The 130,428-nt window shown below is 46.3% G+C and overlaps 4 protein-coding genes across 15 annotated transcripts in view; 2 read left to right on the plus strand and 2 right to left on the minus strand.

Annotated features, from left to right (window-relative positions):
- The window catches only part of MAT1A (methionine adenosyltransferase 1A), a 16,947-nt gene extending 9,684 nt beyond the window's left edge, over positions 1–7,263 (minus strand). Inside the window, exons 1-4 of one of the 2 annotated variants that reach the window (XM_019444742.2) lie at positions 6,934–7,263; positions 6,470–6,839; positions 2,644–2,721; positions 1,724–1,846 (exon numbers count right to left, since the gene is read on the minus strand). In XM_019444742.2, coding sequence (XP_019300287.1) covers positions 1,724–1,846; positions 2,644–2,721; positions 6,470–6,563 — 295 coding nt within the window. In that variant the 5' untranslated portion in view covers positions 6,564–6,839; positions 6,934–7,263. Of the gene's footprint in view, positions 1–1,723; positions 1,847–2,643; positions 2,722–4,635; positions 6,388–6,469; positions 6,840–6,933 lie in introns of those variants that run through there. The other variant, XM_053909636.1, reaches the window with a different exon arrangement.
- Positions 7,264–24,191: 16,928 nt separating this feature from the next.
- DYDC1 (DPY30 domain containing 1) lies at positions 24,192–48,141 on the minus strand. Of its 7 annotated transcripts, XM_019444746.2 has the most exons (9): positions 48,008–48,141; positions 47,783–47,856; positions 45,639–45,733; positions 44,894–45,056; positions 44,121–44,222; positions 37,589–37,681; positions 35,629–35,685; positions 34,870–34,974; positions 24,215–25,129 (listed from the first exon to the last, which is right to left on the minus strand). In XM_019444746.2, exons 4-9 carry the CDS (start codon positions 45,038–45,040, stop codon positions 25,067–25,069), a joined length of 567 nt encoding a protein of 188 aa, XP_019300291.1. In that variant the 5' UTR covers positions 45,041–45,056; positions 45,639–45,733; positions 47,783–47,856; positions 48,008–48,141; the 3' UTR covers positions 24,215–25,066. The 7 variants fall into 7 exon arrangements, with proteins under 7 accessions (XP_053765612.1, XP_019300291.1, XP_019300294.1 ...); XM_019444749.2 differs by lacking the exon at positions 47,783–47,856; XM_019444747.2 differs by lacking the exon at positions 48,008–48,141 and having other exon boundaries at positions 47,783–48,001.
- Positions 48,142–48,315: 174 nt separating this feature from the next.
- On the plus strand, positions 48,316–56,987 carry DYDC2 (DPY30 domain containing 2). Its single transcript, XM_053909638.1, is given in 4 exon segments — positions 48,316–49,132; positions 51,713–52,661; positions 53,017–53,136; positions 56,472–56,987. Coding segments are annotated over 3 exon segments (546 nt in total). The 5' UTR covers positions 48,316–49,132; positions 51,713–52,493; the 3' UTR covers positions 56,730–56,987.
- A 945-nt stretch (positions 56,988–57,932) lies between these two features.
- On the plus strand, positions 57,933–105,149 carry PRXL2A (peroxiredoxin like 2A). Of its 5 annotated transcripts, none has more exons than XM_053909640.1 (7): positions 57,933–58,034; positions 87,059–87,164; positions 94,528–94,707; positions 96,471–96,562; positions 99,634–99,774; positions 100,422–100,586; positions 104,391–105,149. In XM_053909640.1, exons 3-7 carry the CDS (start codon positions 94,530–94,532, stop codon positions 104,502–104,504), a joined length of 690 nt encoding a protein of 229 aa, XP_053765615.1. In that variant the 5' UTR covers positions 57,933–58,034; positions 87,059–87,164; positions 94,528–94,529; the 3' UTR covers positions 104,505–105,149. The 5 variants fall into 5 exon arrangements, with proteins under 5 accessions (XP_053765615.1, XP_019300304.1, XP_053765617.1 ...); XM_019444759.2 differs by lacking the exon at positions 57,933–58,034 and adding an exon at positions 84,353–84,499; XM_053909642.1 differs by lacking the exon at positions 57,933–58,034 and adding an exon at positions 84,353–84,499 and having other exon boundaries at positions 94,545–94,707.
- The last annotated feature ends 25,279 nt before the right edge of the window (positions 105,150–130,428 follow it).

The raw sequence follows: 130,428 nt of genomic DNA on the forward strand, positions 1-130,428 counted from the left end.
CATCCCCACACGCCCAAATCTGATCAGCTCTCAATAAACGTCCCTGGACCTTCCCCCCTCCCTCCCTCCCACCGACTCGCCGCTGGGCACCCCATACTGCGCCATTTAATGCCAGGCAGTGCCCCCACTCCAGAAGCACCAGGATGCCTTTGTCCTCTGCAGGTTCCTGTTCCCAGCGAATGTTTTTGAACACACAAACCAATGAGCCATCTTTAGAGGCCTGCCAAGGACTCACCGATTGTGCATTAAATATTTTGCATTTTCCCTAATCGCTCTCTGGACAGTGAAGCTTCTCAGCCCTGAGAATCCATCAAGGGCTCCAAGTGATTTGGAAAAACAGAATTCAGGGGACCAAGGGGAGAGGAGCAGCGACTGTACAGCCAAGAGCAGTGCGGGGCGGTTAGCCCGGGGCCCTCTTAGTGCAGCCACCGCACTGTGTCGCTGTGTGGGGTCCTCTGGGTGCAGGCACAGCAACAAGCTGGGCGTGCCGAGATGCAGTCAGCAGCAGAGCTGGGCTCTCTCTCGCTCTCTCCTGCCAGCACACATTGCCTCCTGGGATGTTTCCCTTCTACCTAGTGCAGAACAAGGCTTGTTCTTGAATAAGGTCTACACGTCTTAAATAACCGCCTTTTCCTGGTAGAACAGGTGTAGCTGTGCATGGTGACATGTTGGGAAGCTCCTGGTCTGGGACAATGTGCTTCCTCCAGAACACTGTGCTGACTGGCAGAATGAGCCTGTGCTCATTGGTTCTGTGTCCACTTCCGTGTGCTGAGTGAGTACTCTAGGCGGGTCAGAAGGTGGCTGCACGGAGCTTGTGTGTCTGCACCCTCAGCGGCGAGGGACTCTCACTCACACACATGCAGCACATCGTTCCAGCCTGCCCCGACCCACAGAGGTGGCACACGTCACCCTCAAGAACCCATAAGTGGCAAGCCCGTGTGCACAGGCCCTCAGCATCTGACTCTCACACCCTGTCCTCTGGTGTCTCTCCAAACCGGACCCTTTCCCACCCTACCTTGTCTTAGATGTTGGACTCTGCTGTGAGTCCCCCCCATCCCCCATTCTTTCCAGCTGTCACCCCGGCCTGATCACGGCGCTCCTCCTCGATTCCTGCCAGGGCCTGGGTCCCTTCCCTGGGATACAAGCTCCCACACTGCCTGTCACTGGGGCCAACCTCGGCCAGCCTGTCTCCTTCCACCTGCCACGAGTACCAGTTCTGGACTGAGTCACTTTGTTTTTCCTGGTCTAGAAGAGAAGCGGCATCTTGAAGCAGAAAGTGCAGGAGTCTCCAAAGGGCCGCCTACTACTGGCTGTCACCTCGTGCAAATTATTTACGACTCCAAGCCTCAGTTGCCTCGTCTGCAGGAGTACGGCAGAGGGCCTCAAACGATGAAGAGGACAAATACAAAGACCAGCGCCCACGCCCAGCAGAGAACATCTCCCCAGCGGAGGGCGGCTCCCTTCACTCGGTGCTTCTCTCTTCCAAAGCCTTTGCCAGCACCAAGACCAGAGTCGACAACAGATGCACACGGGCTAGTTCAACCGGGCGCCATCCCGTGGGCCGCCATGCTATTGCCAGAGACCGTGACTCCTGACCTGCCAGGCAGGCCAAGGAATGTTCTTTTCTCCCAGTTGGTATCTGCACTGGCAGAGGACAGAGAGCCTCGGATCTGACACGGCGGCGGGGGCACCCACACATTTCAGACCCGGGGGCCCGCCTCACCCTTGGCGGAGTCGTCATAGCCGATGTGCCTGATGGTGCTTCTCACCACCCGCTGGTAGTCCACTGTGGCCGTGGAGGTGATCTCTCCGCAGAGTAGCACCATGCCCGTCTTACACACCGTCTCTGCGAGAGAGGGGGCAAGGTCAGCAGCCACGGGCCAGCCGAGGGGAGCGCCACTCCTGGACCCCCGCACAGCACTGATAAAGGGACTCACGAAGAGTCTTACGAGGCATGGGTGCCGGAAATGAGGGAACAATGCTGACAAGCAGAGTAAATCCCGGCAGAAGTGCTGACCGTGTGTGAATGCTGCCCGGAGAACTACGCTTTGGACAGACCCGGTCACACCTCGCTTTCACAGTGACCCCGTCCTTCTCACGTGGTGTTGGACCACTTATTTAGCCTAATTCGGCTTCCCCAACTGTACATGAAGACGTTACGACTGCCGCGTGGCTCAAAGTGAGACAACGGTGGCAGGTGGTTGTCATAAAGAATGCTGTCAACATGCCTCCGGGAGGCCTCTCCCGCCCCTTGTTGCTAATATTCCACCGCAGGCTGAGGTCCTGAGATCAGGGCGGGCCAACCTCCTCACTGGCCATTCACAAAGATATATCTCAGGGTGAAGTGTACCCTCAGAAGGCACAGGTCCCAGTGGTGCTCAACGCAGGGGCTAGGGAGGCACTGGAGAGGGAAGGAGCCGTCTGTGCAGCACACAGTGAGGACAGAGGGGCTCTGGTCTCCCTTCTGGGCACCCCTGCCCCATGACCTTGGCCAAGGCCCTGATTCGGCTGCAACCGTGATCACCTCGGGGGTCCTCCAGGCACTGGAGCCCCTGGCTCTCTGTTGTTCCGAGGGCCTCAGCACAGGCAAAGACCTCGAGCCCAGCCCACTGAGGTCTTTAGCAGGGAGTAGACATCTCTTACCACAGGCCACCTTGGCATTGGGGTCCTGCCTCAGATGGGCATCCAGCACGGCATCACTGATCTGGTCGCAGATCTTGTCTGGAGGAGAAGGAACATGTATAAGAATCACAGAGATAGTGGGTCTAACAGACTGAAGTATCAAAATAATCAGGTATTTGGTAAGCTTACATATGAAATCTATCTACCAAAGAGGACACTTCTTTAAATATACATAATTAGGAAATTTTGAAATTTTTATTTCATCCCATTTCTGCCTAATTTTGGATGATGTATATTACATGAAGTCGTAGCATTCCCCCAAAAAAGACATACGTTCCAAAATCAGTTCTAAAAGACTATAGCAATTTACACAGACACACACAGATACACACACACACACACACACACACACACACACACACACACACATTCTCCTACTAAAAAGTCTCTCATTCTTTAAGATATTCCCTTTAAGTCTAAAATCTAGAAAGCTCCTAGAAATAGAAGTTAAAATAGCTGCGGGGACTGGGTGGCTCAGTGGTTGAGTGTCTGACTTCAGCTCAGGTCATGATCCCGTGGTTCCTGAGTTCTAGCCCCACATCGGGCTGTCTGCTGTCAGTGAGGAGCCTGCTTCAGATCCTCTGTCTCCCTCTCTCTCTGCTCCACCCCTGACTCGCACACTCTCTCTCTCTCTCAAAAATAAATAAACATTAATATGTACATATATACATAGATAGATAGATAGATATAGATATAAAAATATTTAACAAGTGGATATGATCATTAAAATGTATAATTATAAAAAAAAAGAAGTTAAAATAGCTAATGATGTCAGTAAGATTAGGTGCCAACACGTAAAATCAGATGGGACAAACAGATACATTTCTCTGCAGATTCCATGAGCTAAAATATACTGTGTACACAACACCAAGCCCGAATCCACCACCCCAGCTGTAGAAATTCCATAAGAGAACCTCTACACATCATTGCTGTTCTACTGAACATTTCCACAGGCAGCTCTCAGATCATCCCCACTGCCACTCAGCCCCCTGAAGGCTAGATGTTCTAGCTGGGTTTGACCTCAGTCAAGGTGGGGGCTGACCACAGCTCAACAGAAGCAGGGATTTGACCTTATTTTTCCACTACTTGCCTTAAGAATTCCACATGGCTGAGCATGCAGACCCCTCAGTGGCACTCTGGAAAAGTCCGCTCTTGCTTTGGGGTTGTGCAAACAGTCAATGTTTACAGATTCAGAAATAAAAGCGACACCTATTTATACATATTACATCTCATTTAATGTTCAAAATACCCGCAGAGTTGACTTTTTTAAATGTTTATTTACTTATTTTTGAGAGAGAGAGCAAGGTAGGGGCTGAGAGAGAGAGGGAGAGAGAGAATCCCAAGCAGGCTCTGCACTGACAGAGTGCACGGGGCTCGAACCCACAAACCATGAGATCATGACCTGAGCCAAAGTTAGGCACTCAACCAACTGAGCCACCCAGGCGTCTCCAGAGTTGGCTCTTAATAAATTAATACAGTTTTTCCCAGTTTTATTGAGGTATAATTGGTGTACAAAACTTATCTGCATAAAATTAAAGTATATAATTTGAGGAGTTTGGACATGTGAGTACTCTCACGTTATCATCACCATAAACAAGGTAAGAAACATATCTGTCACCTCCAAAAGTTTCCTTGTGTCCTCCTATTTTGTTTTTGTGTTTTGGTTTTTATATGAAGAATCTAGATCCAGAATCAAGCGCTCTGCTGTCCTAAGCGCATCATTTAAAACATTCACGTCAATGTAACTTAAAATGTTAATCTGCCATTAAAGGTGAATTCTCTAACCTTTCCTTGAGAAACTGCCACTAAACTTTCGGGCTTTCTAGGCACCCCACTCCAGTGGCAGATCCCTGCTGTAAATCCAGGTTTGTCTGATGCCACGGCCTCTGCACACCCCTACTAATGAAAGCCTGCTACTAAAATATCTCCATCAGGACTCCTAGGGTTACTCACATGCTGACCACGGATGACTCTGCTTGTTTCAAGGACGCAGGTCACATGTCCCCAGTCCACACGGGGGACTGGGATAAGGGGTATTAGGGATAAAGCCGAGATGAGCAAGGGTGTTGAGACAGCTCCGCAGACTGAAATAACGTGTAAGGAGGCTCTTTCTGAACTGTTTCTTTAGGCTTTCAGAATTTCTATAAGTATCACTCAGTGGCTGTAAGATAGCTCATAGGTGGTTTTCTTGGAAGTTGAAAAAGCATTCATTTTATCTTGCTGGTGAAAGAATTCAGCACTGGAATGACAAGCAACAAGTCCTCAAGCTTAGAGGAAGCTGACTTATGTGGACAGTTAATTGATTGTGGCAACTGAAAGGAGAGTCAGACAGACTGAAAGGCTATCATTAAATAGACAACACGGCCATTTGATTGGCTAGAATTTTTCTTCTGTCCACTGAGCACACCGCGGTGTGTACTATGGGACCTCTGGCCACCGCGTGCCCAAGCACCCGGAGACTTTATAAAGTTACACACAATGAAAGGGGCTATTTGTTTCGAACTGAGCTAAGTCACATACAAAACTGAGTTTAAACCAAGGTTTCTTAACAGCGGTAAGAAACTGTTACTGACATTGGGGGCCAGAAAATTCTTTGCTGCAGGGGAGATGGTCTTGTGCATTCAGGATGTTTAGAAGCACACGTGGCTTCTATCCACTAAATGCCAGTGGCACCCCCAACCTCTCACAGCAGAGTTATGACAGACAACCAAAAATGTTTGCAGACATTACAAAATGTTCTTGGGAGAAAGGGGGCAAAACCGCCCCCAGTTGAGAACCACCAGCTAAAGCATATGGAAGGAAATGTCTACAGCTGAGTTACAAGCTCTGAAATAACATGGATGAGGCAGATGAAAAGAAGGTAGCCTTGGTGATAAGTTACCAAAACTTTAATTTCTCAGATGAATTTTGAAAAAGTGCATAAAGAATAAGTCAGTGTGCCCAGCCCCCAAGATTCTTCTTGAGCAGTGGTTCACAAAGTGTGGTTCCCACAGCAGCAGCAGCAAAAGCATCTCCTGAGAACTTAGTAAAAATGCAAACCTTGAGCCTCACCCAAGATCTACGAAATCAGAAAAGTCTGGAGGTAGGGTCCGACACTCTGCCTCAACAAGCCTACTGGGTGATGCTGATGCTCCCTGATGTCTGAGAACCACTGACCTGCGGCCTGAGGCTGATCATGGTCCTCACATTCGCACACGAGACTCTCCCATTTCCCCACAGCACCAGAAAATACTCAAATGTTCTTCCTCTTCAGGAGGTCATCTGTACTGCTCATAGATAATATACCTGAGGCTTTCAGGACCTGGAGATCTGTCTCAGCGACTACTGGAATGTGCTGTTCGTTCCTAGACTATACACGCTTTATGTGCAACACTTAGTGACCACAGTCTTGTTGGAGGGAACACTGGAACATTCTCTGTTGATTTAAGTCGCTCAATGATAAAGCTTTGTCTTGCCCCCCAATATATAAAGCTGATATCCGATACATGTTAGACGTGTAATATGTTCAGTCAACCCAACGTGTGTTCCCTGTAGCGGCCTCATCGTGCAGAGATGCTGGCTGTGGGTGGCAGCATGAACGCTTGGCTTCATTAACTGACAACTTCTCATTTCCTAATCAGTGACTGTTTTCCAAAACTAGTAAATTAGTAAATTAATAGAATTAAAAGACGCCTCCTATGGTGCCTCCAGAGACCCCTCACGGTAACGAACACGGATTGGTTTTAAGGCCCCGGGGAAAATGGCTCCCCCGGCACAGGCTGTCCTCGGTCCACAGCCACCTACTTACCCGGGTGTCCCTCTCCTACAGACTCCGAGGTGAACATGAAGGCTCCTTCTTCACTTAGAGAGTGGTCACACAAGCCGTCCACCGGGCCATTCATCTTTGCACGCTTCTCCACTGGGTTTCTTCAAGGTAACGATTTCAACGCTGTTGACTTTGCCTGAAGTGGTTTTGTGTGGTTGCCTTTTTTTTTTTTTTTTTTCTCCCCCGGGAACCCAACAGGCTTGTCTTTGGCAGAGCTACAGGGCTCGCTTCTGGGGAACTGCCTGTGCGCACGTGAGGGGAAGGTGGGGAAGGTGAGGATGGTGAGGAGGGCGGGCCTGAGTACCGACGTGTCACTCTCTCCAGCTGGTCACGGCTCGCTCCTGAGTGACTCCTATATATGGAAAAGTGAAAGGGCCTGAATAATCATGTGAGAAAATTGGAGGAGTCCATTTCCTGGGGGGGGGGGGGGAGGGGTGTCTTCTTACCTTGAGGAATTCCGGTCCTCAGCTCGGATTTCCCGAGCCCCAACGTCTGGTCAGTGCACGGTGAAGAAGGCTGTACAGATTCTGCAGAACCGAAGCTCCTTTGGGACTCTGCTTCGGCTCTGCAGCTAATCTCCATATTGGGCCGAGGTTAACATCCCACGTTGGAGGGTGGGGGTCTGTGGTGACTCAGGGATACAAACAGGCAGCAAGGAGCCCTTTCCCAGAGATGCGGTTTCGGCTAAGGCTGCGGCACAGGGTGGCCTTTGCTACTGGGTGCTGCCTTTCCTCCCCCACACCTTGTCTGGGCTGGGCTCTCCCCCTTCTTCTACCTTCTCAGAGCTAGAGCACGCACCTGTATTCTGAGTCAGCGTGGACGTTACACAACATGTTCGTTTAGGGGAAAAGCTTTCGAGCCCACATTTCTCTGCTGATAGAAAGCACCTAAGCTGTCGGCTTCTCTAAGACACCAGCGGTCACATTAAAAAGTATCTGGACAGGTTACAGAAGACAATGCTTTTTTACTTTTTGTTTTTTGTTTTTGGAAAAAGACTCTTCAGAGATGGATTCATTACAGGGAAATTATCCGAGTCCAGCTTCCATAAGATACATTAAACTTCGACCTATTCAGTCCTATACACTTGATCAACATTCTGATCACATGATTCCCGCACTTTTTTTTTTTTTTTTTTTTTTGCTTTGACCAAGAAAAGAAGTGAACTGGGTTACATCTGTAGCCAAATTCATGCTCTACATGACAGTGCCTCTCTCTTCCTTCCCTCCCACTCTCAGACCTCAGGCTGCAGGAAGAGTGAGGAACTGAGATCACAGACAGTGAGAATGGGTGGAGAAACCAGTTCCCACTAGAAAGCAATAAAATGTAAGCAGCCAAAAGCTCATGCATCAAAAATATTGGACCGTGGGAAGCAAAAGGTAGGATGCGGTGGCCCCAAATCCCCTCTCTACTTAGAATGTGAGCATTACAGTTCTCTTCCTGGTGCTCTAAACTTTGAGTTTTGCCACCTGGTCAGTAGCAGCAGCACCAACTATCCAGGGAATTCAAACTATATTAAAGTGACCTCCTCACGGGATAAAGTAAGAGGTTTTACATACACATATTTCACCATTTAACAAACAGCGAGCTGGACTGCTCAGGCACAAGACTGCTGAAGGTTCGAAGAGAAAAAGCCACTGGGAAGGGATGGAAAAATGAGGATCAAACAAGGACTTTAGACAACATAGCCTTGTCCTTGTCAGCACACAGGCGTCCTCCTGTTTGCACTTAAAATATTTCAACATCGCTGTCCCTTTGTAAATTTCTTCTGGGTACACTGGTTTCAAACCTGGAGGCAATATGAGCTAATGTTTAATGTGAACTGTAGACCTAGGTTAGCCTAGCAGCTAGAACTATAGCCATTACGTTCTAACTCTGCTTTAAGAGCAAGATGGGGTTTAAGTAGCAAGTACTCAACAGGGTCCTAGAGCTGGCAGTAAGTCAGAGAGCAAAGCCCAACTGCCCTCTGAATTCCAGAATGACTAAAAGCATGGAGTGGAGGGGCATGTCCTACACAGAGAAGTGGTGTTTCCAGAAACATATGCAGGAGGCTTCTGTAGCCTGGACACAAATTCAGAGTGAGGGAAGGATCTGGAAGCACGGAGTTCAGTCCCCATCTTATGTGTGAGTCTCGTATGACATCCCCACGAAATCTAGGCCACCTTACATTCTTTCAGCAGACAGAGGTTAGTTAACAAGCAGCACACAGAACACCGTGGATGAGAGTGTGGGCTTCAGGGCTGGAGTCCTGTGTGACCTCTAACCCACTGTCCACCGTGGGGCAGGCTTCTTAACCTCCCTCATCTGTAAAGCAGGTTAAGTAGGCATCATTGTGAGAAACAGATGTGGCCATTGCAGTAGGATGAGTATTGAGCACAGAGCTGGTGCACGATAAGACTTCAATAAAATATTCCTTAAGCACCTTCCATGTATGTAATACGTGCTCTTCTTTTTTTTTTAATTTTAATGTTTATTTATTATTTTGAGAGAGACAGAGACAGAGGGTGAATGGGGGAGGGGCAGAGAGAGAGAGACGGAGACACAGAATCCGAAGCAGGCTTTAGGCTCTGAATCGTCAGCACACAGCCCAACGTGGGGCTCAAACCCACAAACCGTGAGATCATGACCTGAGCCAAAGTCGGACGCTTAACTGACTGAGCCACCCAGGCGACCCAATGTATGATCTTCTTATGTAAAAAGATAAAATGCAAGGCCCTAATAGTGCTGAATCAGTCGAAAGATATCCCTTTTGTACTAAATGTTACCTGATTTTGTACTAAATGTACTAAAAGAAATAGCACTTGAACCCAGAGTTAAAATAGTGGTTTCAATCTGCTCCCTTTAGAGAGAACTGGCAGACCTTGGCCAAGATCTAATTACTTAGAAAACTGAATCTATGGGGACTTTGTATCCCTAATTTGCCGTCATAAACTCAAATTAAAACCTCCCTGACGCACAGGCTGTCCCGCTCTCCCTTACGCATGAGTTGTCCTAATGTCCCCCCACCCCCACTGATTACCTAAGTCCAATTCAAGGTGTCAAAGGCCCACAGTTGATTTCACCTCTATGCAGCAACCTTCAACTCTGAAGCTTTGCTGACAAGCCTATGAAGAAACTTGGCTTTGAAAACAAATAACATTTTGGTCAGATTTACCCCTGATACTAAAATATAAAATACCAAATGAATATAAAATACTAAGCAAACGGCTGTGTTTCCAATGAGCAGTCTGTGTAAGCCACACTGACCAGTTTCATGAAGGGGCTTGGAGGGCACCCGACCCCCAGGTAACTAGTGGAGAGCACCTGGTCTGATAGTGCCTTTGGCCAGCTCCTACACTGTCATGCCTGATGGCTATGCCACAGTGCGGAGCCTGATGCAGGGCTCGATTCCACGAACTGTGCGATCATGACCTGAGCCAAAATCAAGACTCGGACATTTAACCGACTGAACCACCCAAGTGCAAACATTTCTGACCTTTGGTGAGAAACTCCCTTAAACATCAATGACATAATAACCACATGGGATATTTTCAAAGGATTTACTACTTTTGCCCTCATTAATTTAAACACAAAGTCTTCCCACATACATCATCCGGAACGTGAATAACTTATTTACGAAAGAGAGATAAATAGATTCAGACTGTATATATATTTTTTAATTTTAGGTAATTTCAACACTATACGACTTTGGTTCAGTAAAAAATCCACATATGCACTCCGTATACAACAGCTCTTCTGAAAAGGAAGAAAGAAATGTAGAAAGGTTTCATGGAAAAAGCAGAACTTGAGCTGGACCCCAAGGCAGCAGGGAGGCAGTAAGGACCTGGGGGCTTTACCAGCCAAGAAGCCACAGTGTGGGTTAGAGCTGGTGCAGCGGGGCATTGCCCCAACTTTACCTGGGGGGTGTGGGGTAACTGGGCAGGGAAGGGGAGGGCCGGAAAAGGCAGGAGCTGGGGTTCAGGGCAGGAAGTAGCCATGCAGAGAGGCAAGAGAACGGGAGTTTCTATCTGACAGGAATGAAAGCTAGATTATAGAGGAAAAGGATTCCAAGATCAGATAGAAGAGGTAAAACTCCTGCCTGGATCCAGGAGTAAACTAAAGAGGAACAAATGCTCAGATATTCATATAATGTGAATCTTGCTATGCATTGTCATTGTTCAAAACCCTGTTGCTTTTCTAACTGGAATCATCCCTTCCCCCAAACACATACACCCCAGCTTCTGAGACTTGTGATCCTGACAGCTTATTTCAATTTCCGATCGTTTATCATCTGTATCCAATTTCCCACAAAGCTTGCCAACGATTCTTTCTCAGTCGTGTTTTTGGAATTCTCCCCTTCCATTTTCATGTCCACAAACAGTCACCTCTACGCCCATTGTTGACATCTCACATTTGAGTTAGGCACCAGCTGGGCCCACCCTCCCGTACCAACATACCCTTCAGTGGTGGTACCATGCTACACATAGTAGGTGCCTTAAAGCAGCCTGCCAATTGGTACCTAGAAAAAATGAGCAGTCTCGTACACTACCTCACCTCAGTTAAGCTGTGCAAACAAAATATTTACACAAGAAGAGCTAGACAATCTCCCAGAAATACTCCTATGCTAGGATACCACTCAGCTGTCAAAACATTAACCACGATGTCACCTGCAAAAATATGGATGAATTGAAATAATATTCAGTGAAGCAGGGGCCAAAAGAGAATATACAATATCCCTTTTAATAAAAATAAAACAAGGTTTGTAACATTTACTTTTTAGGAATAGGTAAAGGTTCAATAAAGGATTCAAAAAGGAAAAGCAGGAAGTGATATCACTGAAAATGGTGGAGAAGAGAACCCAAAGCTTCCATCCTGCCACAAAGATCAACTAATAATGTGGGGGAAAAAAACTGTTTGAATCAACTTTTGCAAAACTCTGGAATCCAGTCAAGAATTTATAGGAAGCTTACTAAAGAAAGAGGCTGTCACACTTACTGTGATACTTTGTATTGTCACACTGTAGTTAAGAGAATGCTGTTATATTTTAAATTTCCCACCTTGTCCCTCACTCCCCAGATTGATGGTATCCATGAAGATGGTAACCCATACCTCCAATGCAGGTTGCTAGTACAAAGGGAGCAAAACAAACCTTATTCTCAAATAACTGAGGTTGTGTTTTCTGTTTGTTTGCCTTTTTACTTGTCTAGCAGCTCCCTAAAGGACTGGTATAAGGGCTGGCTTATGTTTTGTTCCAACCCAGAACATTTCCAAGCGAGGGGCAGCTTCCCAGCTGTCATCTGCAGAAAGCATTTCAAGGCAAAAGTGTTGGTCACAAGCGACTGAGGCAACGGATAATACATGGACAAGTAATAAAAAGACCAAAAAGCCTGGAAAGAAAGAGGTTGGAAAAGAGATACATGGGGAAAGTACAGGATTTTCTTTTAAGCTACCATGGATACCAGGGAATTAAGAAAGAAGATTAAATTATTAAAACCAGAAATAGAGGTGATGGCATTACTACAGACCTTACAGAAATAAAAAGGATTATACTATGAACAGCTGCATGCCAATATTCATCTAGATAACCTAGATGGAATGAATTTCTAGAAGAACACAAACTACAACTGACTCAAGTGGCAATAGAAAATCTAAATGTAACTATAACAGGTCAAGAGATTGAATCAGCAATTAAAATACATTCTAACAAAAAGCTCAGGACCAGATGGCTTCACCAATTCATTCTCCCAAACACTTAATTAAAGAAGAATTAACACCAGTCTTATCAAACTCTTCCAAAAAATAAGAGGAGGCAACATTTCCTAATTCATTCTACTTGGCCAACATTATAATGATACCAAAGTCAGACAAAGATATCAGAAGAAAACTATAGACCCATATCCCTTATGAATATAGATGAAATAATCCTCCATGAAATGCTGGCAAACAAATTTCAGGAATATATTAAAAGGATTATGCATCATGACCAAAGAGGATTTATCCCAAGAATGCAAGGCTGGTTAAAAATAAGAAAATCAATGTAATATGCCATAGTGATAAAATGAAGGGGGAAAAACACACCTCTCATTTGAGGCTGAAAAAGCATTTGAAAAATCTGATTCTCTTATATGGTAAAAATATTCAACAAACTTGGGCTAGAAGGAAACTTGCTCAACATGATAAAGGACATTTATGAAAAATGTACAGTTAACATCATACTCGATGGTAAATAATGGAAAGCTTTCCCTCTAAGATCAGGAACAAAACAAGTATGCCTACTTTCATGACTTTTATTCAATACTGTACTGGAAATTCTAGCCAGAGCAAATCAGCAAGAAAAGAAAAAAAAAAAGCACTGAAATTCGAAAGGAAGAAGTAAAACTATTTATTTGCAGATAACATAATCTTGTATAAAGAAAATCCTAAGGAATCCACACAAAATAAACTATTAGAGCTTATAAACTAATCCAGCAAAGTTTCAGGGTACATAATTAACACACAAAAAAATAAGTTGATGTCCATACACTATCAATGAACAATTCGAGAAGGAAATTAGGAAAATTCCATTTATAATAGTATCAGAAAGAGTAAAATACTTAAGAAAAAATTAACTAAGGAGGTTCAAGACTTGTACACTGGACCCCACAAAACACTGCTGAAATGAATAAAACCAAAGTAAATGAAAAGACATTCCATATTCATGGATTAGAAGACAATATTGCTAAAATTACATATTACTGAAAGTGATCCACAGATTCAGTGCAATCTCTATGAAGATCTCAGTGGCCTCTTTTCCAAATATGTAGAAGTTTATCCTAAAATTAATATGGAATTATAAAGGATCTCAAATAGCCAGAACAATCTTGAAAAGGAAAAATAAAGTTGGAGGACTCACATTTTCCAACTTCAAAACTTACTACAAACCTCTGTAGGATACTGGCATAAGCAAAATGTTATCCAAATGGGAAAGCAATTAAACATCCCGAAACCTCTGGGCTTCCTGAGGCTGGTTTCTAAAATAAATATGAAAGTAAAATGTTTTGTGTTAACTGGTGCTGAGAGATTCTAACTACAACATTCAATTGTATTGGGCTTCTTTTAAAAAACAACATTTATTGGGTCTAATGCTGGTGTAATCTATGGTAACTGTGGAAAAATTTGGAAAATGGAAGAAAAAAAATACTATGGTCCTTCCATTCATAGATTGGTAAGCATAATTAACATGGTGTATTTTTCTCTTGAAGGAAACGGATTCATATGTTTATATAGGGATAGGCCCTGTGTGTATTATTTAGATAAAAATTTTAAAGTTAATTGAACATTTAGAGTTCCAGTTCCAGGTGGGATAGAATGAGCACAACATATTCCACCTCGACTCTGCCACTGAATACAGCCATAAAACCTGGATGGAATGCATGGAGTAACTCTTTGCAGACTCTGAAAAGTAAGCAGTCGTAAGCAAATGGGGGGGGGGGGGGTGACCAAAAATGCAAAGGGACACTGAAAAGGCAGTGAGGGTCCCACTGTTTTCCTCCCATATCCTGGATCCAAGGGCATGCCACCCCAGAAGTGGGCATCTGACCACACAAAGAAAGTTGCAGGAGAGGCTCCCTTTCTCTGACCGCAGGGAGTGGAGGGAAATCCTCTGTATTTCTTTTTCTTTCTTCTATTCTCTTGAGCCCCAGCTCCCAGACAATTCCTTGGTGACAAAATTGGCAGTGGGGGTCTGCAAGCAACTAAAATTCTGAGGGAAGGGGAATTCTCTCATCAGAGGAGCTGTGATTCTCAAGAAAGTGGTGACAATCCCTACCGCTCTTCTCCATGCGTCTCCTGCCACTTGGCCACGGATGCAGGCATGGTCGTGGAAGGTGCGCAGCAGAGGAGAGTAACTGAAACCCAGCCTCTGGACAAAGGACCAAAAAGGGGAGGCCCAGAGTGGGAAAAAGGTGGGAAGCCCACAGAGAGATAGAGCTCAGGAAAAGGATCCCATGACTATAGTTATACCATACTAACGTAAGATGTTAATAATAAGGGAAACTGGGTCCAGGGTATACAGAAACTCTGTGCTATCATTGTAATAATTCTGCAAATTTAAAACTGTTCTAAATTTTTTCTTTTACTTGAAAAAAAATTTTTTACTGTTTATTTTGAGAGAGAGAGAGTGAGCAGGGGAGGGGCAGAGAGAGAGGGAGACACAGAATCAGAAGCAGGCTCCAGGCTCTGAGCTGTCAACACAGATCCCAACTGGAGGCTCGAACCCACGACCCTTGAGATCATGACCTTAGTTGAAGTCGGACACTCAACCGGCTGAGCCACCCAGGCACCCCTAAATTTTTTCTTTTAAAAAACGAAATATTTGCCTTGGCTCATTCATTCCTGTATTCATTCATGTAACTCACTGAACTGTGGACTGAGCACCTACCGTGTCCCAGGCACTGCTCTAGTCTCTGGAAATACAAACAGCAAACAAAACCCACCAGGCTCCTTGCCATCAAGGAGCTTACAGTGCAGTGGAAAATGAAACAAACAACATTAAGGGGTTGAAGGAAGAAGTCTCTACTTTCAAAGTTAAAAATTATCTTCTCGAATCATTATAGAAGAACAATCTTTGAGAAGTTAAAAACCTGAGCTGAAGACTATACAGTCTGGCAATTCGACAACCAGGGAGCAGGGTATCCAAGGAGGGGCAAAAGGCTTGGCTCTGGAGCCAAATGAGGCCCATCCCTAGCAGGAGACCCGGCTTCCTGGCGGGAGCAAGAATATCTACCCTGAGTCTAGGCTTATGCCACAGAGCCAGGTTACCTGTCGGCTCCCCGGAAGGCAGAGCAGTGCCGGGAGAGAGATGTGACTGGAAAGCACTGTGCCCTGCTGGGTGCTATCTCAGCGGTAGCTGCACAGGTAGGACAGGCCGTGCCCCACTCACACAGGGCTCCACACATCCACCCACCCTCCCATCCTCACATTCCACTCATTCATTCTCTGGACACGAATTAAACACCTACTGTAGGCCGAGAACAGGGAAGGCCCTCTGCAGTGTTGACAAAAACAAATATGCCAGGCGATACGGGGAGAAAATGTTCCAGGCAACTGGAAGAACATTTACCGAGGCCCACGAGCTAGCAAGGGCATGAAGCCTTCATGACACTTTAATTTTTTATTATGTTTATGTATTTTTGAAAGAGAGACAGAGCGCAAGCAGGGGAAGGGTAGAGAGAGAAGGAGACACAGAATCTGAAGCAGGCTCTGGGCTCTGAGCGGATAGCACAGAGCCCGACGCAGGGCTTGAACCCACGAACAGTGAGATCGTGACCTGAGCTGAAGTCAGACACTTAATCGACTGAGCCACCCAGGGGCCCGCTTCATGACACTTTAAGTTGTTAGTGAGGCTGGGGCACGGAGCCTGGGTGGAAGGACGGCAAGAGGGAAGACTGGAGGTGGTGGCCGAGGCCAGATCATGAAGGGCTCGGAGGGTCCTGCAAGGAGTTTAGACTTTTTGCTAATGGCAAAGGGAAGCCAAGGAAGAGTTTCAAAAGCAAATGATGTGCACAGATGGGACATGTGATCAGATGTAGACTTTTACCGAAACCATTTTGCAAGGTACTGCTGTCGTGTGGAGACCGGACTAGATAGATCCACCCTGGAGTCCCAGAGTACATGACACAGTCAGAAGGTGGAGGCGGGACCTGAGACCTCACTGGATGTAGGAAGAGAGCAGTGGGAGGACTCCCAGGTGACGTCTATGTTTCTGGCCCCAGGTGAATACTCGAGATGCCAGGGTAGAGTAATGATGACAAGGAACACAAACACTGTGTGTTCCCAGGGTGTGTTAGACGCTGAGTCTAACTGAGTGGGTGCCGGCGCCCTCGGGAGAACTCTGGTCCCCCACCCAGCAAATACTAGTGCTGCCTTTTACGTGCACCCCCAGGCCTTCTTCCAAGTAAACGTCTTGCTCAACAGGTCAGGATAGATTCAATGAGCATCCAAGAAGTTTAAAGTAAACATTCCTATAGATATAGAAACATGAAAAGGATCCCATACCCTGATAAATACGGCGATTTCTGTAAGGGTTTCTATACATACGGGATTCTCTGTTATATATGCAATACTCTGACGGTTGTCGTCACTAAGTAAACAGGACTTATTTTACATAAGCAAACACACTCACCAAGGTAAATATCCAACTGAAGTAAAAATGGAGCCAACACGGGTGTGTTTCAAATTAGCCAGTAATCTCAGAGGACAAAGCAGGAAGTTGGGTGGGATGGGAGGGCAGCGTGTGATTGGCCAGTTGGTCTCCCAACGCAGGATAACCCCGGTGGCAGGGAAGGCAGGGGTGGATTACACAAACCCAGTTGTCCTTAGGTGGGAAATCACCACCTGTGAGTACTACAGAATCCTCTACTTGGCTGGTAAGAGCTTTGCTGTACAATGACTTTTAGTATTTTTAAAGTAGAAAGATCCTGAATCAAATATATGAGGCAACTCGTAGCCAACAACACGAATGTCAAATATAGCGTATAGGGCTTCAAGGAATCCATCACCCCTCAACTCTAAACTTAGACCATGGTTAGGATGCACTTTGACATTTGTCAGCCCCCCTAAAGACTACATGTATGCACACACTTTCCACTGTGAAATGAAATCATAATGGCCTTAGCCAGTCCGTGTGAATCCGTTTTATTTTAAAAACTGAAGGTAGTCTCAATCGACTTTGTTAAATTCACATCAATTCAACATCGTCATCAATTCAACAGCACAGGCAGGAAATCTGGGATTTGGGATTGACAGAGAGCCATGTGACGTCAGTCCACACTTTACTTAGTGGGGTTAAATCACGGACCTGAGGTTTCACAATACAGACAAAGGCTATGGTAGAGACAGAAGTCAGGTTGTCTTTTCCCCAGAATACAATTTCTTCACTAAACAAATCTCTGTCCCAAACAAGTAAACTGGAGGCAGAACATTTTAGAGGCAAAAATCGTAGAGAAAGAAAACTAGAGTCATAAAATAAGCTGGTTTTAGTTTTCTCTTGATATTTTGCCTTCCCTTATTGGCCCTAGAAAAATATTTTCACACGAATGATGTTAGTGGGGTCTAAATATTTTAAGTGAAATAAGAAACTAAAATAATTATTTAGGTCATTTGGGCCAAACAGACCCTCCCATTCAAAAATAAAATTTAACCAGAAGTGTTTCACGTTTGGAAGTGTCTATAACATTGTCTCATTTGAGGGTTGGAGCCTACATGGAGGCACCTGGGTGGCTCTGTCAGGTGAACGTCTGACTTTGGTTGAGGTCATGATCTCCTGATTCGTTAGTTTGAGACCCGCATCAGGCTCACTGCTGTCAGTCAGCACAGAGCCCACGTTGGATCCTCTGTCTTCCTCTCTCTGCCTCTCCCCTGCTTGTACTCTCTATTAAAAAATAAAAAAAGATTTTTAAACATTAAATAAAAACCTATGTAGGGGCTGCCTTCCATCCCTACTCTGTCTCCGATACCAATTTTCCATGTTGATAAACACGTATAGACAATGTCGCCGTTTACAAAGCACTCCTCTACAAATGTCATTCAGCTCTCACGATGACTCAGGCAGGGTACTGTCCCCATTTAACAGAGGAGGAAGCTGAGGCCCAGAGAGATTCAATGATTTATTTTGGGTCATAAGTGCTAAGTGACACCACACTCAAACTTGGCTCTTCCAAGGATCCTCTCCTTTTCCCACACTAAGATGCCTATTAAATCTGCTTCAATGTTTTCCTAATTCAAAATAACAAAAATTACCAACAATTGTGGTTACTTATTTATCTGCTGCCAGCCGCTCTAATGCTTCCTGCTACCAGAGCTTAGAAGAAGTTTTTCCTAGCTTCATTTGCAGAAAGCTTGCTATTGAGTGCTCCAGAACTATACCCAAAGGGTCCTTAGAGGGTGAGGCAAACACATCCCTAATTCCACTGTTCGGTGCGATCTGCTTCCGCTGGCTCTGGAGCCATGAGGGATTGTCTCCTGCAGCTCTGCGCCCAGTGAATCATCAGATGCCATAAAGGAGAAAGTGACGCTGCTCGCTTTTTGCCTGTGCTCGGAATCTACAGCGTGAGCCAAAGGCACTGCCAGCACTGTGCCCACCACCCACCCAACCCCACCACCCAGGGGCCAAACAGACCCTCCCATCCTTAGATGGGAGCCACCTTCCTTAGAACTGCTGCACAGCTGCTCTGTCCTCAAACTCCTCCAGCCACCCAAGGGTCTAAACAGTTTTCCTTTCCCCCCCCCCCCCCTTCCCCTGTCCAGCACATTCTCCACCATACATGGCCAAGTACGACCCGGACCCTTGATATTCAGTGTGGTCCCCTAACTAGCAGCCTCAGCCTCACCTGCTTGCTTGTTAGAAATGCAGAATCTGGGGGGCGCCTGGGTGGCTCAGTCGGTTAAGCAGCTGACTTCGGCTCAGGTCATGATCTCGCGGTCCGTGAGCTCGAGCCCCGCGTCAGGCTCTGTGCTGACCGCTCAGAGCCTGGACCCTGTTTCAGATTCTGTGTCTCCCTCTCTCTCTGACCCTCCCCGTTCATGCTCTGTCTCTCTCTATCTCAAAAATAAATAAACGTTAAAAAAATTAAAAAAAAAAAAGAAATGCAGAATCTGGGGGTCCACCCTAGACCCGGGAATTGGGGGTCCACCCTAGACCTGAGAATTAGAATCTATACTTTAACAAAAGTCCCCAGTAACTTGTGGGAAACTAAAATTTGGAAGCACCACCCTAGGAAAAAGGGCAAAGCAGGTGAACTTCCTCTTGTCTGGTTGCCCACCCCCTCCCCCCGTGCCGTCTGCAGGTACCAGTTCTTTAGGCTCTCAGCAGGTGTTAAGGCCAAGTTCAAACCCTCCAGCACCAGCCCACCTGCTCAGCTATTCCCCTCATGCATCCAATTCAACTAGTTTTATGGTTTATCAAAACAGCTTAGGCTATACTTTACACTAAAATATGAGTAACTAATAATACCTACAAAGAGTAGGCTCTGGAGAAATGATCCTGAGAGAACACAGAGGTAACAAGACAATTTTAAAGCCAGAAAAATCTGTGTTTGCGTATCAGCTCTCTCAATGATCAGCTTGGAGAATCTCAGAAGCTTAAATAGCTCTCTGAACTTCCATTTCTGCTTCTGTAAAATGGGGATAATATCTACCTTACAAAGGGATTAGAGGTAATGCAAAGCATTTTTTGCATACCACGCAGGGCACATGGTAAGTGCTGTCTCTTCCTTTTGAACAAATAAACCATAACGTCACAGTTAACTGAATTCCAAAATAGTGTTGATGCAAATAAATGTCTAGCTGGTGTTGCCCCAGCCGGGGTGAGCACAGGGAGATAACCTGAAACGGGTCAGCATTTCTCGTGACTCATAAAATCGCATCTGCGGACCACCATCAGCCTAGCTATGCTGGAAGTCACTCCCTGTGTACCCTTCCCCCTTTAACTTCTCCTGCACTAACTTAGACTTTGGAGACTTCTGACCAAAAGCTCTTCTTCCTGTGTCCTTGAAGAAAGTGTTAATCATTCAATTAAAAGGCCAAAAATATTAACTGGGGGGAAAAATAGGTTGTGATGTTTAGACTGCAATAGATTCATTTTTAGCACTTAAAAAATCATTCCAGCATTATCGCTGATGTGCAAGCAATGAACTAGAATTGTTTTTATTATTCTAACTGATTAATTATGCTTTACCTGATTTTTTAAATGTTTGTTTTTTTTAAATTTTTTAGAACATTTTTATTTATTTTTGAGAGACAGAGAGAGACAGAGCGTGAGCAGGGGAGGGGCAGAGAGAGGGAGACACAGAATCCGAAGCAGGCTCCAGGCTCTAAACTGTCAGCACAGAGCCCGACCCAGGGCTCGAACCCACAAACCGTGAGATCATAACCGGGCGCTTAACTGACTGAGCCACCCAGGCACCCCAAATGTTGGTTTACTTTTGAGAGAGAGAGACAGACAGAGACAGAGACAGAGACAGAGACAGAGGCATGAGTTGGGGAGGGGCAGAGAGAGGGAGACAGAAACCAAAGCAGGCTCCAGGCTCTGAGCTGTCAGCACAGCAGGGCTCAAACCCACAAACCCCGAGATCATAACCTGGAGCCAAAGTTGGGCTTTTAACCGACTAAGCCACCCAGGCGCCCCCTGGGTTTTTTTTTAAGATTTTATTTTTAGCTAATCTCTACACACCTGAGGTGGGGCTCCAACACACAATCCTGAGACTGAGTCACACACTCCACTGACTGGACCAGCCAGGGACCCCATGCTTTACCTGATGTTTAAATTGTCAGTTTGATTATTGACTATACTTGAAAGCAATTAATTTGAGAACTCTAAAATACGTGAAATCATTGTTATAAAGATAATCTTTAAATCAGACTGACAACTAATAACGTTTCATGAATTTGTTAAGATAGTTTTAAAAAGCACAAGGCGTAAATGGGGGAAAAAAGGTACATTTAACTGAAACAAAACTTAACATTTTTGCCCAACAATAAACACCATAAACCAAGTTAAAAGACAACCCACCACCTGGGAGATTTCCCAACACATATAATGGACAAAGAAAGTCAATAAGAAAGGAGACAAGCAAATCGATAGCAAATGTAAGCAAATAATACAAACACACAATTCCCAGAAGAGCAAACCCATTGTCCAAGGCACACAAAAAGATTTGTAACTTCGCTACTAATCAGGGGAAATGCAAATTAACCCTAAAGAAGCCACCGCATTAGACATCTGTGATGGGCAATATCCAGTGCCCATCAAATATCCAGTGCGACATTACCCACTACTGGAAAGGAAATGGCACACTAGGAACGCCCGTGCCCTGCCAATAGGAGGACCTAGGAAACCCACGTGACCCCTTTGGAAAGCAATCTAGCTTTGTCTAGTGGCTGGAAAGTGGGCGCCGGGCAGAGCACAGGCTGGCCATGGCTACGTCAGCGCGTGTTTTCCAATGTATGATTGCTGGCAGCAGCACTGCTGGGGAGCTGGTTAGAAATGGAATTCTCGGGGCGCCTGGGTGGCTCAGTCGGTTGAGCGTCTGACTTCGGCTCAGGTCACGATCTCGCGATCCATGAGTTCGAGCCCCGCGTCAGGCTCTGGGCTGATGGCTCAGAGCCTGGAGCCTGCTTCCGATTCTGTGTCTCCCTCTCTCTCTGCCCCTCCCCCGTTCATGCTCTGTCTCTCTCTGTCTCAAAAATAAATAAATGTTAAAAAATAAATAAATACATAAATACATAAAAAAAAGAAATGGAATTCTCTATGGGAACGCAAGCTGGTGCAGCCACTCTGGACAACAGTATGGAGGTTCCTCAAAAAACTAGAAATAGAACTAGCCTATGACCCAGCAATTGCACTACTAAGCATTTATCCAAGGGATACAGGTGTGCTGTTTTGAAGGGACACATGCACCCCCGTGTTTATAGCAGCACTATCAACAATAGCCAAAGTATGGAAAGAGCCCAAATGTCCACCGATGGATGAATGGATAAAGAAGATGTGGCATATATCTACAATGGAGTATTACTCGGCAATCAAAAAGAATGAAATCTTGCCATTTACAACTACGTGGATGGAACTGGAGGGTATTATGCTAAGTGAAATTAGTCAGAGAAAGACAAAAATCATATGACTTCGCTCATATGAGGACTTTAAGAGAAAAAAAACAGATGAACATAAGGGAAGGGAAAAAAATAATATAAAAATAGGGAGGGGGACAAAACAGAAGAGACGCATAAATATGGAGAACAAACTGAGGGTTACTGGAGGGGTTGTGGGAGGAGGGATGGGCTAAATGGGTAAGGGCCACTAAGGAATCTACTCCTGAAATCAGTGTTGCATTATATGCTAACTAATTTGGATGTAAATTTAAAAAATAAAATTAAAATTAAAAAAATAAAATAATAAAAAACAAAACAGGAAGAAAGAAAGAAAGAAAGAAAGAAAGAAAGAAAGAAAGAAAGAAAGAAAGAAAGAAAGAAATGGAATTCTCTAGTCCCAGCCCAAGACTGCCTTCCTTCCTGGGGGTGCATTTTAAGAAGCAAGCCCTCCAGCACATTGCGGCCCATGCCCAAGTTCAGAACCGCTGCCCCAGAGAAACTCACACCTCAGCTCCCACCTGTTTCAACAGGACATTGCTAGAATACTGGGGTCATGGTTCTGGATACATTGTCTACAAAGGTGGTCTGACAGATCTTGGCTTTACTGGGACAGAGTAAAGGGACACTGTGAAAGCAATCCAGGTTTCCTCAAATGTACACATTTGCACAAAGAGATGTGTACAAGGATGAACATATAAAAAATGAAGCATTTAAAACAGTGTAAACAGTGGCCAATAGAAGAGTAGGTACTATGGGACATTATAGAGCAGTTAAAATTAATGAGATCTACATGAATCAGCAGGGATAAATCTTGAAAATATAATGCTGAGGGGCACCTGGGTGGTGCAGTCGGTTAAGCGTCCGACTTCAGCTCAGGTCACGATCTTGTGGTCTGTGAGTTCGAGCCCCGCGTCAGGCTCTGGGCTGATGGCTTGGAGCCTGGAGCCTGCTTCCGATTCTGTGTCTCCTTCTCTCTCTGCCCCTCCCCCCTTCATGCTCTGTCTCTCTCTGTCTCAAAAATAAATAAACGTTAAAAAAAAATTAAAAAAAAAAAGAAAATATAATGCTGAACGAGAAAAAACAAGTTGCAGAATGGCACCTACAGCAGGACACCACATAACATTAAGTTGAAATCTCACCCAAAAATCTACATTGTCTTTTGAGAAACACACAAACCCTTGTATGAAGACATCAGGGATGTATGTCTGGAAAGTACGCCTGCTGATCTTATTACGATAGTGGTTATCTGCGGGCAAGATACGAGAGGGATGGGATACAGGAGTACAAACAGAACATCAACTGTAAGATTTTTTTTTAAGCTGTCAAATAGGGTAAAGGGTTAATATTTGTTAAACCTGAGTTGGGGTAAAACATATGGCTTATATTAATGTGTGTGCTCTTGTGCATATTCTAAGTATTTCATCATACTGATTTTAAGATTTGAAGTTCGTTATATTTGTGAATACTGGAAAACCTTATCTGTACAAAAAGAAATCTTGTAAAGCCTCAGCCTCAAGAGGTAGAGCTTTTAAAAACTGAATCTTTGTGACACCTAGTGGCAGCAGAAGGTTACAATCTAATACACGTTTAGAAACAAACTGGATTCAACATACCACAGATACCTGAATTCTTGGTTTAATTAACCTTTCACAAAATTTTTAAAGCTTGTGCTGTTTGTTTTGATTTGTGTTCTTAGTGGACCACATTTGAATATTAAAAAAAAAAATTTGTAATCTTTATTTTTGAGAGAGAGCGAGCGAGCGAGCAACAGAGAGAAAGGGAGACACAGAATCCGAAGCAGGCTCCAGACTCTTGAGCTGTCAGCACAGAGCCCAACACGGGGCTCAAACTCACCAACCGCGAGATCACGACCTGAGCCAAAGTCAGACGCTTAACCGACTGAGCCACCCAGGCGCCCCTGAGTATCTTTAATGACACTTTGGAATATGGTATTGTCTTGTATACATCAGTCATGGGGCTCAGACTCTGGTCTCCTAAAAAAACATCAATTATGTCACTTCCACTGTCTCCCACACAAGCCCCGTCCCCGCCCCTACCCGGCCCTGCCACCCCACTCCCTGGGTCAGTGAGAGTAGCAGAGAGGAGCTCCGAGCTACACACCCAGCTGGCCAGGTGTCCATCCCTACCTCACACCAGTGCCCCCGCCTCATCTCCCCGAGCCCTCAATGGCCCTGTCAAGGTTCCAGGTCCAGGTTTTTCCTGTGCCCTCCACGTCCATTCAATCAGCTTCCAAGTCCACCTCTGGAATGTGTCAGACCCATCACTCACTTTCTCCCTGTGAGGGACGGGAGGCAGGACCATCAATCGCTCACATTCATGTTCCCCATAAGAACCTAGTTCAGTTCTTGGCGCGTGCGTGGTCAACCCAAGACAAATGTTCATGGAGTACATTTCCACTGCCACGACCCAGGCTCAGACCCTCATTACCTCAGGCCTAGACTAGGACAACAGCAGCCTAAATACCATCCTTTAAAACCTCTTAAAACTTCTCCCTGTGACAGAGGGCCACATCCTCATCCCTCATTCCCAGTGAAGTTTGTCCACATGCAGATCTCATTTCCACTCCCGTTGTCAGCAGACACGGTTTAAACTTCTTAGCTTGGGATGTAATGTGCTTCACAACCTGGTCCAGACCTGACGTTGCTCAACCTCCCTCCCCCAGATCCCTGCCCAGACCTACTATTCTTCAAGCTTCCTGAGGGCATTCCCATCTTCACTGCTCTGCTCACATGTTCCTCCTGCCCACCCACCATCAATTCTGCACCTTTGTTCTTGTGTGGGTGTCGTTTGCTCTGAGTCTTTCACTTCCATGCAGCTCTAGGTGGCGTCTCTCCATGTAAAAAGTTAATGGCACTACCTACCAAACTGGCCCTTTGGAGCTTGTGTCCTGATTTATCTGCTTGCTTGTGCCTTTGCCCGCCATCTGGAAGAGTGCGTTTCAATGGCACTGACCGCCTCTCACACTGGTTTGTGTTCTCGGAAACTAGCATAGTCCTCAGAAGGAAGCCAGCTCAGAGGGATCTGTGGAAATGAGAAGAATTAGATAAAGGGTGAATGGCCATTGATTGCAATTGGGATAAGCCCTTTACAATCTTTAATCTGGAGGTAGCTGGCACAGGACTCTGAACAATGTGTTATACAAGCTGATCTCTTATATTTTGGCTAAGAAACCGATCACCTGTGGCTCTGGAACATGAGAGAAAAAGGAGCCGGTATCAGGCTCCCTGTATTGGGCTCGAAGTATAAGCAGCACGGAGGGTCAAGGATGACTCCCACCTTCTAGATTGGGCACTTGGTTAGTAACAAAGCTACCTATCGTGCTGAAGAAATGAGGAAGGGAAAAAGCTACTAAGAAACTAGAGTCAACTCTATTTTAGACAAAGCTATTTTCTAACGCTCTTAGTATCCCACACACATTCAGTAGTTCTGTCAAATCGCATGGGGCAGCAAGGCCAGCTCCAAGGCTCATTAGTGAACAACTCTCCGTAGTTACTTTCTGAAATTTCATTCCTCCAGACATTCAAACGCAAGCTCATACCCACAGTCCCACGAACTCTTGATAGAGCCTCCGGCATTAAAAAGCGCTCCCTGTTAGTCCTCTCCCCTCTCCACCATTTTCAAGCCTTTTCACCCAGTCATAAGCCCCCTTCTGTCTTGCCCCAGCCCCTCCAGTTGGGATCAAAGCTGGACAATGGGCATTGATGCTGTTCCTAATTTATGGTCAAGTTCTTTGTAAGGGCCACAGCCCTCCTAAACACTGACTGCTTGGCTGGGCCAAACTCTTGCAGACGCCTCCCGTGAGTTATGCCCCTTCTTGTCTCCTCGCCTACCTTGAGCACCGCCCTCCCCCCCCCCCCCATCACCACCATTCCCTGGCTGGGAATCTGCTTTGAACAATGCCACTTACCTCCTGGCCTAGAGCCAAGTGCCGACACCCAGCTAATGGTGAACATGGTAGCCACACACTCCACTGCTGCTCGCACTTGACTTCAGATCCCGCCGGTCTTGTGACAGTCTGCCAATCCTCAATTCTAGCGTGCCTCCATTACCCATGGATGCTGTTCTACCGTTGAGTTTGTTATGGGCACTGGGGATAGGACTGAAGAGCTCTAATGCAGACTCCACTTACCTAGCACAGTACCTGGCAGGTAAGATAACTTCACTACCTGTTGAGTGCTTACTAAGGGCTAGGCACCCCTATGAAAACTTCACATGAATTGAGTCACTTCATCTTCAGAGCAATAAATACTAAGAGGCAGGCACTATTACTTATTATCCAGATGAGGAAACTGAGGCAGAGAGTAAGCATCTATTAAGTGCTTTTTAATTTATTTTTTTAATGTTTATTTATTTTTGAGAGGGGCGGAGGGGCAGAGAGAGATTGGGAGACACAGAATCCAAAGCAGGCTCCAGGCTCTGAGCTCTCGGCACAGAGTCCGACACGGGGCTCGAACACATGGACCGCGAGATCATGAGTTGAGCCAAAGTCAGACGTTTAGCTGACTGAGCCACCCAGGCGCCCCTATCAAGTGTTTTGTGACTGTATGAACTTCCGTTGGGCCCAAAGAGTTGTCCAACAATCATTCTGTGGTCCATTCCCCCGGCAGATGTTTTATTTATTTATTTTTAATTTATTTTTTTTTAAGCATTAAACAATAGATATTCATTAAAGGCTAAAATATCAAAGTTGAGTTTATCCAAGGGTCATCAGGCCCTAGGATATATTAGGTCAAGATGCCCAAAAGGCAATGATACCAAAAGGCAATTATACAATTTACAATGAAAAGAACAACTATTAAGCAGGCTGGTCTTCGTATTGGCTGGGTGACACGTTATTGCCACAGGGAAGAAGCTTTCTAGGGGAAGCAAGTTTAAAATTACAAGGTGTTTGCCCCCCACCCCCCAGCCGAAAGGCTTCTCCCCCATTACCTTTCCTCTTTTTCATTGCCAATTTTTTAAATATAGTCCAGCCTTTATTAAAACTGGGATGCTCTTTAAAATGCACATTTCTGGTTTTTGCTAAAACTAAGTTAGAACTTCTAAGACTGAGACCCAGAAATGTTTATATTTTAATAGCTTCACCTCTCCATCCAAATGATTTTAACGCGCATTAGAGCATCTTTTTCATAAATCTGTACCCACTTCCTCACTTCATGCTGTTTATTCATTTCTTTTTCTTCCTTTTTACTTAAATTGAAATCCAAGTTAGTTAACATACAGGGTTATAATGATTTCAGGAATACAATGTAGTGATTCATCACTTACATATAACATCCAGTGCTCATCCCCCAAGTGCCCTCCTCAATGCCCATCATCCATTTAGCCCATCTCTCCATCCAACACCCCACCAGCAACCCTCAGTTCGTTCTCTGTATTTAAGTCTCTTATGGTTTGTCTCCCTCTCTGTTTTTATCTTATTTTTGCTTCCCTTCCCCTATGTTCATCTGCTTGGTTTCTTAATTCCCCATATGAATGAAATCATACGATATTTATATTTCTCTGACTTATTTTGCTTAGCATTAAATACACTCTAGTTCCATCCATGTTGTTGCAAATGGCAAGATGTCACTCTTTTTGATAGCTGAGTAATATTCCTTTATATATATACACACATACCACATCTTTATCCATTCATCAGTTGATGGACATTTGGGCTCTTTCCACAATTTGGCTATTGTCAGTAGTCCCCAGCACATGTCTTTTGTTTTTTTATTTTTTTTAACATTTATTTTTGAGACAGAGAGAGAGCATGAACAGGGAAGGGTCAGTGAAAGAGGGAGACACAGAATCTGAAACAGGCTCCAGGCTCTGAGCTGTCAGCACAGAGCCCGACGCAGGGCTCGAACCCACGGACCGCGAGATCATGACCTGAGCCGAAGTCGGACGCTTAACCGACTGAGCCACCCAGGCGCCGCCCCCCAGCACATGTTTTAAATGCATCCTCACTCATGTACCTGACCAGCCTCTGCCCTTCTCTCCTTCTTTACCAAAAGGATCAGAAGTAGAGAATCCTAGACTGTGTGTGCTGCTCCACTACCCTCAAATATTCATCCCCTTCATTTAAAATGTCTCTCTCTCTACATTTTCCCCCTCCTGGGGGGAAAACATAATTTCAGAAGTGCTCTCCTCCCTCTTGTCAGTTTTGACCCACATTTAGTACTCCTGGATCCCTGCTTGAACCCTCCTGAGCCACACCTTCAGTCTCTACTTCTGGGCTCACCAACTTTCCTATTTCCTATTGCCAGAGTACAAGCAAAGCCTCATTTCCAAGGAGGGCATCCCTGCTCAATCCTGCTACATTCTCCAGTCGCTCTCTCTTCATCACCAAACTTCTCCAAAAGATCACCTCAGTCTTTTCCTTTCCTTACCAAAATCCGTGCCCTTAGCCACATGATCTGAATTTCACTTGCACATCCTGAAAGGAAACTGTGAAAAGTCCTCAAAGGCCATCCTGGGTCTTCCCACACATCCCTCCCTGGGGTCAAGTGTAGACTTTGGAGGCTGGTGTTCAGACCCTCCCCAGTCAGGTTCCTACCTGTCTGTCTTTGGCCCAGTTTCCTTCGCATTTCCATGAATTTCACCCACTGAAAACTTACCTCTCCTTTAAGGTTCCTTTCGAAATGTCCTCGCTTTCATGAAGCTGGCTCCAATCTTATACCCCTAAATTCTTAGCTTCTATTTGCACCAGGTACTTAGTTCCTATTATATGTGCACACAAGCTGTACTTGACCCAAAAGTGCTGTAGGGCAAAGGTCATGCCCTACTCTTATTCCCCATAGTAAATGGCAGGGCCAGGAGGAGGGCAGGGCAATCAGAGTTCCCCCATAGCAAAATTTTAGAGGCGCTCATTCTCAGGTTCATGTTAACTGCAGAGATGGCACTTAGATTTGGTTCTCTAGGGGCCACACTTATGCCACCCTGGTGACTACTTATGACCCTTTGACATAGATTGAAAATAAATGAATCTATAAACCAATGAATCAGTAAGACGACAGTGTAATGATTCCTTATCTTCCTTGTGAATGAAATTGGAGAGAGTAAATGTAGAATGCACTCATAATCAGTGAGACAGAAAGGCAAGTCTGCCGGGGAGTTTCTAGGAATATAAATAAAAACACCAGGAGGACTCTCCCCTCTTCTTCCATGAGATGCTGTCATGGCTGAATATAGCACCTGGAATTGACGGCAGCCACACTGGGAAGAGCCCAAGGATGAGACCAGTGGAGACCAGAAAGGCAGAGCCAAGAGAGAGGGTGCCGGAGCCCTGACCCATCGCGTCTGCGGCCTGCCCATTCTCTGGACTTCTCGTGGGAGACAAGAGATCATTTGATCCATTAAGCCACTTGCATCAAGGGTGTCAGCCTGTTTCCAAGTCAGGGTTTTTGGTCACTTACTTCAGGCAAAATAATACTGAGAAGTGTCATTTCCCAGGAGAGAAGCGTGTGGCAGAACAGGGAGCCAGGCAATTTCTGCACCCTCTTCTCTTCCTTCTTTCAGGAGATGGGTGAATGGGTCTGGGGTAAAGGCCCCACGCTCAACCTGGCCTCTCGAGCTCTCGCTCCTGAAAGCCTCGGGGATCAGGACTGGCCACAGCCCCGCCGTGCTTCGGTCCTCCACGTGAGAAGCAGATCAGGCGGGCTCTTCAGCTGACACAGAGAGAACTATCATTCTCCAGCGGCTTCTCTTCAAACTAGCCAAGAGGAACAGGATACTCAGCTTTGGCCTGGTGTCCTGCACTCTCTGGTGGCCTTTTAGCATCTGTAAAGTTGATTCCTTGATTCCCGCTTGGCCCTTTCGGCCTGGTTCCAAGCAGGTTAAGAGACACAAGTCATTCGATACTTCCCAAACCCCCTAAATTCTTCTCAGAAAGTAACCACATTAAATTTCGCCAAATTAGGCAAGTTGAAGAAGCGAAGGAACAGGGATTTTCATGAGAAAAAGTCTGTGGCATCTGAACTCTGGTTTCAGGCGAAGGTGGACCGACAGAGACAGGCCTTGCCCTCACCTGTGAAACGACGAAAAACCAGCACCGTTTGGTGCGAAACCAACAGCTGTTGGGACAGTGAACCTGAGGCAACAGAGGACAAAGACCTCTGAGGAACGGGAAACAGTGTTCCCTGCAAACGCATCAGCGCTCTGCCTTGTGGGTGAAGCCCAGTGGTCTCAGAGCCCGGAGTCCAGGGGTACCTCCAGAGGGTCCCCCTGAGTCCTCAGCTGAGTAATAAATGCATGGGGAGGAAGAAGTGATAAGAAGCCAAGGAAAGAAACTCTCAGATGACTGGAGGGCACACGAGCTCTCTCAAAGAGAGGTGGGAATAAGTTACCTTTCTGTCAACCATACCTCAGTAAAGTGGTCTAAAAATACAATGAAGATAGTGTCTCTTTCCACGGCCAAAGTGACAGTTCTCATAATTCACTCAACATGGGACAGCGTCCCTAGAGTGTGTGGCCTTAATGGTGGGACAAAACTTGCCCTAGACTCAATTCTTCTCTGGTCCCACCTAACAAAGCTTCTTGAAAGCAAGACCAGAAAGGATCAAATTATTCCCGAGTACCTTAACGGCATCCAGAAACAAAGCTCACAAATATTTACAGGGATAAAAATATCCAACACCCAAGAAGATAGAATTCACATCTCATCCAAAATTACTCGGCATAGAAGAAGGTTGAGAGAAAAAGCTTCATCTCCTTTTTCACCCCGTTCTACCTCCTCCCTCTTATGCTCAGATCTGGCTGGGGATGCTTCCAAGAGGGCTACCCTGTGTCCCAGAGCCACAGTGATTCACCCCGCGACTAACCGGCACTCACAGACTCTTGCTGTCAAGCCCCAGCACCAGACTGCCTGGGCTGCGCTGAGCCCAAGGGCCCCCTGAGCCCACCCTTCCACCCCCAGCTCTCCACAAGGGTGCCCTCACAGGCCCAGGCTGGGGGGCGGGGGGACACGTGCTCTCTCGCTGACTTAGACACCTGCCTGGCAGACTGAGACAGGTCATCCATGCTGGGGACACAGTGCCTGGTGGCCCAACTGACCCGGAAACCATCTCTCCAGGGCACCTGGGACTTCTTTCTAAAGAATATACAGAACTGATACGACGAGATAACATTTCTTTTTAATGAAACCAGTGCTTTCCCCATTATTTTTCCCCCTTTCTCTCTTCCCATTTAAGCAACTAGGCTGTTCTGTTCTCATTGCCTCAGGAAAGATATATGATGACCAGAAGCAGATCTTTTAAATTTTTAATTAATTTATTTTTTATATAATTGTTTTAATGTTTATTTACATTTGAGAGAGAGAGACAGAGTGCAAGGGGGGGCGGGCAGAGAGAGGCTGAAGCAGGCTCCAGGCTCTGAGCTGTCTGCACAGAGTCCGACACTGGGGCTTGAACTCACAAACCATGAGATCATGACCTGAGCCGAAGTCGGATGCTTAACTTACTGAGCCACCAGGGAGCCCCTAAAATTTTATTTAAGAATCCTCTTCCTGGCATTTATGTTTCCATGCCTATACCCTTCCTTAAATAACAAAGGATTCAGAATAAAGACTTAGATTTGGAAGAATTTTAAAAAGGAAGCAAAGTTCTCCCTAAAGTTCAAGGTTGGGTGTGAAACTTCCAAGGGGCCAGGAGAGCAGTCAGGGCCCGTGGACCACCCAGCGCCCACCCGAGGAAGCTCCCTGCATGGCCTGTGTCCAGCGAGAGCGTCTCTCCAACAGTATCACCAGGACGTCTGCTCACACTGGTTGACCCAGAAGAAATGCTGGGTCTTGGTACCCCAGAACTTGGCATCCTTCCCCATCCAGCCCTATCAGTAAGCGTGAATTAATGGTCCTACAAAGTATCACTGCCGAGCAAACTGGAGAAATCCTCACAGTCCACTTCCAGGGGGGAGCTCAGATCTAAGGCATGTCGAACACTCCCAAGTCCTGCACAGTGGCAGCCCCTTTCACTCTTCACAGACCGTAACCTTCACCTCGGGCAATCTTGTTCTCACGCGCGCGCACACACACACACACACGCACACAGTCTTTTCAGCTCATCTCCCATTTGCGCCTTCCGGTTGCTTGGGCAAACTCTCGCTCTTGCTCTCTGAGGAATCCTACAAACAACCAGTTGCATCGGAGAATCCAAAACAACCTGTTAAGGCTACCCTTGAAAGCCCATTTATAAAGCTGTCTTTAGAAAAAAAAAAAAAAAAAAAAAGCAGAGTTCAGGTTTGGAGGAAAAAAATACAGTCGGGAACCTCATGTTTTGAAACTTGAAACAAGCAGAAAAATGTATTGCTCTTGGGTGGTTGATTTTACAAATCTTGATCAATGTTTAATGCAACCTAAAAGCAGAATAAAAAGTAAATATACTTTAATACAATCAGAACTGTGAAAAGGTACAAGCCAAAGAAATCAGAGTTGGGGTCAATTCTATGTGACTATGTAAATGAAGCTTTTCGATAGTTTTCGAATTAGTTCAAGTAAGATCCAAACTCAGCATGATAACAACGGTGTTCTCAAGCACAGTGTTTATCAACCCATCCTTTCTTCTCCTTCTCTTGCTCCCCTCCCCCCTTTCTTACTGTTATCCCTATCATTCTTGTAGGGGTCCTCCTCCTGTGTCCACGCCTTAAATGATGGAATGTGTAATGGATGTGCCTGAGCCCCGTCCTGAACATTCTGCACATTCTCCTAGGTACCCGACTCCCTCTCCTAGCTTCACCTAGCTCATATGCCGACGACTGCTACGTTCCTATCTCCTGCCTGGACAGCTCTCTTGTCCTCTGAACCTGTGCCGCACATCAACTGGTCTTTGGCCACTTACATCTGTGTATCTCAGGGTCACCTGAGACTCAGCATGTCCACAACGGAAGCCATCATTTTCACAAAACCTACTTCCTCTTCTTACGTTCCTCACCTCAACAAATGGCTAAGCTCTGAGTCCGGTTGGTTGCCCATGGCAGAAACCTGGGCATCACCTTGACTTTCTTCTGTCCCTTATCCTCCCAGCCAATATCAAATCCACTGGGTTCTCCCCATCTCTGCTGTCTACACCCTGATCCTAGCCCTCGTCATCCTGCATCTGGACAATTATAAAACCTCCTAAGTGGTCCCTCTTTTCCACGCGTGCCCACTCAAATCCTCTCTCTCCCCTCTAAAGCCACATGTCCAGTCCTCACATAAACCCTTTCAGTGAATCCCACTGCACTTGCCATACAGAGCACAGTGTGATGTGGCCATTAGCCACTTCTCCGGCTTGGAGTTGCACCATCTCCAAGCTCTGCACAACCCAGCCAGCGTCAGAGCTGGGCCATTCCGTTCTGTGGGAGTGTCTTGCTCTCCCTGTCTGCTGGGCTGAGCTCAGACTAACCCCTTAAGTTTCATTTCCTCAGGAAGACTCATTCAGGCTAGGTCTGTCCTCTTAGAGCACCTGCCCTTGGCCCACGCCGCCCCCCCCCCACCCGCCCCGAGGGCAGGAGCCACATCTGTTCTGTGCATTTGTCTTCGCTACCTCCCTGTGTGGTCCCAAAACACAGCAGACATTTAATGGAACATCTCTACTAACTGATTAGCACCAAGCCCTTCCAGTTCCCCCTTGTGAATAGGCCACCAATGCCATCTCTCTCTCGATTACTGCATTAGCCTCCTAATGGGTGTCCTCACCTCTCTCTCTCCATCCTCCCCTCCGTGCTGCTGCCAGAGAGCTTTTCTAAAATGCAGTGCTGATAGCATCAGCCTCCATTGCCTTTAGGATAAAATCTACGGCATCTGGGCACAAATTACCAGGCCTTTCACAGCCTGGTTCCTGTTCCCTCCCCTGCGTGGTCTCTCCTCCTCCCTGCCTCACACCCCCAACTCTCCCCTGTCAGGTCTCTAGCTGACTTGTACTCTCACATCCTCCCCCTCGCACCCCCAGCAATCAGTCACCAACTTCCTTCAGGAAGCCTTCCCTGACAGGGCTCCTCCGCTGGGCTGGCTGTCCCATTTTGTCAGTGCGCATGGTTAGGTCACTAAATACATCCTCTGCCAGGACAGTCCTGGTCTATACCCGCAGGTCCGGCTTAGATTAATAGCTCCCTTGTTCATTCTCAAAGCCTACTGCTCTGGGCAATAAACCACTTGTTCCCTCTAACAATGACTATTAATTGCTTGTCCAATCGCCTGTTTCCCCCCTAGACAAGGTAAAAAAAAAGAAAAAAAAAACTGTTTTATTCACAACAACATCAGGCACAATGCCTGGTACCTAGAAAACACCATGTGTTTATTAAACAAGCATGTGTACTTATATACTGTAAAAGCATGCACTTTCATTAGGATATTTATTTCATTCTAGTGTTTGCTCCTGAGAAACAATAAGCTGGCCCCCAACATTTAACTTAAAGATTATGTATTTCACCAAGTGATTTTAAATATATATCTTGAAGAGATTTTGAGATTTTCAAAGCCTAACTCCAAAATATATATACATCACCCTCTGCATATGGCACACCATGACCTCAGCTCCAGCTTCCAGCTACTTTCCCATCAGTGCTGACACATTTGCAAGGAGCCAGACCTGCGCCCAGCCTGCCCCTGGTGGCCAGCAGCACAGGTCCACAAAAGGGCAGAAGGCCGATTGGGAATATGGTCAGCACTCGGGGAACTGGTTTCTTTCTATATGACAGTAAGGGCCCATTTGCCATCCAACCCAGGCCTCATAGGCACTAGGCTTTCCCAGAGTAAAACAAAACAAACAAACAAATCTGTTTTTCACAAAACACTTCTTAAGGATACTTACATCAGACAGCATTGGCTCATCAAGTTCTTCCACTCTGCTCAGGTTAGGTGCCCCGTACCGATCGCTAATTTCAGCTAGCGTTTTGCCTGAGTCTGGTGTTATATCCTACAATCATTAAAATTCATTTCTAATATTAGATGAGTTCAAAATGAATACGTTAATTTTCTCTGATTTTGGTAGGAGATTTCTGAATTACAACATCAAAATTCAGCGTCATTAATTAATGGAATGAACCAACACCTGTTAACGGAGAGAGAATTCTAGAGATAAATGCTAAAACTTACTTAAATTTAAGAAATTTAATTTAATACAGAAAATTAACATGTATCATTGGAAGTAAACATATGGTCAATAAATATCTCACGACATTCTGGTTTTTAAAAATGGGTGATGGCCATTGAGGAGGGCACTTGTTGGGATGAGCACTGGGTGTTGTACGTAAGACATAAATCATGGGAATCTACCCCCAAAACCAAGAGCACACTGCACACACTGTATGTTAGCCAATTTGACAATGAATTAGATTTAAAAAAAATAAAAAATACAAACGCAAACCAAAAGTCCAATTTTTATCCATTTTGAGATTTTGCTCTAAAGAACACTGTACTTGTGAACTGTTGTTACTAGAACACATACTTGGACTATCAAGTTTGATAATTTCCTTATTAAAAAGTTTAGCTCCTAATGCATCAAAGTTAAGCTTTGCCCCCCAGGACACTCATTCATTTCACGTGACACAGAATAATGTTTCCTTCTCACCTCTGAATGTGAACTATCTTCACTCGTAGGTATGTTTTCTATATTCATTCCCATCTCCTACAATATATAAAAATGAAGAAAAATATTTGAATATACTTTCCATTTTGATTCCATGTTTAATGTTCAAGACGGTTTATTTTTACATAGTGCTATGATCAGTTTAACAGCAAACATGTCATCACTTTTAAAAGGGTGACCTGAATACATTTAGTACAAAACTGCAGCTCACAGTCTCATTTAACACTTGACACTAATAGAAAACCATGTTTTATTTATAATTGAACACGACTCTTTAAAAAATGAAAGGATCTGAGACATTAAACCGAAAGCCAACTTATTAGTCAGGGTGACAAGTGACAAAACAAAAACTTTCCTTCCATTTGACATCACTGAATCCTCACCAGAGAGGAAGGGGATATACATTCCCAAGTATTTAAAAAAAATTTTTTTAACGTTTATTTATTTTTGAGACAGAGAGAGACAGAGCATGAACGGGGGGGGGGGGGGGGTGTTGGGGAACAGGTTCCAGGCTCTGAGCTGTCAGCACAGAGCCCGATGCAGGGCTTGAACTCACGGACTGTGAGATCATGACCTGAGCCAAAGTCGGCCGCTCAACCGACTGAGCCACCCAGGCGCCCCAACGTCCCCATGTATTTATGTGTGTGTGTGCACATGCATGTATATCCACGTGCCCTCCAACATTCAGACTGAGATAACATCAGCATCTGTGTTTTTGTTAACTACGTGTGTTTTCAGACTATGTATAGGGTTTTGAATTTATCTTTTTTGTTTGTGTTTTATCTTAGTATTTTATTTTTTTAAGTAGGCTCCATGCCCAACACGTAGCCCAATGAGGAGCTTGAACTCACAGCCCTGAGAACTGAGATCAAGTGCCTGACACTTAACTAAGCCACCAGGTCCCCTTAATTTATCTTTTTAAGAATCTCATTTTTTATTTCAATCCATTCTTCCACCTTTCAAAAAAGTGCTCTAAATAATGATGCTCTATTCTAAGCCATGAATAGACATATTCAATGAAACCTACTTCTATTTTTAATTTTAATTGTGGAATAAATCGAGGCTGGTTATAAACATAGAATATAAAATATCCAGTTGAAAGGTATAACTCAGTCCTTCAGAAGTTTGGTCTATGTGACACATACATTTTGGATCCCAGGGAACATTGGCCAAACTAGAGGTCTGACGTTATACAGACAGTCAATGGAAACAGACTTTTTTTTTAAATTATTTTTTTAATGTTTTTTATTTATTTTTGAGACAGAGACAGAGCATGAGCAGGGGAGGGGCAGAGAGAGAGGGAGACACAGAATCTCAAGCAGGCTCCAGGCTCCGAGCTGTAAGCACAGAGCCCGACGCGGGGCTGGAACTCACGAACTGTGAGATCATGACCTGAGCTGAAGTCAGACGCCCAACCAACTGAGTCACCCAGGCGCCCCGAAACAGACTTTTTAACATAAGTCCCTGCGTAATTGAATGAAAGACATGAAACAGCCATATAAAAATACTTTGAAACGTAAAAATATTGTTGATAACACATCTAACATGAGGAAGAAATATGCGACTGTCTCAGAGATCAGAACGCCCTCAACGTTACAAAGAACTTAACCTTCAACATCAGCTACCATAGTCAAGGACAACTGTGCCTTGACTAAAATGTTGCTAACATCCCCAAGAGAGAACTCTACTGCTCACAAAGCAGTTTCACATATACGGTCTTGACTGATCCTCGTGAAAAACCAGTAAGACAGTGCTAGTGATATCTTGTTATTCTTATTTTTCAAAAAGGCAAAAGGAGACTAACAAGGTTATAAGACTTGTGTCAGTCACACAGCTAATGTGTAGCACGTCTATGAATCCCACGTTATAACAGCTGGAAGAAACAGTTTGAGGGTTCTAAGAGGTTTTAAATAAAGCGGGCAGGTATAAAACTTCAAATTACCTTCTCTAATTGTTCTTGAGCTCTGTGTAGTTCTTCTACTCTTTGTCTCTCTTTTTCTTGCATTTCCAACTCCAGCTGGAATGCCAGCTGTTGCTGAATATTCAGAAATAAATAAGTCATGTTAAAGTCAGATCAATTGCCAGGAATTAACTCTAATCACTCTGAAATGTCCCAGGATAATTAAGTTTATACCTACGTAAATTTCAGACGCTTACGAGAATAAATGATCACAGCCGCCTAATACTTTAGCTTTTACAAATATTTCCTGAAGTCTAACATAAAAAAGGAAGCTTCCTTAATTGCTAATTTGCAGAAAAGAACAATTTGCGCAAAATCATGTTATTTTCTCTGTTCTTCTTAGAGCAACAAATGAGATTGTCGTACTTTTTTTCAGATAAAATCTCTTCATCCATAGATAGGTCTTCAAATAGCCAAACCTTGGTTACAGAAGAGTGGATGAGAAAACCTTAAGTATATTATCTGAAACCACAGATAATCAACAGCATATTTGGTTCCAAGTCAACAGACATGCCACACTAGAATAGGGGTCAGCAAACTAAATTCTGTGGGCCACATCTGAACCCAGTCCTGTATTGTACAGTCCATGAGCTAAGAAAGGTTTTACAGTTTTAAATGAAAATACTGAAAAATACTGAAAGAATAATATTTCGCAACACATGGAAATTACAGAAAATTCAAATTTCGGTGCCTATAAATAAAAGTTTTGTTGCAACACTGCCAGGTTCATTTGCTTACTTATTGTCTGTGACTGGTTTTGCAGAACGGCGGTTGGGTAGTTGCAACAGGGACCATAGGTGGTACTCTCATCATTTTGAGCTCTGCTCAGCACACTACAAATCACAGTCATGCCATTTTATCTCAACAGTTCTTGGAGTGGCATGGTATCACCACACCATGACATTTTTTATAAGAGTGCACACCCATCATGTCAAAACAAGAAAAGATGTGGATTTGGAATGTTCCTCTTTGAAGATACAGTGGAGAGTGGATTATTTTATTATCAAATTAAATGGCAAAGTATGGTGCTTACGAAGCAATGATACTTTATTAAAAGAATGCAATACTGGGAATGCAAGCTGGTGCAGCCACTCTGGAAAACAGTATGGCGGTTCCTCAAAAAACTAAAAATAGAACTACCCTACGACCCAGCAATTACACTACTAGGCATTTATCCAAGGAATACAGGTGTGCTGTTTCGAAGGGACACATGCACCCCCATGTTTATAGCAGCACTATCAACAACAGCCAAAGTATGGAAAGAGCCCAAATGTCCATCGATGGATAAATGGATAAAGAAGATGTGGTATATCTATAGAATGGAATATTACTCGGCAATCAAAAAGAATGAAAGCTTGCCATTTGCGACTACATGGATGGAACTGGAGGGTATCATGCTAAGTGAAATTAGTCAGTCAGAGAAAGACAAATATCATGTGACTTCACTCATGTGAGGACTTTAAGAGACAGAACAGATGAACATAAGGGAAGGGAAGCAAAAATAATATAAAAGCAGGGAGGGGACAAAGCATAAGAGACTCATAAATATGGAGAACAAACAGAGGGTTACTGGAAGGTGTGTGGGAGGGGGGATGGGCTAAATGGGTAAGGGGCACTAAGGAATCTACTCCTGAAGTCATCGTTGCACTATATGCTAACTAATTTGGATGTAAATTTTTAAAAGTAAAATAAAAGGGCACATTTTGTAAAAAAAAAAAAAAAAAAAAAAAAGAACGCAATACTACCAGACTAAGCACGTGTCATCACAATATTCTCAGCCCACATGAAAACAAAGGTCAGAAGTATTAGAAAATTTAAGCAGAATTACTTCATCACAGGATTTCTTCACAAAAATTAAAAATAGAAATGAGACTGCAATGGAAGCAAGTTCCCAAGTGGTTCCTTTGTTAGCGAAGCAAAGACGCTCACTTACCAATGATGATTTAATGACGTGTTTTGATTTCAGTGTCCTGGGGACAGAGGGTGGCGTGGGGGGGGGGGGCGGGGACTTACATTAAGATTTTGGTGAAACAGTTGCTCAAAGAGTTGATGGCTTTGGGAGCAACATCAACAGGCAATTAAAAACAAGGTGAATTAGGGGTGCCTGGGTGGCTCAGTTGGTTGAGCATCTGACTTCGGCTCAGGTCATGATCTCACAGTTCGTGAGTTCGAGCCCCGCGTTGGGCTCTGTGCTGACAGCTCAGAGCCTGGAGCCTGCTTCTGATTCTGTGCCTCCCTCTCTCTCTGCCCCTCCCCTGCTCATGCTCTGTCTCTCTCTCTGTCTCAAAAATAAATAAAACATTAAAAAAATTTAAAAAAAAAAAAAAAACAAGGCGAATTATTTTGAGCGATTTTCCTTGGCTCCTGATGGGTAGACTAATGTTCCCAACACTGCTCAGGGGTTACTGTTTACTGGAATCAAGGCTGAGGGTTTTTGTTTTGTTTTGTTTTTTGGAGAGAGAGACAGGAGAGAGGGAGAGAGAGAGAATCTTCAGCAGGCTCCATGCTCAGCGCAGAGCCTGACTCGGGCTTGATCCCACGACCCTGGGTCACGACCCGAGCTAAAACCAAGAGTAAGACGTTCAACCGACTGAGCCACCCAGGCGCCCCAGGGCTGAGTCTGAAGTGACTGAAAGGTCAGCCTCTATGAACAGTCTTCATGGGACAACTACAGGCAAGAATATTTTCAAAGAAGTCGAGAAACACTAATTCAGTACAACCAGCAGCGAAACCTGCTAAGATGTGTTACAACCAATGGTGAACGGAAAGAGGCTTAGTTGGACACGTTTACCAAGCTTGTGAAAACACAGCGTGGAGAGCCTATGAGTCGTGGCCGTATTGCCCACCAACAGGTCCTCTGCAGGAAGCGTCACGTGCTCTTGAGCCAGCGGGACCAGCAGCACCTTTCCTTCACCCTTACGAGCGTGCCCATCACCAGTTCTGTGAATTTCGGTCAGGAACAGAAACCGAATAAATCTAGGCTTGCCCTACCACACAGCAGTTCCACGGCTTCACCGTGAAGCCGAAATTTGAATTTTCTATACTGGCCATGTATCATGAAATGAAAACACGGTAACAGTTTAGTGTGAATTTTGGGGCTCAGGACCAAGATTGAAATTTTTCTGAATGAGAAGAATCATGTTCAGTCACTATTATCAAACCGTAAATGGCTTTGCAAATAAGCTTTTGCCACAGACCTAATAATGTTTTAAAATCGATTCAAACTAAACATACAAGGTGAAACAGCACTAACATGTAAAAATTTAGCCCTGCAGGACAGACATTTCAACAACACCTAATGCTTGAATCACCATGTCAAGCTGCCTCATTCACTTCCCATGCAGGCAAAATCTAAAACAAGAAACTAGACCCCCATTCCCACACAAATCTGCAGCAGGTATATTTCCCAATCTCAAACTATAGATCCAGAGTTTTGTGGTTGGTTGTTTTTTTTTTTTGGCCTTGATTTAAGTGCAAATTAAATTTCCATATCCCCAAATCCATTTAACTGTGTGATTGAGAAGCTTTTACCAACCTTCAATTGGAAGTGATTAATCTACAAGGTAATGACATGCCAAAAGGCAAAACAAGATAAAAATCTAACAGAATTCTACAAATGCATTCCAGGAGATAAATATGGTCAAAATTATATGCACATGGACTGATAATCAGTATTTGGCAGGAAGCATCTCTAAGCTATTTTCAAAGATGGAATACTAAAATCTCATTACAGATCAGCATTAACAGATAAATATTTTCAATCAATTTTGATGATAAGGAACATTAACTCTGAACTCCAACTAAGTGAAATATTATCTTTAAAAAAAAATTTAAGTCTTCCAAGCAGTAAGCCGGATTCCAAAAAGAAAGTTATATTTTGCATTCAATTTTATTTTTTTTTTATTTTATTTCATTGACACAACATTTGTGGAAATTTGTTCTCTCTTGCTATGTCTACATAATACTCCATGATACATACATATCCCATTAAGAGCACTTTAAAATTTTTTTTAACATTTACTTATTTTTGAGACAGAGACAGAGCATGAACGGGAGAGGGTCAGAGAGACAGGGAGACACAGAATCTGAAACAGGCTCCAGGCCCTGAGCTGTCAGCACAGAGCCCGACACGGGGCTCGAACTCACGGACCGCGAGATCATGACTTGAGCCGAAGTCGGACGCCTAACCGACTGAGCCACCCAGGCGCCCCAAGAGCACTTTAAAGCTATGCTTTTAAAACACATCTTTTAAAAATAATACATTTTGACAAATAAAGAGATAATAAACAGGAGTTAATATTTATTTACGAAAGGTCGTTGAAGGGAATTTCTTGGTAATTTGTATCATGCACACTAGGATAAAAGTGATGGGGTAGGTAGCCGAAGTGCAAGAACACATCACTCAATCCACTTGCAGATATTCGCAGAGGAAGTGAGATAACTAATCTCTCAACAACAATGCAAAATGTACTTGGTAAATACCAACCACATTGGTCATCAGAACCAGTGTAACATTTTCGGGAAAATTTCAAAACCTAATTCCCTTCTTCACACATGAGTAAAACCATTAGAAAAGGTATTCGAAAAACAAAACAAACAAACAGACAGACCAGCTTTTATACCTCCTCAGTAAGCTCTTAAGTAGAAAATGGCAGTAAAAATACTTCCCAGTTCACAAGGGCCCAGGGTTTACTGGAGAGTGCTTAAAAATCAGTAGCACTAATTGTGAGAGCAGGGAAGTGACCAGAGTCCTGAAGCCCAAGCTCACCTTGATCCAATGGACTCCGAGCGCCTCTATGTTTCTTTGCATCTTGGTCTCACTCTCTCCCAAGCTCTTCTCTGGTGCTCCCTCCTCCTGACCCATGTGCCCCTTTTCCTCGTCTCATCTAGTTCTGCCCACCAAGCTATTTCTTTAACTGGTCATAAAATCTTCTGGAGACTATTACTGTTATCTTCCATTCCCCATACAATGCTCAGGGTTCAATGCACAGCAGATCACTTCACGCTGGTCAACAGGATACCGCGAGAGGAGTGCTTGATTTCTAGTATGGCCAACTTGGATCTAAGTAAGACAAAGTGGATGAGTCAAAGAACGTTAAGTGCCTCTACATTTGTGACGTAACTGCCTTGGGGAAGGAGAACTGCTGAGAGGTTCTCCTTATTCTGATAGAAGGGGGCAGACACTGGCTGTAGAAGCTGAAGAACAAGGGCAGCATCTCAAAAGTTGGGGCAACTACAGCAGACACTCACCCATTTGGATGATCGTTTGACATCCAACTCAATGCTTTGCCACCTCCTGATAGGAATTAGCCAAATGATTAGATAAAAAGAAGATTCGGAAGCAGTAAAGTTTTCAGTAGCCATATCTAAGGTGCCTAGAATGTTCTACCCAAGTATCAGGTATGAGAGTTTAGGCAGAGAAACTATTTGCCATGTCTATACTCTCCTTCTTATCCACACACCCAAATCACGGGCTTCTTTCCCTTTCACATATGTGTAGCTGTGACTCGAGACTCTAGAGTTAAGTACTACGTGGTAGAATGGTAAGGATAACCTAAATTTAGTTCAGAGGCTCTTCATAAATTAAATCGGTCCAGAAGCCACTCTGGAACTTTCCCTATCTTGTTTACACTCCAGGACTCATCCCTTAAACCGTTCTCTTACCAACATCTTCAGCTCTCTAATCCTGTTACCCCAAACCTACTTCAGTCAAGGGGTCTGCCCCTTCCACATCTTCACTCAAATATCTGGCCTAAGTGGAGAAAACCCATAATCATAAAACCAAACCAACTGGCAACATTATAAACGCCTGGTCTCTAACTCTAACAGGGTACTCCATGCCACCAAGCAATGCTAAGTTTCCTGGTCAACTCTAACATCCTCCAAAGCCACCATTTCAAACCCTCACCGCTCTTCCCATACCTCCCACTTCATCGCCCCATTCTTGGAAGATGGTCATGGTCTCTACTTCATAAAGAAGAAAGAGTCATTCAGAAACTGCTTTCAACTTTGTGCCACAAAACCTATACACCCACATGTACCCAGACTATCCTCTCCCCATTTCTTAACATCAACCACTCCCTTCCCCTCTGCTCCTAAAAAAACCCCAACCTCCCTCCTTGAAAATCCCCTTGAAAGCATTACCTCCGCTCACTGTCTCCCCCATTATCCTCCCCCCTCCCCAACACACTGCTCCTATCAAGGTCACCAGTGGCCTTGAATGAGCACTTCACAGTCTTGCTCTCACTCAACCAGCAACTGACTCCTCGGGTCTCACTGAGACGCTCTCTCCCCTTGGCTTCCATGAGAACACACTTCCTGGGTTTCCTCCTACCCCAGCTGCTGCTGCTTCTCTAGCAAAGAAGGCGTAGATACAGAAACACAGAAACATGAAGATAGAAGAAAGCCATTCGTAACTGACTAGCGATGGGGAGTTTTTCACCATTTGGGTCGCACCACACTGAGGCTGACCCCACTAATTCCAGTCACCCCTGAACCCCCACGCTTGTCTCACCTGCTGAATCAGGAGCTCCTCTGCTTTGAGCCTCTCCATCATTTCCTGCTCTATCAAAGCCAGTTCTCTCTCACGCTCCAGGTTGGCCATTTCCTTCTGTCTCTAGCAGTGTTCAAAAATAATATCAAGTGACTAAGTGGAGATAAAACAATTTGTGAAAACAATCTTGAAAGCATGTTAATCACCAACAATGGGGAAAGGGTAAGCAAATTTTACTTCACCCGTGTGGAAAATGTGTAACAATTTGGGGAAATGTGTGTTTTATTTGAACAAAGAGCATAAAATTAAAATCATACAGTGGGTATGTTCACGATTATGTAAAAAGAAAAACTACAAATGTATAGAAAATGTATAGAAAATATATAGAAAAAAGACTAGAAGAAAGAGGTCTTCTCTGGGTATTTTTTTATGTTTTTGATATTGTCCAAGTTTTTCTATAATAAACATGCTATTTTTATAAACAGAAAGAAATAACACTTGAACTTTTTAAAAAAGCAAATCGGACCAATTATTTGACTCTTCTACTTTTTTTTAATGCTTATTTATTTATTTGGAGAGACAGCACATGCAAGTGTGCATGTGAGCAGGAGCAGGAGAGGGGCAGAGAGAGAGAGGGAGAGAGAGAATCCCAAGCAGGCTCCACGCTGTCAGCTCAGAGCCCGCCGGACGCAGGGCTAGGTCTCAGGAATCATGAGATCGTGACCTAGTCGGACGCTCAACCAACTGGGGCCTCCCTCACTCTTCTAATTTTCTACAAGAAGGTCCCCACTTACCAGCTGCTCCATGGTCACATTTTCCTTATATTTGTAAATCCACAATGCTAAATATTCTACTGGATCCACTGGGCGAATTCTCGCCACTTCTGCAAGACCTTGAGTTAGACACGTCCCAAGGCACTTTTGAAGATATGTCGACTCCATTTCTCACCCCTAACCTCTAAAAGGTAAATGTTTGTGCATCAATGCAGGAAATGTTCAGTAAGGCACAATAAAAGTAGAGTCCGGCGAGGCCAACAAAGCGTTACATCCTGTCACCAGTCGTGGGCGCCCCTCCCCCCCCCCCCCCCCCCCCCCGCCCCGTCAGGGATGACACAAAAAAGCTGGCTCTGGGAAACTTCTCACAGTTTCCAAAAGGCCTCCACAGATGTCACTACAACTAACACTAAGATACGCTTTCAAAATCCTGGAGGGCTTTCGAGTCCAGGAGTCAGAGAAGAGTAGCAAACAAAACCCCCAACCAGCAAAAGGAAGGAAACAATAAAGATTAAAGCAGAAATAAATGATACAGAAACTAAACAACAACAACAACAAAACAACGACAAAAAAAGAAAAAGGGATACTGTCGTTGGGAGCTGACTATATGCCAAGCAATGCATGTGTCACTTAATCCTCACAACATGGGTAAAAAATCGGTATTATTTATCCCCACTGTGTGGATGAGGAAGCCCAGACACAAGGAGTGTAAGTCCATATGGTGGAGATGGGATTCATACCCAAATCTTGATTCCAGAGCCATTACCTTCATGACTAGGATGTTCCCCCCAAGCCATGGGGGTCCGTTTTAGAAAACATCACAATACTCCACCTCAAGAGACCACAGAAGTCCATGAATCTCTAAGGACAAAGAATAAAAAGAATTCAACCTTCAAAGGATAGCATAAGAGGCTCCTCATGCTTTGGCCCCAATTTCTTCGCCCGCTCACCTCCAGACATCTCCTCTGCCACCAGCACATCCTGGGCTCTAACTATACTGAACATTCTGCCATGCTGCCAGTCACCCCTTGCACACTTCAGTCTCCAAGACTGTTGTGCATAATGATTCCTCACCATCTCCCAGCCTGGGAAATGTCTCTCCTCACCCGCAAGATGTAGGTCATCTCTCATTCCCTGAGCCTTCCCAAGCACCATAAAGAAATTCTTCCTTCTCCAAGCAACTCACACAGCACCTGTCATACAACCTGAGAATCATCTGTGTACGCGCATGTCCGTCCTCCCTCTAGAAGACAAACTCCTCCAGCTCCTCAAGGAGTGTGTTTTAACCACAGGGCAGACATGCTGGTTCCCCATGGAGCAAGTGAACGAGTTTCTCCATTCTCCCAATAATGTCCCAGTCTATTCAGTTATGAAGATGGGACAGGAATAATCTTAGACCAGATTTAATTTTTTTTGAGAGAGAGACAGAGCATAAGCAGGGGAGGGAGAGAGGGAGACACCGAATTGGAAGCAGGCTCCAGGCTCTGAGCTATAAGTACAGAGCCCGACGCGGGGCTTGAACCCACAAACCGTGAGATCATGACCTGAGCCGAAGTCAGATGCATAACCGACTGAGCCACCCAGGTGCCCCAATCTTAGACCAGATTTAAAAGAGAGAAGAGAGAGAGAGAAAGAGAGAGAAGGAACGAAGGAGGAAGGAAGGAAGGAAGGAAGGAAGGAAGGAAGGAAGGAAGGAAGGAACAAGGGAAGGAAAGAAATGTAGCAACAACTGCATCTCAGGTGCTTTGAAAAAACTAATCACCCTCAAATTACCCTCACAGCGTCCAGTCTCTTCTGAGAATCTAATGAGATATAATCGTTGTTCAACAAATATATACTGTGTGCCTATATGTCAGACATGAGCAATTATAGAGCAGAGAATGCCAGCATGTCTGGTCCTGTCCCTGGACAGATGCACCTAATATTCCGCATAAAATTTCAGAAACAACAACCTCCTGAGGTTCATCCATAAGCCCCACCTCTTCTCTCTCATTTGATGGTGATGAGGGTACAAAATGGTATAGTTCCCATGGAGAGGAATTTAGCAATATCTAGAGAATTAAACAGATATTTATCCTTTGAACTATCAGTCTCACTTCTGGGGATCCTATCTTGCAAAAATATGGAGTGATGATACATACACATAGTTATTTTGCACCGTTATTTAGAATAGTCAAACTGGGACTGCATCCAAAACTTCTTCATTAAGGGACTGACGAAATACAACAACACAATGAATTACTGTGCATATAAAAGACAGGAGGAAGGTCTCCCTATTTTAGAGACCTGGAGTGACCTCCAGGACACTGGGAGAAAAAAAAAAAAAAGCAAGGTGCAAAAATTGTATATAGTATGTTTTGTATTAACAACAGCAGTGGAGAAAGGAATGTGTAATATGCGTACATAAGTGCAGCCATAAAAACTTAAACTCTAAAAACTGGCACAAATGAGCCTAATTCCCTATCGAGCTGGTATGGGTGTCTTAACCATACAGAGAGAATGACAGTATTACAGATAGTTTGAGACGCGGTATCTTCACTGTGCTTCTTCCGTGGGATATACTCTAAGGACAAAAATAACTACATTGACAGGTCAATGTCATCTGAAGTGGAGTAACACAAAACAGGCAACAGATTCCTGAAAATAAATGGGAAAGGGACCATGTCCCCAAAGAAGAAACCTCTGGCCTAAGAGCGGCTCCCAATGGAGGGTCAGTCTCGGATCTATGGGCATGGCTTAGCAGAACCCAGGTAACATCTGCTACCTCGCTTGGCATGTTTCCTGTCCATGAAATGACAATATCCATACACAAAGGATATTTGTGTTCTTGCAAGGAATGTTACTTATCATATACACCAACGGGCGCATCGGCGCAAATAGAAGAAAGCTCTTTCCCACAGAAACAGCTACCTCAAGCCCGTAGAAGTTGTCACAAGAAGTACAAAGAAGTCCTTTTGCCCATGCTTAGGAGAAAGCCGGCCGGCCTAGTGAGAAAGGAGGGGCCGGGGTAGAGTTTCCAGTCCTCTCCACCCGGCGGCGCAGTGCCGCCAGCGGGGTTGAGGGGGAGGGGAGGGAAAGTAAGAGGAGGAGGAGGAGGCGGTAGCAACGGCGGCCGCCCCCAGGCGCTGCACTAACCTCGCTCTGCTCGGGGAGCCCAGGCGTCGCCTGAGCCCCACACCACTCACAAGGTCCAACGGCCCGAACCACCGCGCGCGCGGGACCCCAGCCAAGCGCCAGCAACAGGTCTGGGCGGCGCCCGCGCGCTCAAAGTCGCTAGGCATCTCCCGTCGCTAGGCAACGAGCGCGCGCCTCGGGACGCGAGAAGGCGCGCTGCGGCGGGGAAGGGACACCGGCGCGCGGGGCGCGGGGGCGCGGGGGCGCGGGGGCGCGGGGGCGCGGGGGCGCGGGGGCGCGGGGGGCGCGGGGGCGCGGGGGCGCGGGGCGCGGCAGTGAGCGGGCGCTCCCAGGTTGGGTGAGTCCGGGCGCCAGCGGGCTGGTGGGCGGGGGAGCGAGCTCGCGGCGGAGAGGAGCGTGCGCGAGACTGGGGCGCAGAAGGCGCGCGCGGGGTGTGGCGGGGGCGCCACGCAGAGGGGGCAGCGCCACCGTAGGTGAGCCTAGACTTTGCAACCTGCAGGCTGGGAGGAGCGGGAGGCCGAGAGGAGGAGTGGAGCGGCGGACAGGCCCGCGGTCACTGGGAGAGACCTGTCCCCCAAGGGCGGGAAACCCCTACAGCCCCCAGCCAGAGGAGACAATCGCCATAGTTCGACGGCCCCGATGTTTTGACACTTCGCACCTTTGCGAGTGCCGGTGACCTCTGCTTGGTTCCTATCAGAACCAGCTCAGGCGCTCCCACCTCCCGGAAGCCTTCCGACCTACGCCATTGCGGAGCCATTGCAGTCTTCCCAGGCCTAGTGGTTTGGGCCCAGAGCTCTGCTAGCGTCTCCCAGGTTCTGTTTTAATTTATGTTGGGCAGTGCTGGGCAGGGGAAGCCTCACCAAACGTTGGTTGAGGCAGTAAGTACCAGACTGGGCACTGACCTATGGACGGGAGCTTGGGCTCTTGCCTGAGCTAGCACGCGCCAGGGCCCTCACTGATTAAGTCAAGAAATATTTCCTGAACACCTACTGTGTGCTTAGCACTTGGGAAGAGTGTCAACAAAGACCATCTCTATGCCGACTGAGTTGCAAGGCCGTGAGCAAGGAGGCGCAGTGTAAGCAGACCCTCAGAGGAGCTCTGGGAAAAAGAGCCCCCTCCCCCTTGGTAAGTGTGCCCTGAGTTTGTGGACAGAGGGCTGCGAAAGGAGTCCCTTTGGCCTCTCCCTCCCGAGGCCTCACACGGTGGTTCTGTTTTTCTGGCTCTACTGCCTTTGCAGCAAGGCCTTGTAACTGTCAGGTCTCCTGTTTCATTGAGACCATTGTTGAAAAGGTGCAGTGTCCAGCAGATGCTCACTCCAGAAAGGGTTTGCCCCTCCTTTCCTGCGGAGAGAGTGGTCCCGGAATGCAGAGTTGGTGATTCTGGCAGCTCTCCCGTGGTGAAAGCCAAGCAGGGCTGTAACAGAATCACCTGGGGATTTTGCTAAAATGCAGACTCTGAATATGGAGGTGGGGGTGGGACCTGAGAATCTGCTTTTCGACAAGCCTCCAGGTGATGCAGTCCTGCAGATCACGGACCGAATTTTGAGTAAAAGGGGTGTAGAAGATAGCTTATCCAGGTGCATTGGTTCAGGTGGGCCGCACATTAACAGAAGTAGAACACCTCGTACCTCCACCCCCACCTTCCACTGTTATCCCAAACTTAGTAGCTTTTTTTTTTTAATTTTTTTAACGTTTATTTTTGAGACAGAGAGAGACACAGCATGAACGGGGGAGGGGCAGAGAGAGAGAGGGAGACACAGAATCGGAAGCAGGCTCCAGGCTCTGAGCCATCAGCCCAGAGCCCAACGTGGGGCTCGAAATCACGGACCGCGAGATCGTGACCTGAGCTGAATGAAGTTGGACGCTTAACCGACTGAGCCACCCAGGCACCCCCCAAACTTAGTAGCTTTAAACACACATTTATTCTCTTAGAGTTTTTGAAGCCGGAATCCAAAATGAGTCTTACGAGGGCTAAAACCCACACATCCGCAGGGCTGGCTCCTTCTGCAGCCCCAGGGGAGAATCCGTTTCCTTGCCTTTTCCAGCTTCACAGGCTACCCACACTCCTTGGCTCCTGAATGACATCACATTTTTGCCCTCAACTTCTGCCATCACACCTTGTTCCCTGTCTGACCTTAGTGTGTTCCTGTTATAAAGACCCTTGGGATTACAGTGTGCCTATCGGGATAAGCCAGTATCGTCTTCCCAAATCAAAATCTTTAACTTCATCACACCCGCAAAGCCCCTTTTGCCACAGAAGGTAACCTCTTCCATAGGTTCTGGTATTAGGACTTAGACACTTTGGGGAGCCATTATTCAGACCTACTACTAAGAAAAAGCGCATTTTCTTACTCATATTTCAATGGCCAAAACCGGGAAATTTAACCTTGATACACTTCTATTATGCAATGTCCAGTTCCTATTTAGTTTCCCCAACAACATAATTCAAAAGGATTATGAAATTCTTTTTTTTTTTTTTTTTTTTTTTTGGTTCAGATTCAATCCAGAATCGTGTGTTCGGTGCAGTTGTTAGGTCTGTTTAGGCCTCTTTGCTCTGGAATGGTCCCTCCTCTTTTCTTTGTCTTTCAAGATCTTGACATTTATAAGAGTAAAGGCCAGTTGCAAGACTGTCTCTCAACTTGGCTTTGTTTGTTATTTCCTCAATTAGATTTGAGGTTTCCATTTTGGGCAGGATCCACAGAAATGTATTTTATCCCACTAAGAAGTGCATCACATCAGGAGACACATGATGTCACTTTATCCCTTTATTAGTGATGTTTACTTAGATCGCTTGATTAAAGTTGTATTGGGCAGGTCTCGTCACTGTAAAGTTCTTGTATTTCCTTTTGGAATTAATACACAAATTGTGAGGAAAAACTTTGAGGCTATATGAATATTCTGTTTATCAAATATTCACTGAGTTTTAGCACTCACTGATGTTTCGGCTTGATGAAGTTATACTGTGATGGGTACAAAATGTTGATTTTTTTTAACGTTTATTCATTTTTGAGAGACAGAGTGCAAGTGGAGGAGGGGCAGAGAGAGAGGGAGACACAGAATCCGAAGCAGGCTCTACGCTCTGAGCTGTCAACACAGAGCCCGACTCAGGGTTCGACCCCACAAACCATGAGATCATGACCTGAGGCGAAGTCGGACGCTTAACCGACCGAGTCACCCAGGTGCCCCCAAAATGTTGATTTTTTAAATACTCCCATTATTCCTTCTATGTTTATTAGTTGCCCTATCTCAGGGCACCTGGGTGGCTCAGTTGGTTAAGCATCCAACTTTGGCTCAGGTCATGTCTCGTGGTTCACGAGTTCAAGCCCTATATCAGGCTCTGTGCTGCCAGCTCAGAGCCTGGAGCCTGCTTCGGATTCTGTGTCTCCCTCTCTCTGCCCCTCCCCTGCTCGTACTCTGTCTCTCTCTCTCTCAAAAATAAATAAAACATTAAAAAAATAGGATAAAAATATTATTCACTTTATTATTTGCTCTTTGGGACATAAGATATGTAAACTTCAGGAATACAGAGTTGGTCCGAAATAGGCCAGGTGTCAGTCTATCTTCTTTTATGTTATAGTCTTCCACTGTAATAGCTAATACTTATTAAACACTTCCTGTGTGCCAAGCTAAGTGCTTTACATGTATTTATTATCTCTTTTAATCCCCACAATTATGAGGCACATACATTTATTATTCTGTTCTACAGATGAGAAAATTGAGGCTCAGAGAGACCGGGTGAATTGTTGAAGATCACACAGCTAATAAACAGCGGCACCAGGACCGGAACTTGGTCTGTCTGTTCCCGAAGCCTGTGTTCAGACTGCTACACTACACTGCCATCCCTAACTTATGATCTGACTCAGCCTACACGGCCCCAGCTCTTGAAATCTGACTAATAGCAAATACCGGGGCATTAACTCAAGCTCATGCAGTTTCTTGCTTGAGCACTAGACAGCAGAATATTGTATTAAGTGCTGGCAGGGCCCTGACTATGGGTAGCTGTGGCACCTGCCATTTTCCCTTCCTCTCCTCCCCAGGGCTTCTCAGTGGTCCCTTATGAAATAAATAAGTCTGTCTTATCTATGTCACAGATGACTGTAGCTTCCAACCTCACAATAGCACAGCTTGCTGGGTCCTTAGAGCCGCTCTTGGGGCCTCCTGCCCGCTCAGTTATTTCCTCCCTACTCAAGGGTAGAGACGTGGGGGTAAATGGAGACCTTAGCCTCCCCTAATCACCAATAAAGCAAGCTCCTCTCGGGCCTGATGACCCCCAAGATCTATTATTATCTGACTTAAGACAGCTGGAGAGCTTTTTAAAAAGTCCATTTGAATATAAGAATGATAAGCAAATATGTATTTATTGGCTCTTTTGGGAGGGGTGGCGTCCCAAAGAATCTCATAGTTATCTTGAAATGAATCCGAATTGATTAGAATGTGTCTATCTTTAAAATCAGATCAAATTCACAAAGTAGCGTGACTCTGCTTTGATGTTTCCCAGGCCCACAAGGATGGAAACGGACTACCTGAAGAGGTGCTTTGGAAACTGCCTGGGCCAGGCACTGGCAGAGGTGGCGAAGGTTCGGCCCAGTGACCCCATAGAGTACCTGGCTCACTGGCTTTATCATTACAGGAATACCTCTAGAGCAAAAGAAGAGGTGTGTGTGTGCACGGAGTCGTCTTGGGGACAGCTTCTCAGCTTCCTCACAGAAATTTGAAATCCAAAGCAGGATCCCAGAGCTAGCCCAAAAGGTTTCTTGGTTTATTCAACCTGGGAGATCGCTTGGGCCCAGATATTCTTGAAGTCTGGGGCGTCTGGGGGCTGAAGAAGGAATCCAACTCAGAGGAGTTGTGGAATTAGTAGATTTGGAGGTACCAGCAGGCAAAAGCTAGTTACAGGAGCAAGTTTCAGAGGCCTACAGGACCCGAGTCTGTGGTCTATCCCAGCAAGGGCAGGCCTATTCGTACAGGCTTCCCAGGGACTGACCTGATTCAGCTCTCGTATCACCCCAGGTTAGCCGAGAGAAGATCCGGCAGAAGGAAGAATATGATAATAGCCTCAAAGAAACCGAGATGACAGAAATGCTGAAGCAAGAAGAGTGTCAGATTCAACAGAAGTATAAGTGTCACCAGGTAGGGAGAAGGAACTCAGCAGTGGGGGTGTACGCATCCCAGTGATGGATATCTGGAAATCTGTAAGTCCTCTAGGCCCCAGTGCAAAGTGCATCACGGCTCCTGTAAGCCTACCTTTCCCTCCTTATTCATATGTTTATGTATAAACCCGCCTTATTGGCAATCCTTGTCAACGAAAAAAGAAAATGTTTAAAGGCAATTCCATTTTAGATTTCAGGAAATGCCTTAGATGTTACTGGTTTTAAAAAATCAGATTTAAAAACAAATCTGCTCTCACTTAGAACAAATATGTTTCCTTACAAGATCCTTTGAACCCTTTTCAAGTATTATTCAGCATTCCAGAAACCAAATATGGTTATCAGTATATACTTCAAGTACATTATTGTATTCATTATATACTATTAAGTATTTTATTTCCTCTGCACTACTTATTTATGTATCAAACCACAGATGCCTTCTCTGTGATGCTTTAATACTGGTCATAAATTGTTACCTTCTTGTAGTTGGAAACAGCTGTATGTTCATTAGTCTGCCAAGCTTACCTTTTATCTTCCGAGATTTTTGCCATAATCTTCGGAAAAACATCTTGTGCCTATTTTGCGCTTTCTTCAAAGTGCGTGATATCTGGATAGGAAATTGACTTACTGGGCTTGATATCTGACGTCTTTCCACCTGTCACCATATCCTGTGTGTTAAACTCTTTAGTGCAGTTTTGTACAATCCACTAGCTTTTGCTGGTTTCCAAAGCCACCTTTGATGAAGAGACATGAAACTATTTAGCTTACATACACTTAGGCTAATATGCTCAGCTTTCCTCATCATTAATAGATGTATTTTTTTAAGTCTGGATGTTTTAAAGGTAAATCAAGTCAAAAGAAAGGTAGGTTCATACTCCTGTTTGTCAATAGTCCAAAGGAACTCTCACTCAGGAACATTTCATTCTTTTTCTTTTTCTTTTTCTTTTTTTAACTTTTTAAAGCTTATTTATTTATTTTGACAGAGAACAGAGCACACGAGTGGGGTAGGAGCAGAGAAAGAGAGAGAGAGAGAATCCCCAAGCAGGCTTTGCGTGCAGTCAGCACAGAGCCCGATATGGGGCTCGAACTCACAAACCGTGAGATCATGATCTGAGCCCAGGTCAAGAGCCGACACTTGACTGACTGAGCCACCCAGATGCCCCGGGGAACATTTCATTCTTTGAGCAGTTGCTGGGAGATGGTAGTGCGGAGGTTGTGAAGCCGAAGCTGTCATCCCCTTACCGCCCCCCTCATCCTTTTCCAACATCACGCTTCCCTGTTAATAGAAATATGAATATATAAGGCAGGGAAAGACTTCCAAAACTCCACCCTGGTTTTAGGATCCCTTTATTAAAGAAAACTTTGCTCACGTGAATATTTTGAATCATCCCATTGTGTTGCGTGCAGGAGCTATGACACCCTGTAGCAATATTCCTTTGCAAGATTTAGATGAGTAAAAGGTATGCTGTTCTTTTGCCAAGTGTGAGACAAAGGCGATGGTGAGGGAAGATGGACGGGGGAGCCAGCATGATGCCAGGACTAAGTGTCAAGTTTTCAGTTTCAAGGAAGAATGCGTGTGCAAATCGTGATCATGGAAAGTGATGCCCTTTGTTAGAAGGAAGTAGAGAGACCCAACGATGATCGGGAAACAACGCTTCCCTTGAAGAGCCACATCATCCACAAGCAAGTTGCTCTCAGAGTATGAATTGAAGGAGCTGGGTAGAGAGGGCAAAGAAGTGGAGATACCTCAAATAAGGTGAAATTCTAAGTTCTCGTTTCTCACCGGCTCAAGGCAAATGGCAGACTATTCCTGGCTACTGGTCATTTTCAGATTTTGAGTCACTAGTACTCTGAAATCTGGTCTCAAATAGGCCCAGGAGGAGTGGAATAAGATTTCAGGGCGCCTGGGTGGCTCAGTCGGTTAAGCGTCCGACTTCAGCTCAGGTCACGATCTCGCGGTCCGTGATTTCGAGCCCCACGTTGGGCTCTGGGCTGATGGCTCAGAGCCTGGAGCCTGCTTCCGATTCTGTGTCTCCCTCTCTCTCTCTGACCCTCCCCCATTCATGCTCTGTCTCTCTCTGTCTCAAAAATAATAAATAAACTTAAAAAAAAAAAAAAGATTTCAGCAGGCCTGCCGATGGGCTTTTGTGCACCTACTCAAAGCTTTGCTAAACTTACCTTACTATCTTAAAACCATGATCGCTTGCATATACCTTAGAAAGCCTTTGAGTGCCCCAGATTGAATACTCCTGGTCCAGTCGATGCGTCAAAAAGAGGAGTACAGACAGCACTGCGTGTGGTAGAGATCATAGCTAATTATAGCCATCAAGAAGAGGTGGCAAGAGAAGGTGGTATTTGAGTCAGGCCTAAAGGAAAGCTAGCAAAAGTTGCCCTTGTATTTCTCTTTATTAAGCTGAGGTAGTTTTAAGTAAGTAAACCATAATTCTGTTTCTATGTTGGAAAACGATCCCTTTTATATAAAGATGTGGCCATACAAATGTTTTATAATTATATTTTTATGGAATCAATACATAGATTTGCAGGGTGCCTGGGTGGCTCAGTCGGTTGAGCCTGATTCTTGATTTCGGCTCAGGTCATGATCTCAGGGTTTGCGGGATGGAGCCCGATATTGGGCTCTGCGCTGCTTGGAATCCTTTTTCCCTCTCTCTCTGCCCCTCCCCTGCTCGTGCCCCTCTCTCTCTCAAAGTAAATAAACATTAAAAAAAAAAAAAATATTCTTTCTCTCTCTCCCTTTGCTCCTCTCCCCACCCCATGTTTTCTGTCTTTAAAGACAAAAAACAAAAAAACATACATTTGCTGTGTAGACGCATAGCACTTTGAAGTTGGAAGGTTCTTTTCGATCTCATGGGACTGCAGTCACATAGATGCCAGACTGTTTGATACTGTGTCATAGGTCACTGAGACTGAATTTATTTTTTCAATCTTGACAATATTTGTGATAAGTGTTTTAAGCCCTTTGTCATTTTAAGGTCTCTTTCTATTACATACTTTTTCCCTAGATTATGATATGTATGTCTAGTAATTATTCCTTATGTGCTGAACATTGTAGATGATACTTAGTAGGGAGCCTAGATTATGTAGTTTTCCTTTAAATGGTGTTGAGTTTTGTTCTGGCAGGCAGTAAAATTATTGGTGAATCATCCTGATCCTATCTGATTTGTTTTATACTTTGTGAGAGCAGATCTGTTTAATTTTCTTATTAGTCTTGGGCGTGAAAATGGCAGTGTTGTGTTCTTGGCATATTGAGTGTGTTTTAATCTCTGCTAATGAACTCTTTTCCTTTTTTGTTTTGTTTAGCCATTGGTATCTGTAGCTAGCTCCACAATGAAGACTGTATTCATACAAGAGAACACAAAACCCGTTGAGAAGGATGGCTTGAGGCAAGAATCTTTGCCAGGTACTTCCAATATGGTTCCCGGAATGCCTCAATAGATTCCTTCTTGAAAGACGTCTGGCCAGGCTGACTGCAGTGTTGAAACTCCACAAGAAATAAATTCCTAGGCTTTTCGGCATAAAATTGCTCCCAGAATGCATCCTGGCTCCAAATCTCCTTAAGTTATCAAAAGGTGGCTGATTCTCATGATGCTTCTCTCAAAGCTACAAGCTCAGAGAGGGGCCAGCTAGGGCTCTGACCTGAAGATGGTAACTGTGTGAATTAAACCAAAATTTGAGGGACTGTGGAGGGGGGTGTCTGCAGGGACTCTCCAGCCAAAGTTCTGTTCTGATAGCCATGAAAACCCCTTAATCATGTAAACATTTCAACTACTGATAGGATAAAATAAACTCATGAAGATTTCAAATAAGTAACCAAAAGACTTTTTTCTCTTGATTTATCTTTTTTTTTTTTTTTTAGATTAGACAGTAAAAACATCCATTTCATGTGTTCATGTCTTGACTTAAATTTTTTTTTTAATGTTTATTTTATTTTTGAGAGAAAGAGAGTACGAGCAGGGTAGGGGCAGAGAGAGAGGGAGCACAGAATCCAAAGCAGGCTCCAGGCTCTGAGCTGTCGGCACAGAGCCCAATGTGGGGCCTGAACCAACGAGCCGTGAGATCATGACCTGAGCCAAAGTTGGACACTTAACCAACTGCGCCATGCAGGAGCCCCGTGTCTTGACTTTAGATGAATTTTTGCAGTCAGGTCCCCGAGTGTTTACACGTGTCCTAGAGCATACCCATGTCACTGACGACAGGTATTTTAAAACAGCTCCAATGACAGTAGAGCTCGGTGTGCCCATACACCTAGAGAGTATAGAATAGTTATTACTTCCACGATGAGGCCTTTGGGGAAGAAGAGGACAGGCTTCCCATGCTCACTTGAAAATGGCTTGAGATAACAAGGGGAGACTGGCTTGGGGTTTATAGTGTAGTTAGGGGTGGACCCAAGTAGGAGTTCCGCCCTCGGGGAGAGGCTTGCGTGGCTTGAAACTCCCGCCGTGCCAAAGTTGGGAGCACCTGAGTTTATCAGTTTGCCCAGATGTGGGGCACAGTGGGGAAGGGGAAGAGTTGAAACCTAAAAGCTGTCGGCAGTCAGACGCCAAAAAGTGGAGTCAGACTTTATCACAGAGGGCAGACCTGGGAAACTTGGGAGTGGCCTTGACCCACTCGGTCTTTGAGTAAAGCAGGTGGTGAGGTCATTACTTCAATTTTGCACCTGGTGGGTAGACATACAGCCACGCTTTCCAGAGTAGCTGGGAAAAAGCCAGAGGATCCAAAAACCCACACACAGAAGCAAAGAGAGCTTCGTAGAGGACGCAGTGGGATCCTCGGTGGATGGGATGGTATCTGCAGCTCCCCAGCGGGAAGGTGAAGTCCTCTGCCTGGGAGCGGTTGTCCTTTGGACATCACAACCCATGTGAGGTGAGTTGTAACTTTTGTCTGCTTTAAGGGATCCCATACTTTTGCCTTTGACCGTTATTTAGCCCCAGTATGTGATCACGTTCCTGGCCCATGAAAGTGTGATCAATCCCTACTAATCTTTTTTTGCACTGTTTCCAAGTTTGGCTTTTTGTTGTTGTTGTTATTATTTTGTTACCAGAAAGTTGTTACAATGAACTTTCCTGTACACATATTTTAGAACATCTCTGCTGATAGATTTATAGATTGCTAAACTGAAAGATATTTGGGGGCGCCTGGGTGGCTCTGTCGGTTAAGCGTCCAACTTTGGCTCAGGTCATGATCTCACGGTTAGTGAATTCGAGCCCCTCATCGGGCTTCGTGCTGACAGAGCCTGGAGCCGGCTTCAGATTCTGTCTCCCTCTCTCTCTGCCCCTCCCCCACTTGCTCGCGCGCTCTCTCTCTCTCTCTCTCTCTCAAAAATAAATAAATAAACTTAAAAAAATCAATGATGCACCACCTCACATTTGTCAGGATACCTAGAGCTAAAAAATAGTGACAACACTGAATACTAGTGAGGATGAGGAAAACCCAACTCACTCATACTTTGCTGGTGGAAATGTAACGTGGTACAATTACTCTGGAAGACAGTGTAGCAGTCTTTAATAAAACTCAACATGCAGTTGCTACATAAGCCAGCATTTGTACTCTTGGACACTTGTCCCAGAGGAACAAAAACTTAGATTCATAGAGAAACCTGTATGTGAATGTTTATAAAAGCTTTATTCACGGTAGACAAAACCTGGAAATAACCCAGATGTTCTTCAACGGGTCAACAGTTAAACTGTAGTCCATCCATATCTCAGAATACTACTCAGCAACAAAAAGGAATGAACTGGGGCGCCTGGGTGGCTCAGTCGGTTCAGTGTCCGGCCTCGGCTCAAGTCATGATCTCGAGGTTCATGGGTTGAAGCCCCGCGTCGGGTTCTGTGCTGACAGCTCAGAGCCTGGAGCCTGCTTCGGATTCTGTGCCTCCCTCTCTCTCTGCCCCAACCCACTCTCATTCTGTCTCTGTCTCTCTCAAAAATAAACCTTAAAAAAAAAAAAAAATTAAAAAGGAGTGAACGAGTGATACCCGAACAACTTGGACGAATCTGAAGAGAAATCATGCCGAGCACAAAAGCTTGTAGGAAATTATGTCTAATCCCAAAAGGCAGCAGACTCTATGGTTCATTTATAAATAACCCCACAAAGGTGGAGGCTAGATTAGCAGTTGCCATGGCTTAGGGAAGGGGTTTGGGAGGGACGATGTCGTTTTAAAAAACAACAAGAGGGGTTTTTGTGCTGATGGAGCTGTTTTGTATTTTGATTGCAGTAGTAGATCTGCAAACCTGCACATCTGAAAAAAAATCGCTTGGAATAAACACACCTACGGGCACGTACAAGGCAACTGGAGAAATCTTGAATCTGATTGGTCGGTTGTATCAATGTCAATATCATGGCTCAACAGTTTTGCAAGATGTTACTATTTGGGGAAACTAGGTAAAGAATCCATTGATCTCTATATTATTTCATACAACTGCATGCACATCTCTAAGCATCTCAAAATAAACCGTTTAATTTTTAAAAAAAAATTTTTTTTAATGTTTATTTATTTTTGAGACAGAGAGAGACAGAGCATGAACGGGGGAGGGGCAAAGAGAGAGGGAGACACAGAATCCGAAACAGGCTCCAGGCTCTGAGCTGTCAGCACAGAGCCCGACGCGGGGCTCGAACTCATGGACCGCGAGATCGTGACCTGAGCCGAAGTCGGGCGCTTAACCGACTGAGCCACCCAGGCACCCCAGAAACCGTTTAATTTTTTAATAGTTAATACAATTCTCACCTACGCTCCATTTTCAAATATCCCAAATTATCCCAATAATGTACTTTGGTTTTTATTTATTTTAAAAAGAAAACGTTATCTTTTATGTTGAATTGCAATCAGTTTTGCCTAATTGCCACCTAGAAAGCTAGACTAACGTACACTCCCATTTCAAAGTGGCCATTTCTTGGGGCACCTGGGTACTTGGTCGGTTAAGGGGCTGACTTTGTTTGGCTCAGGTCATGCATGATCTCGCAGTTCATGAGTTCGAGGCCCGCGTCGGGCTCTGTGCTGGCAGCTCGGAGCCTGGAGCCTGCTTCAGGTTCTGTGTCCCCCTCTCTCTGCCCCTCCACTACTCATGCTCTGTCTGTCTTTCTTTCCCAAAAATAAATAAATATTAAAAATTTTTTTTTTCAAAGTGGCCATTTCTTCATATTCTTGCCACACTGAGCTGGTTATTTTAGTTTTATTTTCTGTCCATCTGATATGTGAAAAACAGTAGAGTTCTGTATAGATATTCCGGATACTGACCCCTAATCAGATACGTGTTTTGCAAATACACACCATTATTATCCCCATTTTACCAACAAAGAAACGGAAGCACAGAGACAGGTAGCCTGCCTGAGTCCATGTGGCTAGAAGTGGGAGAGTCAGTGTTCAAACCCCCCCAACGGTTTGGTTCCAGAGTGAAGGCCTGACCTCACTCATCAACACCGCCCTCAGAAGAGTAGCCTCAGAGCGGCCCTTCAGTGGCTCAGTCGGTTAAGTGTTTAACTCTTGATCTTGGCTCAGGTCGTGATCTCATGGTTCACAGGTTTGAGTCCTGTGTCGGGCTCTGTGCTGGCAACATGGATCCTCTTTGGGATTCTCTCTCTCTCTCTTTCTCTGCTGCTTCCCCACTATCTCTCTGTCTCAAAAATAAATAAACATGGCATTAAAAAAAAAAAAAAAGCAGCCTTGGAAATCAACTGGTTAAGGGAACGGGCTTGCAACCTGACTTATCCCTCTCCCAACAGAGATGGCCCTAGTCCACAGCCCAGGACAAAGTCAAGACGGGTGACCAGAGTCTCACAGGCTTTACCAAAAGCTTGTTTTGCCCAGGGACTGAGTGGCAAAATAAAATGGCCAAGTCCCTTCTGTCTCCCCAGGGCAGTGCGTGGAGGTCACTGCCAATGCTTGTGCTGCCTCTTTCTGATGGACACATTCTCCAGAGGAAGCTCGATGCCTCCACTGGGTGTATGGTCTTTCTCGCCTCTCTCACTAAGGTGACATTATGTATCCCACCTCTGACCAAGCTGGCTTTGCTTTTAGGGAGCAACTGAAGACTAACCTGAAGAAAGGCAGCCGTGCCTTCCTTGCCTCCTAGTTCTTGTGGTTGGCAGCTTTCTTCACCTGTCCTGTCGCCCTCTTAGGGCAGCTATGGCCGGCAGCAGCAGTAATTCAGGCAGAGGAGGCGTTCAATGACCACAGTAAGCCCAGTGCATGGAGAGATGGTGGCAGAAACGACAGTAGGTGAAAGACATGGAGATTGGGAGAAGGGCATGTGCAAAGGCACAGGGGCAGGAGTGAGTACTCACTAGAGCGTCAGCAGGGTTTGTGTGGAGGAACTACCAGAGGGGCTCAGGGTGCAGGAAAAGGGCTGGATTTGAGAGATGCTGGGGAGGAGGTATCCACAGTGAGTGGGAAGAAGTCTAGAATGGACCCCAGCTTTTATTTGCTTAGGGAGAAATTAAGAAATTAAGGGGCTGAGTAAATTTGCTCCAAAACAACGCTTGATCAAAAAAAAATTTTTTTATGTTTATTTATTTTTGAGATATGGGGGGGGGGGGGGAGGGCACACAAGTGGGGGAAGGGCAGAGAGATTGAGACAGAGGATCCGAAGTGGGCTCTGTGCTGACAACAGCGAGCCTGACACGGGACTCGAACTCTCGAACCGCGAGATCATGACCTGAGCCCAAGTCAGTTGCTTAACTGACTAAACCACCCAAGCACCCCGTAATGTTTGATTTTGAAGTGACTTTGAAATCAGAACCATTCCGGGGCACCTGGGTGGCTCAGTCGGTTGAGCGTCCGACTTCGGCTCAGGTCATGATCTCACAGTCTGTGGGTTCGAGCCCCGCATCAGGCTCTGTGCTGACCGCTTGCTCAGAGCCTGGAGCCTGCTTCAGATTCTGTGTGTCCTCTCTCTGCCCCTCCCCCGCTCACGCTTTGTCTCACTCTGTTTCTCAAAAATAGATAAATGTAAAAAAAAAAATTAAAAAAAAAAAAAAAAAAGAAATCAGAACCATTCCCAGGGAGCCTGGGTGGCTCAGTTGGTTAAGCATCCGACTTCGCTCAGGTCATGATCTTAGGGTTTGTGGGTTTGAGCCCCGTGTTGGGCTCTGTGCCTGGACCCTGCTTTGGATTCTGTGTCCCTCTCTCTCTGCTCCTCCCCCACTCACACTCTGTCTCTCTCTTTCAAAAATAAATAAACATTAAAAAAATTTTTTAAATCAGAACCATTTTCAAAGAGTAAAGGTTTAGGATGGAGTACTTCTTCCCCCAAAGGATACGTATTCAGTCAGACTTTCTATACTTGCTTTTTTTTTTTAAGTCTAAGGTTTTATTTTAATTCTAGTGTAGCTCACATACAGTGTGATAGTGATTCAACAATTCCATACATCACCCTGTGCTCACCATCACAAGTGCCCTCCTTAATCCCCACCTATTTAACCCAAACCTCTGCCCACCTCCCCTCTGGTAACCATCAGTTTGTTCTCTATAGTTAACAGTCTGTTTCTTGGTTTCTCTCTCTCTCTCTCTCTCTCTCTCTCTCTCTCTCTTTCTCTCCTATATTTTCCCTTTGCTCATCTGTTTTGTTTCTTAAATTCCATATATGAGGAGATGAATGGATAAAGAAGATGGGGTATATATATATATATGCAATGGAATGTTATTCAGCTATAAAAAAGAATGAAATCTGGCCACTTCCAACATGGATGGAGCCAGAAGAAAATGTTAAGCAAAATAAAGACAAATGCCATATGATCTCACTCAGACTTTCTATACTTTCTAAAGGGAATATGCGAATTTCCACTTACCCCTTAAGTTTATTCCTTCACCTGTGTTTAAAGAAAGAAACATACTTTAAAAAGCATTATCTCGGTTCTCAAGAATACTATCTGACTTATGCTGGATATTTAATATGTGCCAGGCCGTATGCTAAGGGCTTGATTACATTATCTCATTCAACGCTCTCAGCAACCCCCTCCCCGAGTTGGGCACTTTAATAATCTCCATGTTATGGCTGAGGAAACAACTAAGGCTCAGAGGTTAGTGGTTGGCTCAAGGTCAAACAGCCAGGAGGTGGCATTCGGGTCTGTCTGTCAGGAGCTCACACACTTGACTGCCAGGCTGTGCTGCCTCACACCTACTGATAAAGGAAGTTTAATCCCCTGTCCGTGGACATTTTGCTCCAAGTCAATTACAGTCTTTTTCTTACCTCGTAGATGAAATGAAACCTTCAAAAAGCTTTCAAATGATCATTGTTATCCAGAAGCATTTAAGCTCACTCATGTATATTTTATTGTCTTGATTATCAGCCAAAATTAACCAACGCTCTAAGCATTTGCAATCCCAAACAGGATACTTCAAAAATTCACGTTAGATCCTTTAAAGCCACTTATAACCATGAAAGTGATAAAGTCCATAAGTTAAAGCTTTTCCCAATGACAGAGTAACATCTTCCAGTGAAAACATTCTTTTGAGTAACTCGTACTTAGTGATATTCTTATATTTTTCCATAGATTGTAAATATTTTTCAAAAGGTGGAATAATATCCTATGGGGGAAATAAACACCCCTCTTGTCTCTTTGGAAAGAGAATGAGAAGAATGACTTTTGGAGAACAAACACAAAAGCTATGATGTCACAACTAGATATGGTTGGAACATGAAAATGAAAATATAAGTATTAATATAAGTTAATATAAGTTTTAACTAACAATGTAGCTAGAAGATGCTTGTCAACAAAGAAACACTGGTGAGTGATTTTCATAATAGGATTAAAATTTATTATTTGTATGAAGACAGTTTAATACCTGAGCCAACCGCTCCTCAGGGATAGCTTACAGCTGAGTCATATGAGTAGAGGGAAAGTCCTCCAGGTCTTTCTGCTTTCATGTTTGAGTTCTGTTTGTCAAGAAGAAACTTCTGAGGCCTTTCAGCAAAAGGCAAGTCCAAATGTCACCGAAAGAAGAGAATCTCAGTTAGTGTTCCCAGAAACTAGACCTTTGGATGCCATGGTCAAAAGTCATGCTGGCACCAGATGGGGTTTCTTGAGTCTTCTCTAGAGTCATGGTCAAAAGATACCCCCTTCCAAAGAAATGGTTAGAAAAGAAAACAATTCTTTGGTTGCCATTGTCCAAAAAGGCAACTTTCAGGAATAAAACAGGATCCAAAGATATCATTGTCCGGAAATACCACACTTGCAGATAAGTTTAGGCAAAGTGAATTGGAACAATCAAAGAGCGTACAGTTCGGAGATAAGGGTTGTTGGCACAAAATTTGCTCCATAAGAGGCACCAGAAAAGAAAAATCCACCTATAATGCCAAGAAGGGAGAAATTGATGACAAATCATGGCCCCTAATGGTAAAACTCATGGCTATTTTCAGCCAGACTACAATCCTTCCCCACCCCTCTCTGAAAAAGTCACCGCTGGGGACATATTCCAGAACCATAATGGGCCAGAATAAAATATCTTCAGATCATTTGAAACTACATGGATGCAAATAGCTGAGAAGTGACTTTGCAAGAATTATCACCAGGGGAGATAAATTCTACAGATGAGCCTGACCAAGGGAAAAAACTTCATGAATAATGACCAAAAGAAAGCAACTTTATGAGAAAAGTTAGCCAGGGAAAAATTCCTCAATATTCATCACTGTCACAATCAGTGCATAAAATCAGTGTTTATGAGACTCCTCAAAAATCAGTTGCTGAATAAAGAGATTCCATGAATAAAATTAGCCACCAAATAAGTAGCCCAGGAGGGACCCTTGGAGGCCTGAGATCCTTGGATAAAGATATTCAAGACAAGCCTTTTCAAAAAGGAGTGTTTAGGTGGGGGGAGGCACCTGGCTGACTCAGTGGGTACAGCATGTGACTCTTGATCTTGGGTAATGAGTTCAAGCCCCATATTGGATGTGGAGCCTACTTAAAATAAAAAAGTAGAGTGTGTGTGTGTGTGTGTGTGTGTGTGTGTGTGTGTAGCTCATATTTTTTAAAAAAGAGATGATTGAGGGCACCTGGGTGGCTCAGTTGGCTGAGTGTCTGACTTCAGCTCAGGTCACGATCTCATGGTTCGTGGATTCGAGCCCCGCATCGGGCTTGCTGCTGTCAGCACAGAGCCCACTTTGAGTCCTCTCTCCCCCTGTCTCTCTTCCCCTCCCCTACTCGCACTCGGTCTCAAAAATAAATAAAAACATTTTTAAAAATTAAAAAAATTTAAAAAGAGATGATTGGGGCACATTCTTCAAGTGACATCAGTGGACATCTCATCAGAGGGCAAATGTGATTGAGACCCAGTTCCCCAAGCAGCTTCTTCAGGGAGGCAATCATGTAGAAAAGACCGTGACAAAGACATGATCTCTTACAAGTCTATTCAGGAGCAGCTGAATTCAATTAATAGAAATCCAGAAAGAAATCCACCTCCCTTCCCCAAATTCTGGTTGGAAGAAGCATTCCCAGGGTCCCATTCAGGACGTAATTACAGAGAAAATGGCATAGGATTGTCCAGAAAAGAAGATATTCAGAAAGTTCATACAGAAAAATAACCCCCAACGATCAAGATGTTTAGAACAAAACCTCAAAAGAGGCTTGCTTGAAAGATGGTTTGTTGAATCACTGAGAAATGATAAAACTAAGCAAATCTGGACATCAGGAGGAATTAAACCAATGTATAAGGGCAAAGTGTCTTGGGATTACTCTTCAGGAGTAACAGGTTTCCAGGTTCTGTAGCACAATATCCTGACGTGAATTCAGACACGTCACTATTCATCTCTATATCCCTTTGGAACAAAATATCAAAAGAATTATCATTGTCATGGGTCAAACTACTAAATAAAAAATCCTAAATAAAGAACAAGTTCTTCAGCAAATGTCACCACAAATATTAGTAGGTAAGTCTGGTCAAATAATGCCATCTGGAGATTAAAAGTTTCAAGTATAAGATTAGTCAGGATAAAAATCTTTCAAGTAATTCTTTAGAAGAGGAACAAGTAATGAATATTTTGAGCCAGGACAATTCTCCCCAGCATATGCTGTCAGAAAATCTATGGAGAGGATCCAACTCAGCGAAGTTCCCTGGAAAACATTAACCAAAGGAAAAAAATCTTTAGAGAAAGATAGCCAGGATCAAATGTCTTAGGAATAGGGAAGAGTTTGAAGTAAGTCTGAGCTGACACTGAGCTCACAATGCTGTCTGCCTGCAACCCTTCAGGAGAAAGTGCTCAGCAAATTGCCTCTCCTACGAAAATTCCATGACGGGTGCTTGGTGGCTCAGTCAGTTCGGCATCCAACTCTTGATTTTGGCTCAGGTCATGATCTTGTGGTTTGTGAGTTTGAGCCCCACATCAGGCTCTTTGCTAACAGTGCAGAGCCTGCTTGGGATACTCTCTCTCTCTCTGCCCCTCCCTGTCTCTCTCAAAATAAATAAATAAACATAAAAAAAAAAGTTCCATGATCTCAATTAATCTTTTTTCAGGAAAATCAGGGAACCAAGGTAAAGGAAGTCCAGGCCACATATTCCCACAGATGTCATCTTGAAGTGCAAACTCTGTAGACAGTGTTACCCAAGCTAAAGCTGTAGAGGGAGCTCTTCCTTCAGTTTTCTATGATCCTTTTCTAGAAAGCCATGAAGGCATGAAGAACTTTCGCCACTTCAAGGTTAATCTGCTTACCTTTAGTACTTCAATAATAGTCTTTTTGAAAGTTCTCACAAGATCTACAACAGCCAAATTATGGAAACGGTCCAAGGGTCCAGCGACTGGTGAATGGATAAAGAAAATGTGGGATATACCCACAGTGGAACATTACTCAGCCACAAAAAAGAATGAAATCTTGCTGTTTGCTAGGACATGGATGGAGCTAGGCAGTAGAGTGCTACGTGAAATAAGTCAATCAGAGAAAGACAAATACCATGTGATTTCACTCACATGTGGAGTTTAAGAAACAACACAAATGGGCAAAGATGGAAAAAAGAGGCAAACCAAGAAACACCCTCACCTATGGAGAACAAACTGATGGTTACCAGAGGAGAGGTGGGGGGCGGGGGGTGAAAGAGGTGATGGGGATTAAGGAGCGCACTGGTCATGATGAGTGCAGGGTGTTGCACGGCCGTGTTGAATCACTATATTGTACATCCAAAACTAATATTATACTATATGTTAACTAACTGGAATTTAAATAAAAACTTTTAAAAAAAAGGTTTTCACAGGAGACAACTCCAGACTAAGATCAACCAAGACGATACTTCTCAGCCAACAAAAATGAAAGTCAGCATCAAAGAACAAGGTCAATCAGGAGGCAGTACTGAAAGAATGATTCACAAAGACTTCCCTTTAAAAAGGGATGAAGTTCCCAAAATGTTTCTGCCTTCAGAAACAAGTCGGGAGCTGAGAGGGGATGTTACCAAATTGCCTCTCAGGAGAGGTGGGTGTTGGAGGTAACAGACATCAGCGAGAAGAGATAGAAAAATCCAGCCACACTTCGCCAGGAGGTTCCATCACGAGAGCTACGTTCCCTGGAGGCCGTTCATGAAAACTGGACTGCTCGTCATATCCCCCCACTCAGATTCAAATTCCTTCTCAAAAGTGGTTATTTTATAGGCAACCATCATTTTTCCACTGTGGTTAAGTGATACTCCTTAGACATGAAGAATGATGGTGAAATCATCTAAGAAACTGTTTCTCCCTAGATTATCAACAAAAAATGTAACAAAATATCAAGTCTAAAGGTGCATCAAATACTTCAGAAACTCCAGAAGAAAAAGTAAATGACTGGGCACCTGCCTGGATAGGTCAGTGGGTTAAGCTTCCAACTTTGGCTCAGGTTATGATCTCATGGTTTGTGGGTTCGAGCCCTGTGTCAGGCCCTGTGCTGACAGCTCAGAGCCTGGAGCCTGCTTCAGATTCCCTGTGTGTGTCTCTCTCTGCCCCTCCCCACCTCGTGCTCTCTCTCTCTCTCTCTGTCTCTCAAAATTAAATAAAAGGTAAAAAAAATTTTTTTTAAGGAAAAAGTAATAACTATATGGGTACCTAATAAGGAAATGAGAGGCGTATAGTCCCTTATCTCAGTGAAGATTGGAAACAACAACAACAACAACAAATAGAGAATTGATCATGAGATCGGTCCATTTCTACTTGATTTTCTCCTCAAGTAATTTTTTTTTTTAATGGAAAGAAGCATAACATAATGATCAGGGGTCAGAATTTTGGGTTCAGCAAGACTTGGGTATGAATCCAAGCCCTGGCATGCATTTACTAGCTATATGGCTGTGAACAAGTTACTTAATCTCTCTGTGCCCCAGATGCCTGACTTCCCTGGAATTAGGATGCTTGTAAGCTTTCCCATGTAAAGTCCTTTTGGGGTTTCCATGAGGCAACATACATAAGTGCTCAATAAACAGTACCTATGGGCCACGTTTCTCCAGCTCAATATGGCCTCTAAAAACTACTAACTAAAAGTGATTACCCATATTTTAGTGGTCTCGCTTATTCCACTGATTAGTTCAGACCCTTCCCTAGATTATTTTTGTCATCCCTAGTGATATGTCACATCAGCACACATACGATGCCATGTAGTATCTCTCCTGCTCAGTGAATTTGCTCCCTCTGCTCTCTAAAGAATGGTTTGAAGGAACCTGCCACCAACCATTCCTCCCTTCCACCTCCACGGCCACCTCCAAGGGCTGAAACTTCACCAGAATCCCAAGGCAGAGCTCTGAGCCTTTGGGGAGTTCTGGTAGCAGTAGAGAAAAGAACTTCTTGCCACTTTATGCCTCCGGCAGTCCCTCTGCTCCTACAAAGGAAGTGAGGCATGAGAAAGAGCTTGTTAATTTATCAAGATGTGTAAAGATGTAGGTACAAAGCTGTACAGCAAAATGTGTTTATAATAATGAAAAACCTAAAGCAATTAGAATGCCCACCAATAGGGGGAATGAGGTAGCATGGTTAAATGCTCATATGGGGTGTGTGTGTGTGTGTGTGTGTGTGTGTGTGTGTGTGTGTGAGCATGAGAGAGACAGAGATGGGGTGGGGGGAGAGAAAGATGTGGGGTTTGAAAAGATGCTATAAAAGGATCAGGTTCTTCTACCTTCTTCCAAAACTCATGAAATAAGGCTCAGAATCTACATAAGTACAAATAAACCTTCTCTCTCTTTTAGTATTTCTTGCTCCTGTCTGGTTAGTGTCCTTCTAGTACCCAAGTGAAGGGAAAAAGGAGGAAAAGACAGACTAGACATTGCCAGGCACAAGTTTGACTGCCCATCTCCACCACCAGGGGGCAGTATCAGAGGATGGGGACGGGACAGAGGTGCAGGGGAGGGGCTCCAGGTTCAGGGAACTTTTCCAAGCCCTGCCTGCCCACCTTTCCCCTCTAAGGGTTTTGTTTTAGGTAACTGGCAGAACGCGGTATTGTGTCCCAGGTTCCTCTATGCTTAGCATGCAACTTTTTCGTAAAACAAAGATAGGAACGTTTCCTGAATAACTTCACAGAACAAAAGAGAACACATAGAAACATAGACTGACAATCTTTAAGAGAGGATCACAAAAAGAGGGCTTTGATTTGGTGTTTAATATCTTGTGTATTTCAAATAGGTAGATAGAAAGAACGAGTCGCATTACCGAATTCATCACGAAAACATTCCACTATGACTCTAATTCAGCCATTAAAAGCAATCATGTAGAAACATATGTCATGACATAGCAAATGTATTATCTCAGGGCATATGTTTATGTGTCTGTGCAGGGAGAACTATATAGAAAGACGCTCATTTGAGCGATAGGATCGCTGCTGAATTTTTATGTTTTGAGTACTTTTCTGTATCACTTAAACTTCTTTATGAATGCTTTATAAAATTAAAAAGAAATAAAGCAATATTTCCACTGGGAAAATAAAATTTATTTTTTTAAAAAAGTAAAATGTATCCATATGAATCTAAGCAGTTCAATTTCTTTACTTTTAGAGGTCTGAAATATACAGTATTTTTTTTGAATGTTTTTATTTTATTTTTGAGAGTGAGTGTGTGTGTGAGAGAGAGACAGAGACAGAGAGAGAGTGAGAGAGAGAGCAGGGGGAGAGGCTGGGGGAGGCCAGAGATTTAGAGAATCCCAAACAGGCTCCAAGTTCTGAGCTGTCAGCACAGAACCCGATGTGGGGCTTGAACTCACGAACTGCGAGATCATGACCGGAGGGGAAGTCGGACACTTAACTCACTGAGCCACCCAGGCATCCCTGAAACATGCATTTATAACCTTAGCCTTCTCCGTGACTGTTTGATGGGATGCTCCATTCTCCAGTCTTTGTGTTGCCACAGGATTCTGCTGCACCAACCTCCAGAATGGGACGGTAATTTGTCTGGCTACTTTCTCTACCAGTCCTTTCTCTGGGTGGAAAACTGACCTCTCTGGTTATTGAGATTTTCATGTGCCTGCTCGTTGTGGTGTCACATTTCTCTCCTGGGGAGACTGAATGCATCCAATGTCACACTGTTTGGTGTCCTCCCCCGTGGTCTTGTGAACCTGTTGGTACGTGTCAGAGGCTCAGCAGGCCTTCCTCCTCTCTGTTTCAGCTTCTCAACCTGCAACTTTGGGGAACGTCCGTCTCTATGGACGGAGATTACCCCATTCTTCAGTTTAGCTGGTTACCTATTCCTCTGAACATAATCAGGAGTGAACCATTACTCCACTGAAATACAGGGAGGACCCACTGAAACTGTTCTCTTGTCATAACGCTGCCCTTCAGATCTGAATTATTATAACGGCCTTTGCAATGGCCATTATCCATTGCCCATGGCTACCGTTATGGTCACTAATGTAACCACCATTAACTAAAGCTTCTCTTTCCTACGAGTCATAGTCCCTTCAGAGGTCTCATTGTCAAGAAGTCAGTCTCTGGTTATTCGACCTGCGAACATCCACCTCTGGCTTCCACTGGCCCCAGTGACACTGAAACGAGTTAATTCACATATAGCACACAGAGTAGTGTGCCTGGCACATAAGAACTCCTGCATAATATATCAGCTGCTGTTGCCCTTACTGTTGTTGTTGTTGTTATGCTAAACTCAGGTAATTTTAGACCTGTAGTTGTGGGGCGCCTGGGTGGTTGAGCTTCTGACGTTGGCTCAGGTCATGATCTCAGGGTTCTGTGAGTTTGAGCTCCCCCTCGGGCTCACTGCTGTCTGCACAGAGCCCGCTTCAGATGCACTGTCTCTCTCTCTCTCCCTCTCTCTCTCTCTCTCTCTGCCCCTCCCCTGCTTATGTGAGCTTTCTCTAAAAAAATTAATAAACATTACAAAAATAAAATCTAAAAACAAATCATAAATAAATAGATAAATAATAAATGAATAAACCCGTAGTTGTGATACCTACTGTCACTGCCACGCCCTCACCATTCTCCCCTTTGTGCTGACAAAAGCCCCAGCCTGTGTTTCCTCCCACAGCCATGTGGTGTCAGAAGCACTTCACAAACTTTTGTCTGAAAGGTCTTTCAGCGGGGATTCTGATCTGGCCCACGCGTCTGCTTATACAAAGAACCAGGCCTAGATGAACAGATCTTTGATGGATTGCAGACCGGTTTCCTTTTTGTATTTATTTCCATGGAGGTTTCTTTACCACTTAATTTTGTGTAAAATGTCCCTGCTTTAGCCTCTGTATTTCTCATTAAGAAATTATTAAGCAGGTGCCCCTGGGTGTCTCAGTCGGTTAAGTGTGTCCGACTTCTGCTCAGGTCACGATCTCACGGTTCGTGGGTTCGAGCCCCGCGTGGGGCTCTGTGCTGACAGCTCAGAGCCTAGAACCTGCTTCGGATTCTGTGTCTCCCTTTTCCTCTGCCCTCCCCCACTTGTGCCCTGTCTCTCTCTCTCAAAACTAAATAAATGCTAAAAAAATAAAAAAATAAGTGATAAGTAGAGGGGCACCTGGGCGGCTCAGTCAGTTAAGTGTCCGACTTCAGCTCGGGTCATGGTCTCTCAGTTCATGAGTTTGAGCCCCGCATTGGGCTCTGTGCTGACAGCTCAGAGCCTGGAGTCTGCTTCAGTTCTGTGTCTCCCTCTCTCTCTGCTCCTCCCCTGCTCACGCTTTCTCTCTCTCTCTCTCTTAAGAATAAATAAACATTAACAAAATGTTTTTAAGAAATTATGAGTAGACCTTACTATAGAAGGGTCAACTTGTAAATAAGAGTGGCTATATATTGAACACCTCCCAGGTACAGGCACTGTCCTAGGAGGGAAAGCCCTTGTTCTCCTGGAGTTTACAGAGTAAACTGAGGCCAACCATGAAGATGAAGCTGGAGAAGGCACCGAAGCCACTGTGAAGATTGTCTTGTACAGGGCAGTAGCTTATGAAATTAGCAGCCCCAGCCTGGATCTGGACCCATGGAAGCCCCCACACAGGCAGACCACGTCAGGATGCTAGGCCAGGTCGTCTGGCAGAGGCCAGTTGTCCTCAGGCTGCGTGGCTGGTTTCAGGCATGAGATGGAAATTTTGCAAAAGCCATGATGTGTCTGCGAGTGTGTTTCATTTGACCATCTGTGCACCTATCCATGAATTCCAGAGGAATTATAACCCTATCTCTATGTTTTCCTTGCACTATGACCTTAACCAGATCACTTAACCTCTCTAAGATGATAGTAATGCTTGGGGCACCTGGGCTCAGTTGGTTAAGATCTGACCTCGGCTCAAGTCACAATGTCACAGTTCACGAGTTCAAGCCCCATGCCGGGCTCTGTGCTGACAGCTCAGAGCCTGGAGCCTGCTTCAGATTCTCTGTCTGTCTCTTTCTGCCTCTCCCCTGCTCATGCTCTGTCTCTCTCTCTCTCTCTCAAAAATAAATAAACACGTAAAAAAAACCCTTTTAAAATAAAGAGGATAGTAATGCCTTCTTTTGTTTTTCCGGAAGTTTATTTATTTTGAGAAAGAGAGAGTAAGCATGCAAGTGGGGGGGGGGGAGGACAGAGGGAGAGAGAATCCCAAGCAGGCTCTGAGCTATCAGCTCAAGCCCCCCACCAGGGGACCGATCTGGAAACCGTTGAGACAAAGACCTGAGCCAAAAATCAAGAGTCGAACTCTTAACTGACTGAGCCCCCCCAGGCACCCCCGTAAAGCTTTCTTTACAGAGCCGAGGTGAGGATTCCTGAGACGGTGTGTGTAAAATGCGGCACCTGGCCAGACAGGTCATGAGTGTATGGCGATTGGTAGTCACTGTCGCCACTGTGGTAACAGGTAACACAAAACCATCCAATACCAGGCACGAGTCCGTACCATGCTTGGCTCTGCACACACAGAGAGATTGGTCCAACATCATCCTTGTCTCCAGGGAACTTCTGATCCAGTCACGGAGCAAATCATACAGCAAATAATAATTACTCAAAGCTGATTGGAAACACGTATCAGGAGAGGAACCGCAAGTCTCGAGAGAATCCAAAGCAAGAGAAGTTGAAGTTGCCCAGGAGGTAGGAAAGGGAAATTAACCGAGACTTTTGGATGTAAACACAGGCAGGGGATGGAGGGGCAGAGGTCAGGCCCATGTACCCAAGGTGGTGCAGAGGGAAGCCAAGCCCACCACCCAGGGTGCCGCATATTGGATAAATGAGAACACAGCCTGCAGCCCGCTAGAAAGGTCCATGCAACATCCCCCGGAAAGGCTCTTTCTTCTCTAAGGCTTGCCGTAGCTGACAAACTGAGTCACAAAGGTACCTCCCTGGGAAGAGGGGAACTGTGGCGTTTGCTCAGAGAACTTTCCAAAATGCCTGGAGAAAGATGAAGCACTTATCTCAGGTTACTGGAGCCTCCTGCGTTCCACCACCCCTGGGGACACATTTAGCAAGACCCTGTAACACAGGGCAACCCAGTTTCCTTATGGCTAATTATAGCCCAGAGCTACACAAGCCAACCACCAGTACAGGTACTTTCCTGCTGGGAAGGGCAGGGAAGGATTCAAGAAGGGGGTGACATTGACCTGGGCCTTGGTGGGATCCGGGGAAGAAGTTCTAGAAACGAAGAGCAAAGGAAGACAGAGGCAGAGGTTGGAATGCACAGACCGTGTCTGGATCTGGTAAAGGAGCCAGTTCTGCCGGAGCAGAGGACCCCTGTGCCACCGACAAGGGCTCCAGTTCCAGGCGCTTCCAGGGCTGCTGACATTGTGCAGGAGTCTGGGCAAAGGTTTGGAATGCCTTATCTCGTCATAATTTTACACACTAGATGCTATCATCTCCGTTCTTTGTTAAGACAGTTTCAGGGAGATAAGTGACTACGGTTTCGGAAAAAAAGGCTGTTAAAACTGGAATGCGACCCTGACCCCAATTTCTAGCGAAAGTCATTATGCAATGTTAGCTTTCAGTGAGATATGACTGGAAAAGTACATTAAGGTCAGGTCAGAGATGGCCTCGAATACCTAGCAGAGTATCGTGTTCATTGACGCGAAATCTCTGTGGTGAGACCATTTTGGAGGTCTGGGAGGTTCTGGTGGTCTCCTTAAGCCTGAGTAGGAAGGTGCATGCAGACTCAAGCCAACAAACAACCAGGATGCAAGGCCAGAAAATCTCTGATTTGAGATAGGGTGGTGACTGCTGGGCCTGTGACTCCAGATCCAGGGCACGGGAAAAGGCTTCCCAGGTACTGGGCGTGCTCCCTCTGCCATTCTTTGGCAACACTCTGGGCTCTGTCATCTTCAGGACCCAAAGGGGCACTTGACTGGTTTCCATAGTTATGTATACTTAGGCCCAATAAAAATGGGCCACTGGGAGGCTGATGGTACGAGAAAAGATAGGGTGGTACTGATGAGAATTTAGGGCCTCACAGGCCCTCTCCTCACTACCCTGGGAGCACCCCGGGGCTTTGGGTTCCTCCTTTCCCCAATGGAGGAGGAAGGAAACTTAACAGACCTGCTGGAAAAGCAGGCTGCTAGAGCACGGGAAGTAGCCAGCTGTGAGTCAGGTCACCTTGAACAAATGGATGAAGAGCTTGGGCAAATGTGTGTGCCATCTGTAAAACAGTAGGACAGACCAGGTGATCCTGAAGAACCTTCAGAGATTGATTTGTTGTTGTCGTTCCATTTTTTATTGCGGTAAAAAAAAAAAATTGCAAAACATGTTACCACCTTAACCATATTCAAGTGTATCGTTCAATACATCAAGTATACTCACACCATTGTACAAGTGATCTCCAGAACTTTTTCATCTTGCAGAAACGAAACTCCATACCCATTAAACAACTCCCCATGTCTACCCCTCCCCTGCCCCACTGGTAACCACCATTTTACTTTTGGTTTCTAGGAGTTTGACTGCTTTGCATACCTCATATAAGTGGGATCGTACAATATGACCTTGTGACTGCCTTATTTCACTTAGCACAGGGTCCTCAAGGTTCATCCGTATGTTGTAGCCTGTGACCGATTCCCTTCCATTTTAAGACCAAGTAACATTCCCGTGTATGTATGTATACCACATTTTGTTTACCCGGTCACTCTTTGGTGGACACTTGGGTTGCTCCTTCCTCTAAGCTATTGCGAATAATGCTCCTATAAATGTGGCTGTGCAAATATCTTTTCTGAGACCCTGCTTGACTCACAGGTTTAAGATGCAATGAGTTTGGTTGCGTGTTTTATGACTGCTTTATTTAAAAAACAAAACAAACAAACAAACAAACAAAACAAACCCAAAGAACAAAAACAAAAAACACGGAGCCTCTTGAAGAGTAAACAAATGGAAATTAACACTTCAGATACGGCAAAGCGATGTTTATTTTAGGATATTTGGACACTCAAAACTAATATTTCGACATTCGACAAATTCCTAAAGCTGGGCCACTGGAAGGAGCCAGAACAGTGCTAAATGTGGGCCTTGCAGAGAGAGTCCTGGCATTCTGTCGCATAATTATCTGAACTTCAGTCACAACATTATCCAGGAAACCCTTTCAGCAGATCATGGGTATCTATTAATATAAATCACTTGTTGGATGAGCCATGCATTGACTTGTTGGAAAATATGGAAGATTTTATGCCAGAGAAAACATCCTTCAAATTCAGTCATGTATACCGTACCCCCAGGGAAAAACATTTCGAATCCACACATTTTCCTTTGAAAGAAAAGTTTGCTTCTCTCTCCTGAGCAGCCTGGTTGAAAGGTCTGGCCAAGGATCAGGCTTGCAGGAATGTTCCTAAATATTGGAACCTGCCCCTCCAGCACCATGACTCAGTGGGGTGGTGGGTGTTTGTTAGATGATTAATTTTTTAGCAAAGGTGTGCCTGCTGGCAGTGGTGCAGAAGTAACTTCAATCACTAATCACAGAATCCTCTTTAGAGAAAACTGTAATGAAACTCGGCTGATCCACTGAACCTCTCCTCGCGGAGTTCATTTCCATAATCAGCGTATGCTGGTCCAGTGGGGAAGGCAGACAGAGTCGGTGGTGGGGGTGGTGGAGGGGGGTGGGGTGGGGACTGTGCTAGCAGAAGAAGGAACCAAGCATGGGAGCCCAGAAGAGAGGAACTAACTCCAGCAGACTGTGAGAAGGATCGTGCAGATAATATTTGTGCAGGGCGTTGAAGGATAAAGAGAAGTATCGCAGCAGAAAACCACGAGGAAGGGCAGTCTAGGCTGGGGGAACAGCATGGGTGCAAAGATGTCCTCACGTTTGGAAACATGTAAGAATGGAAGTATGGCTGAATAACACACGGCACGTGAGGTTAAGACATGTGAAGTCCTCTTAATGAAGTGTGGGCCTCCAGAACAGGGCCACGGTACCCGCAGGGACCCCTGTCAGGAGCCCTGTGCAGAGCCAGTCCCGTTCCTGGCCCCCCGGGTGCCCAAGCGTCTGACCAGAGAGCAGCCACGGCTTTCGCTGGGGGCCTGAGTGCCTAGGGCCAAGGACAGAGAATAGGTATTGCCTCAAGGGTGACACAGGCACCACTGTGATGGCAATCTGCAGACAGGAGGCACTGAATTACCAGTGCAAGGCAAAAGCTTTGAGCTGATGTTTCCTTGGGCGAGGCTGAGGTGAGTGTGGAGAATGCCCCCTGCCTTGCTCCTTCAGGCAGTAGCCATGGTCATTCCTGCCACTGACTGGAAGCTCACCAACATCCCTGGGATGCAGAAACAGCATCCAAATAGGTCCCTGGGTGTCCTGACAGTGTGCCAGTGAGAGGATGCTCTTGATACTTTGAGAGATTAGCAAGAGTCCGTACGGCCAGGTAACTGGAGGCAGGGAGGAGACTTTCATTTTCTCTCAGAAGGACTGACTGGCTAGTGGCGCCATTTTATTGTCCAAAGAGGGTTACCTGTGGTTTGGGACACAATGCCTTTTGTTCGTCCCAAACACAGTTCTTCTGTCTGAGACACATACTATACTGAAGAGGACACTACGAAAAGAGACACAAATCTGGACTGTGTTAGGCAAACCTAGACTCTCTCTGGGATGCTCTTCCCTCTAAACATTTTTATAATGAAACCGAGACTGTCTTGGGAAGCCCCCCAATGAATGGAGCCACCTGTCTCCCTAGATAGGTCGGTCTCTCTGTGCCTGGGATCTCTGAGTGCCTCCCCATCCACAGTGAAAATAGAGATGATTTTAAAAATAATAACTAATAATTAGGGGCGCCTGGGTGGCTCAGTCGGTGGAGCGTCTGACTTCAGCTCAGGTCATGATCTCGTGGTCCGGTCTGTGAGTTCGAGCCCCGCGTCGGGCTCTGTGCTGACAGCTCAGAGCCTGGAGCCTGCTTCAGATTCTGTGTCTCCCTCTCTCTCTGACCCTCCCCCGTTCATGCTTTGTCTCTCTTTGTCTCAAAAGTAAATAAGCGTTAAGAAAAAAATTTTTTAAATAAAATAAAATAATAACTAATAATTAAATGAGAGGTAGGCCCGGCTGGGCCTTCAATACCCAGCTCAAATATTATCTGCACGATCCTTCTCACAGGGATAGAGACACGGATAGAAACCCTTCTCTGATGTCAGTGATTCCTTCCTGTTCACCCTGGACAGGGAATCTGAGGACGTAGGATCTTGGGAACAGAGAGTGAGGAGTAAAAGTTTTCCATTTCCAGACAACTGAGGGGACCATACTCACCTACTGGAGCACCACCTTGGGAAGAAGATACAAGCCAGTACGAAAGGCTGGAGAAGCCCGATGCATAGGGATGTTGAAATTTCTAAGACTAACAGAACAGATGGGATTAGAGACACCCAACATGATGGAGGCTCTAAGTTCTCTCAGTCTCTGGATTCCTGCAGGATGTTCATAGAGACTGGACCCTATGCACTAAAGCACTGAGAGTGGCTTTAAGAGTCTAAAGTCAAGCGTGCTGTCAGTGGAGGAAACCACAGACAACTGACAATACCAAATATTGGGGAGGGTGTGAAGCAGACGGAACTCTTACATGTTTCTGGCGGGAATGAGAATCGTAGAGCCACTTTGGAACACGGTTTGAGAGTGTCTTATAAAGTCGAGCATACATTTAGCATTTGACCATTCCTACATATCAATCTAAGAGAAATGACAGCATACGTCCAAGCAAAGGTTGTACACAAATGTTCACAACAGCTTTATTCACAACTGCCAAAAACCCTTGAAACAACCCAAATATATCCATCAACTGGTGAAGAGATAAATAAATGTTGGCCTATCTGTGCAACGGAATACTTCTTAGTGACAAAAAAGAACAACGTACTGAGGCACACTGCAACATAGCTGAATCTCAGCAACATTTTTCTAAGTGAAAGAACCCACATGCAAAATACTACATACTGCCTGATTCCATTTATATGAGATTCTACAAAAAGCAAAACTGAAGTGTAGAAAGCGGATAAGTGGATCTGGGGAAGGGGATTGGCTACCAAGGGACATAACTATAGGGGGAGATAGAAATGTTCTTTATGATGACTGAGGTGCTGATGGTACATGACTGTATATGTTTGTCACAACTCTTCAAATTGAACACTTAAAACTCGGTTTACCTCCACTATACCTTGATAAAAATTTGTATTTTACTAAAGCTGAAAATAATTTTTTAATTCAAGAAAAAAAAAGTGATAAGAAAACTGATACCAGGATTGAGAAACAGGATGTAACTATACAAGGCAGAGTTTTCAGAAAATTATTAGGGAAAACTTTAAATAAGCATATCTTAAAATTTAGTTGGGGTGCCTGGGTGGCTCAGTCAGTTAAATGTCTGACTTCGACTCAGGTCATGATCTCGTGGTTTGTGGGTTTGAGCCCCGCCCGCATCGGGCTCTGTGCTGACAGCTCAGAGCCTGGAGCCTGCTTCAGATCCTGTGTCTCCCTCTCTCATGCCCTTCCCTCATGCTCTGCCTCTCAAAAATGAATAAACATTTAAAAAATTAAAAAAAAACAACTTAGTTGATGGGGTGCCTGGGTGACTCAGTCGGTTGAACGTCCGACTCCTGATTTTGGCTCAGGTCATGATCTCACGGGTTTGTGAGTTCGAGCCCCATGTGGGCTCTGTGCTGACATGGTGGAGCCTGCTTGAGATTCTCCCTCTTTCTCTGCCCCTCCCCTGCTCTCACTCTTTCTCTCTCTCTCTCTCTCTCAACATAAATAAACTTAAAAAACACTTAGTTGAAATGAGCAATGAGCAATGTTTCAGAAAAATATAATTTAATAAACAGAATCAGTAGAAAAGTTCTTGACTGGTTTTACCATGCCAGCATAACTCAGATGCCCCCAAACCTATCAAGGACGGTGAGTTTGAGACAGCACAATCCACAAGTGACCTTGACTTCTGACACCAACTGCAAATTCAGAGCCCCTGAGACCACACTTGGGTTTGGTAATTCACTAGAGGAACTCACAGAACTCATTGGAAGCTTTTACGTTCATGGTTATAGTCTTTAACCGGGAAAGGATACACAGTAAAATTAGCCTAAGAAAGAGATTCAGAGGGCAGAGTTTAAGAAAGTATCAGACTCGGACCTTCCAGATGCCCACTGTGGAGTCATGAACAGTGTTACTGGGTGATGGGTGACAATATACGCAGAGTATTGGCAACGGAAGCAGCTCCCCCCGGCGTTGGTGTTCAGACTCTTTGTTGGGACTCAATCATGTGAACTTGATTGGCTGCCCATGCGACAAATCTCGGTCTCCCTACCCTAAATCCCATTGTTACTATCTGGTTCTACCAATTTTTAAATTCCAGCAAAAAAAGGGAGAAGGAAATTCATACCAGGATTGAGAAATTGGCTATAACTATAGATAAAGCAGAGTTTTTAGACAAAACCATATTAATTTGAATTACAGTGACTTTATGGTATATTTTGATATTTGGTAAGGCAAATTTTGCCTCATTGTTCTTTCTATCTTTCATAACTGCTCTCAGACACTTATGTTTCCTTACAAAATTTGACTTCTATATTAGCAAAGTTGCATTCAGTTACAAATGCACATTGTTTATGCCCCATGAGTTGAATTTAATTGCTGTATAAAAATCTTCTAAAAGATTACATTATGATTTGGCACTGAAATGAAAAAGTTATTGTGAATGCAGAAATTCATACGAACAGCAGTAGAACATAAATTCGATATTAGTAAAGGAAATTTGTCATCAGAGAAACGACTTCATTTCCGATTTTCTTGCAAAGCAACAATGAAGAGGTTTATAAAACTGAGAAAGAAAGCTGTCCCCACCCCCACCCACACACACACAAGTAAAAATCTATTATGTTTTGCTACCAAGATACGCAATCCATTGCAAAAGGATTGTAATGCAATGGAAAATTTGCCAAATCTTTTGAAATAGATAAATTCCAAAGCAATGAGAGGTGGTGTCATCAATTCATGTGTTTTGAAAGACTATCATTAAGATGTCAAACATCTATTAATCAAAACTTCTTGCCGACTTTGAGCAGAAGACAATAGTGGAGCACTCTTTTAGAAACATCCCATCACCAGTGTTCCTAACAGCCAAATGATAATATTGTGGGACAAACGCAAACATCAGTGATTCTGAGTCCAAAAATGATAGAGAAGAGTAAGACTTTGTATATGATGCTGTCTTAGGAACACCTTAATACCTTTATTTCACTTCTATTTTCCCTGTTAAGTGTGCCCACAATCATTTACGAGATAGAAACTAACCCAGACTTAGACCAATCAGAGTGCAGGAGTACCCTGGCCACAGTGATTGGCCAACCAGATTGAGGCTCTGGGCTTTGTTCACTCCTGGGTCTAACTGCCCTCTCTCTGTACTGGATCTTGTGGGCATCCTATGACCACAAGAGGAACCAGCTTTAACATGAAGCCAACACATGGATAATAAAGCAGAGAAGCAAAAGAACCTGGATCATTGGTGTCATTATGGAACCCAAGATCACCTCAAGTCAGTTTGAGTTGGATTTTCTTTTTTTTTTTTTTTTTTTTAATGTTTATTTACTTTTGAGTGGGGGGAGACAGAGAGAGAGAGAGCCGGGTAGGGACAGAGAGAGAGGGAGACACAGAACGTGAAGCAAGCTCCAGGCTCCAAGCTGTCAGCACAGAGCCCAACATGGGGCTTGAACTCACGAACCGTGAGATCATGACCTGAGCCGAAATCAGATCCTTAACCGATTGAGCCACCCAGGCACCCCTGAGTTTTCTGTTTCTTGCAAACTAAAGTTGCCTAGCCAAATGAAGTCTCATTAAATGTCAAAGGATAGACAGAATGATGATGTGTGAGGCAGTCTTACTTCCCCAACCTGGGAATGGAATGATCCCACCATTCAGCCCCTAGTCAGTCACCAATTCACCTGTTAAACCATTGGTTGTGTCTCTTGAGGACTTCATGTAGAAGATCCTAAAGGCTTTGCTGTGCAGCACACTGGGGAAGTAGGGCATCTTTAGATACTTTTTCGAAATGAGGAAGAGTGGAATTCAGGGATATTGGCAAGTAAAAAGATATTTGTAGCTGATACGTGCACATTTACGTGGTTCATACATTTCCAGATCTTGATCAGACTTTCACGTATTCACAGAATGGGAATTTAGGCCTGAGAAAGTCAATGAAGTCAAGCACCCATTTTTGCTTTATTTTCACTTTAATGCTACCTGCTTCGCAAACCGTTCTCACTGAGCCCAGACACACTGCAGGACCAATCAACTTTAAAAATTGTGTCATACCGCAAGCATGGATCGCTGCTGAGAGAACAGATGAAACTAGCTGAATGTAGAAGCAGTTGTGATGCTGTAAGAATCCCAAGTCTTTATCCACATCTGCCTCCTGCTAGCAATGTTTTCTGCCTGGCCTATGAGATCAGGAAGGAGAAAACACTTTCCTAGCCCCTGTCAAGAGGATAACATACATAAGTTACAGAAGTTATCACAAAGCTCCTAGTCAACCTTAATTTCTACCTCCTTCAATTCAAAATCTAGGTTATTTCATGGTCTTTACAAAGCTAGAGTTACTTTTCTCCTTAAAACTTGGCAGATTCATGTTTTTGTTTTTAATCCTTGAGCTTTATAAGTTTTTCTTTCCTGTGCCTACTTGCCCATAGCTTAGTCTTCTGGCCTGATGACTGCTTTTTAATGAGTTCAGCCTGTGCTTTCTTGGACAAATTGGGAGTGTGAGGAGTGTGTTAATTAGCTATCAGATCTAGCCCGACTTTTGAAGTTCAGAGCTTTGGAATGTTACAGAAGTGTAAATACAATCATGGTTTTTTGCATTTGGTAACTATATCTCAGCTGAGACCTCAGGGAGCCTCCCACCTCAGGATTCTGTGACCCCTGACCCCTGAATGGTTCTGTCATTAATGGCCAGTCTCTGGGGACCCATACCCAAAGGAAATGGCTTCCTGTTTTGTTTAAGTGGCCCTTCTTCCTTGCAGCCTTCCTGTTAATCAAACATCCAATTTCAGGATGGAGAAAATGAGCCTCCTTCTCCTCCCCTCCCCATAGGGTAAGGAGGAATGAGGCAGGAGTGAGAAAGTTCCTCTGGGGCGGGGGGGGTGGGGGGGGTGGTAAACTGCCTTCTTATGACTCTACCCATATTGTAACAAATTATACCAAGTATTTCTGGGCCTTCAAATCAGATCAAATACCTGCCTACTCCTGCAAGAAGCCTGCATGATCACGCAAACTGATCCTTCTCACCCCCAATCTAGAAACATCCTCTTTTTCAAAATGCTTCCCAGGCATGTCTTGGTGCCAGCCCTGGGCCAGACTCTGGGTCCCATGGTTGAGTAAAAGAACTCACAGTCTGGTTAAGGAGAGACCTCTTGAATAGACTCTATAGGTCCATAAGTTTACAAAGAACCTGGAGACTGAGTGCGAGGTCAGGGAGGTAAATCAGGAAAGCCTTTGGACTTTGTACCCCGATAGATGGTTCCCAGGTGACCTGGGGTGGTTACTGCAGGCAGATGGCCACCTCTGACAGGTGGGCGTGGCAGCCCTGCTTTGCGGCTCCATTGCACACTGCCCTGTGACCCATCACCCCTTTGTCCCAGTGATATTTTAAGTGTATTGTGAGTCAGTTCTTCCTGTCTCTGAAAAGGTGTTCTCCCAACCACACTTTCATAAAACAGCGTGGACACAATATATGAGTAAAAGAATGAGTGAATGAATGGATGAGTAAGCGGGGGCCCAACTAGACCATGTGACTCAGACTCCGTGAGCAGCCGGGCAACATCCCAGGAGCCAGTGCGCAGGCCACACTCCACCCCTCGCTATCCTCTGTCCAATGGCTGGGATTGTGAGGTGAAAGAGAATGTGTGCCCCGCGGGGTCAGAGGCTAGCAGTGCTGAATTTGTCCTAAAGCTTGAAGGGACACTCACTGTAAATCATAGAGATTGCTCAACCCTATACCAAAAGGAAAACAAAAAGTTCATCTAAAAAACTGCTCAAAAACTCGCTGAGCTGAAAGGTGTCCTCGGTCCTCGGCTACAGGGCAGGTGCTTTCAGATCCAAATAAGGCAGTCCAGAGCCTCCCTTTGCTCCAGGCAGTGCCCCTAACGAGTCGAGCGTCAAGGGTCACCACTCGCGAAGAATTGAACTAGGCTAGAGCGGTGAGAACAAGGGACCGAGAAGGAGCGGCCTGAAAGCCGCACAGGGTCAAAGGTGAGCTTCGCGCAGGAGGGGGGGGGGGGGGGCAGCGCCAGAGCCTTAAGAGATGTGACGACAGCATTGCCGGGGCTCCGCCCACAGGGGGCGGGGCTCCGTAGGAGAGGCGGAGCCCGTGCTCCTCCCAGAGGAGCAGGGCTGGTCACGTGGGAGAGGGAGGTGGCGCAGGCGCCGAGGAGCGCAGGCGCGGGGGCCAACGCTCGGACGCCTGGGCGGGGGAGGGCTTGGCCCGCCGGCCTCCAGGCGTCGGGCCTGGGAGCAGGTGGGCGGGGGAATGTGGTGCGAGCTGCACGCGCGCACGTGACATCCGCGGGGGCAGGCCCCGCCACGGCGCAGGTGAGGAAACTGAGGCAGGGCCGGGGAAGCGAGGCTCGGTCGGCGGCGCGCGGGTGGATCAGACACCGGCTGTATTAGGCCTGCCCCTTGGGCGGCCCCAGAGTCCGCGGGAAGCTCCCGCCGAGCCGCCCGAGCGCGGCCGCACCTGCCGGGCCGAGGCAGCCCCCACCCCCACCCGCTCCCGCGACGGATGCTGTTCCCGCCCGGCCCGGTTTGCAGCGGTCAGCGGAAAAACCGCGTGTTGGAGGTCCGAAGACCCGGGGCCAGGACTGGCGCTGGTCTGACTGGCAGACTCCCCCACCCCCTTCCCAGCCCCTGGCTTGGAGTAAGGCTGATGACACCGACCCGCCTGAATTGTTGGGACAGAGACCTGAAAAAAAGGACTCTGCCCTGGCGCTCTTGCCCCGCGGGGGGCGGACCTGGGGGCTGTCCGGGGGTAGGGGGCGGAACAGCTGCAGGTGAGCGACCCCGGCTCTGCCCTTGCCTTAGGGTGTGTCCTTTCATAGGGTCGTGTGTTTTATGGGGCCACGGTTTTCTTCGGAATCTCAGAGACACCTGCTCTCTCCTTCCCCTAAAGGTTACACACTCCTGACAGAGTTGGGAAGAGTCCAAAGTGTACATTTAAGATCCCTGTGCTGAAGTCTAGGAATGAAAAGACCAACAAGGCACCGATCTGACAGTCTCGAGATTGTTGCAGGGGTGGAGAGGTGAAGGAGATGGACAAAAGATGGTTAAGGTCCAGCCTGACAAGGGCTCTGGGGAGGGACCACCCCCCGGGAGTCCAGAAGCTGGATTGGGGTTCAGACGCAGCAGACTCTGGGCCTTTTTTCCTTATGAATGATGTTCCTGCAGCTCAATTACCTAGACTTCAGTTTTGTTTATTTTCATCTATTTTCCTTTGAGCTTGGCAGATGATTTAAAAAAAAAAAAAAGAAGGGGCGCCTGGGTGGCTCAGTCGGTTAGGCATCCGGCTTCGGCTCAGGTCATGATCTCACGGTCCATGAGTTCAAGCCCCACGTCGGGCTCTGTGCTGACAGCTCAGAGCCTGGAGCCTGTTTCAGATTCTGTGTCTCCCTCTCTCTCTCTGCCCCTCCCCTGTTCATGCTCTGTCTCTCTGTCTCAAAAATAAATAAATGTTAAAAAAAAAATTAAAAAAAAAAAAGAAAGAATCGCTTAGGATTTATTTTGAAAAGCATTGTCCAGGAGCCAGCTTGGATGCTAGTTTGCATGCTTCTGCTCCAGCCCAGTCCTGGAGCCCGAGAATGGGGATGTAGAGTGCAAACCCTGACTCCTTGGAACATACCCAGTCATCGGAAGCCCTCCATTTCATTCATGTACAAACAGCATTTTTGGGGCAATGGTTGACTAATCAAGAAATGAGTAAGAGTTATACATCATATGTACGTCACTCTTTGTAAGGTAGCTTACAAAGCGCCATCCGGACATTTAATCTTTGGATTCTTACAACCCTGTAGAAGGTAATTCGGGAATCATTCCTGTTTTATTGTTGCGAAAACAATGCCTTGTTCAGGTTTTCCAACCTGTAGGAATTTGATTTAGATTTCAGTTCCTCTTGGTGTGGCTCTTCCCATATCCCCTGCCTGTTTAAGGGTATGCCCTTTCATTGAGATCTTATGCATTGTTCCCTAGGGGTACAGAAGACATTTCTGACGATTGTCTTATCAGCTTGTGTCCCTTAATTGGTTCTCGGAAAATTTGGTTAGGACTAGAATTCTGGGTCTTGAAACTGCAAGCTGAGTTCTTGTCTCATTGTGAAATGTTGAGCTGAGACACTCCAGGTCTCGCTCTGCTGAGGCTTGTGTGGCAATAACTGTCCAGAGGCTGAGGGACCCAGCCTCATCTCTGATTTCAGTGGCCTCTGGCACAGGACAGTAACACATGGACAGTGCCCTTTGCCTTCTCTGGTGCTGTTAGTGCAGACCGGCTGCAGGAGGGGCACAGCACTGTAGAGTGGGCAGTTAGGCCAAAGGGGCCTAAGACACACCAGGTTTCCCTCCAGACCTAGAACTTTGCCCCGGAGGCAGGTCTGTACTGACACAGCTGGGGGAGCACAGCTGGAGAAGTCCTTCAGTGTTTTGTGTTCTTCAAATGATCTGCCCTCAGACCCAAGTGAATCTGAGCCTTGCAAAGAAGAGAAAGATAATACCTTAAATTCTGCAGTACTTTATTGTGTAGGTGTGTGTGTGTGTGTGTGTGTGTGTGTGTGTGTGTGTGTGTATTCTTCCTGATAACTCTTTAAAAGTTCCCTTGTTTTTAGGAAAGAGATGCTGAGGGACAAGGTGACCTCTCAAAGAATGAAAACCCAGGATTTTCGTCCAAAAGCCCAGGGTCTTTTGTGGTATCGTCCTTGCCCTCCCAGCCACCCCCATATGACTTGATAGAGCTGGTGTCCTGAGCCCAGTTAGGAGGCCGTGCAAGCAAGGGGCAGAATGGCCACACGTTTGGGGGCACCTCTGTAGCTTCAGTCACTGATTAGAGGATTTGTCTTTGTCTCAAAGTTTCCCAGTAACTGATTTTATCCTCTTCTTCTGCTTTCAGCATCTATTCAGAACTTCCTGACTCTGGCACCTGCAAGGACGCCTGGGCCACAGCTGGGCGGACAGTCACCCCGAGGAGCCCAGCGGGAAGTTGGAGACTGAGGCAGGTAGGCGAGAGCTCACTGTAGGTGGCTAGGTCCGTGGTCCTTGATGACAAGGGTGGGTGGGAGCGAATCCCCTACTGCTCATGGGGCCCTGCGGTACCCATGTCACCAGGCTGCTAAACTGGTATTTTCAAGCCTGTGCCTGTATCATCCAGAATTGACAGGACCTTGTTACTGTGGGGAGGAGAGGTGCACAGTGGCCACTCAGCTGAGAATGAGCCATGTGACCCTTACAGAAACATTTGGCTTTGGATTATAAGCTGCTTGCAAAGCACTGGGCCTGGGAAGGATAGGTATACTCTCTAGCCACAGATTTCCCGGGCCCTGTTCAGTTGCAATTTTGCTTTCAGCCTTCTTCAGGCCAGCAAGCAGATTCAGGAACCTTACCGCTCCCCTGCCTTCCTGAACCCTGACCCCCCTCCCCACACTCCACTGTTCCAGCTTTGCAGGGGTGTCCAATGGAGGATAAATAATCATGGATTGGGAGTTGGAAGACCCAGACCCAGCACAGCCACTGACTAGCCCTCCCCCATGTGACCTCGGACTAGCTAGCCTCTTCTCTGGGCCTTAGTTTCCTCATTTGCTCAGTGAAGGAGGGGCTGAACCATTCTGGGGAGGAAGGATTCCCTGGGCGGGGCTGGGCTGGGCAGGTGTACCCTCTCCATATAGAATATGTTGTCTCTACTTGTTTCAGGCATGAATTATCCCACCCAATGCTGATACTTTGTTTTATGAAGACTTTATCAGTTCCTGCCCAGAGGCGGCTCCTTGAACAGGCAGGAATTAGGCCTGGGGAAGCAGAGAGTGAGAATGTGCACACCCAGCAGGAGAGCGGTAGCAGCAGGTGCCTCCATGGCTTTCTGGACATCAGAGCTCTGGAGTTGCAACTGTGCGGTTACTTTAGAGTCTTCGGACATCTGAACTGGGGCAACCTCATAGATTTGCTAGTTCCTTCCTCTGTCTGTACACAGAGTCTTTATAGCTTACGTCAGATCGCCTTGCCGTTGAGCGGCAGAGCTATGACCCAACCTAAGATCACCTAAACCCCAGGCTTGAGTGTTTTATTTAAGGTCAAGCCAGCCCTGTCCAAAATTACTTTCTGGTACGGAGCTGAAATTGGGTGACTCCAAATCAGTTCCAACGTGGAGTTTAATAAATAGCGTTCAGATAATTGCGTTAGACATTGAATACCTACTGATTACCAGGAATTGTGTTAAATGTCGGGGATGTGGGAGTGAATGAGACAACAGCCCTGCCCTCGGATTGCTCCAGCATATTGTGTAAACAGACATGCCAATAGCTAAAATACACTAAGTCCGTTTGCTTGTGCAGTGTGCAAAGGTCTGTATATGTCTCCACGAGCATGCATGCTATATAGTCAGAGGTGAGGGAACAGTTGATTGTTGGGGCATTCAGGAAGACGCTTTGGGACAGAGGGTTATTTGTGCTGGGCCTTTACATAGTTGGCATGGGGCAGGGGAGGGTCATTCTGGGCAAAGGAAACAACACGAGCCACAGTTTGGAGGCCTAACAAGACATGTTTTCATTCTTGCACAGGGAGTGGTCAGCATGGTGGACCGCAGCTAAGCTGTGAAGGGTCCTGTCAGCTGTGCCGAGGAGTTGTGAGAGCCCAGAAGCAAAACAGGGATGCGAGCGGGTCAAAGTGTTTTACAGTCACTCTGGTTGCAGCATGGAGAGGAAGCGGTAGGGGACCTAGCTCAAGCCAAGCCTGTTCTGTGTTGTGGTTACTGAGGGAGGCCAGCACAGGGTAACAGGGTCCTGAGCACAGAGAGGCTGAGGAGAGGATGAGCGTCAGACACGTTGCACAGGCCAGATTAGATGCGGGTGACAAGGGAGAATGAGTGTGGCTCTCAGCTTCTGGCTTGAGCAGTCGGCTGGGTGCCCGTCATTCACTGAGCTAGGGAACTCCAGAAGAAAAACGGACTGTAGTGGATGTCAGTTTTGGACGTGGTATAACAGAGATGACCTACGGAACCCCCAAGTGCAAACTTTAAGTCGGGAACAGCAATAGGAACCTTGAAGTCGATACCAAGGGGTGGGGGTGAAGCGCTGGGAGTAGGTGAGGTCGCCCGGGAACAGGTGGGGGTGAGAGGAGTCACCTACGCAGAGGAACAAGAAGGGAAGTCTAGGAGGCCTAGAGGACAGATAGCTAGTGAGGGGCCTCAGTGGTGCCGGCTGACCGCCTGGGTGTAGGGTGAAGAACGGGGCGAGTGGAAAAGGGGACGTCTCCCTTGGATTTCAGTTAGTGTGAGGCATGGGCCGCGTTGAGGGCTTCACCTCCTTAGTCTGCACCGGATAGCAGGGAGGGTCTGCTGGCACTTCGTAAATGTTACGGTCTGCATGACTGCAAGTGACTCAAAGTTTGTTCAGCTATTTGAAGGGCTGGGGGCCTTGGCAGCTCTCCATGATGTTTTCTGGAGATTGAGTATTAACAGCTGAAGGAGCCCCAGGGTTTCTGGGTGGCCTGGTCCTGCCTGTCGTGTGAGTGAGCGAGCTTGGGGCCATAGGCGGGACTCCAGGGCCCCGCCTCCGGCCCTCCCCTACAGCCTGATTCCCGCCTGCTCCTGCTGGGTCAGCCTCTTTGTCGGCAGGAGCCTGGAGTGTGCAAGCTGCAGATGGTGAGTGCCCCGCTCCCAGGTTTGCACTACGGAGGCTGGGGAGAAGGGGCCATGGGCAGGGAGTGGCTTGTGGAGTCCTGGGCTGCAGGGAAGAAACACTCTGGAAGCTGAAATGGGGGAGCAGGGGATAGAGTTCCGATACAGACCCAAGATATGTGCAGACTCCAAAGTGAGCTGTTTTTGATAGACCCACATGATGGCACTGGAGTGCTTTAAGGAGCCTCAGCACCCACCTTGGCAAACCACCCCCCACCTCATTTTGGAATAAGGAAAATGGGGCCGAGGGAGGGATGGCCCCAGTTTGGCCTCGGGAGCCCAGCTGGGTCTTGTCCCCTGACCGCCGTGCTCTTTCCCTCACCAGAGCTGCTGCTCTGGGCTGCCACAGCTGTTGTTTGTCTGTGGGCTTATCACTCTTCACCTTCTTCTTTGGGAGAGGACTGGACGAGATAAGTCCCGCAGTGGGAGCGGAGTACTGAAGCCGGGGCAGGTTGGGGCTGGCTTCTGTAAACAACCTTGCTATTACCTCTTAGGGAAACTGACCTTTCCCTTAATGGATGGGGATAGGATGGGGAGGACAGAGAAGGGACATCTGTCATGTGGTAAATTTCCTTTAATGGTTTGGCTGTATTTGAGGACTGAAACAAAAAAGTCCATCTTTTTTAATGCTCTTTAAGACAAAGGGGATCCTGCCCCTTGACCCTCAGAAACCCACAGATGAATGTGTGGGGAGGCAGCGTACGCAGCTCGAGAGACCCAGCGGTCTGGGTCCAGGTCCCAGTACTGCTGCCTGCTGGCTCTGTGACACTGCAGAGTGTCCTGAGCTTCTCTGAATTCAGTGTTGTCAGCCATAAAACAGGGTAATGTCTGCATCATAAGACTATTGAGTGAGTGGAATTAGGCCATGAGTGTCAAGTGACACTAAATAAAGGCTGGTTTACGGGCTTTCCCATCTCTCGCACTGGCCTTAGAGGCCCATGTGAAAATGCTTTGTTCTGTTTGGAGAGTAAGGTCCCCCGCCCCCTCCCCTCTTTTTGTCGTGGGAATCGCTGTGGTTCAGGATTCCCAGTCAGTCTCGCGCAGCAGAGAGTTGGAGTGCTACCTGCTCCAAGACGTGCCGGGATGGGGATTGCTTTGTAGCTCAGGGGGCTTGGCCGAGGGGCTGGGCCTGCACATTCCCTAGGTGTTTCCAGGAGCCAATTTTCATCCCTTCCTCCAGCACAACCCCCCCTCCCCCCCCTCGCAGAAGAGCCTGCTGCCAGAGGCCCACTGGGGGCGGATGTTCATGGAGAGGCCCGACTCCCCTCTGGAGTTACTGCTGCTCTCACATCTTAGTGCTGGAAGGCCTGAGAGTGAGGTCCATGCTCCTCAAAGGGACGGTTCTCTGCTCAGACTTCCTGGTTGGGGGCCTGAGGTGGGGGTGGGGTGGTAAACCATACTCCTGGGGGTTTTGAATCCCACATCTTGTATTCCAGCTCTTGAACTGGAGGTAGGGGGGTCGGGGGCCTTTGGTTCATGGAAGTTTGCCTTCTTGGTGTGCCTTGAGCACTGATATCCACCACTAGCCTGCCTGGTCTCTCCCAGGCTTACTCAGCCCAGATGGGGCCCAGCCCTTCCATCCTGCCCACCCCCCCCTCCCCGAGTCCTACGCCAGCTCCAAAGCCACTTCCTTCTGGGTGCTTCTCTGGCTTCCCAGATCGGATGGAGCTGGCTTTCATTCCCCATCGCTTCATGTTCACACCTTGCCCAAACTGCCTCACCTTGCCGCTTGAATTTCTGTTATCTGTGTGCTAGGCCTGTGTGTCCTCGAGGACTGGGTATCTTTTAGTTGTGTGTCCTCCCAAATTGCCATTTATCAAACAGGTCGGTGTTGAATAAATGTTTGGAAATAGATGTTGAGTCTCATTGAGTCCTGTTCCCTTGCAGTCGCAAGCAAACAGGCTAACTGGCTGTGGGTGGGAAGATGGAGCCTGTTGGCCTCTAAGAGCAGCAGGGGTGTGTTGGGGGGAGGTAGAGCTGAATGTAAGGATCCCTGGACTTCCTGCAGTGCACTGAAGTGTTTCAAGAGTTGAAGCGAGTCCCTTGAAGGGGGGATGTAAGCTGGTGGTTGTGAACTGTTCAGAACTGGTTTCAGATCTGTGATCAGAAACCATGCCATATGCTCCTGAGTCATCCACATATGTCAGAAATCCAGGGATGTTTGGGACGCACGTCAAGGTGCCGAAATTGTTCCAGGCTCTGGGGAGTCTCCTGTTTACAGCAGGCAGGCGAGAGCTGTGGTTGTTCCGTGAATTCCCCCAATTGTTCTGCGGATTATAATCGAGTAATGTGTAACTTTGCTTCATAAAAGAATTGGAAGCCAGCCTGTGGAAGGTTCTTTCCTGCTTGGTCCAAGAACTTGGGGTTTCCATAAGTCGCTGTCGTCATCATTCGGTTCCGTTGAGTTCATCCGAGCGCACAATTATGGAGAGCCCGCTGTGTACCAAGCAGGCACCGTGCTGGGCGTGGCATTTCAGACACAAGCTGAGGGACAGAGTCAAAGGTACATAGGTCCACATCTTGGGTGGAGCACATCGGAAGTGTCACAGAGGCGAGGTGAGGGGGACCGAGTATCTCTTGCGGGTGGCAGCCAGGGTAGGCAGAGCATCCAGGAAGCCTTCTTGAGGAGGCGTCCAAGTCCTGAGGGGCAGAACAGACGAGGGAGGACTTTCCAGGCAGAGGCGTGGACTTGTGCTCACCGGTGAGCCCCTCTGTCCCCCACAGTGAGCTGAGAGACCGGAGGGCGCAGCTCTCCCAAGCCGGCCTGCCCTTGTCACCGTTCTTTATTCCGTGGCTTCCTGCCAACCAAGTGCAAAACCATGAATTCTTTGCTCTGAGACAGTGCTCCTCAAACTTTCGTGTGCGTGTGAACACTGCCTGGTCTGATGAAAATGCGCTTGATGACTCCTTAGTTCTGAACTAAGGGGTGAGGTCTGCATTGCAGTGTGACGCCAGTGCTGCAAGCCAGGGGGCCACAGTGAGTGGTGAAGCGGGAAGAAACTCCTCTCTCTGGGCTCCTGTCCCTCGTGAGAGAGGTGCCTCAGCAGCCCTCCTCCCCCAGCACACACACACCAGCCTCCCCTTCTTTTCCCCCTTCCAAATTCCTCTTTCGGAAATGCTGTTTTCATTTGGTCATTCCTCCTCGCCACCCTCCACCCCCACCCCCTGCCTGGAAGTTCCCTTTTGTTTCTTAACTCAAATCTGAACTTTTCACATTGGCCTAACACAAGTCTGGCCTACCCTGTCTTCCCAGTCATCACCACCAAGTGACTCCCAACCCCACCTCATGGCAGTGGACCCCTCAGAGCCTGCCCCTGGGCGGTGGCATGTGGATTTCTGGGACTCCGCTCAGTCCTTTGGAGAAATCTCCTCCCCAGCCAAGCACTGTAGGGGAGACGCAAGTCTTTGGTTAGGTGGGCCGCACGCACACCACCGGTCTATACCCGGTGATCTCGGCACACATCATGGGGGCACTTTGGGAGGAAGGCCCCAGTAGAAGACCCTGGGTTGGCAGGAGGACCATGGGAGCAGGTGTTTTAAGCAGTTGTCAGGAGAAGGGAGGCCAGCTGGGGTACCTGCTACCCAAGGGGTGTGCTGCTTCCAGGGGCTCCCGCACAGAAGCACAGGGCTCCCCAACCGGAGGAAGCCGTAGGGAGGCACCCGGGACTGAGCTGGGCACGAGGCTGGGTTCTACGGGACCCGAGCGGAACTCCCATTTCAGTTGCAGAGCCCCGTGCCCCACGCAGACATCTTTTGGCAGCCCCCCTGAAGCAGACACCCGGCGCCATGCCCTTTCTTACACGACGCCCGCTCTCTCGGTCCACTCCCCTTCTTTCAGCAGACATCCGTGTAGCTCTGTTCACAGGGTAGAGAACGTCAGGCTGGACACTGGTGGTCAGCAGTGGCCCTCTCCGTTAAACTGTGTCGTTTCATAGCTGGTAGATATTCAGAGGATGTTTACTTTGCTGCCGACTATGGTTTTATGTATTCTTTTTTGATTTCTGTTTTATTTTCACTGTGAGCCTGTTTTATCTGTTTAATGGAGGAAATATAAAGCTGTTTGCCGTTGAGAGAAATGTACTGAGATCGCCTGTCTACCAGGAGTGAGGCCCTGCTGGGCACTGTCTGGCGGCTGGAGGAATAGTATGGTCTCTGTTTCTGAGGGAGTCACAAACCAAAGGGGAAGAAGGATAAGATAACAAAGCAGTGTGATTGGTGTACTGAGTATCCTTTGATCAAGGAAGAGAAGGCTGCCCCTCCCCAGGGAGATAGGAGCCCAGATTCCCAGACTGTGAGGGAAAAGCAGGCACCGACACAGAGGGGAATGAGGAAGGAGGCTGCCGCCAGGGGACCCAGCACGGACACTCCACACAGTCGGGAGGCTGCAGCCTTGGGCCTGGGAGAAGGAACAGCCAGAGAGGCATCTTAGAGGGCTGTCGTATCTCTGTTCTCGTGCCTGACCCACCAGCCAGCTCCCTGCGGCAGGGACCTCCGTGTGTCCCTTGTATCCCCAAGCTCTTGCGCCAGCAGGTGCTCCGCGGCCCTGGTCTGGTCCCGACTCAGACACGGCCGCACCCCTCCCCCTGCTTCGGGCCTCCTGGTTGGCTGCCCGGGGGAGGCTTGTCCGGAAGGCAGGTTCCAGCTCTCTCTCGACGTGAGAGCAGTAACATCTCCTTCCTCTCAATCTCCAGAAATGTCTTTCCTCCAGGATCCGAGCTTCTTCACCATGGGGATGTGGTCCATTGGCGCCGGGGCCCTGGGGGCGGCTGCCTTGGCACTGTTCCTGGCCAACACGGACGTGTTTCTGCCCAAGTCCCGGAGAGCGACGCTGGAGTATCTGGAGGACATAGACCTGAAAACGCTGGAGAAGGGTGAGCCCTGACCCCACTGGCCTCAGTACTTTTCCAAGGTGCTGGGATGCCGTCTTCCTCATTTTTTTCTCATAAAAGGGCCCTGGCTCTCTCTCGCTTTTTTTTTTGTTTGTTTGTTTGTTTTAATTGAAAAGGCACTATAACAACATTAGGAAAAATCTAAAGCATTTTAAAGCATTTTAAAATTTACCGATAATCCCATTGCCCCCACACAGTAATCATTTTTACTTTTGCACATCCCTTCCCCTGTGTACACAGTATGCCGTTGTGATCTCGTTGGACATGATATTTTACATTTTAGCTTTTTCTTATCAAGAGTGTTTCTCGCTTTCTCTTGTAGTCTCTTGGAGCTTCACAAAAAAAGGAGTTCCTGGGTCAAACACATTTGAAAAACACTGTGTATGCAGTTCCTTGTTCTGATGCTCAGCACAGGACTTGCTTATTGAAATGCGGCGTCTGGACTGTCACTGGTACGGGCACGGTCAGCCCTCACCTGCGGTGCAGACTTACATGGAGGGGTGGGAAGCACAAGGTCGCACCTTTAGAAGGGACCCACCCACCTCCTCTCCTTGGGAAGCCCACGTGGAGTGCCCGGTGGACAGCTGAGAGCCATGGCTCCTCTGCCGCCTCACCGTGTGCTCGTGGCACTGGATGGGGAGCCCAGCGGGATTTCGGTGATGCCGACAGTGTGGGTGCAGTTGGCCTGAGTTTGGTGAAATTTGGGTCTCACGGAGCGGGTGGTCTCCAGGTTGGCCCTTCACAGGGAGGCCATCGTCAACCCGCTCAGCAAGTGAGGAAGCTTGTCGCGGGGAGGCAGGAGCTGTGAATGTAAGCTTACCACAAGGATCGCCTCGGAGGAGGGCTGAGAAGCCCTGCAGAGGGACACCCGTTTGCTGCGTTCGACTCGAGGCCTCCCAGTCTCACTTGACTGCAGACCCACCCGCTCCTTTTCCTCACATAGCATCCCAGAGGCACGTGGTTTCCTCTGAGGTTTCTCGGAGCCCCTGCAACAGGGGCTCCTGCTCGCTGAGCCCTCACTAACGCTGTGTCAGCAGACACCACGGTGGGCACTTTTCTACCCACCTTCTGATGCCCCTGCAGCCTCCGTGGAGCCGCTAGGTGTCCACACTTATAAGGAGACGGGGTTTCGGGAGGAGCTGGTGCGTGCCTGAGGCCACACGGCCAGATGCGGGCCCTGTCTGACCACGGACCAGCCAGAGCCGCAGAACCGTACTGCCCTGGGGCGTTTCCTCGTTGGAATCGTTCATCTTCTGCCCTGTCCTGTAAATAATACTGCAGTTAACATATTTAGGTCAAACAGTTTTTTCGTTAAAAAAAAAAAATTTTTTTTTTGTAGAAATTTCTGTTGACTTAATCCCTTTGAATACTTTTTTTTTTTTTTTTTAAGAGTTAGGGTTTTTTTTGATCAAAGTGCAAGATTTCTTTCAGGTTTTGGTCATGTGTCTGTCCTAAAGGATCATGACAGCGTCTACTGATACCAGCAAAGGAATTTGCCAGTTTTCCAGAAATGTTCCGGTCTGGAATGTTCAAGTGTGCAAACAGATTCTTATGAGGGAGGGCCCTTTTGGGGGTATAGTAGGACCCTTACACTGTATTAATTTTCCTCTGAAGGGTGAGCATTTCCTCCATTTCCTGTTTGGTATTTCCAAGTCATCTGCTGGGCTGGTACCATTTATGAGCTGGCCTCCGGTTGGGGCCGGGCTGGGAGGAGATGGTGCTGAAGCGCCTTTTCTTCTCCTCAGAACCAAGGACTTTCAAAGCAAAGGAGCTCTGGGAAAAGAACGGAGCGGTGATTATGGCTGTACGCAGGCCAGGCTGCTTCCTCTGTCGAGAGGTGAGTACACGGAGGCCCTGTGCGGAGAAAAGCACCCTAGCCAGCAGGACCAGCACATTCCCAGACAGGACCAAGGGCCAGTAGGCCCACTCTGACCTTCGATCAGCACTGTTATTTGCTCTAGGTATTTCTTTTGACTTATTCCCTGTTTGTGTTCATTTGAAAATTCACCATATCTTGGGGTTGGCAAACACACTTGAGTGTCTTTTGTCTCTCTCAAGCCTTTATGGACAATCTGTGTCCGGGGCCATCTTCTCATTTAATCAGGGATGGGGACCGGGTCCAGCTGTGTGTTCCCAGTGCTCAGCGCAGGACTTGCTTATTGAAATGCGGCGTCTGGACTGTCACTGGTACGGGCACGGTCAGCCCTCACCTGCGGTGCAGACTTACATGGAGGGGTGGGAAGCACAAGGTCGCACCTTTAGAAGGGACCCACCCATCCCCCTCTCCTTGGGAAGCCCACGTGGAGTGCCCGGTGGACAGCTGAGAGCCATGGCTCCTCTGCCGCCTCACCGTGTGCTCGTGGCACTGGATGGGGAGCCCAGCGGGATTTCGGTGATGCCGACGGTGTGGGTGCAGTTGGCCTGAGTTTGGTGAAATTTGGGTCTCACGGAGCGGGTGGTCTCCAGGTTGGCCCTTCACAGGGAGGCCATCGTCAACCCGCTCAGTAAGTGAGGAAGCTTGATGTGGGGAGGTAGGGCCCAGCTTTGTCACTTCACAGGTAGGTAAACCAAGGGCCAGAGTGCTTTGGTGACCTGTCCTGGTCACACAGTGATAGAAGACCCAGGTTCTGAGGCCGGCCCTGCCTGGGGGAGAACTGGGAATGAGACAGCATCGCTTCTCACGTGGTGGCCGTGGCCCTGTCCACATCGCCATCCTCCATCCAGTTGTTCTCCCCGAGCCTGAGGCTTTCCTTTCAGCCTTGCGATCTCTGTCCTGCTTGTGTGGCTGGGCTGACAGAGAATCTCCTCCCATTCGGGGCACTTCAGTGTGTCCTCCAGGTATCCCTGGAAAATAACAGCTTGTTTCCCAGAGGAAGAAAGTGAGGGACAGAGGTTGTGACAAAGCCACGCTGCTGCGCGAGGCACGTCCATTTCCTGTTGCTGCTGTAACAAATTATCACGGACTTGGTGGCTTTAAACAACACAAATCTATTAGCTCACCGTTCTAGAGGTCAGAATTCTGAAATTGGTCTCCTTGGGCCAAAATGAAGGTGTCAGCAGGGCTGCATTCCTTCTGGAGGCTCTAGGGGAGAAGTCATTTCCTTTCCTTTTCCAGCTTTTAGTGGCCATCTACATTCCTTGGCTCCCGGCCCCTTCCTCCGTTTTATAGCCAGTGATGACTCAACCAGGCTTTCTCGCATTGCGACACCGTGGCACTGATCTCTGCTTTCCTCTAACACGTTTAAGGACTGGTTGGGGCCACCCAGAAAACATGAGATCGTCTCCTTTAAGATCAGCTGGTTAGCAACCATCTGCTGCCCTAACCCCCCTGGCCATGTCACAAAACAGATTTACAGCTTCCTGAGATTAGGATGTGGACATCCTGAGAGGGTATTATTCCTCCTACCATGGGAAGTGAAACCCAAAGTCAGGGCTTTTGGTTCAAAATCTGTGACGCCTTCAGATACCAACATGGAGACCTGTTGTGACTTGATTTCCCAAGGCAAGTTAAACCCAAAAGATGCCAAGAGCCAGTGCCCTCCCTAATTAGCACCTGCTTGCCTGTCCCCCGGTCTCCGCCTGGCAGAGCACTTTGTGGAAAACATGTGGTGGGTGGCAGCCTGGGTTCTTTTGAGTGGCCCAGAGCGGAGGTGTGGAAGGTGTGTGACTGAGTTTCCACATCCTGGCTCCATGCAGTGACACGCCGGAGTAAAGGGCCCAGGAAGAAGGAGTAAACCCTTGCGTCTCACGCACAGGTGGTCTTTGACCACAGCAGACCTGTAGTCCTCTCTACTGTAGGGCAAGGTTTGCAGAAAATACTCACTGAAGCTCTTGATAAATCATGGTGAATTCTGCTTCATTAGCTATCTTTGTGTGTGTGTGTGTGTGTGTGTTCTAGAAAACAAAAGATTAAAGGTAGTTGCCACCATACGGCACCGCATTTGTATTGGAGGCAAGTGGGCTGCTAGTTCTTTAATTCTGACACCAAATGGGAAGGATTTGTTGTTAACAGTGAAGATTTTCCATGATGCACGTGGTTTCCTTTCTTCATCCAGCATGTAATTCGTGAGAATCAGGATGTCTGTACTTACCAGTTCAGCTGTGTTCTCCCACTATCCGCCTTCCCTGTCGGATCTTTCCACCTGGTTCCTAGTACCTTCCGCGTCTTCAGCCATGTGTTGGGCATGGAGGGCTACAAGAAACGGAAGATGTAGTTTCTAACTATGAGACACAGTGAGGAACTTGAGTGACAGTGGCCAACTTGGTATATACACAGCCTCAGTTCTGAAGAAGTCCACAAGCACGAGAGATTGGGTACCCACAGAGAGCTGGGGCTCTGGTCCAGGCTCCACTAGCCAGGGAGAACTTTCAGTGCAGGGACGGCTTTCTGGGGGTGGTGATTGGAGCAGGAGAGAAAGGAAGGGTGTTGCAGTCGGGGGAGCCCGTTGAGCGACGGTACGGAGACAGCTGTTCCCCCGGACGGAGGGGAGTTTCTGTCAGGCCCCTGCGCTAGTTTGGTCTAGTGCAGGGGAGGGGCTGGGAGATGAGGTGGGGGAGAAACATCGTTGCTGCTACAAGCGGAGGACCGGGTCTGGGTGCAATCTCTTAGCTATCGGCTGCTCCCCAGGCCATGGTTAGGACACCTGTAACAGGAGGCTTGCCTCTCCTTCCCACCGTGGAGAAAACCAGAAGCCTGGGCTGAGGAGGGGACCTAACACCCTACAACGGAGGCCTCGTGCCCAGCTGGGACAGGCTTACGCTGGGCTACACAGGCCGCAATTGTTTTGGGCATTGTTGCTTTTGTTCTGCATTCAGTGCCAGCCACGCTCTGGGCCTGTAGGGAAGTGGGTGTCGGTTGGCTGCAGAGCCACCCAAATTTGTGCCCCTGACATTCCCTGTCTTCTGCAGGAGGCTGCGGACCTGTCCTCCCTGAAGCCCAAGTTGGATGAGCTGGGAGTCCCCCTGTACGCAGTGGTGAAGGAGCAGATCAGGACTGAAGTGAAGGACTTCCAGCCTTACTTCAAAGGAGAAATCTTCCTGGACGAAAAGGTCTGTGTGCTGTGGGTCTGTGGACACGGACTGGTGGGCCTTGTGCTCAGGTGTAGGGAGTTCATTGGCCCAGGGTATGTCTGGCCTGGAGTTGGAGGCTGGCCTCCCTTCCGGCCGCCCTGAACTCAGAGAGGCTCGCCCAGCCCTCTGGGCAGAGCATGATGGGACACTTGACCGGTGTCCTCTCGGGTGATACTTGAGCCCTTCCTGAATTGTGACCTGGGCATGGAAGCCTAGGAGATCGCCACAGCCCTGCTGGGCTCTCGCACCGTGCAGGTGAGGGCCGGCACGAGCCCCTTAATTCACTGCAGCCGTGTTTCCCCCCCTCTCTGCTCTCACCCATGCAGGATGTCGGACTGTTCCCACCCTATGGACACAAGAGCCCTCCACATGTCTAGCAAGGGGTCAGAGTCAGAGCGGGCTCGAGTTTGTTGAGCGTGGGTCCACCCCACAGCTGGAAGCTGGCCCTGGCAGGGTTGTCTTTCCCTGGGCAGCCGGGCAGGAGCCACATGTGTGTTAGGGCCGGGGAGGGGACGTGAAGCAGCAGACTTTGCGCCTTTGAGAACGTCCTGTCGGGAAGCTTTTCTCCTGGGGGGCGGCAGGCATACGGGCTGCTCACAGGGGCTCTGTCTTTCTCGCTCTTGCAGAAAAAGTTCTACGGTCCCCAAAAGCGGAAGATGGTGTTCATGGGATTTGTCCGTCTGGGTGTCTGGTACAACTTCTTCCGGGCCTGGAACGGAGGCTTCTCTGGAAACCTGGAAGGCGAAGGCTTCATCCTTGGGGGAGTTTTTGTGGTGGGGCCAGGAAAGCAGGTAAATTCCTCGTGTTCACGTGTGGATCTGTGGGTGTCTGTGTCTGTGGGAACCAGACCCTGATGGGGGTGGTGACTTCCTGTACTTGGAATCTTGTGGTTTTCCGTCCAGAAAACCAGGGAGCATGGGAGGGGAAAGGGAGGGGAATTAGCATTTGTCACCCATCTGTTCTTGAGTCACCTCACCCTCGAATCTCCTCACTCATCACAGTGATTTCCTGAGATGGTCCGGAACTTTCGCAGGCAAGTAACTTGGCCTGAGAGGGGCGGGTGAGCACCCGCAGGAGCACAGCTCATCAGCACTGCCAGGGCCTGCACCCGGCTTTTCTGATGTCAAGTTCTATCGTCTGCACTTGAACAGAAGCAGAGTTTTTATTCTGTCAAGAATGTATTCGCTTGCAGTTTTCCCAGGCCATCGGGGATGGACAGTAGAGAAAAGTAAGAGAAGAGAAGGAATAGAAACCGGCCTAATTAGGGGGAGTAGCAAAATGTGGGAGGCGACAGCACTTTTCCCTGTGGGGCGCCGCCCCGGAGACGTAACAGGCTTCTCTGCAGACAGGCTGCTCTGGGCCCTGGCTCCGGGGATCCAGAGGCAGCACGGGGACCCTGTGCGCCCAGGAAGCAGGTGGTTGGGTGCTCCGCAGAGACTACGGGCAGCCTCGAGCTCTGGTGACCCCCTGTGCTGGAAGGCAGTGCCAGCAGGTGCCTGCCAGATGCAGAGCAGGGGTGGGGTGAGGTGCGTGCAGCTTCAGGGCCCTGACTGGTGGCCCGACCTCAAGTCCTGTCTCTGCCAACTTTGGGCATGACATTAACACTTGGCCTCGTCTGTAAAAAGATGGCATTGTTTGCATTGGTGAATCTCCCTACTAACATTAATAATTGTGTACCCTTCAGGGCACCCGGGTGGCTCATTTGGTTTAGCCTCCAACTCTTGGTTTCAGCTCAGGTCATGATCTCACAGTTTGAGAGTTTGAGCCCCATGCCAGGGTCTCCCCTGATGGTGTGGAGCCTGCTTGAGAGTCTCTCTCTCCCTCTTTGTCTCTTTGTGTCTCTCAAATACATAAATAAACTTACAGAAAAATAAGAAATAATTTCTGGGCACCTGGGTGGCTCAGTCAGTCGAACTTCCGACTTTGGCTCAGGTCATGACCTCACAGTTGGTGAGTTCGAGCCCTGCATCAGGCTCTGAGCCTGGAGCCTGCTTCAGATTCTGTGTCTCCTCTCTCTGTCCCTCTCCCAGTTGCACGCGCTCCCCCCCCTCCCCCCCCGCAAAATAAACATTAAAAAAATGTTTTTTTAATAATTTCTTATTTTTCTCAATATGGGAGGAATAAAAGCTAGTGGGAATAGAAATCCTTCTTTTTTTTTTTTTTTTTAATTTTTTTTTTTCAACGTTTTTTATTTATTTTTTTTTGGGACAGAGAGAGACAGAGCATGAACGGGGGAGGGTCAGAGAGAGAGGGAGACACAGAATCGGAAACAGGCTCCAGGCTCTGAGCCATCAGCCCAGAGCCTGACGCGGGGCTCGAACTCACGGACCGCGAGATCGTGACCTGGCTGAAGTCGGACGCTTAACCGACTGCGCCACCCAGGCGCCCCGAAATCCTTCATTTTTAAGCTTTACTTCTAATCTCTTTCTTTTAAACCTTGGTAACTGCTATTGCTTGTCTGTATTAGAATCTAGCATGGGTTGATGTCTGACTTAACATGAACCTATTTGCTTCCTTTCTGGTAAATATATTAAAGTGTCTTAGTGATCATGGCTGCCAGCAAGTGCCTCCTAGTTCTGGGTCCTCGTGTACATGATCTCATATCTTCCTCACAAGCAATCTGGGATGTTAGGTATTTTTATTCCCATCTACACGTAAGGAAGTGAAATATGAATGATCTGAAATAACTCAGCCGAGAGCTACACAGCTGCTTAGTGGTACAATGGAAATGGAACTCGGGAACTCAGATACGTCCTGCTCCAGAGACCCCACTGGTCCCCTGCCCATAGCCTCTCTTCAGAGGTGGCTCCAAAGACCCCTTCCAGATGCCCTTGCACTCAGGCCACTTGCTGAGAGGCTCAGTCGCTCAGCTTCTTCCAGCTCTGGCGCTACCTTCCCTCAGCCTCCAGGGCAGGGCTTAGGTCACCTGGAAGCCTTCTCTTGCCTGTCAGTGACTCATCTGGTGCTCACAGGCTCCCCAAGCCTGGCCGGCACATTCCCTGTGTTGCTAGGTGTGTTATTTGACTTTGTTGGTGCTTCCCAAGGCCCTGCCTTCTTCCTTCCTGGTGGAAGGTGGCCTGGGCGGGCGGAGATTCAGGACTTGCCTCCGTGTTTCTTTCTTCTTCCTTCTTTTTCTTTTTTGTTCAAGTAGGCTTCACGCCCAGCGCGGAGCCCAGTGCGGGGCTTGAACTCACGACCCTGAGATCAAGACCTGAGCTGAGATCAAGAGTCAGACACTTAACTGACTAAGCCACCCGGGCGCCCCTACCTCTGTGTTTCTTGAGGGCAGAGTTTTTGCGGTCCCACTGAGCCAGCAGCCACTCAGTGGGGATTTCCTTTGGAATAATAATCTTTAAAGCATACTTACTTTAAAGAAGTAATGTGTTTTCAACATAGCAAATTTGAAAACCCCACAGAAGGTGAGGAGAGCCATTCTGTCAGCTCAGCCACCATGCACAACCCATTAGAACAGCACAGAGCTGAGCTGAGAAGCCTTTTATTCTGTTTAGTTTAGAAAATGGTGTCTTACTAAACGAGGTACTCTTTTTTTCATTTAATGGTGTATCATGAACATTTTCCACGTCATCACATATTCTTAGTATTTGTAGTGTCTACATATACCACTTTATTAAACATGTAAATAGAGCTTCCCGATCTGTTTCCCTGTGGTCACCACAGTGTGGTGGGACTTTCTGTTTTTTTAAAAAGTCTGTACCAGGGCGCCTGAGTGGCTCAGTCGGTTGAGCGTCCGACTTCAGCCCAGGTCATGATCTCACGGTTTGTGAGTTTGAGCCTCACGTCGGGCTCTGTGCTGACAGCTCGGAGCCCGGAGCCTGCTTCCAACTCTGTGTCTCCCTCTCTCTCTCTCCCTCTCCCCCTCATGCTCTGTCTCTTTCTCTCAAAAATAAATAAACGTTAAAAAAAATACTGTAATAAAATAAAAAAGTCTGTATGAATAATGGTACAGCAAACATATTTGTTTGTTTATTTATTGTTTGTTTGGGTTGAGTTCCCTGATGTCATGGGTCAAAGAACTTGTTAAGAAGGATTCCTCGATACTGATCTCAAACACGCTGTTTTATGTTTTTTACCACTTTAGGGTACCTTGGTATATCCTCTGTCTCAGAGCATTTTGCTTCACAGTATCAGGAGCGGCCTCTGGTTTCTTAGGAAAACTGAAAAGAGGGTCTGTCTCCCTTTTCAGATGCTCATTCAACCCCTGCCAAAGCCTGACCTCAGAGCTCCACCTCCACACCTTGAGGCTTTTTGTTTCTCTGGAAGCTCATCCTGTGGAAACTCTCTTTTCCCGGCATGTTTGTTTACTTCACTTCTATCTGTAGAGCCTTCCCTGGTCACCCCCTCTGTTTAATCACTGCTGACTCCCTCCTTCACTCCTGACTGTGCTGCTTGTACAGTCCAGCCATTGTGAGGTAGCCTTCCCTGGTCTGTCTTCGCCCCCAAAATGGAACCCTTCAAGAACAGAGCCAGGCCTGATTTGGATCTCTAGTCCCTGCCGCCCAAGCTGCCGCTCATTGTCTGTGTCATGAACGAGTGACTCACAGTGAGGACTGATGTTTCCTCTTGTTTCTTTTCAGGGCCTTCTTCTTGAGCACCGAGAAAAAGAATTTGGAGACAAAGTAAACCTGGTTTCTGTTCTGGAAGCTGCTAGGAAGATCCAACCACAGACTTCGGCCTCAGAGACAAAGTGATTGTATGAAATTGCCCAGCTCAGGGATAACTAGGGGCACTCACCTGTGTCATGGGATGTGTTATGGCTCTACTCATGTCCCTAGAGAGTTAGAAACCCACTCATGCCATGTTCTCAGTAGAGATCATTAATGTATTTTACTATTGTGCTCCGTTTAGGCCCAATAAGGCAAAACAGCCCCCAAACAGGATTGATAAAAATCCAAGAAACCAGTGAGAGTTACTTCAGCTGAAACCTGGAAAATATGAGGCTTACTGTTGACTGCTGCCCCTCCTTACAAATGTACCTGGCATGTGAGTGCTGTTATTTACAGTGGTTTTTATTTTCACATCTTCAAAATTCTAAGAAAAGTTGATTGACTGAAAGATTCAGGATATAAAGGCTTCGGGCTTGTGTGTTCTCCATTAATGACCTGTTATACGCCATTAAAGTAATACTCATATAAAGGAATTGAAGTGCTCTGGGTGGCTTGATAAAAGTAAATTATAAAGTGAAATCTATGTTTTTCATTGTCTTCCATTCTAACCTCAGAGGTTTGTTTTTCTAGAAGAAATGATCATCTCTGGCTCTAATAAAATTACCTATCAGAAATTGCCTGTAATACAAGTCTTTCTGATAAACCTAACAATAAAATTATTCACTGTCATGATGGTTGAATTTAAATTATTGGTGCCAAATGGAACACGGAACATGAAAAATCAGCATTCTCCATGCATATGGGGGTAAAGGTGGTCGGCGGGGAGCTCCTCTAGTTCTGGTGCTCTTAAGAGGTTTGCAGAACACCAGAGAAATTCATTCTGTCCTTTGTGTTAGTGATTTTGCTGTCCTTCGGGGAATGACTTTGGTATTTAACATTGGTAGCTGCTTTCCTACTGATAGTCTTTCAGCCTAATTTGGTGAGTGAAGAGGAGAAGGGCCAGAGAGGATGAAATCTAATTTATTTTATTTTATTTTATTTTATTTTATTTTTAATGTTTGTATTTATTTTTGAGACGGAGAGAGACAGAGCATGAGCGGGGGAGGGGCAGAGAGAGAGGGGACACAGAATCCGAAACAGGCTCCAGGCTCCGAGCTGTCAGCACAGAGCCCGGTGCAGGGCTCGAACTCATGGAGTGTGAGATCATGACCTGAGCTGAAGTTGGACACTCAACCGACTGGGCCACCCAGGCGCCCCGAAATATAATTTAATTCATTACTTTGTTACGTAAGTATGAGGTCAGCAAAAGCCCGGAGGGAGGCTCTGCCCTGGGTGGCTGCTCAAGGCACCAAGTCTGCCCTGGAGTAGGAAGGTGGGGATGGGAATCCAGAGGAGAAGGGACCAGGGAGCAGACCGGCCAGGAGGAGGGGAGTCAGTGTTTACCCAGGAGAGCAAGAACGGAGACAGGGTCAGATACGGCTGGGAAGTAGGAGGGCATCAGCAGTGAGTGCAGAGTAGGTAGTGGGTTCGAGACTGAGGCCGTGCCTGGGTCCAACTTCACGCAGCAGCGGCAGCACGGTGTGCACACGGCCTGCGAAGGGCTGGGCTCCTGCAGACTTCGAGATAACACCTTCAGTACTTGACCAGGGTCCGCATAGTGACTCAGCCCCCGGAAGCCGTGCTCCCTGGGACCCCAGCCACAGACTGTCACTCAGACGAGAATTCCCCGGTGTCTAGAAAACACAGGATTCTGACACAGTTCTCTTGCAACTAAAGAAGAGTAGAACCCGCAAGGACACGGCGGGGATGGGCGCATGAGGACAAACCTTACTCCTTCACCCAACTGTTCGCTGCCGGGTGTTCCTGTACAGTGTGCTCTTCTCTCGAACCGGCGCGGCTTTATGACTGAGTCACGAAGTCGGCTCCCGTTCTGCTTGACCTTGGTGACTGAGCAGAGCTCTGACCTTTGGCCCCCTCACTAGTGCAGTGGGCATCATGTCTCCTGCCTGCCATTCAGGGCTGTTTCTAGAAGTCATTGAGGGGATGATGTGTGCAAAACGATGCTTCTCCAACTCTAATGTACACGGAGATCACCTAAGAGTCTTGTTAAAATGAAGACAAAGAAAAGCCGGCTGCTAGTTAAAGGCAGGAAAGACGGGTTTATTCAGTGGCCACTGCAGTAGGGGAGAGGCCTCCATGTAGGACTGAACTCCACTGGGCTCTGTGCAGAGGTGGAGCAGAGACTGGAATTCTATTTTATTTTATTATTAAAAAAAATTTTTTTTAACGTTTATTTTTGAGAGAGAGCACAAGCAGGGGAGGGGCAAAGAGAGAGGGAGACACGGAATCTGAAGGAGGCTCTGGGCTCTGAGCTGTCAGTGCAGAGCCTGACGTGGGGCTCGAACTCACAAACCACGAGATCGTGACCTGAACCTCAGTCAGATGCTTAACCAACTGAGCCACCCAGGCACCCCGAGACTGGAATTTTAAAGGGGGATGTAGTGGGGGGGGGGCGAGGCAGGAGACAAACAATGGCTTGAGCAGAGTCAGAGAAGTGGAAAGCTACTGAAGGTGGGTGGTGGGGATTGGTCAATGTGATTAGGCTATCTGTGTCTGCTGACTGGCTAGCTTATCGTCAAGTTAGACTTCTGCTCTCCCACAGAGACTGGGAGACGGAGCCTTATCTGTGTTGATGGTTATGTTTCAAAGAGATGACGCTTGGGTCCTTGAAACAGACACTCCTGGGTTTCAGGAGATGCACAGACATCTCAAAGCGACAGAGAAAGGATTTACAGTTGTAAATTTTTTTAAGCGAAGGTTTTAAGAAAAGGGAGGGCAGAGGGCTATGGTCAGGTGTTTGGCTGAAACAAATGGTATATTCTTTTGTCAGCCTTCAACATTTCTAGGCAGGGACTCAAGGGAGGGCTGGGTTGTCCCAGGGAAACAGTCTTCTGCTGCTAGAAACTACGCTAGTGTTTGTTCAAGTCTCCTAGTGGGGGAGGCGGGTGGACAAAATCATTTGTGCTCTAAGTTTTACAGTTCTCAAGACTGGGCTGAGGCTGGAGTTCCTGTATTTCTTTCTTTTTCTTTTAAAGTTTATTTTGAGAGAGAGGGACAGAGCGAGCGCATGAGCGCACAAGTGGGGGAGGGTCAGAGAGAAGGAGAGACAGAATCCAGAGCAGGCACAGCAACATCGGTGCAGAGCCTGATGTGGGGCTTGAACTCGCTAACCTTGAGATCATGACCTGAGCTGAGATCAAGAATTGGACGCTTAACCGAGTGCGCCACCCAGGTGCCCCTGGAGTTTCTGCATTTCTAACAAGCTCCTGATGGTTTTGGTGTTCTCTGAGTCCATGGCTCACACTCTGAGAAGCAAGAATCTAAAAATCCCTACAAATCAAAGGTTATTAATATCTCAGGGCTTTGGGCTTTGAAACTTCAACAGCCTTTGGCAAGCGTTAATTAGCAAGTTCCCTTTCCATTATTTGAAAAGGAATTGACAGTCCATAATCAAACTATCAAGAGAATCCAAGAAACAGTCTTTGCTAGAAAGCTGATAGTTCTCAATATGGATACACAGTAAAGCCACTTGGGGAGGTTTAAAAAAAGTCTGCTGCCTGTTCACACCCCCCAGGTCCATTACATCAGAATCTCTGTGCTAGGACCCAGGCAACAATATTTCTTTTTTGTTTTGTTTTTTTTAATGTTTGTTTATTTTTGAAGGAGGGGGACAGAGCGTGAGCAAGGGAGGGGCAGAGAGAGAATGGGAGACAGAATCCAAAGCAGGCTCCGGGCACCAGGCTCTGGGCTCCAGGCTGTCAGCATAGAGCCCGATGCGGAGCTCTTCCTCACAAGCTGTGAGATCATGACCTGAGCCGAAGTCTGATGCCCAACCGACTGAGCCACCCAGGCGCCCCCAGGCAACAATATTTCTTAAAGGTACAGGATGATTCTGTGGTAGGGTCCCCTCCCTAAGGAAAGGAAAACAAAAACTCACGGCAACCTGGCTATAAGTGACAACATCCCTCACGATCTTGTAACGTGAGACCACTTAATCAGACTACATGTTTGTGTGTTACCATATATGGGAGACAAAGTCGAAAATATATATATAAAAAAACTACGTCATGTGGTGTTCGGGGCTCAGTTCTTTGGGGCTCAGTTCTTTGGGTACGAACCCAACTAAGTGGTGCCAGCAGGAATAAAGTTGCTTCCTGGAAAGAAAAGCCTCGGTGTCACGACTCTCTGTGCGAGAATCCGGCTACAATTCCAAACGGTAGTCAAGGTTGAGAACCATCCCCAAAGAGCTCAGTGTCAAGTTTGAAAGACCAGCACTCACACCTTTAGGAGAACTTCCCAGAACTAGGCTGCTCTTGATAATCTCTGATGAGTTCGGAAAGTAGACTTCAGGTGGCAAGGATCAGGGACTCTTTGGCCGTGGATGTGGGAGGTTCTGGCTCCCCCCACACACAAGGTGGAAATTTGGATAAAGACGTCATTTCAGGGAGGATCAAGTCCCTGAACCAAGATGTAACCAGAGGAAAGGTGAACATAGTAGGTGTGGGAGGACAGGGAGGTGTCTGATCTGTTTTGCTCACCTGATTCAATGTCTTCTTGCCCAATACACTGATTTCTCACTGCTCTTTTTACATGGATGCTCTTTTTACATGGATGACTATTTTAAAATTAAACTATTTCACTGGGGGTTGAGGGGCACGTGGAAAGCAGTGCCTGTTTTCCCAGAACCAGGCATAACTAGGGTGATGGACGGCTCGGGGGGGCTGGTAGGGAAGGTGAGCTGCAAGGAAAAGGCTGTAGGGGGTTGTGTGTGTAGTGCGTAGATTGAATCAGAAAGTCCAGACTGAACACCACTCCTCAGCCCTGGCTACCTTCCCTCCATTTTCATTTCCTTATGTCCCATGGGGCAAGCAGGCAGGTATATATTTGTGAGTTTATATTTGGGAGGGGAGGGGAAGGAAAGTTGTCTTGTTCTGTGTGATTTTTTTTTTTTTAATGTTTATTTTTGAGACAGAGAGAGTGGAAGCAGGGGAGAGGTAGAGAGAGAGAAGGAGACACAGAATCCGAAGCAGGCTCCAGGGTCTAAGCCGTCAGCACAGAGCCCAATGCAGGGTTGAAACTTATGAACTGTGAGATCATGACATGAGCTGAAGTTGGATGTTTGACTGAGCCACCCAGGCACGCCTGTCTTGTTCTGGTTTGATCCCTCAAATCCTTTTCTAGGTTTAAATGAGAAGGGTCTCTTTTGAGGTTAGTCTGTATTTAAAGCAATGACCATAAAGGATGATCGTGGGAGGGATCCTTGGATTTGTTGGGGGGGGGGGGGGGTGGAATCCTTTCAAGGTCATGCTTTGTCCCTGGTATACCTGGGTTATGTAATGATGGTCCAGGGCAACCCAACAAACTCGTTGAAAGTATGACTCAGTTCTTCTCATAATTCAGTATGAGCGCAAGGAGTGGTGGGGTGGGTGCAGTACTGGAGACAGCTGGCCAGAAGGGGCTCTTTCATAAAGTGACATCTGGGCAGACACCTGGGAGAAGTAAGAAAGTAGGCCTTGTTAACCTTTAAAATAAGTTTTTATCAGCAAAAATGGATTTTTTCGGGAATAGTAGAGACTTGCAACTCATGACACACAAGCTGTGGCAAAGCCATAGGCAAGCCCAACAAACAAGAGAAAGGAATGTTATTTTATGGAGAAGAAGGAGGAAGTTAGGAGGGGTTGTTCTGAAGTTAAGTCCCTTGGAGAAAAGCAAGGGCTCAGAGTGACCATGTTTCTCATTGGCTGAGTTGCAAGAAGTAGTCAATTTCTTGTAGGAGATGCAGTATACATCTTTTCCTGTTGGGGACTGAAATTGATGATTCTTTCCTCCTGTGGATTCTGTTGCTAGTCTGTAATTGACCATTTTTCCTGTAATTGATGTTGAGCGGTCCGCCCCTCCTTCTAGCCTGCTAACTCTACTTAGTGAGGTTTCCTTTTATTAATTTTCACAGTCTTATGAATATTGGAGGAAGGACATTCCAGGCAGAGGAAACAGCAACTACATACAAAGGCCCAGCAGTGGGGATGGGATTGTTATGTTCAAGGGACAATAAGAAAGCAGGTGTGGCTAGAGCAACACGAGGAAGTGCGGAGAGGTAGGCGGAGAGATAATAGAAATGCACGCCACGTCGTTCTGGCAGGTCACGATGAGAATTCGTGAATTCTACCAAGAGAGATGGGAAACCATTGGAGGGTTTTGAGAAGTGGAGTAACACGATCTGATTTATATTGTCCTGACTGCTTTGAGACAATAGGTTGCAGAAGACCCAAGGTTCCACTGGGGAGACTGGGATGCTATTCACAAAAATCCAGGCGAGGTAATGGTGGGTAGAGCCAGGTGGTAGCCGTAGAGGGGTGAGAAATTGCCACACATCAGATATATTTGAAGGCAGAGCTAAGAGGATTTCGGGAACAACTGGATGTGGGATGAAAGAGACAGTCAAAGATGACTCCACGATGTGGGGCCTGAACAACTAACTGCATGTGAATTTTGCAGTAGAGGGGACAGAAAATGATGGGGTAGAGGAAAGGCTTTCATGTGCTACAACAGTTACAGTGCATGAACCAGAGGTATAAGTATCAACTCGGGATGCATCAAAACAACACTAGGGTGAAAACCAGGCTTCCGAATGGTACACTCAAAAGGATGCAATTTTCATAAATTTTTAAGACATGTTCAACAGTATTGTTTAGAGCTCCATACATATGTAGTAAAGTGTGAAAACATACATGGAATGATTAAAGAGTGTGCAATCAGGGTTGAGCACCATCTGGTTGCTTTACCCTTTAAAAAATCCTATTGCTCAGGACCAATCCTCGGCCAGTTAAACCAGAATCTCTGGGGATGGACCCAGGGCATCTTTTTTTTTTTTTTTTTTTTTTTTTTTTTTTTTAAGCTCCCTGGGGATTCCGCTGTGGTGGTAAGGTGGAAAACCACTGCCTTAAACTGAGCAACAATTGTGAAATCTGAGAAGCACAAGGAATTTCTTTTTTTATGCCTAAGCCTTGGACAGAGTATCTGTTTTATTTATTTTATTTATTTTATTTTATTTTATTTTATTTTATTTTATTTTATTTTATTTTATTTTATTTATAAAAGGTTAGGAGTGCCTGGGTGGCTCAGTCGGTTGAGCGTCTGACGTCAGCTCAGGTCATGACCTCACAGTTTGTGAGTTCGAGCCCTGCGTTGGGCTGTGTGCTGACAGCTGGGAGCCTGGGGCCTGCTTTGGATTCTGTGTCGTGTCTCCCTCTCTTTCTGCCTCTTCACCACTCACACACACACACACACACACACTCTCTCTCTCTCTCCAAAATAAACATTAAGAAAAAAAAAAAAAAGTAACCAAAGTTTTGATGAGAAACGTTTCTCGTTATGGAAGTACTTGCTCAGGGCTGGTCCAGCCCTAATTAGAATGGGAGTGGGAGAGACCAAGTCCCCGGAAAGGCCTCTCTGGATGTGTCTGTAGGACAGCTGTCTGCAGAGCTTTGCCCCCAGCACACGATGCTTCTACCCACATTCTTCATCCAGCAAGGTGTCCTGGCTCTGCTTCCTACTCCAAATGCTCCTTAGCACAGATCAAATCAGTTAAATTCTTGATCCTACCCCTCACTTTATAGGAGGAAACCAGAGTTCTGGGGAGATTGTAACACAAGACTCAACACTGGTCAGGGGCAGCTTTCTTACAGAAAAGAGCTCTAAGTAAGCCTCCAGAGCTGGACCACTACTGTGCCACGAAACCTTGGGCGGGTCTCTTCCTTCTGTGGGCCTGTTTCTCCAACTGTACCATGTAGGGACTATTCTAGACTCGGTAGCCACAGGCCCTATAGCTCCATCATCAGGACCAAACCCACTGCCCAGATCTCTGTATTGTTATTCCATCCTTCATCGGATCAATGAATTGCACATTCCAGGAAAGCAGAGAAATGTTGGTCTCATTCACTCTGGTTTCCTCAGCAGCTAGGACAATGCCTGGCACTCAAAAATAATAGACCTTGGGGCACCTGGGTGGCTCAGTCGGTTGAACATCTGACGTCGGCTCAGGTCACGAACTCATGGTTCATGAATTCGAGCCCCATGTCAGGCTCTGTGCTGACATCTCAGAGCCTGCTTCGGCTTCTGTGTCTCCCTCTCTCTCTCTGTTCTTCCCCATTTCACACTCTGTCTCTCTCTCTCTCAAAAATAAATATTTAAAAAAAAAAAAATAATAGACCTTGGGTGGCATGACAACTGTAAGCAACGCTAAAAGACCAACAAACTGGGGTGCCTGGGTGGCTCAGTCAGTTAAGCGTCCGACTTCGGCTCAGGTCACGATCTCGCGGTTTGTGAGTTCAAGCCCCGCGTCGGGCTCTGGGCTGATGGCTCAGACCCTGGAGCCTGTTTCAGATTCTGTGTCTCCCTCTCTCTCTGACCCTCCCCCATTCATGCTCTGTCTCTCTCTGTCTCGAAAATAAATAAACGTTAAAAAAAAAATTAAAAAAAATAAAATAAAAGACCAACAAACTACTGGGGAAAAAACCATTTAGCCAGAGCCTAACCCGATGCAGTTTTATCAGAGCCTAACTGACACAGGAGAAGAGAAATACAGTAGTCCCCCTTATCTGTGGTTTTGCTTTCTGCAGTTTCATTTACCAATGGTCAACCACAATCCAGGAGCGGATGATCCTCCTGAAATGTCATCAGATAGTCAAGAGAAAACCTCACGCTACGTCACTGACCTCACTTCATCCCATCATAGGTATTTTATCATCCTACGTCATCACAAGCAGAAGGGTGACTACAGTGCAGTAAGATATTTTGAAAGAAAGAGACCACATTCATAGCATTTTTATTACAGTATGGTGTTATAATCATCCTATTTTGTTATTAGTCATTATTGTTCATCTCTTACAGTGCCTAATTTATAAATTAGACTTTATCATAAGTATGCATGTGTTGGAAAAAACACAGTATATATAGAGTTCAGTATCATCCATGGTTTCAGGTATCCACCAGGGGCCTTGGAACATATCTCCTGCCAAAAAGGAGGGACTACCTTACCTAACTCCAGCAGGCTCTAAGTTTCCATGTGGGAGAAGGGAAATGCCTCACTGCGACCCACTGTCACCATCCTGTGCCACCTACGGGGGTCGGGGAGGGTTGGGATGTGCTAAGAAGCACTTGTGAAGTCCACAGTCCAGAGGCACAGGCTCAATAAAAGAATCATACTTAATCATAGGACTATAGAACACTGTCCCCTGCCAACACACACACATTACTGAATTTTACTACCACCATATTACTAAAGGACTGTTACAGCAATTCCTTTTACCCAGTACATCATGTCCAGCCATCAGGAAAAAATGACAAGGTCTGCTAAATGGGAAAAGTCCAAGTTTGAAGAGACAAAATGAGCATCAGGATCAGACTCAGATATGGTAGGGATGTTAGGATTATCAGATTGGGAATTTAAAACGACGACGATTAATACGCTAAGGACCCTAATGGATAAAGTAGACTGCAAGCAAGAACAGACAGACAATGGAAGCAGAGAAATAGAAAGTCTAGGAAAGTATAAAAAAGGAAAACTGGAGAGAAAAAAACATTGTAATAGAAATGGAGACTGCTTCTGATGAGCTCACTGGGAGACTGGACACAGCCGGGGAAAGAACCTCTGAGCGTGAAGATTCCTCAGGAGAAACTTTCCAAACTGAAAAGCAAAGAAAAGAGACTGAAAATAATGGAACAGAAGATCCACAAACTGTGTGACCGCAAAAAATGAGGTATAACAGAGGCATAATGCGAATACAAGGAGAAGAAAGAAACAAGCTAAATATTTGAAACTCTAATGACTGAGAATTTCCCCCAGATTAATGTCAGGCACCAAACCACAGAACTAGGAAACCCAGGGAACAACGTGCAGGATAAATGGAAAACAAAAACAAACAAAAACCACACACAACAAAACAACAATAAAAACCCTACACCTAGGTATATCATATTAAAATTGCAGAAAGGGAAAAGTAAAGAAAAAAATCTTGGTACATCACAGGAAAAATACCTTACCTATCAAAGACCAAAGATAAAAATTACACCGGACTTCTCCTCAGAAACCATGCAACAAGAGAGTGGAGTATAGTTTTTCAAGTGTTGGGGGGGAGAAAACCACCACCAGCATAAAATTCTGGATCCTGTGAATTATCCTTCAAAAATGAAGGAGAAATTAAGATTTTCTAAGACAAACATAAATTGAGGGACTTTTCGCAAGTATATCTGCTCTAGAGAGAAGGAAAATGATATAGATCAGAAACTCAGATTTATATGAAGAATGGAAGAACATCAAAGGAATAAGTGAAGTTAAAATAAAAACATTTTTCTTATTCTTAATTGGTCTAATAGATAGGTTTGTTCAAAAAAATGGTAACATTACATTCAGTTATATATGCTTATGTATAAGTAAAATGAATGACCCCAATGATGTAGTAGATGGGAGGGAAGAATTAGGATTATTTTGTTATTATAAGGAACTCACGCTGCTCATGAAGTAGTAAAGAATTATTTGAAACTGGACTTGTATTGGTTGCAAATGTATACTTCAAACTCTAAGACAATCATTAAAAAAAGTAAAAAAGGAAGGATAACTCATCTACTAAGAAAGAGAAAATGGAATCATAAAATGCTCAGTTAAAACCACAAAAGACAAAAACAAGTGGAAGACAAGAATAGGAACAATAACAAAAAAGGCAACATAGATATTAATCCAAGCATATCAATAGCCACTTTAAATACAATGGTCAAAATACGCCAAGAAAAGATATTGTCACAGGGGCGCCTGGGTGGCTCGGTTGGTTGGGCGTCCAACTTTGGCTCAGGTCATGATCTCACAGTTTGTGGGTTTGAGCTCCACGTTGGGCTCTGTGCTGACAGCTCAGAGCCTGGAACCTGCTTCTGATTCTGTGTCTCCCTCTCTCTCTGCCCCTCCCCAGCTCGCTCTCTGTCTCTGTCTCTCTCAAAAATAAATAAACATTAAACAATTAAACAGATATTGTCACAGTGGATTAAAAGGCAAGACCCAACCGTATGTTACCTACAAGATACCCACTTTAAATATAAAGACATGTATACATTAAAAGTAAATAGGTGGAGAAAGCTATACCAGGCTAACATGAATGCAAAGAAAACAAAAGTAGCTGTGTTACTTTCAGACAGAGCCAACCTCAGAGCAAGGAAAGTTATCAGAGATCAACGAGCTGGATACAATGGACATCTATAGATTGCTTCATCCAACAGCAGCAAATACACATTCCCCCCCAGCTCACACAGAGCAGCCACCGAGACAAACAGCCAAGGGTATAAAACACAACTTCACAAATTTAAGAGAATAGAAATTATACAATGTCTGCCCTCAGACCATAGTGGAATTAAACTAGAAATCAACAACACAAAGCTGGAAATCCCACAATGCTTGGAGATTAAACAGTGCTTTTCTAATTAACATATGGGTCAACGAAGAAATCTCAAGAGAAATATGAAAATATTTTTAGTTAAGTGAAAGTGAAAACAAAACTGAGCAACATTAGTGGGATGCAGTGAAAGCAGTGATAGGAGGAAATTTCTAGCATTGAATGCATATATTAGAAAAGAAGAAAGATCTAAAATCAATCTAAGCTTCTATTTTAGGAAACTAGAAAAAGAAGAACAAATTAAATCCAAAGTAAGCAGAAGAAAAGAAATGAAAATTAGAGTGTAAATCAGGAAATTGAAAACAGAAAATGAATAGAGAAAATCAACTAAACCAACAAGGTGATTCTTTGAAAAGATCACTAAAGCTGGTAAGCTTCTAGTCAGGCTAACTAAGAAGAAAAGAGAGAGGACACAAATTAGTAACATCAGAAATGAAAGACTGGACTTCAGTACTGGCCCCTCAGATGTGAAGAGGATAATAAGGGAATCCTGTGAACAACTCTGTACCTGCAAATGTGATAACCTACACAAAATGAACAATTTCCATAAGAGACACACAAGAAAAAAAATAGACCATTTGAATAGGCCTATGTCTATTACAGAAACTGATTTGATAGTTAATAGTCTTCTAAAACACACAAGGTTCAGATGGGTCCACTGGTGATTTTTACCAAACATTTAAAGAAGAAATATACTAACTCTAAAATCTCTTTCACAAGATAGAAACAGAGTGAATACTTCCTAACTCATTCTATGAGGCCAGCATTATCCTAATACCAGAACCAGATAAATACAGTACAAGAAAAGGATAAATGGGGGCACTTGGGTGGCTCAGTCAGTTAAGCATCCGACTTTGGCTCAGGTCATGGTCTCGCGGTCCGTGAGTTCGACGCCTCTGTGCTGACCGCTCAGAGCCTGGAGCCTGTTTCAGTTTCTGTGTCTCCCTCTCTGTCTGACCCTCCCCCGTTCATGCTCTGTCTCTCTCTGTCTCAAAAATAAGTAAACGTTAGGGGCGCCTGGGTGGCGCAGTCGGTTAAGCGTCCGACTTCAGCCAGGTCACGATCTCGCGGTCCGTGAGTTCGAGCCCCGCGTCGGGCTCTGGGCTGATGGCTCGGAGCCTGGAGCCTGTTTCCGATTCTGTGTCTCCCTCTCTCTCTGCCCTTGCCCCGTTCATGCTCTGTCTCTGTCCCAAAAATAAATAAAAAACGTTGAAAAAAAAAATAAAAAAAAAAAAATAAGTAAACGTTAAATAAATAAATAAATAAATAAATAAATAAATAAAAGAAAAGGATAAATGAATATCTCTCATGAATATAAATGCAAAAATGCTTAAAAATGAGCAAATTCAATCCAACAATGTATACAAAGAAGTATACACCACAGACAAGTGGGATTTATCCGGGTATATAAGGTGGTTCAACATTCAAAAATCAGTTCATGTAATCCATCACAACAGGTTAAAGAAAAAAAGTTACATAATCATATCAATAGATAGAGAAAAGGCACTTGACAAAATCCAAAACCCACTCATGATAAAAACCCTCAGTAAATAGTCATAGAAGGGAACTTCCTCAATTTGACAGCAAAAAAATATCTATTAAAAAAACTCCCAAATAGATCAGCATGTCATATGCTCTCCATTCTGTTATACTTGTCTATATGCCTGTTTTTCATGCCAGTACTGTCCTATTTTGATCACTATATCTTTGTAATATAGCTTGAAATCAAGAAGTATGATGCCTCCAGCTTTGTTCTTTTTCCTGAGGATTGCTTTGGCTATTCAGGGTCTTTTGTGGTTTCATACACGTTTTAGGATAGTTTTATCTATATCTGTGAAAAATATCATTGGAGTTTTGGTAGGGATTTCAATGAACCTGTAGATCGCTTTGGGTAGCACGGACATTTTCACAATATTTATTCTCCCAATATAAGAACATGGGATACCTTTCCATTTATTTGTGTCTTCAATCTTTCATCAGTGTCTTATAGTTTTCAGTGTACAGGTCTTTTGCCTCCTTGGTTAAATTTATTCTTAAATATTTTATTGTTTTTTGATGCCACTATAAATGGGATTGCTTTCTTTTTTCTATTATCATCCCTTTATGTCTGAAAAGTTTATAATAATGGCTCTTATTTTATTCATGATTCTAATAATCTGAGTGTTTTTTTTCCCTTTTCTGCATGATATTGTATCTGCGGTGTTACTAAATTCATTTATTAGTCCTTGTAGTTTTTGGTGGAGTCTTTATGTTTTTTTATATCATGTCATCTGCAAAGATAATTTTACTTCTTCCTTTCTGATTTGGATGTGTTTTATTTCTTTTTCTTACCTAATTGCTATGGCTAGGGCTTCCAGTACTATGCTGAATAGAAATGGTGAGAGTGACATCCTTGTCTTGTTCCTGATCTCAGAGGAAAGGCCTTTAACTTTACACCATTGAGTATGACGTTAGCTGTAAGCTTGTCATATATGGCCTTTATTACGTTGAGGAACAGTCCTTCTAAACCTAATTTGTTGAGAGTTTTTATCATGAAGGAATGTTGAATTTTGTCAAATGCTAAACATACTTCTTTCCAATAAGATATAATCTGGAAGGGGGCACCTGGCTGGCTCATTCAGAGGAACATGCAAATCTCGATCTTGGGGTCATGAGTTCGAGCCCCATGTTGGGTACAGAGATTACTTAAATACATAAAACTTAAAAAAAAAAAGATATAACCTGAGAGAGGTGCACATCACTTTTGCTTACATCCCATTGGCCAGGTCTTAGGGCCACACATAACTACAAGGGTGGCTGGGAAATGTAGCCTTTCTCATGGATGGCTTTATACCCTGTTAAACATTGGTGATTCTATCCCTAAAAAAAGAAAATGTAATGGATTTGAGGGTTCAACTAGCAGTGTCTGCCATAACATATTGACAGGAAAAGACTTGAAAAACTGGTAAGAGTATTTCTCTAGGAACAGGGTACTGGTGGCTGGGGATACAGATGGCAGGAAAATATCCCCTTTAAACGCTGATTTGTTCCATGTAAATACATGTAAACATTTTAAACGAAGTACTGAAAACAGCACTACCCTATGTACTTAGTAAATCTCAACAGCTGGTTCAGTGACCAGAAGTTTTTGCACCCTCACCCTCACCCACTCAGAGAGGGTTCTAGATGTGGTGTGAAACTCGGGCCACATCAAACTGTACAGAATTCATATGGTTTGAGGAGCAGGGGAAGCCCATTGGTTTGCATGGGCAGAGGCCTGGGGAGGAATGCAAATTCAGATAAACACATGTGAGAGCTGCTCTTTTGGAACCAGTAGACCCAGTTGGTACCAAGCCTTCCTTATGACGGTGCTAGGCTTGCTTGGGGGAGAGAAGGCCAATTCTGCTGCCAAGCTCTTCCCCAGAGCTGCTCTTACACAGAAGGAGGAGGAGACCAGCACCCTTTGAACTGGAGGGGTTGGGGAGCTGGGCCCAGAGACACAGCCAGCTTCTAGGGTAGGCGGGGCCACTTGCCCTTTGAAGCAAGGAGCTTTTGAACCTTCTGCCAGGCACAGGTCTCAGCTGCCTTTATCTGGCTCTCATCTCCCCCTCAGCCTTCATGACTCAAGAGAACATTGGAGCAAACTTCAGGCTTGCATGGGGTGAGGGCTGCAGGGGCGGTCAACCCCTCCACCAAGTGCGTGGGGCCACCCCCCCCCCCCCCCCCCACTGGCCCCAGCTGGACCAGGTGGCACAGCACAGGACAGACACCCTCCCATCCCCTGGTGCACAGACAGTGCAGGTCTGGCTCCCTTGACTGGGTCCCAGCACCCCCTGGGGCGTTCTTTAATGCCCAAGGGGCTCTGTGCACAAAGAGAAACATGTCTAACTCTACACCTGTCTAATGTGCAATGTAGGAAAATTGCAACAGCGTTTCTCTAAATGCTCACATGTAGGCTCAGCTGGGAGATGCTGTGGGTTTGGTTCCATACTACTGCAGTAAAGCTAACATCACAACAAAGCAAGTGAAAAGAATTTTTTGGTTTCCCAGATAAAAGTTACGTTTACACTATAGTCTATTACTTAAGTCTATTAAGGGTGTAATAACATTACGTCTAAAAAAAACAATGTATGTACTTTAATCAAAAAATACTTTATGGCATGCCTGGGTGGCTCAGTCAGTTAAGCTTCTGACTCTTCGTTTCAGTTCGGGTCATGATCTCACAGCTTTGTGCGTTCGAGCCCCACGTTGGGCTCTGCACTGGCAGGGTGGAGTCTGCTTGGGATTCTCTCTCTCTCCTCTCTCTCTGTCCCTCTTCGACTTGCACTGTCTCTCTCTCTCTCTCTCCCTCTCTCTCTCTCTCTCTCAAAATAAACAAATAAACATAAAAACAAAGAATGCATGGAATTGGAAAGATCCTCATTTTATTGAGAATTAAAACAATTATTTAAAAAAATACTTTATTATCATTTGAGATTTCAGCTAGTTGTAATCTTCTTGCTGGTTGAGGGCCGCCTCTGTGTTAATGGCTCAGCTGATTAGGGTGGTGGTTGCTGAAGGCTGGGGCGATGGCAAATTTTTTTTTTTTTTTGCCCCAATCTTTTTTTTTTTTTAATATTTATTTGAGAGAGAGAGAGAGAGAGAGAGCGTGAGCAGGGGAGGAGCAGAGAGAGCCAGAGACAGGATCCAAAGCAGGCTCCAGACTCTGAACTCTCAGGACAGAGCCCGAGGCAGGGCTCAAACTCACCAACTGTGAGATCATGACCTGAGCCGAAGTCAGTCCCTTAACTGACTGAGCCACCCAGGTGCCCCTGTGGCGATTTCTTAAAATAAGACAACAATGCAATTTGTTGCATCGACAAACCCTTCCTTTCATTTGAACAGGTAGGGGCCACTGTAGGGTTATTAATTGGCCTAATTTCAGTATTGTTGTGTCTCAGGGAACAGGGAGACCTGGGGAGAGGGAGAGAGGCGGGGGGACGTCCAGTCAGTGGAGCAGTTAGAAGCCACACAACATGTATCAACTGATTTCGTGGTCGTGTATGGGCTTGCTTCGTGGCGCCCCACACAATTACATTGGGATGTCGAAGGTCGCTGATCACAGATCCGCATAACAAATAGGATAATAATGGAAAAGTCTGAAATACTGTGAGAATTACCAAATGTAACACAGAGACCCGAGGGCACAAAGGCTGTCGGAAAATGGCAGTGACAGACTTGCTCGGTGCAGGGCTGATGCAAACCTTCAGTCTGTAAAAAGTGCGACATTTACAAAACATCACAGAGCAAAGCCCGAGCCGAGGTATGCCTGTATTCTCCCTACAATTAATACGCTGAATTTTTATCACTTCAACAAGATAGATTTCCCCGAACACTTAAACATTGCATGTAATCAATTATATACCCTTCCTAATTCTAACGATTCAGAGTCTCATAAATGTTTCAACTGCCTTTAAATATCGAGTAAGGATACAGTAGTCACAAAAACCGGATCTGCATACTCATACTAAGACTGGTTACAAAATGCTAATGCACGGATCTAAATTTGTTTTACTTTATTATCTGTAGTCAGCACTCCCAGCAGCAGACGGAGTAGACATCCTGTGTGCCACCCATCACTGCCCTCTCCTGGGCATCTCAGAGAGCTGGCATGCTACCCTCCCGTGGGAGGCGCCTCGCCACATCTCTGTGCCACAAACCGTCCATCCTGGGCACACTGACTGGACCTGGGGTGGGTCCCAGACTCTAAGTCAGGACCTCACAGGCCGGCCAGGCATATCTACAAGACTGGCACAAAAGTTCTGCCCAAGGAAGGTTGTGGGTGGTGGCATCTGAGCCAAGCGATCAGCAACGCGCCGGGGCACCCGAATGTGGGGGCAAACACCAAAGACTCACAGAGGAGGCAGAGGGCAGAAGCCGGGCAGGAGCCCTGAGCAAGTTGGGGACCAGCTGGCCAGAAGCAGCTGGAGCAGTAGAAACAAGGTGGGACAGCAGTGTCAGAGTGGGAATGATGCTCTGGGAGTCGGTGATGTGGATACACCCGCAGGCCTGTCCTGAAGAACCTGGCTAGGGGACTGGCCCGAGTGGTTTTCTCCTCCCCCCACCCCCACCCCCGCCCCCCCACATGTTCTTCACACGGGTGAAGGGAATGGGTGGAAGATCTCCTGAGCTGACGGGATGGCATGTGTGGAGGCCAAGCACACAGGACACAGAAGTGGATTCAGAGATTTGTGTGCAGAAAGTGAGGGGAAGCAGGATGGGGTGCCAGGAGTAAACGAACTGTGCGGCCATTCCAAGGGAGGCCTCAACGGACCCCATGGGGAGGCAGGGGCTGGAGTCACTCATCAGTTGTCCGGAAATGAGGCAAGGGGACTTTGGAGAGCCTTGGGTCCTAGATCCCTGCGTGAGGCAGCTTCCTTGTGCCAGGGGCAATTCCTTCCTGAGCTCTCAGATTTCAACACCTGATCCTGAAGGGTGGCCTGTGTGGCCACCATTATACTAGAGGTGGCAGGCTGGTCAATGAGCGTGAGGTTGGCCTGTGGTCTGAGATGTGGTCTGGTCAGTGACCAGAGCTGGCCAGCCTCTGTAGAACATTCAGTGAAAAGAACCTCTCATGGTTTAGGGGAGAGAGCTGACAGGATCAGATTTTCATTCTAGATTGCTGTGGGAGCTCAGGAGAGAGAGCAAGACTGATGAGAAACATGAAGTGTGGCCAGTGCACAGAAGATGTCTAAAGACACAGGAGTGGCTAGGACCTCACAGAGCCTGGGGAGGTAAGGGGGGGGGGGGGCGGAGCTTAGCGCAGAGTCTGGGGAGAGCGGCAACACTTACAGGGCGGGGAGATCAGGATACTCCAAGGAGTTGGGTGTGCAATAGTGCAATTCATGGTCTTTCCTGGGTGGGTAAATTGGAGAGCTAAGAGAACGAAAGCTCCAGGGAGGAAGGTGACATCACAGACCGAAAAGCCCTCCTTTCCTCCCCCAACACACGCACACTCAGCGGTGGCTTGGTAAGCTGAGTTCAGCTGGCTGCCCCTAGATGGCAGTGTACGCACATAGCAGGAGCTGCCCAGCAAAACTCCCCAGGGACAGCAAGGGTCTCCCATGGGACCAGCAGAAACTCACCAGGGCTGTGAGACGGACCAGGAGAGGCACCCATGATGCCTGCTGCATCCACCTATGCTCTGCTTTGCTGAAGGTGTGTGTGTGTGGGTGCCTCTCTCTCCCTGTCCTCTGTGGGGAGCGGGGTGGACAGGGCCTGAGCACAGCCCTCCCCACCCCCCCGCCAAATCCCCATGTTTATGACTCTCCAGGGGCACAGTCTTGGGTGGAAGATTGGACATAAAGCCAATGGTTCTGGTTCGACCACTCACGGGCTGAAGTGACTCCCTGAGACTACTTTGCACATTCGTTTTATAAATGCGCACCTTCATGAAGACCAGTTCACGTGAGATTATTCCAGAAGGAACGCTTCTACACCGTCAGGTGACTTTCACTTGTGTCTATCCCTTATTTCCATGCTTTCAGGGACAGAGCTGCGGGTTGAGCCAAGGCAGTCTTACGGGTCCTTGTCGTAACCTCTCGGATCTGTTCCCCCCCCCTCCCCCCACCGATGTCTCATCTGGCCACATCTGGGGACTTCCTCTTTGGCAAAATTATCTTCTCCCATCTGAAGTAATTACAGTATGGGTGGCACACAGGCAGGGCTGGAAGGGCACTGGGAGGTCATCTACTGAACAACCTTCCCCTCTCTCCTACCCTCAGTTTATGGATGGGATGAACGAGGTGAGAAAGCCAATCACCAGCACAGATAACATGGCCTCAGCCTCAATCATTAAAGTGTGTTCCACCACACAAGTCAGACCCTCATGTTCACACGTGAGTTCCTACCACAAATCTCTACAGTCTTGTAGGAGACACAATCGGAGGGCAGGGGGCCCATGGCTGAGGCTGCAGATGCAAATAGAAGCAAGAGGCCCTTGGAAGTTTGCAGATTCTTTAAAATAGATTGTTCTGGAACCAACACAGCAGGCATTGGGTGACAGGCCAACCACTCGAAACTGGGGATCCCTCCTTCCTTCCTGAAACATTCGTTTCCCTTGACTTCCACACACCACCCCTTCTTGTTTTTTTTTTAAATTTTTTAATGTTTATTTATTTTTGAGAGAAACAGACAGACAGAGTGCAAGCAGGGGAGGGGCAGAGAGAGAGGGAGACACAGAACCCGAAGCAGGCTCCAGGCTCAGAGCTGTCGGCACAGAGCTGGATGCGGGGCTCACACTCTGGGACGGTGAGATCATGACCTGAGCTGAAGTCTGGCACTTAACCGACTGAGCCACCCAGGCGCCCCATACACACACCACCCTTCTGACACTGCTCTTACCCCACCGGCCGCTCTTTCAGTCTCCTTGATCCCTGTCCTCTTCCTCTTAATCTCTTCCAAGTTTGTGTTCGTGGGGATTCTGCCTTGGTCTTTTCCCTTCTCATCTCCCAGTCCCAGGATAATTTCCTCTACCGCCATGGTTTTAGCCACCATCCATGTGCTGCTTTGTCACTACACATTCTCCTCTCCTTTCTTTCAAACAGGCTTGGGAACTTAATTTTTAAAAATTACATTTCTCCGCCTCCCTTGGAGCTAAGGCTTGCCACGTGACCAGACTCGGTCAAGGAGCCATCACATCAGCAGGGGTCTGTGGGGATTTCTGGGAAAGTTTTGCTTTTCTAACAAGGTGCTGTAACTTCTGCCTGTCTGGAATGCATGTGGGGAGTAGAGCTGGAACAGCCAATGTGTGACCACAAGCTGCGGATGATGGCTTCCTCAGGAAGGCGAGCTAGAGCAGACCTACAGAGAGGACCTGGGACCTGAAGGCACTGTGGAACTCTGAACGGCCTCGCCCTGCTTACCTTTAGACTTTTCATTACGTTTTTCAACAAGTACAGCACCAAACATCAACAAAACCCACTCAGTTAAAGCAATGTAATTGGGTTGCTGCTACAGGAGCTGAACACAGGCTCTAATTAAAACAGTGCCCAAGGGGTGCCTGGGTGGCTCAGTCAGTTGAACGTCTTGCTCTTGGTTTTTAGCTCAGGTCGTGATCTCATGACCCATGTCATAAGATCAGCCGTGGTTCGTGATTTCAAGCCCTGCATCGGGCTCTGTACTAACGGCACAAAGCCTGCTTGGGATTCTCTCTCTCTGCCCCTCTCCTGCTTGTGTGCTCTCTCTCTTTCAAAATAAATAAATGATTAAAAAAGTGTTAAAAAACACCCCAAAACAGTGCCCACATTTATAGCTTCTGCTTAGATGTCTCTCCTAAACCCTAAACAGCAAATTGGACCTCTTGCCTCTGTCCTGGGACACTTCAAGGGAAGACGTCCAGGTCGTCACCTGTCACCACACACACGCAGGGTCACCCAGATTCCTTCTCAGTGAACAGCATGCCTATCTATGAAGCCAGAAGACGATGTCTGTTTCTCATCTTCCCATCCAGTCACCCCTCAGTTCTACCTCCTGCATGTACTTTCAACCTGGTCACCTCTTCCCATTACCACATCGTCAACTTCCTGAACCACTGTAACAGTGTCCTTCCTGTCTGTTCTTTGCTCCAATCTTGCTCTCTCCAATGCATTCTTCCAACACCTACCTTCGGAGGGACGCTCCTAAAACTCATATAACAATGTTACTATTCTGCGTAAAACCTGGGGGGACTGCTTATGACCTAAGGAATACCAGCCATACAAAACTCCATCAGGCATTGTGTGAGGTACGTCTCACACACACCATCTTTTCTTTGGCCTGTAGATGTTGCTTCACGGACCACAGGGGTGTGCATTTGACCCAGACCTGGTCCAAGTATGGAATCTTCCCTCCTTCACTACACTGATGGGTCCAGGAGTGGGCATATGACCAGAACTGGACTAGTTAAAGTTTCTTGGGATTAGTTCATACCAACCTCTAGGTGTAGAGTCGTGTTGGAGATATGTAAACCGAGCACTAGGAGAAACAGACTGGGTTGGAGGGGCTCCCGGTCTGCACAACCCACAGGATCAGCCTCCAGTTTCCAGAGTCACTCTGGTTTCAAGTTCTGTTTTTGATTCTGTGAGCGACCTGAGTATCCTTCCAGTAATCTCTCCTCTTTAGGCCTAAGCTAGTTCGAGTGGGATTTTCTTCTTTCCATCAAAAACATGCTAACGTGAAGATTCTCAGTAGTCTGGCCTTAATAACACATCATTTTCAGCTAACAGAGTTCCTTACAGCCTACAGATGTTTTATAAACATTATTTCACTTGATTCTTACTATAAGCTCATGAGGTGGGTTTTACCATTCTCTTGACTTTACAAAAAAGACATCTAAGGTTTGGAGATGCATTTTGCTCAACATCAAGAGGCTGAGAATAGGGAGAGCTCAAACACCAAGCCCTTCTTTTTTTAAGGTTTAAAAAAATGTTTAAATGTTTATTTTTGAGAGAGAGAGAGAGAGAGAGAGAGAGTGAGAGCGTGAAAGTGAGCTTACGTAGGGGAGGGGCAGAGAGAGAGAGGAAGACACAGAATCTGAAGCAGGCTCCAGGCTGTCAGCTCAGAGCCTGACATGGGGCTCAAACCAACAAACCGTGGCTCATCACCTGAGCCAAAGCCAGACCTTTAACCAACTGAGCCATCCAGATGCCCCACCAAGTCCCTCTTCTATTCGAGCTCCTTCCTCCCTATTACCCACCCTTTGGCCCGTACACAGAGGTATGGCAGCGTGGAGCCCAGGATGAGCAAACGCAGCACTGGGATCGAAATCGGAACTGGACCAAACAGAAGGGTAAGGAAGACATCAGAGGACAATAGAGACCACGCTCTGCCATTGAAAATTTTACTTACAGCCAACTACAGCTCCAGGAAAAGGGGAAGAAACTCTCAGCTTCTTTTTCTAACCACCCCCTTCACCCCGTACTGGTTTTTGTTCCCATAATCCATACCCCAGGCTTGCAGTCTGCACTATAATTCAGCTGTATACTTGGTAATTACAGCTGCAGGGATTGGCCTGGAAACGAAGTCACTGGCTACAATACAGCCAGTCCTTTTACGAGTTGGGGCTGTCCATCTCTTTATTTTTTATTTTGTTTTGTTTTTTAAAAGACTTTTTAAAAATGTTTATTTTTGAGTGGCAGAATGCAAGTGGGGGAGGGGCAGAGAGAGAGGGGGCATAGGATCCGAAGCGGGCTCTGTGCTGACAGCAGAAAGTCCGATGAGGGGCTCGAACTCATGAACCGTGAGATCAAGACCTGAGCTGAAGTCAGACGTTCAACCGACTGAACCACCCAAGTGTCCCTTCTTTTTATTTTTTAAAAAAGGACGATAAAATGGGCCTGCTCTGCTTTGAGTATCCCTGATGCGCTGAAGCTACCCATATTGCTAAAAAAATGGGTCAGGTAAAGCTTGGTGGGTCTCACGTGGCAGCTGGGAATGGCATACATAACTGTCAAGCGAGGCCCAGTGGGGGGTGGTGGAGGCCACGGTGGCTCTGTGGACATGTCCTTCACCCTCTTCATACCCTGCTGCAGCGTGGCCAACTGGTCCACAAGAGAGCAGTCTCCCGGAGGCTACTTGGGCTGGCAGGACCCCCACCATTTAGTCCGTGGTACATAATGGTAGCTTTGCCCTTCCCTTCCTCCTCGTTCTAAGCTCACGCCTCCTTCACGTCCAGAACTCGGCAGGTATCATCAGTGTGAATGACTATCTTTCCAATGCCAACTTTACTGGAAACATCTCTGCCTCCAGCCCCCACTCAATAATGGGGGAGGTATCCCTCCATCAGGGGTGTCCTCTCCATCAGTGCCCATATCCCATCTCCCTTTCTTCAGAATCCTTGCGCCTGCCTTCTGTCCTGGATCACTCTTATCCCTCTGTAAATGTGCTCTGGTAACTTCTACATTTCAACAAAACCCTCTGTATTCTAATAAAAGTTAAAACCAGACATGGCTACAAGCATCCGGAAACACAGGATTAAGCAGGACAGAAATTTCTTTCTTTGATAGACAAAGTCAAGAGGCAGGTATTCCAGAGAAAGTAGGGTGGCTCCATAAACATGAGGAACCCAGATTTATTCTATCTTGTTGCACTAACATCCTTGACACGTGCCTTCCACTCCAAAGTCTGGCATGGTTCCTTGAGCTCCAGCGGGATATTTAGATATTCCACTGAGCAGGAAAGAACAAGGGCTGAGGAGGGAGCACGACTTCCTTTTAAAGCCGGTTCTCAGGTGTTGCATAGGGATGCCTCCACTCACTGACCGTGGGCCGGAACTAAGTCATGGGACCATACCTAGCTGCAAAGGAGTCTGAGAAACTTGCTTTTATTCTGGGGAGCCAGGTAGCCAGGGGGAGAATGGCTCTTAGGGTCACCTAGCAATCTCTGCCAAAGCCTCCTGTGATTCCACACCCGTTTTGAGACCCCTCCCAGGTCTCTTGTTCCCTGTTAGACAAGCTGCCCAAACATGACAGTGGTTTGGCTCCCATCCCACCTTTCCATGAACACTCTCCTTATCACATTTACCAATAACCTTTGTGTTGCCAGAGTCAATGGATCCTTCCCTGTCCTCATCTTATCTGAGTTCCAAGTAGCGTCTAACATAGCTGACCAGTCTGTTCTAGAAACTCTTTCCTTTCTTCGTCTCTGGGCTGTAGCAGTCTCCTGGTTCTCCTCTGGCCTCCTCAGCCTCTCTTTGTCTTCTTTCCTGCTCTGGCTCTTTCGACTCTTCTGGGTGCCTCTTGAACCCTCTCTTCTGCAACTACCTGTTCACTCTAGGTGACTTCCTCAGATCCCACAGCCTTTATCGACTTTAAGATGATGCCTCCCAAACCCCACCTCCGGCCCAGGCCTCCCTCCGAATGACTTGACCAGTGAATTGATCTCTGACCAGCATCTCAAACCCAGCACGGCTAAAACAGAATTCTTGATGCTTCTCCCTGAGCCATAGTCCTTTCCTTCAGGCTACCTCCAATCAATGAGACACTGTCCACTGGCTTACTCCAGCCATAAACTTAAAAGTCATCTTTGGTTTCTCCCTTTCCTCCCCTGCCCCCGGCCCCCATCAGTCCTACCAACGTATCCTGTTGAGTCCACGTCCAAAATAGCTTCTCTCAACTACTCATCTTAGGGTGGCCACAATTCGGTCCAAACCACCATTATCTTTGGCCTGGGCTGCCACAACAGTCTCATTGTCTCCGCACTTTTATTTCTGCCTGCCACCCACCCAATGTATTCTTCATGCAGCTGTAAATCAGACCGTGTTAGTCTTCCGCATAAAACCCTTCACTGGTTTAATAAAAGGCCTCCATCCCTAGACACAGCCTCACATGCCCTGCCCACCTCCCGACTTGGGGGAGAAAGAAAACCATATGGCCAGAATAGCAAATAGGAAATCCTCCTTCCCAGGCTTGCTATTCTGGCCACATGGTTTTCTTTCAGTTCCTTCACATGTCCAGAGCTTACTTTTGTCCACAGTTTACCTTTTTCAGGGCCTCAGTACATACTGCTCTCAACCTGGAATGTGTCAGCCTGGCTTTTCCCCAGGCTGTCCCCTCACTCATTTGACTTCAACAACTCTTCCTCAAGGACACAAAGTTACTCTTATTCTCTATCCCAGCTCCTTGCTTTTGTTTCAGCATTTATCTCAACTTGCAATTGTCTTTCCCACTAAAAGTAAACTTTATGGAGCAGGAGGCCTCAGCTGTCTCTTTACTGCTGTATCCTCAGCATCAAAATAGGGCCTGCACAGGTACTCGATTAGGCACTCACTATCTGCTTAAAGGTGACTGAATGGACAGATTCCCCAAAGATGTCCCTGAGCTTCCTGGGATGTCACAAGCAGGCTTGTCTCCCCTTTGATAAAAAAACCTGGAATGGACTGAACCATCTCCGTTGCAAGATCTCCTCCTTAAATAGGACTCAACCTGTTGATTTGCTTGTACTAAAATGTGGTTTACCTAGTTCCCTGGCCCAGTTTTGAGAGATGTGACTTTCCTGTTGCCCACCTAGCCCTCTTCCATTTGGATGACTTTAAGAATCACTAGCGTGCCTGTGCCTCATTTCAGAGAGGTGGGAAGAGACCATGGAGGGCAGCCTTTCTAGTACCACCCCCCTGTAATTCATCCCTGGAGTCGGCCTCCTTCCTCAAGGCTGCTCTCAGCCATCTCCCCGGGACAGAACTTAGCAACAAATCTCAGCAAGCGGTCCAAAGAAAGCTTGGTATTTTTAGCACCAAGACTAGAAGGAGCAGGTCTTTGCTGCCCAGTGTGCAAAAAAATGCAAAATGTTAACTTACTACCCTTCTCTTCAAGTTCCCCGCCCCCTGCAGTCTCCGAAGCCAGGCATGAGCGCCTCCTATTTTCTTTTTCTTTTAAGTAAGCTCTATGCATAACGTGGGGCTTGAAGTCACGACCCCAAGATCAAGAGTCGCATGCTCTGCGGACTGAGCCAGCCAGGGGCCCCGCCTATTTCCAATACGGCCATTTTTCTTAATCCTGCGCTCACCCCTACCCGGT

The sequence above is a fragment of the Panthera pardus genome, unplaced genomic scaffold, assembly GCF_024362965.1.
Source record: "Panthera pardus isolate Hobbes unplaced genomic scaffold, ASM2436296v1 HiC_scaffold_22, whole genome shotgun sequence".
NCBI classification, from domain to species: domain Eukaryota; kingdom Metazoa; phylum Chordata; class Mammalia; order Carnivora; family Felidae; genus Panthera; species Panthera pardus.

Excerpts from the sequence above, each read along its gene's own strand:
- PRXL2A (XM_053909640.1), top strand. The coding sequence starts at position 94,530 with ATGTCTTTCCTCCAGGATCCGAGCTTCTTCACCATGGGGATGTGGTCC. Across the intron at positions 96,563-99,633 it reads GCTGCTTCCTCTGTCGAGAG|GAGGCTGCGGACCTGTCCTC; the intron begins GTGAGTACACGG and ends TGTCTTCTGCAG. Across the intron at positions 100,587-104,390 it reads TGGTGGGGCCAGGAAAGCAG|GGCCTTCTTCTTGAGCACCG; the intron begins GTAAATTCCTCG and ends GTTTCTTTTCAG.
- DYDC1 (XM_019444749.2), bottom strand. The coding sequence starts at position 45,040 with ATGGAGTCGACATATCTTCAAAAGTGCCTTGGGACGTGTCTAACTCAA. Across the intron at positions 37,682-44,120 it reads AGGAGCTCCTGATTCAGCAG|CAACAGCTGGCATTCCAGCT; the intron begins GTGAGACAAGCG and ends CTGAATATTCAG. Across the intron at positions 35,686-37,588 it reads CTCAAGAACAATTAGAGAAG|GAGATGGGAATGAATATAGA; the intron begins GTAATTTGAAGT and ends TATATATTGTAG.